This window comes from Larus michahellis, chromosome 9 (genome assembly GCF_964199755.1).
Source record: "Larus michahellis chromosome 9, bLarMic1.1, whole genome shotgun sequence".
Classification (NCBI taxonomy): Eukaryota; Metazoa; Chordata; class Aves; order Charadriiformes; family Laridae; genus Larus; species Larus michahellis.
In genome coordinates, this window is record NC_133904.1 from 885,829 (window position 1) to 1,006,221 (window position 120,393).

A 120,393-nucleotide genomic window follows, 5' to 3' on the forward strand; every position below is an offset into this window, starting at 1 on the left:
CCCTCGGCTCCGGCGCCTCAGGCGCAGCCCCCCGCCCCTGGCGGCGGCTCCCGGCACGAGGGAAGGGGCAGCCGGGCTCCCCCCCTTTCCCGCACCCGCTCTGCGCCGCCGCCGCTCTCCGCCGGGCTCGCCGCCTCGGGGCGCCGCTCCCCGCGCCAGGCCCCGGCTTCCCTCCTTCCCGGCCTGCCCCGGCGCCGCCGTCCCCGGGCCCCCCTCCCCCGGCCGGGCTGCGCCTGCGCGGCGGCCCCTCTCCCATCCGGGTCCCTCCGTGCGGTGTAGCAGGTCGGTAGGCGGGAAATGGCGACTGGCTGCTGAGCGGCTGCGGAGCGCGGAGCCCCCGGCGGCGGTGTAAACACAGCGGCGCCCGCCCGGCCCGGCCTGGCCCGGCCTGGCCGGCCGCCGGGGACCCGGACACCGGGGGCCCGCCTCCCCGGCACCCCGCACCCGCAGGTAACTGACGCGGCGGCTCCGCCAGCGCGGGGTCCCAGCCCGGGATCAGGTGGGAAGGCGCGGGGTGGCCGCTCCGGAGTGACCGGTGGGAGCCTCCCCTCAGGCCCTGCCCCGCGGCGGGCCCCTGCGCCCCCGCGTCCCCGCCTGCCCGCCGGGCTCCGCGCCCCTCTTGCCTTGCGGAGACACCCCGTCCCTCCCGCTCACCTCCCCTCGCCGGCCGCGGAGGCCAGCCAGCCCCGGCCGCGCTGGAGCGGGGGGCGCAGCCCTCCCGGGCCGGCCCCCTGCCCCCAGCGGAGCGGGCGGCGCGGCTGTCACCCCCGCGCTGACACCCCCCGCCTCCCCCTCTAGGCCGAGGCCTGCGGTGAGTCTCCTCCGCCCGCCGCCGCCCCCCGTCCCGTCCCGCGCCCCGGGAGGCGGTGGGCGCCGCGAGGGCTGCGCCGTGCGGCGGGGGCGCGTCCCGGGCCGGGCCGGCTCAGGGGGCGTAGCTCGGCGGGCGGCATCCCAGCCCCTGCCGCACACGGGCGGGCCATGCCCGCCGCTGGCTCCCGCGGGGCGAGCGCAGGACGCGCCTGTTGCTGGCTGCTGTTGTCGCCGCGCCGGGGAGCAGCGCTGGACGTGCCTGTCACCGGCTTCGGGGCGGGGGGTCGGGGGGGGTCTGCCGCCCCGCTGCCTCCCCGGTGGATGCCGGGCACCGGCGCCACGCCGCAGGCTGCCGGGGCAGGGATCCCGGGCGGCGAGAGGCTGCCGCGAAGGATGTCGGCGCGGCTGGGCAGGGGGGAATGACACCAACTTTGTCCGCTGTCACTTGTGGCGGCAGCAGCGGGGGGGGGAAGGCGGCCGTGAGGCACCGGGCAGTGGCGCGCGGGACCCCCGCCATCCCAACCCGTTATTGGCATTCCCTGTCCATATTGGGAACGCGGTGTAAGATATTAGCATGTTGCATACCACATTGATTATCTGCTTGCTTCTGTGTTACTAAAGAGTACTGTACAAGCCTGTTGCTCAATTTTATGGTACTTAGGAGCACAGGAGAGGACAGGTCTTACTGTTTCTTTGTGACTGTTTTGGTGAGCTCTAGCCAGGATATGCCTAAGATATTTCTTCCTCCGCGATGATTGTAGTACTTGTTCTGATCCCAAGCCTATTGTTTCTGGTAGGGGTTTTTCATAGTCTTCCAGTTGCTCATGGTGCGCTTTTAAAAGTAATTTCGAGATTGTAGTTATTGACTTTGCCTTTCTTGGTAAGTTTCCACTGTTACAATACAGTAGTCCATGAAGAGGATCTCTAGGTATAACTATTACTCTGTTGCCTTGGGCAAGTCACAACCTCTTTTGCCATTTCTCCCATCAGTAAAACGGGGATAATAATACCTCAGAGAGTTGTTACAAGAAGCAGTTAATGTTTGTAGAGGGCTTAAAAGACCTAAGTGTTATTAATTAAGCCCCATGACACATTAAGGTAAGAGTTAGCGAACCAGGTTTACACATGGATGAACTGAGGCAGGAAGAGATTATGATTTAGCTGGAGTAACATATTGGATCTGTGACAATAGCAGAAAACAAGTTGTAACTACTTCGCGCTGTAGGCACAAGCGAACAGTTCTGTATAACAGATATGCTTCCAAGATTATTTGCCCCTCCCTCACCCCCCCCTTCTGATTTCAAGCTTTTCTACTTTAGGAGGTTTTGCCTGTGTGACTTCCAGTTGACTAGGTAGCTCCAAGGACACTTGTGGCTTGCCCACTTAAAAGTGTTTTGGCAGTTTTCATAACAAGATATATGTTCTAGGATGCAAGCCAAATCCCGACTTAAATTCCATAAAACATTCTCCACTTTTCCCCTGAAAACATTGTGTGGAACTTAGTTAAGACTTGATCCCATTCCAGTCAGTGGAATATGCACTAAAGCTGACATTCCTGTTTCATCTAAGAAAGTTCTTTCATTACAGAAAAAATTCTCTTGTCAGTCTGTCCCAGAGATTTAATGGTACAGTTAGATCATTTTTCTAAAGATGTAAACATTCCACATATGCTGGAGCTGTACATGCATTTTCATAATTTAAAGGTAATTTTCCATCTTCAGACTTCCACTGCAAGTGTGGATAACTTCCTTCTACCGTGTTGATTTCCCAGCACACTGACGTGACACTATTGCAGGCTGAATAGCATTAAGCAGTTAAAAAAAAAAAAAGTCTACTGAATTCAAAAGGAAGCTTAGTCTTCATCTTACAAAGTTTTTCCATACTGTATTGGTTTTTATTTTCTTTGATCACTTGTAATGCTGCTGAGGTTGACACCAACAAAAATAGTGTTTGCAGAAGACTTTAAGAATCACGTTTTTCTCTTCTGACAGTTTTCTACACAAATATTTCATTCCCACAGAAGAAACTTTTTCGTAGGTGTAAGTGGAGTAATAACTTGGAGTACTTGCACATTTTTCTAAGAACTGATACTGAAAGTCAAACTGAACTATTTTGGCAAGAGCTTGCAAGAAAAGCTCGAGCAGGGGGGGCTGGAGAAGATGACCTCCAGAGTTCCCTTCCAACCTCAACCATTCTGCGAGTCTATAAAAGCAGGATGCGTCAAGTAGGACTGGAATTTGGCAGAAATTTAAAATTAATGTGCATTTCTAGACTTATGTGTACTCTGACAGGAGCTTGAGACTTCTTGCCCTTTTGAAGGAGTAACTGGAAGTTCCAGAACATCATCATGATAATTTCAAGATCACAGCTGAAGCCAGTGTGATTGTATAACTCTGAAATTGCCTTTTCCACTTTATGGATGTGCGGCTTTCCCCTGTTCAAACCCTGCGCAAGTTCTTCCCTATCCATGTGTTTTCAGCCTGGTCTCCCCAGGGGAACCAGTTGCTGTGGATCATGGTTTTTGGACTTTGATAATGTCAGCATAGGACTATTAGGATTATCACAGATTTCAAAGTCTGTTGTCACCCCCCACCACACTCCCGTGTGCCTGCATCCTCGTTCCGTACTGTCTCAAGAGCATTCCTCTCAGACAGGTGCCTTTCTGATGCATTACTGTGAATAGATCAGGTATGATGGTTCTTACTAGCCCAGAAAGTAGAGGACTAAGTCTGAATGGAATTCTTTCGTTTGCTGGCAGCTTATATTACCACTAAAGCGTTGGCACCAATCTCTTGTAAATTTTAAATGGGAGATTGTTTTTCATCTGTTGTATACGAAAAGTTCATTTGATGTTTATACATCCCATTTAAGTCTTCAAAAAATGCAAATATGCACCGTAAGTGCATAGTTGATTAATCAAATTCATAATGGATTACAATTTTTAGGGGGCAGACTATTTAAATTGAATCGTGCTGCTCTGATCCTGGAAGGGATCAGTAAGCCCCTTACAAGCTTGTTTAAAAAGAGGAGCTGTCTCCGGCGGGGATCCTGATGGTGTCGGGCCCTGTAGAGTGCGTTAAACACGGGCTCATTTGCTGAAGTGCGGGGTGAGTTGTGGTGCAGTGTCTCTCTTCTGATTGCTTGGAGGAGAAACTCACATACACAGAGATACTTGAAAGCCAGCATAACATGTTGTTTACATGTTGAGTTGCCTAGATGGCCATTATTTAGTGTTTTAGAAAAATAAATATTTTTGCATTCACAGGTGAAGACATTTTCAATAGCACTTGAAAAATTAAGTGTGAAATCATCCGCATTTAAAGCAATCAGTTTCAGCGGCTGGATAGTAGCTTCCCAGTTGGCAGTCTTAACTTTTTCTAAATAGATTACTTCCCAATCAGATCAGTTTCAGTAATTACTTTGATTAAGGTCCTCTTAACTACAGAAAATAAGAAGTTCTTTCATCGTACCTCATGATCCAAAGAAAACACTTGTCAGGACAGTCTGGTGTAATAAAATAATGAGTTGACTATCAGCCTGAAGTGTAGTTTCACCTTTGCCAACACTGTCAGATGTCTGGTCTGACATACGGGCTTTGCTGCCTCAGTTTCCCTATCTGATGGGTTAGTATTTATGGTAGTACCGAGATCTGGGGACAAGCCAATCGGAAAGAAACGTGCAGCCACTGGTGGACAGGATTAACTTAGCAGCCACATTGATCTCTGCTGCATTGTGACATAAAAAATACTGCTCCCCGTGGGGAAAGTTTTATGAGAGTCCAGCCCCGTCCATCAGATTTCTATGCATCTAGCTAAAAATAACCCTAAAGCCAACATTTAGGAAGCTGCCTATCTGTTGCATTAGATCTAACGAGGATCTGCTGGCCACTAAGTGATGTGGATGCCAGAGTTGCATATGAAAGAGATGATGGAAATTGAATTTACCCCTAACAGTCCTAACTCCTATCTGAATTCAGAATTTCTTTTTGTTGGGTGAGGAATCTAGTTAGAAGGCATAAAACACTTCTAGTTTTGAATTCATAATATTTATTGTAGCAGTGTAACTTTAAGTATAACATTATCATGGAAATAAGTTTAACTAAAAGGAGTTGTTAACTCCACAGCATCTGGAAAATAACCTATGCATACTTACTTAAAGTAGCACAAAGCTAAAAAAAAATATATCCTTCTACTCATTGCCAATATACCAAGTGTAAGTAGGAGAAAAAAGATTTGAGACTCTAAAACATTTGAATTAGAATTTACCTATAAATAAATTATTTTATATATATATATGTAAACACACACAGTGGCAAGACAGCAGGAGTGTCATTATCAGGAGAGCCAGGCTAGAAAGGTGATACTGTAGGGCATGTTAGCATCCTTGAAGCCTCATATGAAAGAAAAGGAACCCGTCCTTATTTAGGCTATGTTTAGGAATAGCTAATTTAAGTTAATAAATTAATAGGAACTCAGATCAAATCAGAGCAGTTGTTCTAAGCAATTTAGCTTTAGCTGCACTGATTCAGTCTAAATCATGACTTAGTTTACTTTAGGCCATTCTAAAACATGATTGCTTCGATTCACCCTATATTTTAGGAGGTGCTAATTAGAGGCAGGTAGGTAATTCAATCTAAGGATTAGACTATACCACAAGGACTTTATGGCACAGCAATACCAGCCTAGTTTAGTGGTAAAACCCCTACACAAAGGGGTTCCTTTTGCCAGCGTGAGTTGCATTTGCGCTTACGAGGCTTGTTACCCTAGCTGTATTTAACTAGGGAAAAAGAGTATTTCCCCCTCCCTTTCACATTTCTAACTGGTAGTTAGAATACTGGTAGGTAACCAGTATCGTACTGGTAAAGCTTCTGGTTTGGGTATAGTCTAACATACATTTCTGTAGTCGAGATAGAGCTTCAAGTGCAGTCGGTATCTTCTACAGGGGTTGAAGGTGCTGGAGCAAAGAGTCTAATACAGGTATATTTATTTCTTACCCCCTGTGGTGGGATTTTGCTTCATCCATTGTAGCTTCCTCTAGGCTCAGTCTTCTGTAGTTTACATCTCATAGCTGGTGGTTTTGAAGCGTTCACTATTTCAGGAAGGAGCAGGCTGACTTGAGGTAACAGCTGGGTGCTACGGTCTCCTTTGGCCCTGCTTCATTTTCCAGTGCCCTCTTCACATGAGATAGCACTGCCTGAGTTGCTTCTCTCTTCTCCCTTTCCTAGGAGCTTGTCTCATTTTACTATCCTAGGAGAGCTCATTTAGGTGCAGCAGGCTTCTTTTTATATGAAATGATGCCTTTGGGCTGTTGTGTGATGCCTGGTCACCTGATTCAGATCCACCACCTGGGAGGGAGATAAACCCTGTAGGTGAGGGCTGAGCTTGTTACCTTTGCAAACGTGGCTACCTGTGACACTGCCTGTCCCGCGGCTGTGGGGTGTACCCCTGTGCAGGGCTGGGAAGTGACGAAGGATGACTGTCAGAAGTTAAGAAATAAATAAATAAAGAGGAGAAGAGAAAGCTAGTTATTAGTAGCAACGTGGGCAATAGTTGTGTTGTTTCTGTGTTTGCCAAAGAAAAGCATAGTATGAACTGAAGTTTTAAGGTTTGTTTTCAGAGAGGGGAAAAAAGTATGCAAGCAGTAAAGGACGTAATTTATAAATAGCAGAAATATCTGTGAGACCATTAAAGGTACTTATGGGCTTTGTGCTTACTAGACTTAAATATAGTATGTTTGATTGAATTACCTTGTTCAATTTATTTGACACCTCAAACTCGTCAAGACCAAGCACTTGTAATTAAATCAATTTAAATATGCTTGGAAAAGCTTGTTTATTTTGCTTATCAAGACAGAACTGATGAATATTAAACAAAGAAAGTTAGTAGAATCTTGATACTTCTATCTTATGTTCTTAAACATAACATTTTCTTCTTCTGGGAGAAACTTTTGAAGACGTGAATGTAGCTAAAGGGATATTCTTAAACAATTGTAATTACTGGATTTAGAGTGCCTTAGTTTTGAGTTGCTTAGGGATGAGGAAAGCTTACTACCACTCTTAAGAGAAAGTCTTTGAGAGCTCGGTTGGAAAAATGGACTGTACAGATACAGTTTTAGGTGCAGACGTCTTCTGCTTAATTACCCTGTTGAACTTATTTGAAGATAATTCTCTTTTGATAGTAGACTGGTTTATTATATACCTGGAAAATGTTTGATAATGTTCAGTCTCAAAGATTAATAGTTAATATAAAAATGTCCTGAGTCAATTAACATAATAGGGTTCCAAACCATAAAATAGTTTAAGATTAGAAAATAAACGTTTGTCATCAGTGGTCCATACCTTCAAAATTAAAAAGTTACTTCAAGAAGATTGCTCTTCGCTCTTTCTCTGCTTTGTGTATTTTCTGTTCCCTTTTAGTTTAGGTGCTGTAAGGTTAGAGGAGTATGTGTAGCTGTTAATGTGCCATTTACTTTGTTGCTGGGAATATGAAAGGCTCTGTGCCCGCATTTTCAGATAGCTGGTATTTTGTCAGAATTACAATTTACAGGGTAAAGGCCTTTGTTGTTGTTGTCTGACGGTTTACTTTTATTTTTAAACTGAAGTAACTACGCCGATAAATCCACTGCTGCTATATCAGCTTCCTGGCAGCGTTGTCAGTCTTGGTCGGTATCGTCAAATAGCGTGGTGCAGTAAGGGCAGAATGATCCGTCGGTGTTGAGGGCTTTCTGGAGGTTTTAGCTCAGTCTGGTCTCGTGTCCTTTAGTGGTTGGAGTGTATCTTCCAGTGTAGTTTCAGTCGGAGGGCTCCAGTGGGTGTCCTCTGAGGCTGCTTTATGTCAACTGAAGGACTATAAACGGGATGATGAGATGATCTCTTTCAAAAGCTCACGCTAGATACAAACTTAAAAACTGATGCAGATTTATGTTACACAACGTCTTGCCTTATGGGAAGGCAGAAGATGCCATGCCACTTCTAAAGTTTTTGTTTGTGTTAAGCTCCTTGTGAAAGGAGTGAGAAGCACACAGTAGTTGACAGAAGGAGGGACGAATCTGATGTGAAAAAGCTGTAAAAGAGGGTTAAGAGCTTTCAGTCAGCCATCAGAGGTTATCAGCAAATGAGGCGAAACCTGTGCAGAGCGTTCGAATGCCTGAAGGGATGCCTTTTCGCCTGTTAGGTGAGTTCCCTGGCTTAGCTCTGCTCTTTTCCCTGTGGCTAGATGGACACTCCTCATCTGCTTCTGCACAACATCTACCGAATTAATTCGGTTTGCAATTGATGGGTGTTTAAACTAACTTGGCTGGACTTTGCTTATCCTCTGTGTTCAAAGAGAGTTTACAAAACTAATTTCTGTTTTATAACATATATGATACTGAAAGGATGAAGAGAGAATGATTTAATTTTTTTTCCCCCTTTAATGTGTGGATTTTAAAATATTACTCTGTAGGAGTTTTGTTCCACTGTGATGCTCAGGGACAAAAGACATTAACCATGTACATGAATGGTGAGCTTAGCATTTTTCTTCAAACTCTGAGTTATTTTATTGTCATGTTGTGAGTGTCATAAATGCAGATTCTTCTTAACAAGATAATCATGAGCACAAACTAAAATAATCCAGTTAATACGTTGTTTCTTGAACAGCAGAGTTGATAAGGGGTGTTTTTTCAGACTTGTATTCTTTTGTGCCTTCCAGTCCTCTCGTCTCCCGTAGCACCTCCAGACTCTCCATTCACAGTATTTCAAGTATCCCCACCTCCTCTTAGCTCTCCTCCTGTCGTGGGAAGAGCCAGCGCTGGGTTTGCTGGCTGAGCTGGCAGGGACACGCGTGGCTCTGCATTCACTACCCCAGCTCTGCTGCGGAGGTGGCCTTTTTTCCGGGGTGGACATGAGAGGAGACAAGGTGGAGCGTGTCTGTACCTAGTGAGGGTGGATGTGGGGTGAGGACTGGGCCGTCTTTAGCTTATTGGGAATACTAAAAGTGTATACTTTTGTATACTACTGTCTTACCTACATAGCTTTTGATTTTCAGAAAACTTGTAGGAACTTTGTATGTTTGAAATTCCTCTCCCTCTGTGAAATTGGGTTGATATTGGTCAGTGGGTTCCACATTTACCAGGAATGCACTGACAAGACACACAGACAGTATGGACAGTGCAATTGCATAAGCTTTATTTTCTCTAGAAACCAGGCTGTTAAAAAATCAACTGTAATAGAAAAAGCTTATCGATGTTTATGCTAAAGAATACAGCCCTTCAAAGAGTACAATAAGCAAATGAAGCCCATGACATAAAATACTGTTGCTTTAAAAATTTGTGACCGGATGGTCTTTGTTAACATAACAAAGGAAAATTTTAAACCCAAATAGTTTCACTGATCACATCAACAAAAAGAAGCCAGCCTCACAGCTGATGCTGAACTCACAGCTGAGGCTGTGGTTCCACAGCAGCTCGGAAGAGTCTCCCCACTGCTCTGGTCCCACCAGCCAGTAAATGAAAGGGGCCAGGGTGTGTTCCCTGGCCTCCAGCGCAAGTGGTGTGACCCTGGGTGCATCCTCCCAGCCACACGCTCTTGCTCCAGAGCAGGGTGACCTCTGCTGCCCTCCTGCCCAGGAGCAGCCCTCTCCCGTGTACTGCTTTGGGCTCCGGAGCACCATCCAGGAGAACGCGGTGCCATTGCCAGCCTCACTGGCTGTGCCAGAGCGTGCTGCCAGCCGAGCAGTTGTGTTCGGTTAGGTAGTTATACCGGGACAATCGTGGAACAGTGCTTGTACCCCGTGCCCTGGGCTTGCTGCTCTACTCCTATGGCCGTCCTTTCCCCTGCCAGGAGTTGTATGTTTTTATTCCACCCCTTGTTCCTGTGATTCTGTGTTGAAACATTTCAGTTTACTAAGCTGGCCTAAAAATATGGCTAGCTGGAGGGTTAGCTGAGTGCCAGAGCCGCCTCGGGGAGCAGTTAGATGGGCTGAGGCTGTTACGGAGCAAACTCCTATCAGCGCGGTTGAGAGTGAGCTGTGCCCGAGAAGGGGAGTCTGGAACTCCCTGCGCCAGCTGCTCGGCAAAAACTAACGTCTTGCAACTACACGCTGAAAGGCAGAAATGACATAGTTGGCAGAGGAATGAAGAGCTCCTCAAATGCATTTTGCTGTTGGAGAAAACATCCCTGAACTATAGCCTGGTGTATGCGTGTAGCTGGTCATAATGCACGATGGAATAGTACCTGCCAAGCTGGAAGGGATGTAGAGGAAGGGGGTATGGAAATTAGAAAACATTCCTTCTATTTTCATTAAAACATTTATAAATACCAAGAATACTGTTCCATGGTTTTGCTAAATTGTTTCTTCAGTGCTTCAGTGTTGTGTGCATTGTCACGTATACACTATGGCACAAAGGTAACAACTAACTTTCTTCCAAGTATTTGTTTGGTATTTAACTGCAGTATCTGGAAAATTCTCCCAAATTATGATGTGACCGCTTTGTAATGTAATAAATCAACCACTGTCAAGACGACTTGCATTGCTTTGGAACGTGGCACGGACCTTTCTTATTCTGTGGGATTCCTGATGGAAGGGCTTTCCCCAGGTTTGCTTCTCATCCTGGGGAATGATTTGGAGAAAAATCCAACAACCATGTAAGGTCACAGGTGATATCAGCACTTTTTGTTTTTACAGTTTTCACTGTTTTGCAGTCTATAGATACAGACTTATGGGATGAGTGTGGAGATGAGTGGACTTTAGCCGGCTCTGTTCCAGTCGGATTTACTAGCGTAGCATAGGAATCCATACCCTGCGATACAGATGTGCAGCCTTCCTTTTTTCTGACTCAAAAAGTCTCTTGGGTTGCCAGGCATGCTAAAATGCTGGCTGATATTGTGTGTTTTTTCTTAAGAATGTCAACCTGTACCATACAGCATCAGTAATGCTGGCATTAATAGTTCTATAGCTCCTTCCTTTTTCTCAAATGTAAGTTTTCCAAAGTCAGGCACTAGCCAAACACTGTCTTCTCACTCCACAGAGCAATTCCCTGCTTGTTTACAGAGCCATATCTGCTACTTTACGGCCATAAAGTAATTATTTCATTACATCTCACACATTTTGAAGTGGCAGAGATATGTTAGATCAAACTGGAGGCAATTAGTTTGTGAAATAAAAAAGTGAAATTCAGAGTAGAATCAAGGAACGATGGAAATGTTATAGTGTGTGTAGTGTGTATGCAGATTGGTTTTGACTTACAAAATTTTTGCTGGCAACTTGTGCTTATTATACTTTATGTTGTCGGAATATTGACCAGGAACTTCCTATCACTTGCCACTGAATAGCCAGTGAGGTTTGTTTTTTCATGAGGATTTTTCACCCAAAATAAAGTGGGGTAAAAAAATTAATGAAAGAAAATAAAATGTGTAAGTTAGCTTTGTTGTGATGGGATCGGACCGGTCCCTGAAACTCATTTCAGTTAAGTTTTTGAAACTGAATGAGGTTCAAGTGCATAGCGTCTTAATGTTATGTTCTAAGGTTATGTGTAAAAACATAATACCATTCAGAAATTAGTAAAGCTGCTAAAACTTTAGCACTTATTTCCATACCAGTTTTAATTTAGGTACGTGCATGAGCCAGCAAATTAATCTCAGAGATGGCAGTTTATAACAGTGAAGTTTTCCATGGAAGAAATAGGCCAGAATGGGCTATGAAAAAGTCAGGTTTAAACCAGCATGTATATGTAATGGAAAATGTTTAGTTTAAAATTTGTATGGACAGTGACTGGTAAAAATCTTGACTGTGATGGCATTTTCCCCATTTTTAGCAATAGAGTTGGCTGTTTTTTTATTTTTAAATCAGGAGAGCCAGGTGGGAGAAGAGCGTAATAGCAGCCCCTTACAAGGTAGAGAGGGGACAGTTTGAACTATTTTAAAAGTTTTGAAGCCGTATAGTGCACCAAGGAAAAATGTTTTCTGGGGCAATAAGAATCATATTATCATTTAAAGAGTTTTTGTCCTACAATAAAAATAGTCTGCTATTTTTAAGGCCAAAGGAGCAGCCAAAAACCTTGTCTAGCCTTTTAAAAGATAGGAACCTGACAAAGTCCTGTGGAATATGCGATTGTGGTTCTGATCCCTCAGCAAGATTAAGGTGAAGTAGGGCGAGATGAGGTGTTCTGGTGAAGTTAGGCAAAATGCAGCTCTCGGGTCTGTGTAGACCTTGCAAAAATGACTGGCTTCTCATAACAAACACAGGAGTTACTCCATGGCTTTTGTAGTCCAACAGAGACTTACTTGGGCTTATTAATCTTGGGTTTTTTTTGGTTGTTTTTTTTTGGGGGGGGAGCGGGGGTGGGTAGGGGTGTTTGGGTTGTTGTGGGATTTTTTGGGTTTTTTTGTTTTTTTTTAATTAAAAAGGTACCTAAAATGAATGGGATGAATGATTAAAAGAAGTAACTAATTAGGATTTTTTCGTGGTTGGACAACATCCTGGAAGGTCTGTTCAGGAAGTGTTTAGCAACCTGTCTATACCACGGGTTGTAACAAGAGGGAGATGACTTCCAAAAATAGGCTCGCTGTGTGCCCAGCAGCATGGATTAAATGTCCGGAGAGCCTAATATGTCTGAAGACAGCTGGGCTGTTCCAGAACCTCAACAGGAACTGCACTGGTTCTAGTGGAATTTGTTACCCGCTCCTCTAAAACTCCAGCATTGCAAACTTTTATTTCAAAACATCTCAGCTATTGGTGACCTCTGCAGTATCTGAAGATGACTAATGTAAATTCTTCTCTTGGCAGCATCACCAATTGTAAATAGTATCTTTCTTCAGCAGCAGATTTTCAGGTTCTGTTCTGAGATTAAGTCTTCTACGGTTAACCCAGCTCTCCATTTTTCTTCGTTGGTTAGCAGTCTGACCCAAACTGAAAAGACTGCATTAATTACAAGCGTGTACCCTCAGTCGCAAAGAGAAAAATATCTTGGCCAGGAGGGAATAAACTTTCGGTTCCAAATGCACATAGTATAATCAAAACAAAGCCTTGCTAGCAAAGCAATGGCAAAACAATGGTGCCTGGAAATATGATTGCTAGAGCAGAAAAATAAAGTAACAGAAAATCTATTTTCTGTTAAGGCCAATTATAAAAAGCTGGTTTCATTCTTTGTCAAAATCTTTCTTAGAATATGGGTTTTTTTGGGGAGATGCTTAAGCTTTGGGAGCGTAGAACTACGTCTGTGAGCCCAAGGCAGACATACAGAGGAATCTTCGTTAAAACAAGGGGACCGAAGCCCAGGGTTTTCAAGCATGATTTTATTTTAGATTGAAATGACTTGGTAACCTGAAAGATAGAGAGGAGAGTAAAAGGTGCTTTCAATGAAACAAGGAAAATTTAGAGGTGCCATTTGCATTGTGTCTTTGGTAGTTATAATTGCTAGCTATTGTTTTGATTAAACTTGTGGTTTCTTTATACATTTATCCAGATTTCATAACCAAGCACCAACATTTGAGTAGTACATATTGTGCGTTTTGCTATTTTTATAGAACATTGTCTTTTTATTTTGCTTTTACCTACACTATACAAGCACTACTTCCAAACTTCTCTGAATCGTGGTTTCCTAGTTAATAGTTGTCTCTCTAGAAGCCGTGGCAGAAAAACACACTCGAAGATTTGAGAAGAGAGTATGTTGCAAAATATGAACTACATCAGCTGGAATAACATGAAATTGCAGTAGTTTTCTAGGGAAGGAGAGTAAGTTGGTTAAAGAAAGTCCAGGAGTCTTTGAGGGGGAAAAGTCTCAGCATCTTTGAACTAACAAAAAGCATTTCCTTGAAGTTTGTAAAGTGCTTTGGGGCCTGTCTGGATGGAAGACTTTATCTACATAAAGTCATTTTCCTCGACTTTGTTGTGAGTTCAGACATGTATATCATTTCACTGGGGCTATCGTTTGTCCCCTATTTCTCTCTCCCCACCAGGCGTTGGCTTGTCAGCTGTTTGCCCGTTCCCCATGGGGACTCAGGCTTCTCTGTACGCTAGAGTAAGATCTTACGTTTCTTGAGAGCATCACTAGTACCATGTGAGTGGACTTCAGCCAGCTCAGTGGACACGGCTTCTCCTTGGGATGTTTCTTCATACTTGAAATCTGGGTCACGTCACAGTAGTGAAATGTGCTGACAAAATATGACTGGTATTATTTGTTTAAAAGGAAATGGAAGAAAACATTTGTTCTTGGTTCCTCTTTCTGTGGATCTGCCCGCTGTGCTCCAGCTTGTATGTCCAGAAATATTTGAACGAAATGAAGAGGTTTTCTCAGCGGTGAGGTCTGCGTTGTCTGAGCTGGTTGATGGTGGCACTCTGACCCCACCACTGGTACCTCACAAGTTCAAACTCCTGCATCAGTTATCACAGCTGTTAAATTTGGTGACAGTTTACAGCTTTGTGTGCACTGATCACGTACCCGTCTGTATCTACAGCATAAACAGCATGCATTGACGCTTTTGCTCAAAATCTAAAAAAAAAAATTGCTCCCTTCTTGACTTGTGTAAAAAGTGTTTCAAGAAAAGCTGTGGAAGTAATGCAGGAAGGATATTGTGGTTGTTAAGATCAGATACATTCCACAAAATTTTTCAGTACACTTTGTTTTGCAGTGTGAATTTTTCATGCTCGCTGGTCATCGACTCCATGATAGCAAAAACTAACGGATGGGCACGGTTCCTCTGAGAGAAGGGAGTGCTTTTTGTCTGGCTTTGGCCCTTTGGAAGGGAGATGTACTGGGGCAGCAGAAAAAAATACTCCGTCAACATAGGCTGTGTGCACAATAGGAGGTTGAGATAATCTATAGTAGCAGAAGCTCTGTTGCGTAAAAGATGTTGGGGATCCCAACATAGCTGACACAAGTTTCATCCTTTCCTCTAATCTTTCTATCTCGCCTCTTAGGAGAAGCTGCCAGTCCCTCCCAGCGCCAGGGAGGGCAGCGGGGCGGGCTCGCACGCCCTCCAGCGCTGCGCATCCGTCCCCCTTCTGTGCTCCTGGGCAGAGCACGGTACCCTGTGGGATCCATAGGATTTATAGCATCTCTCTGATCTGCCTGGCGTTAGGTTGGAATGCTGGAGAAATTGATCAGATAGAAAAACAAACAAACAAACAAAAATTAAAAAAAAATAAAACTCACCTATCGTGTTCCTGTCGCTCACGGAGTTACGCTCCTGAAGTGTGTTCACTTGTCTTAATCCTCTGGAGCTCTGCGGTGTTCAGGCTTGGAATATATAGATTTCAGTGGTGGCAATTCAGTGTTATTACAGAGTGCCAAATTAAATGTAGAAATCGTTCAACGCTATAATTTTAAATTTTCTTGTCAGTTATCTCTTCCTATTGTTTGTCACTCTTGTTCTTTTACCATCTTAAAACTTTTTCCTGAATCAAAAAGCCTTAAACCCTGCAATTATATGTGCCTCACCTAATTTTACTTTTAATAGTTTTGGGAAAAATAGATAAAACAGTGGTACCATATGTGGTGGGAAAATAGATCACCCCTGACTGGAGATTTCATGAAGGTATGTTCTTATTTAGAAATATGAGTCACTCGCAGGAATTTCTTTCCTGTAGGTACACGGTACCTGCGCCATGGAATAACAACAGTATTTACAGGGTAGTGAGCATGACAACTTAGGGGGGTGGGTCTCAGGAAAACGGGGAATTTATTGCAGCTGTAGCTTTTTCAGCTGCTGCTTTTTAATAGCTCCTTTATTTCTTATCTTCCTGTCTCACAAATTGTTTAATGAGAATTCCATTTAGTCCCTCTTTGCCATGTATTTCTCTTTTGAAGAATGAGTGTTTTCTTTTTTTTTGCCTTTCCCCCTGCTTTCTGGGTTTATTGTTGATGCAGAAGGAATTCAAGAAAGACGACTCTTTTGAGGGTTTGAAATGTGACATGTATATAGTGCAGAAACGTGGCTCGAGTCTTTAAACGTTCAGTATATTTGTTATGAATGTATTCAGTTGACTTTGGGTTCATGACGTTGCGGTGATGCTTCAGAATCAACCTTTCACGATGTGAAGGAATGCCGCTGTTGCACAGAGAGAGGATTTTGAGCAGCAAGCTCCTGACAGAATCTGCTGGAAGGAGAATCGAGGCGCAGAAGTTGCTCAGGGTTGTTCCGTGCGATCCCACGTGCAGCGACTGTCCGGCCGCTGGCTCCCAGGCAGCAGCATCAGTCCGTGCCCTCGGAATGGGGCTGACCGGGAGACCCGGTTACACAGTCGCTTAGTCGGGCTCCTCGCCCAACGGCACGTGTGGTGAAATCCCAGTTGTCCGCGTTTGAGGAAGGAAATTCACGTACATGTTTGGACTTGATTATTTTGACTGAGAGTGTGTGTTAAGTCTTGTAGTCTGGCTGATGCTTGTTTCGGAAAAGAAATACAAATATAATTCAAGTAAAAGCTGTCCACTGCCAAATGTATCAAGCGTTAGGAAAGCAAACTTCTGTCATTGAGAGGATTGTAGGTAACCGTTGCTAAGTCCATTAAAGATATTTATAACCCGAGGCTTGATACCCAGGATGTGAAATGAGCCAAGGAACTCTCTGGCAATAGTGTACAGATGAGTTGAGTGGTTCCTTGCTGGATAAATACATACTCACCACTGACGAACATTAAATTGGTTCATCTTTTGTCTGCCTGATATTTGTTTCAGTTCTAGAAAAATCAGGCAACTTGTAGTATAGCAAATTTTAAGTAATATTTTCATTCTCAAATTGGAGTTCCACTAGTGTCAGTCTTCTTTCAAATGTTTTACAATTTTGTCTAATTCCTTTTTACACATGTTTGTTTTTAGTGTAGTCTTGTTTAATTCCTACCCAGGACATGACAGTCGTCTTAGATTTCTCACCAGAATACTTTAAAAGACTGCTGTTTTACAGAATCACATTGCAGGATGTTTCCCAGTTTTTCAAAATGTATAAGTAACACTTTAATGAATGTGGTTTACATCTTTGAATATACCAAATACCGTTATATTTTACTGTTCATTTGCTTAATTCCTAATTCCCTGTGGTAAATGGTTATCTATGGTCAACCAAAAGCTTGCATTAGTTCAGTGTAACTCTCTTCTTACCTTCCAGAGTTTTTTGAACTGGGTAAATGAGAATTAAGACTCTGATTTGTGTATATGTTTATATACTCAACACACATATTTTAGAGAGTCCTGACTATTTCAGTTCTGTGCAATACACCCTTTCCAGAGAGTTCATAGCACAGGTGACTGAAAATTAGTTTCTGTAGTTGGCTTAACTTGAGAGCACGGTTATGAGGGGCACAAAAGCATTACAGTACAGAAAAGGCTTAAGAGCAGCAATGCTGGGGCCCAAGCTTTGGTGTTCAGGTTGGAGTATCCTCCTCTTGTGCTCTGCAGAGGGACCTGGACAGGCTGGATGGATGGGCCGAGGGCAGTGGAGAGAGGTTCACCAAGGCCAAGTGCCCGGCTCCTGCACTTGGGTCACACCAACCCCACGAGCGCTCAGGGTGGGGGCAGAGCGGCTGGAGAGCTGCCTGGTGGAAGAAGGCCTGGGGGTGCTGGTCGACAGCCGGCTGAAGCAGTGTGCCCAGGTGGCCAAGAATGCCAACAGCATCCTGGCCTGTGTCAGCAATAGTGTGGCCAGCAGGACCAGGGCAGTGACTGTCCCCCCATACTCGGCACTGGTGAGGCCCCACCTCGAGGGCTGTGTCCAGTTTTGGGCCCCTCACCACAAGGAAGACACTGAGGTGCTGGAGCGTGTCTGGAGAAGGGCAACGGAGCTGGTGCGGGGCCTGGAGCACAAGTCCTGTGAGGAGCGGCTGAGGGAGCTGGGGGGGTTCAGCCTGGAGAAATGGGGGCTGAGGGGAGACCTTCTTGCTCTCTACAGCTCCCTGAAAGGAGGGGGTAGCCGGGGGGGTCGGGCTCTTTTCCTGGGGAACAGGCCATGGGACAAAGGGAAACGGCCTCAAGTTGTGCCAGGGGAGGTTTAGGATGGATATTAGGAAAAATTTTTTCACCAAAAGGGTTGTCAAGTATTGGAACAGGCTGCCCGGGGAAGTGGTGGAGTCGCCATCCTGGAGGGATTTAAAAGAAGCGTAGATGTGGTACCCACCTGTTTGCCCCAAGACATCAGGGCCACTTTGAAGCCTGCGCTCTGTCGCAGTGAGTACTCTGGGAATGGAGCCACGAGTGACTCCCTGCTTCTCTCCATCCATCTCGGGACCTCTGTCCTGTTCAGCTCTCCAGAATACCCCGGCTCAGGAGGCTGTGGGATGTCTACCTGTGTCACTCGAGTGAGTGCTGTGTTCTCTCTTTCTGCAGCGCCTGCTCTGTTGCATTACTTGGATGCCCATTGATGCCGTTTATAAACTGAGTGAACTGGCACAAAACCCTGGTTGGCTGGGTTTGCCAGCCTGGTCTCTGAGGAGGAGACAAACTCCGAAATGAGTGTGGGAAGGAAATGAGGAGGGAGCAGGAGCAAGCCGCTGGTTCCCTCATGCCATCGTACCACGTCTTAAAGTCCCTTTGAGAAGTTTGCTCTGGTGATTGCATGTTCTCGTACCTTCTCTCCTATATCCTGATTTTATTCCCCTTCTCCCACTTCTCGACTTCTCAGCATAAATGTGGTTCCTGTCCCCGAGGGACCATGGTGGGAATAGGCTGCCTCATTGCTCAGCTCCTGTGCTGGGCTTCCCGGCAGGAAGGATTGGAAACAAAAATCCACTCAACCTGTGGAATTCGGAAAGGAATGGCCGGGCGTCCCTGGTGGGACAGGGCTGGGGTGTGGGAGGTGTGGGGGAGCCTGGCATGCCCATTGGAAACCAGCTGACGCTGGGCTGGTTGAAGTGTTTATGACTCTGCCGTCTGCGCTCCGCTGCTCGCTTCTCTGCCCTAGAGATCGCTGGCTGCGAGCTAACGTGTGTCTCTGCGCAGTACACAGATCGAGGGATTTCAGAGAGTTATAATTCAACCAAATTAATTCCTAAACAGGCTGATAATATTGCTAATAGAATTCCCTTTTCAAAGCATGGAGGGACTAGAGCTCCTTGGAGAGTTTTAAGAATATTTTTAGCATGGCAAAACAGTGTTGTTTTCTCTAACTTCATTCCAACAAATTGCTAACTATTTAACTTGAAACATTGATATATTCAAAGTATTTGGTTTAAAAGTTTTATGGCCGTTTTCTGTCTCAGGCTGTATTTCCTCCTGGGGTTGTGAATGAGTTCATCTCCCACATGCAGGAACACTGAGGAACCTTAAATGTAATTGTTCTTTTTTCAGCCGCCTAGGATAATATGATTTTGGTAAGTCATACTAACTCAAAGTACAGGATTTAATCCACACAACGCTGATAAAAAAATAATGCGTTCCTCAATATTTCTGAAGTGAAAGTACATTATATGTTTTAAGGTATCTTGATAATTTCTTCGATTTTGTAATGAGGTCCTCCTGATTCGTACAGCAGTACAATAGGAGCGTACGTCTATTATTGTGGATCCTTCTCACCATAAGTCATACCCAAAAAATTAATCTGGCAGCAGTTTGTAAGAAAGAAAAGTTGAGATGCAAGTTCCGATAAGAGGCATATTTATTTTACATCTTTGTAAAAGAATGTTATTTTTATCTTTTTATTTTTCTAGTGGCAAGGAGTAGGAACAGAAAATTGGATTAAAATCTTTGGGGATTCTTTTCATTATTTCTCTGCATTGCTTTTTTCCACATGCAGTGGATTCTTTTAAATGAAATGCAGATTTTATTGCAAATATTAATAACGAAGGGGTACTCATATGGACTTCAAGTTTTTATGCTTCTGTTACTAGAGGGCGCAAGATTATAAGGAACCAGTTTTTATAAATTTAGCCTATGGTTTCTGTTGTTTTTCCTTAAACCTGAAATATCAGCCCACTTTTGCTGTAGTTGCTTCAGTCGTGTAAGAATCTTGACTTGTCCTTTTCCTGTCTGTAAACAGTTGTTTTAATTGCTGATGGAAAACGCTGGACGTGTTCGTATGAAAAATGAAAGTCGATCTTTGCTGGCAGTTAAAACAAGTATTATATGTAACTAAAGTATTTCACTCTTCACAGTACCAGTTGTGTACTTTTTTGCTAAGTCTTCTAAAAATCATGTCCGTAGTTATGTTTTTCATTCTTCTTTCATTTGAGATAGAGATTTACCTGATGGCCAACGAATTCAGCGGTGTACAGTTTTTGGACTGTTTTTTAAAAATATGATCACAGTATTTCTATGTTTGTGAATTATATCTGTGCCACGGTTGTCTTTTCCTAAACAAGATAGCTGTTGTGACATTACTTATATTTTAAACGTTATAGATTATTTATTCTGTCTATTCAGCAATAAGATCGATGCCAGATGCACTTCAGAAAGGCAGATACTGGTTCCTATAGTGATAAGCCTATGCTTTTCTTTTTAAAAAAAATTGCTTTTTGTCATGACTTCAGCTAGGGGATGCGTATTTCTCTCTTACTAGTATTTTTGCGCATTAAAACTCAGATGGATTTCTTGCTGCTTCTTTTCTCTGCTCCTGATCCGGTATGTGCGTGATTTTAGGCAGATGAGTAGTCCCGTTCAAATTAACCCAAGTATGAGCTTCAGTCAACTGAAGACGGCACGTCCCTCAGAAAAGCGGTTATATCTATGCACAAATTCGACTATAGCAGCAGTCCAGTTGAGGGTTGGAGATAAATGGGACAGATTCTCTGGGATGGCCTTTCACTCTGCTGTAATAACTGTTGCCCTTGTATGAGTCTTCCTGTGCCTAATCTTATTCCCAGATAGAGTTGTGTTGAAGGTCAGTCGTAGGTTCCTTTGTTGGACTGCTGCATCCTCACCCATATTGAATGCATAGTCCCGTTTGTGATTTCTTCTTCTGTGGACACTTGACACAAATTTAGATTTATGCCTTATCTCAAATTTAAGGTAGAGACTTAAAATGAAGTATTGTGAGGAACACAGAGCTGGGAAGGACTGCCTGGGTCACTGAGTCTAGTCATTTGATGCTGAAGACACCAGGCACCACACAACCCTTTTCATCTTGAAAGCAGGTAGATTTTTTTGTTCCTACTACTCCGATTGGAGGTTACGCAGAAACCGCGTGGATCTAATGGTTAGATGTATCCGTGGCCAGGTTATATTCATTTGTTCTTCTGCCAACGTTATGCTTTAACTTAAATAGCTCTTCTCTTTGATTTAAATGAAGCCATATATATGGATGTAAAAGCTCAGTGCATCAGAACACTGTCAGTGTTACAGAAGTTCTTGAATTCGTGATTTCTTCAATGACTAAGCGTTCTTGCTTTTTTCCCGTTATAGCTTTACATGTGTAACACCTGAAAATGAGGCTGAGAACGCGGAAAGCTTCTCAGCAATCGAATCAAATCCACACACAACGTGCTTTGAGGGCGAAGAGGAAACACTCGGAGGTGGAGGAGAGCTTACCTGGTGGTGGAGGGAAACCCCAGAAAAATGAAACCGGCTTGTTGTCTTCAATCAAAAAGTTTATTAAAGGAAGCACACCCAAGGTACGCCAGCAGTGGGTTTCTTCTTTTGTTTTTCAGTTAGGTCATACTCAGTTAAATTTGATTTAAAACATTTCTGTTAAGAATAAATAAATGTCATGTGCTGGAAGCAAAACATTCTTGTAAAGAATGGGAAGGCGCAAAGTACTTGTGATAGATGTGTCAGGTAACAGAGATTTTAAAAAAGAAAAAAAAGAAGAAAGTCGACCTTCCAACCCTACAGGAGTCAATTGTAGGTGTACTTAAGACAATCCAATAAATCACAAGATTTATTACCTAGGTATTTCTTTGTGAAAATATTGGCTAATAAATTCAGTGGATTTTAAATTTCTGGTTTAAGGATTCTCTGAATTTGGGAATTACCAGTACTGGCAACTAAGAAAAGCAAGGCTGTAAGCATAAACTTGCTTAATATTTTTAGCATTTTTAATGAAAATTATTTAGGAGTCCATCAGTCAATAAAGGTCTGACCCCACGAGTTCAACTATCGTGAAATTGCTAGGATTGCTGTGTGTTACTGCAGTGAAGGCTGCCCCCGCTCAGTGGCTCCAGTTCAGATGTTGTCAGGGCGAAACCACTAAATCTTATCAGTCTTGATCCTGACAGAAATATGCATTTTACTAATCTTCACATGTTAAAACCTGTTGCATGTATGTTTTGAGGGTGCATTTTATATATTTTATATATATATATTACTTTGATAGGCTCAATCGAACCTTGCAATTGCTTCAAAAACCTGTGGGTTTTTTTCTGTAAAGAGAGGCCAGTTAAAAAAACCAACTTCATTCACTCCCAGCAGTCCAGATATTGACATTATGGAGCTGTAAATTTTAAAGAAGAGTAGCCAAGAAGTCATAACTAAATTAAAACATATCCCAAATTAACTATATGATAAATAAAAATATGATATGAATTCAGAAGTATTTTCTGGTTTTTGAACTAAGTGTTGAAATGATAATTTTCTAACAAGATGAAGTTAAAATAATTTTAATTAAAGTAACAGTATATTCTTAAATTGTCAAAAATATAGTGAAATTTAGTATTTCGTGGCATGTGTTAATTACCTATCATAGAAGCACTGAGGTGCCAGCAAAGAAATACTTCAGTTAAAAATACATGGTTAAATCTGCTTAGGTTTTGTTTTTCATTTAAGTGGGATGATGAATGTATTTTACATTCAGCATCTCTATCGTAGCACAGTAGTGCAACATTTTGGCTGCAAAACCACTGCAAGAATACGCTGAAATCCAAGCAAAACATTTTACATTGGAATTTTAAGATAAGGGAAATATGTCTGGTTTTCTTTGTCTCTGTAAGGTTTTGGTAACTTTCTCTCTTCCCCTCTTCTTTTCCTCTCCCAACTCTTTGAATTACACATCATTCTTTTTTTTTTCTTGACAGTTTTTTTTAATATAAAATGTCCACATTTTTCTCTGTTTTCCTTTCATGTCCCCTCCTGTGCCTGTAGCAGGACTTGGAGTGGTTCCAGTGGCATTAGCATGGCACGATACTGATACTGCTGGGCTACCTTCCAAAGCGCTAATGACTTAACAAAGTAGTCTTGTGGTTGCCACGGAAACGTTATAACTCTTTGAGATAGTGTATGTGTACAACTTGCATAGTAGTTCGTTCGTGGGTACGCTAAAATCTAAATCCCCACTGAGGTTATATGGATTTACGGCAGTAGATGTCTCCACAACAAGTATATCTTGACAATTTCGATTATAGTCATAGGTCATTTATCTGATACGGTCAAGATGCTGTGTTAGAAATGTTCCTTAAACAAACAAAACCTGCACAGTCGTGATAGCTCTTTCGTTAGAGAAACCAGAGACTAAAATGCGGCTGGTGGTAGGTCTGATCTCGAGGTCTTGGCGAACTCAGGGTCCCCGTGCAAGTCAGCAGCAGTATGGAGTGTGCAACAGCATTTGTCACTTACAAACTGGCGAATCTGGTATACCAGAGCAGCTGATAGACGTATGCCTACAGGAAATACTGTCAAAATTGTTAAATGTTAACATCAGAAATATTGTAGAACTTGCTGTTGCAAGTTCCTCTAAACTTGTTCGATTTTGGGGGTTCTGGCACTGTCATAAATTGCGTTGTCTTCGAACGTGTTGTCATTACTTCCAGTCTCGGTTTAGGCCATTCCCGAATACAGATGTGGTTTCTGAAAACAACCTAAAAGCAAACAAAATGTTTATGTTGGTGTGGCATTGCCATGTTCCCTACGGCACATTTATTGGTTAGAATAGGTTATATTGGATTGAATAGAATCATAGAATTCAAATAGTTCATTATATAAATACATACAAAAGGTATATTTAATTCTATCTGTGCACTAAAATTTTCAGTGTATAAAACAAATAGCACAATAACTTTATATGTGATTTCACCTTTGAATTCTGTTAACTGGTACAATACGGGCACCGCAGCGTGAGCTTTCCCACCACATCATGGTAGCTCCTCTCCTGGAGGATGAAAGGGGCCTCCAGATCTCGTGAATTCTTTATGCCTCTGCTGATACCATCAGCCAGATTCCCTCTTGCCACTGTAATTTTTGTAATGTTTCTACACTTGTTTTCTGTAAAGCAGAATGAGAGCACAACTCATTTTACGAAGGCCAGTAGATAGCTTTTAGAAGTTAATGAATTTCTCCCATTTTCCCCCTGGTGTTGAACATTTGAACAAATGACCTAGAAGATGAGACACCTTCTGTTCTTTTATCAGCTCAGCGAGCCATCCGTTTTCTCTCGTTACATGGATTTATGGTATATACGGTGCTATTAATTCTAAGTGGCAGTAAGTTGATTGTTCTCACCGAGGTTGTTGGTCAAGGCTATTGCCAGTAGGAAGCTTTGGGGATCAGTGGTTCACTTGTCTTCTGATAAGGATGTCAGTACATTTCCATGTTTGTTAGTATTTTTTAGCTACTGTACTGTTAGTGTGGGCTTCAGATGACTTTTTCTAGAACATCTATTTACTTTTTTTTTGGAGCACGCAAACTGTTTTTCTCCTTTCTTTTTAAAGATGTGAAACTGCTGCTCCAGAAAGGTAATATTGTAATTCTAAAATTGAAATTTTAATTAACTTTGATGTGGTCTGTAGCCTTGCTATTTATTTTGATATTAAATTCAATTTATTTTGCATTGTCTCACACCTTACGTTTTAGTGTACTTTATATGGTCATGCTTTAGATTTCAGATTGCCATTTTATTAAGTTGTAGTAGGTGCTTTGGGGAAAAAGGTGAAGAAACCTGTCTTAAATGTTTCCTACATATATACTCATGCACAGAAAATATGCAAAGTGTCTGGTTCTATATCATTCGTCTAAGTGCCATAGGGGAGAGCAGGCATTTACCTAAAGGTAAGAAGACTCGTTGGGTTGCAGTCCTTGCTTACAGCATTTTAACAGCCAAGTTTTGCCATGTGCTGCCTAATACGGACTGAGTAGCAGCAAATTCCATACAGTTTAGCAAACCACTTCACGTAGAGAGCGTGCTGGAGAATTTCACGTTGGATATTGTTGTGTAGTTTACTTCCTGTATATTTAACAGGCAGAGAAATCCAGTTTCGCATCATTTTAGTTGCCTTGTCTCTACGTTTCACCAACTCCGTAGCAATTAAGTACTTATAAATTGGCTATCCAGTGAAATAGTACTTAAAGACTGTTTTTCTACTACAGAAGTTCCAAATACAGTTTTCTTTCCCAGTACTTTGCTATTTACCTTGAGTTGTGTCAGTTTAAATGAGTTTAAAATTCCAGCAGGGCAGATACATGTTGCCTGTTCTGCTTCTGGAACAATAGATGGATCTTTTGTGAAACTTTCCCTAAGAGCTAACGTTTTCTGGTGTATGCAGTGGGGAAAAGAGGCACTATTCAGTATGTTTCTTTTTCCCCTTTTCTGTTTTAAGGAAGAAAGAGAAAATCCTGCAAAAAGAAGTAGAATTGAACGGGATATTGATAACAACTTGATTACATCCACACCTCAAACAGGAGAAAAGCCTAATAAACAGATCTCTCGAGTACGACGGAAAAGTCAAATGAATGGAGGTTTGTAAACACTCTAATCTTACATTGCTGCGGTTGAATGGTGATTCCGTAGTCTTACAGCTGTTAACTAATATAGGACATCTCGTCAGTGGCGGAGGTTATTAAGGGTGTTGTGATTGACTTCAGTGAGAGCAAAGCTGAGCTCATAGCAGCAAAATAAGATTTCTAAGACTGTAAGCAGCAGTTCCAACATTACTTCTCGGACACATCCGTTGTATCTTTGTAAGAACAACTTGGATATGTAATCATGACCAGCTATTTTGGAACTAATTTAACTTTTTTTTTTAAGTATTATTCTAAAAAGCCAATGATAATTTTTTGATTTATATCTTCTACTGTTTTCTCACAAAAAAAGTGAAATATGACTTCCCAACTCGTGACCTTTGTGGAAGTAACCAGGTGTCCTTAGACATCGAAAGCATTTGTCAGACAGGTTTCTGTCATAGAATCATAGGAAAATGTGGATTGTAAGGGACCTCTGAAGGTGATCTGGGCCAGTCCCCCTGCTGCCCTCACGGCGGTGTGGATCCAGCTTGGATGGAGATTCCACAACCCTTTCCCGGTGTTTGACCACCTCCCCGTGGAAATTGTTTCTTTTTGAATAGCTCTAATACATTATAAAATGGTCAATGCCATTTAAAGTATCGGCTGTGGTTCCAAATCTGACTTTAAAAAAACCATTTTTTAGACTTCTTTTCTAAGGAAACAAGACTTAATGTGATTGTACTGCCTGTCAGTGTTCCTTCGCTCTCCATTCCCCCAAGAACTTTGGAATCCACTGTCTGGTTTCTGCCAGGTTTGTCAGCAAGGCAGAGCTCTCAAAGATTTCAGAGTCCAACAAGGTTTGCAAAATCGGTAGCGAAGTAGAGGATAGAGCTCCAAATGGGTGACTTCAGCGATGGAAAGGTCACAGTGTGAGAGACTTAACCTGTTTGGTTGTTGTCAGGTGTCTGTATAACAGCATGGTTTTAGAAGAAACCCCTTTTTCCAGTATTTGCTACTGTTAATTAGGGATTTTTGCATCCTGGAGAGAGAATGGAGATGCACCCACTTATAGTGTGATGCAGACAATGCTCAAAGATGAAACTATTGGCTTAGGTCAAGTGTTGTGAGCTGCGCACACAGAGCGCACTGAACCCATGTCGCTGTTACAGTGGCGGGAAGTTCTTGGGTAAGAGTCTCCGAATTGCGAAGGCAGGGAGCTGCAGCTGGCACGGCCCTCTTAGATGGAAGCGCTAGGAAGTGTGAAGTCCTTGTGCCGCTCCATCAGGCTCAGCTGACAAAAGGGTTCTCAGCTCGTGTGCACAAAATATATTTGCTACTTCCATATGGACAGACGTCTCAAAGACTTGTTCCTGTGAAGTAAATAACTTCTCTTTCAGTTCAGTCTCCGAGCTGTGTCTTGGATCGCAGCCATGAGATGGCAATTTTTAGTTCTAGGATGTACTTTACTGTAAATGCACATTTATAGAGAACCTTAATTGTTATGTGTTATGTTTGCCATGTGAAGATTTATTTAATTCTGTGTCCTTGATTACCTGTGGTAACAAGTACAAATTATTTTACTTCATAATTGTATTTATGCATCTGTGTGTGCATGTGTATATATGTGGAGAATAAGAAACTGTGGGCTTGATGGTGTGAAGTTTGGACATTCAGCCAGTGGAGTTCCGCTGCCTCTTTCTCTTGTTTCCATCTAGTGGAGTCCCACTGATACTGACAGCTGCTTGTTGGGAAGGGTGCGCGGCGCCTTCCAGTCTGTCTTCCATCGTCAAGCCCATTCAAAGGATTTAAACTTCTACTATTTGTTAAACTATAGCATACTTTTAGAAAAAATGAGTGCTTCCTAATCTGAAGTGTTAAACTTAAGATGGTGTTGAAAATTGGCGTTTCGTTTTTATGTTGATAGAAAATTGCTAGCGCGTTCTTTTTTTTCTTTTTTTTTCTTTTTTTTTTTTTTTTTAAATTAAGTACGTAGGCTAATTTTTTTGTTGACCCAATTGAACCGTGAGCAAGAAGGATCTTTCCTATAGTGAAAATGGTAACAATAAAAGAGAGGATGTAACTGGAAAACAGAGGCATGGCATCATACTTCATAACTTTTCTTTTACAGAAGCTGGAAGTTATGAAATGACAAACCAACATGTAAAGCAAAATGGAAAATTAGAAGATAATCCTACCACTGGCAGTCCCCCACGAACTACGTTACTGGGAACCATATTTTCTCCTGTTTTCAATTTTTTTTCACCAGCAAATAAAAATGGTGAGTGTTATTTAAAAAGCCAGTAGTGTTAAAGCTCAGAATGATGGGTTTCTTTTAAGAAAAAGCTGTTTCAAGTGGCAGTCCGCTTTTCATTCCGATTTACAGACCAAGAGGTACTACTACCAGATAAAAGGCTTCCTTAATTCTTAGAAGGGTTGATCATTAATAAAAGAAGCAATGAGTTTATAGGCATTAGAGCTTTTATTTCGTAGGTGTAAGTATTTAGCGACATACCTTTTATTTAAAAAAACAAACAAAAAAACCAAAACAAAACCTGATACTAATTTCCTTGTCCCAAACGTAAAGGCATTTGTCATGGTCTTCATTTTGGTTCTTATTTTTGTGACATGAATCAACTGCAGCCACCTTCAGTTATTCTGAAACTTCTGTGTGTGCGGATAATAATAACGATGAGTATTCTGATAGGCAACTCGGGTTAAAGATACTGACCATGAGTGTACCGACATCTTCATTCAGGAACATCAGGATCCGATTCTCCAGGACAAGCTGTTGAAGCTGAAGAAATAGTCAAACAGCTTGACATGGAGCAGGTGGATGAGATCACGACAAGTACTGCAACGTCAACCAACGGCGCAGCTTACACCAGCCAGGCCGGGCAGGTCCGATCCGCCATCAACAACGGGTTAGAAGAAGTGGAAGAAACAAATGACCGCGACCTGCCGCCACTCACAGGTAAGAAATGTATGTTTGCCTTGGGCTCAAGTATTGAAGCTGTAATTTGCACTCTTAGGGAAATCTTAGCACCTGCGTTTTGTATAAATGAATATTCCACATTTGCTTAGGGCATGCAGACAGTATTAATATTGGGGTTTATATTTAATAGACAAACCTCTTTTATGCACTAAAGACAGAGTTTTGGCAATCTCATCTATTCCCGGTATAACTCAGTTGACCTCGTAACATTTCTTCAATGAAAACAAAGATTCCAGAAGAAAGGCATTTTTATTAATATCGAACCTTTCCCGCCCCCACTACCCTCCATTAAAAATGCACACCCTAGACTTGCCTATCACCAAAGAGAAATTTGCAACATTTGGGTATCTTATATTAGAACAACATGGTGAGGTGAATGAGAAACATGTAGATCCTATATTAAATTTCCACGTTTTTTTTTTTTCAAAAGACTCACCATACATCTTTATTTTGACAAAAATTATATCCATAAAATTCAGCTTCTCCTCTCTGCGGATGGGCAGCATCAAGCTGTTAGCAGTTACCCACATCCTCCCCGGACCCTCAGGGCGCTGGTGGATAAGTAGCGGTGTGGGCTCTGAGGCCTGCTGTGGAGGAGGCAGGTTTGACCTCTGGGCGGAGGGGCTGGTGATGCCCAGGTGCTTCCTGCGGGGCTGCGCGGGCGCTTTCAGGTGAACATGGAGATGGAGAGCGTGGGGCGGAAGGCAGATTTTTTTTTTTTCCCCACTGTTGTTTGAAGCACTCGTGTATAAAGTGCAAATTTTCACTTTTCAAAACTGCACTAATAAGACTAGCTCTTGTGGTTTTTTTGTTTTATTTTTTGTTTTGGTCATTTTCATTGAATTTTAGCACCAGTATCTCCAGACAGTGGCTACTCATCAGCTCACGCGGAAGCCACCTATGAAGAAGACTGGGAAGTCTTTGATCCGTAAGTGCTAATGTTTGTACTGAAAATATTAAATCGATCATTTTGGGTATTGGATGAAAACATTTTTTGAGTTGGAACATTTTTATATTATGATAATGAATTCCAAAAGCTCTTAAATTAAAAAATAAGTATATCGACGTGGGATTTTTTTCAATTTAAAATACTTATTTCTCGTGCAGCCTTAAATATTTGAAATGTTAACTAGGGCTACAACATTACCAGTTAAATAGTGTGTGTACGTTTCTACACCTCAATCTGTATTCTTTTCAGATATTATTTCATCAAACATGTTCCGCCACTAACAGAAGAACAACTTAACAGGAAGCCAGCTCTTCCACTGAAAACAAGAAGCACACCAGAATTCTCATTAGTTCTAGACTTGGTAAATATCTTTATAAACACATACCAAAAGCAGGGGGTATGTAGTGTTTCATTTATTTTGTTTGTTGCTGAAATTAGCAATGCTTGCTTTAAACAAAAAGCCCTTGTTGAATGTTACACAGTTTTCATAGTATTTTTAGTTAAAGATAGTCTGCGTTTAAGAAGGAGCATTAATAGCGACAGGAATAGAATGCTTGCTGTATTTGTTGAATACTTAACATCCTGTTAAAAAAAAAAAGCATTACAATTTCTGTCATCTCAAACAAAGAATTATCTGTTCCCATAAAGCTTCCCTGTATCCAGTGTGGAAAAAAATGAGATGTAACAAATAGGAAAATTCAGCTTTGTATGGCTTGTGTCAAGATTGATCAAGAATGAATCTTTTAATTCTTAGAACATTCTTATTCTTAGAGGGCACAAATCCACTTTCTTAAATATTCACAGAAAATAAATTTGGCTTTTATAATAACTTCTTTTAGTCTCTGTTTTAAAAGTTGTTTCAGACCCTGTTAATGATGTCAGGAACATGATTTTATCATGAACAGCATCAGTTGGCGTGTCCTCTAGCGGTCGTATGAATGGAGAGATTATTCAAATGGCCAGATGCAGATTTGAACTGAATGACAGGATAGCCTACAAAATTAAAATATCTTCCTATAATTATGCCCCTAGCACACAATTCTAAGTGAAATTTTTCAAACACTGCAAGAGTAATGAAATGTATAATTCATTCTTAGAATTCTTCAGTCTTGACAGCACTTACACAAAAATAAATTTTCCACACTAAATAAACCTACCTTAAAATGAGCATAAAAATCTAGAAAATTACTTCTATTTTTAGCATTCTTTTCACAATCTTTTCTTTCTCTTACACCATTTTTCTTTTGCTAGGATGAAACATTAGTGCACTGTAGTCTAAATGAATTAGAAGATGCTGCACTCACTTTTCCAGTTCTTTTTCAAGATGTCATTTACCAGGTAATTAGTGTGCATAGAAAAATATATAACTCTTTATTATGTTTAACAGACGAGTTCTTGCTGTGTGTATTTGTTATCATCGTGTTTAAAGAGAGATAAGTAACTGTCTGGCATTGAACAACTGTTTGGGTTATAAACTGCAGGTGTCGGGGTTTGCGGGGTGGCTTGTGCTGCATCAGAAATCCTGCGGAGCGCTGATTATTGCCGCCACGCGCTGGTAACGTTGGTCACTGGTTCCAGTCGTAAACATTCATTGCCGAGAGAGCGCCACTGGTCTGTGCAGCGTTGGCCCAGCCGCAGCCTTTCTCCTTGCCGGCAGGCGGAGGCAGGAACGCTGACTCTGCAGCCAGCGGCCTCTCCCGGGAGCAGCTTCCCAGGGGCTCTGAACTTCCTTCCCTGGCAGGGCAAGCCCGTCCACACTGCTCCATCCTTTCTTTCTGTAGAGAAGGCATCTTCAGAACCTGACACGAACTAGCTTCTGTCCGCTCGTTGGTCTCGCTGTAGGCTTTGCCAGTGCCAATTCCACCTCTTTTTCCCCAGAGGGAGTCTGCTGGGTCCTTGGAGTGATTTGTGGTTGCCTTGTGGAGACTGGCAGGGTTTTGTTCTGCTTTAGGAGGTGGTGTTAGTTGTGTGGTTTACATTGACGTACCATAGAGGAAGCACGGGAAGGAGGAGCTCTCTTCCAGCAACTGCCAAAGATGCTGCACTGACCCAGGCTGTTGTTCTCAGGTCCTTTTGTGTGGTGTACCTGGGAGTAGCAACAGCTTCCCCACCATGTAGTTCGCACGATACGGGACCCCACTCTAGTATCTTTGGAGAATGAGCCAGTCATCAGACACCTTAAAAGGACGCTTGTCCAGGTATTTTTCCTGATTTTAAAAATGTTTTTCTTCGCAGTTTCATATTAAAACCCTTTGAATCTGAGAAGCTGAAATAATTTTTAGACATGGGTTTATCTTACCTCTTATTTGGTGATGGCCATGCACGGTTTCCTCCGGGCTGAACTTGGAACGAGCCTTAGAATTAGTTCTTTGGAGGTTCTTGACACTGCTAACAGAATCAGGAAGACTAAAGCTTCGCTTTTTTCCCTTCCTCCTCTTAAGAGATCTCAGTATGATTTGACTGTTTTCTGCCTGGAACTGTGGTCCTTCCAATCATTGTTTATGCTGATGAGATCTAACCGGGATTTTGCCTTTAGGAAATTGAAGTCAATGGAAGGAGTGACTTACAGTACTTCTAAAGCTTTATTTAAGGGCATTGTACACAGGGCTGTGTGGCCCTCGATACAGAACAGTTACTGTGAGGGTCCTGGAGGCGTTTTCTCTTGGCGCTCTCTAGAGTCTGGCCTGTATTTGCCAAGGAGCAACAGCTTCTTGCAGCCTTCAGAAAGTCGGCCACTGTCTTTGAGCACAGTCTCTTGGTCACTATATTCTGTTTTGCTGATTTTTATATCGCACTAGACACTGACAAAACGGTCACCTCTTACTAAGTAACAGGCAATAAGCAAGACAGATATTTTAGGCATACAATTAAGTTCATGTTTAACTAGGGTATAATATACAAAAGGACAGTCTTCTATGATAAAAGTTGAAAAGAAGTTGGTTGGTATTTCATACCCTTCTTCGTGTTTTTAGTCAATGATTAACTATTCATGAGCATTTAAAATGTTTTTTTTTGCTTATCAATTTGACCATCGCCTCTGGAATAGTCCTGTATTAATTGCGCATCTCTGTATTTCCTTTTGAAAGTCATTTCAGCTGGCAGCAGAGAAGCTGTCTGAGCAAAGTAGAAGTCAGCAAGTTACTATGTATAAAGTATTGTATAATATAACCCGCTGAAAACAATGCTAGATGAGAAAGAGACATTTCTGAAGATGTTTTCCATTAGCATCTAAATATGTAGCACTTTCCTGTAGGTTTTCCAGAAATATGAGAAAATTACCTATTAATTATTTCTTAAAGAGTAGAACCTAGCTCAGTACTCATTTTCCTGCCGAACATCTTACCGTTCTCACATTAAGTCTGACTAATTCTGCAAATGTGAGCTGGGTTCGTAGCATTTCAGTTTTCTTACCCATCCAAAGGCGTGAAGCCAGCGCTCGTGCAGGAACAGTGTGATGATAAACCAGGCACTTGGCGAAAAGATGCTCCAGAAGTGGCCATTGTAGGATACTACAACAGGAAGAATCAGATTGACTTGGCTTCTAGAAGGTCTGTCATAAAATACAGCTGAACTCCATTGGCCTGTGGGTCAAGCACAAGATTCACGGCCAGGAACTCAGCTCTGTTGTTGCTTGTTTCGGTGAGAGTAAGCGATGGTCTGCTTTTAAAGAAAGGTTTCTAAGAATGGGGGCTTGTTTGCTAAGGAAGCAGGTTACTTGGAAGTTACTTCTCACAACTTACCCGGAGTTATGCAGAAGAGAAGAACTAACTAATGTCTCAGGATAGAGCAGTGTTCTGCAAACTTAAAAATTACCGTGCGATTCCAGCACTGACATACAGGTTTTTTTAAACCTTTGGATGAGTCACTTACCGATTTCTGTTTAAAAACAAATTAAAAAAAAATTAAAAAATCTGTGAAATGGGTACAGCTGGCTTACTTACGTCAGGCTTTTGAAACAGTGAATCTGTCTGTGTTTTCTTGGTTGAAAAAAATCTTTAAATTATGCCACTGTTTAAGTTTTGGACTTAGTAAAAATACAGTCTTTGCAAAACTGAAGTTTTCTTAAATTCTGTATCTGTTAAGCGCTATCTTACATCTCACTGGAAAACAGAAATAAACGTTCAGCTCTTCAACGGTATACTTTAGACTTTGTACTCTTTGTGTTACTTTACGTAATAAGATAAGCAGCTTATTTTAGGAAGAAATTTATCTTTTTTTTTTTTTGGTAAAGAGATTTTGTTTCTGTTGCTGGCTTCAAGTCCCAGACATGAGATCACCTCACCCTCTCTTCCACTCAAAGGGCACCTTCTGTGCATTAGCCAAAAGGCAGATGTTTTCACTCAATTCTTGAGATGAAATGCGTCTTTACGGATTTATCACAGAATAATTCCCTTTGATCTTTGTGATCCTTGAAAGATGTTCTGGAGCTCCGTAGGTCAGTTGTAGGTTATTGAATATAGTGTTACATGTATTCCATCTTGCTGTCGCCAGCAAGGACTTAGATGCTTTACTTCGTTACTGCGGTGGAACGTGGCAAACAATGCTTGTGAGTTCTGCGTCTCCCTTCTAATGAACTCCGCTCTGTCTCGGAAATAACAGAAGAGCCATCAAGCTTTGGATCTGAAAGCCAGGAAGCGTTAGTGGATCTTGGGCAACATCCACAAAGAAGTCTCCTTTTAGGTTGGGAGGGCTTAATTTTAATTGAGTAGAACCTCTAGAATTGCACTTCTGTCCCTTGAAGAGCCATGGCCGGCTATGCTTCCAGCAGTTCGGTCTTGGTAGGAGATGATCTTCGTCTTTGGTCACTTAAGGCACAGTACAGTCAGCAATGAGTCGGGCTTGTTCACCTGGCAAGTCCAGCCTGCTGCCAGGCCTGGGGCGAGACCCAGCTCCGGGCATCGCGTGTGTCTGTCTCGGGGAGGGCTGGGAGCAGCCAGGTCAGCTGGGGCTGGTGCCTGTTGCGCCCTGGGTCGCGTCGGGTCCATGGGTGCAGCCGGGCTGGACGGGGTCTGGCCGTGCCGCAGAGCACCTACCATGGGTGTGTGGTGGGGACCTGCAGCTTCACGTGAGCAACTGAGCTAACCTTGCTCTGGTTTTCACCTTGTCAAATGATGGTAAAATCATCAGGCGCGGAGATATGTTACAGGTACACTGAAATCCACTGCTGTAATTTCAGGGCTTTTGACAAGTGGAACACATGTCTCTTGTTGGGGCTTTTCAGTGCATGAAAGGAATCATGCTTCCTTCCAATTCCGCCTTTGAAGAATTAAAGTCCTGGATATCTTGAACAAGGAAGACGTTGAATGACAATTTTGATTTTGCACATTCAGATTTTTGTTGCCATTGAAATAACAGGATGTGGTGATTGTTTTGGGGAGGGGCGAAAAACAACAAACAAAAAAAAAACCCACCAAAAAACTTTGAGCGGCCTTTTCATATACGTTACGCATTTATAAGTCACTGTGAAGTAGATGATATCGTATGTCTCTGTTGACAAACTTTCGGTCATTAAATTGGTGAAAATTATTATTAGACTTCTATCTATATTTTCAAAAATTATCTTTCATGTTAGATGTACTCACTGGAGTGATGGATGCGTTTTGTTCTGATTTGGTTACTTAATTGCTCTCCTTTGGTTACCCGGAGTTGTGGGTCGGCTTGTCCTAGCTGGGCGTAACGATGTGGTTGCCTTATGTTGTGCCAGTGTCACAAACCAGCACAGACCAGTGAATCTGCCATCAGTGTCGTCGTTAAATTGTCTATCTGTGTGTGTAACCTGTGATTAGACATGCATATTCTACAAAGAAGTTATTTTCCCTGGAGTTCTTGTTTGCATTCACGTGTGAACTCCCTAGAGAACGACGGATATTAGGGTAGATGCAGCCTTATAACTGCCTGGCAGCCATCTCTGAGAGAACACCTTGCAGAGATGCCGCGGTTGTCCACGGGCTAAACAAACTGAGCAATAAACCACAAGGAGTGCGCACACCTGAGGAACCCAAGCAGCCCTAATGGTTCTCTGATCTACTGGAATGGTTTTTAAAATTCTTTTAACTGGCCATTGTGACCAATATAATTCAATCCAGACTTAAGGGGAACAACGAATTACATAGAAGATGGTTTTATTTATATTATGTCGACAGATACCTTGGTTTACTGCTTGGGTTGCCAGGAGAGTTTGTAGAAGAGGCGTTGAAGAGACCATTTCTGAAACGACATCTGTGTTTCTTCCGTAGCACAGAATAGGCTCGTTAATTTGAAACCAAGCTCTTGAAGAAACCTTAGAGCCAAATACCATCCTCTGCCCACCGTTATTTGCAACTGTTCTCTCGTGTGCAGTGAAAACATTAGTATCTTTTCTGTGACTGACTTACTGGTTTTGAAAAGAAAGATTTAGGTTGCAATAAAGTAAATACTTAGGAAAAATGACATGAACAGAATAATCCTTTTGCAAAGAGAAACTTACCTGCCCTTAAACTCTGGGTTACAACCTGGGAGGCTGCTGGCTGCGTTCCGTGCGTGCTGGGTACAGAGCAGACCTTCCGAAGGAGCCTTTTGCACAGACGTTACAGTCACAGACAGTTTGAGTGTTAGTAGCGTCTGGTCAGCTGCAGGCTCCGAGTTCATTCATTGCGTTGGTTCCTGTGGTAAGGGAAGCACCTCGTCTAGTCTTCGAGAAAAGCTTCACTGCCTTATTACGGCAAGAAGAGGTGTCACATTCACAAAGGTTTGAGTGCCGTCGGGAGACGTGGTGTGAAGACACGCTTGTCGACTCTCTATTTAGAAAGTTGTCTTTGCAGTAGTTGTCTTGGCTAAATGCAGCCCAGAAGCCTGTCAGGCACAGGCCGGGGCTCTCCGAACCGCTCTGGGCAGCCGACTGGAGAGAGATGGTTTTACTGCCTCCAAAAGTGGTTTTCTTCCCCTCTGGTCACTTGGTTGTGCCCACACCTATATTTGATATAATTCAATTCAAGTAATACACATCCTTGGTAAAGATTTACTGTGATTAGAAGGTACATTGAAGCCTTTTCCTAACTGTCTGTTAAAAAATTGATAAAGCTGAAATTACCTTGGTTGAAATTTAAAGAAGTTCAGTACAATCCTGTCTCTCTCTGGATATTTTGGTAACTCTTTCCTCAAAACTGTAATTCTCTATGTGGACAATCTCTGAACCAAAAAGAGAGGTAAGCAGCACAAAAGGCTGGCGTTTCCACCCTTTGGCATCAGTGTCGGCGCTGTTGGTTTAGGTGAAGCCCACATCTGTGCCGGAGCTCACCCCAGGCCATCGAATAGCGATTTCAAATAGAAATGTGAATGTTGTGCCCCAGGAACAGCCCAGTGCTCGGTAGGCGCCCTCACGCCTGCCCTGCTGCTGGGCCGTTGCCCCGAGCGTGATGTCTGTAGGTGCCGCCACGTGAGCCCACGTCTGGTGCTTTGGGTTAAATCAGGGATGCAGAACTCTCCTAACGTGGTATCTCGTCTCCTGACTCTGCAGTGTTCTACAGGGAATAATTTATGTATGTGTGCAGTTCTGTGCTGGTGGAATTTGAATTTATGGAAATTTGGAAACAGCTGAAGCCTTTTTTTTTTTTTTTAATCACTTCTGACACCCCCATATTCAATGTGTAATTCTTAGTGGAAAAAGGTTATTAAGAAGATTATTCAGTTTATGTGCTGGCACACATTATCTAGTAATTGAACTAGTGCTGCCCAGCTGGTGAAAGCTGATTCAAAATGTTTAGTCAAAGCAACCAGACTTATTTTTTTCTTTAGCAATTGGCCAACTTTTATATTTTAATTGAAATTATTTCTAATTCCATCAAATTTTCCAGGAAAACTGTTAAGCCTAATGTTACCATCTTTCGCTTCTAGCCGCTTAGGCTGCAAGCTAATTTAATATTGTTTTAATTGAGTTGTTATTCTGTAGGAAGTTAGTATTTGCTGTTTACTTTGTCCGTAATGCTCATTGTGACCTAATCTTTACAAACTGGTACTTAGTAGCGCAACCGAAGTATTTTGAATCTCTAACAAAAGTCCATCTCTGCCGCAGGTTTATGTCCGGTTAAGGCCATTCTTCCGAGAATTCCTGGAACGTATGTCTCAGATTTATGAGGTAAAAACAATTAGACGCTACCTTTGCATTTCATTGTTAAATTATATTCACATACTTATATCTAAAGTAATTACTTTTTCCCCTTTAATCCACAGATCATTCTTTTTACTGCTTCTAAGAAGGTGTATGCAGACAAGTTATTGAACATACTAGACCCTAAAAAGCAACTGGTCAGGTAAAAATAGAGAATTGTGACCACACCTGTTGCAACAAACTAACTGCTGTTTCTTGACAGATGTGATGAAGAGAGTGATTATGACGTGTTCGTTACTGCAGAGCGTCTCGCTGAACTGATTCTTTGTGGTTTTGTCTGGTCTGAGAGTGAGAGAAAAATGAACTGAAGTGGTTGAGTTGCTGCCTTGGTGATAAGATGAACCCAGGCAGCTTCACACTGCCTTCCGTGGCCAGAAACCGCACCCCGCCGGTCTCTGGGGCACGTCGGGCTTGTGCAGGGAAATGACCTCCTGGGCATCAAAAATGTGATGGAGCTGCTTTGGGATACATGTTACAAATAAAGAACACGAACCAAGATGACTTCTAAACTATTCAGACTTGATGTATTACCTAAATACTGAGCTGTGCTTGGAAGTGAATGGCATTTCTCAAGAACAGTTCCTTAAGGCATAGAGAAACTCTGCCGGATGAGATGCTTTCTGTGACACCCATGCAGAAAGTGGAGCGTTACATGAGAAAGTTGAAACCCAAGAGGGGTCTTCCCAGGGATTCACCCCGCACAGGGCGTCCCAAGTCAGGGAAGGAAACAACTGGGCTTGAGTAGAGCCTGGACTGTGTAAATTCTGTACCTGGGACATCATTGGCAAAGCAGTTCTCTGCATCACTTTATTGTAATATTCTTCAGTGAAAACTCGATTGTTCTTTACACGCGTAATAAAATTACCATTTGGCCTGAGACAGTGGTTGCATCCATTGTTTTCACTTGGAAGTTCAGGCACATCATAACTCATTTTCCTTAGGAGCGTGAAGATAAACTGCTCACGAGTTTTCATCCAGGAACAGTCATCTCATTGTTTGTTTTTGTGTGGCGCACACGAGAGAATCCTAGCTTGGTTTTGGCAAACTTGCTTGCCACTGCGTTTTGAACAGGCAAACAAAACCAGACCTTCAGATCCCTTCAGTCCCTGGAATCCCAGAGCCACACGGGAGGCAGGACGGAGGAAGGTGTTTGCACTTGCAGAAAATGAGCCCAAGTGTGCGTCCCTAGCGTTAAATACCTTTCTCCAAGAACCTAACACGTATGATTAAGAACTGCAATTTTAACTGTGTTAGGAACAGGAAAAAGATAATAAAATAGAGAGCCAAACAGTACCCTAAGAATTTGCAGAAAGATTCATGTGATGCGTGAATTGGTTGTGATTCATGTGGCACCGAGGAGCTGACATCAAGGCATGATGAGTTTTGACATTAGCCTAAAGGTAGACTTGTCAGGCACTCCACACGTGTGACTCAGGGTCTATATATAAATGCGTTTGCTGCCGAGGCATCGGCTTATTTTCCTCCATAGCAACATTAGGAACTCAACCCCTTTATGAAATTAAGCACACTATGTACGGCTTCTAAAAACTTCATTTAAAAGTATAAGTAGCCGTAAAGAAACTGCATTGTAATGTGGCACTGTCAAACTCAAAACCTGTCTAGTTTACAGGCTATTTTTAAATTATAATTACGTTGATTTCCATGACATTTCAGTTTTATTCCTGGTGTTTTTTTAATCTGAGTCCTTTTAGTCTATCCATCCATTTACTATGTATTTCTTCTGTAATAAATTAAAAGGCAGTAGGCTAATTGGAAAGGAAGAAGTTGGTGGAATGTTTTGGCCTCCAGGCTTTTTTCAAGCTCTAATAACTGAAATAGGTTAATTGCGAACAGAGGTAACGTAAAAAAGAAAACACAGTTTCTGTTGTAGCACGCAGTGGCGCAGGGAGGCCGTCTGCTGGAGCAGCTGGAACGAAATCAAGGGATAATAAACCCCTCTAAACTGGCTCCTGCGCAGAACTAAGCTCCGATCCTGGGGCCGCGCAAAATCACGGGAGCGTTCAGGGTCCCGTTGCCAACCCGGCTGCAGAAAGGTCGGAAAGCAGCAGCCTGTGGACAAATAGTTGTTATGTCTGAGCTGAGCTTTTCTGGTTAAATACAACCAACCTCCTGCAGAACTGGATTAACTGGTGATTTTACCAGTAAAAAGCTCACAAGAGAATAGAAAAAAGGGAACAATACTTTAAAAGCAGCTAAATAGATCAGAAAGGAAAAAACTGTGTAACATTTGGCAAAGTTAACTCTTCCTCTGTGCAATGTAGATGATGTCGTTTGTCTCATTAATTAGTATTTTATTTTAATCACAGGCATCGACTTTTCCGTGAGCATTGTGTTTGTGTACAAGGAAACTACATAAAGGATTTAAACATTCTTGGTAGAGATCTTTCAAAAACGATCATAATTGACAATTCACCGCAAGCCTTTGCTTATCAGGTAAGAATGCTGCCGTCAGCAAACGTCCCCGCTACAGCAACAAACTTTCTGAAGGAAGACAGTGAAACATGACTCTTTGATTTAACGTGCTAAGTTTTGCACTTAAATTTGTATTTAAGTTTAGAAAGCAAACTCACTCGGGTTGGCTTGCTTTTCTCTTCTTTTTGCGAAGAGCTATCAAGTGCAATCTGAGTGACTCCTGCTCTGAAGAGACTCTGGAACCAGCCGCTCCCCTTTCGCGTGCAGCTGTTCTAACGCGCCCTCCAGTCCCTGCCTCCGTTGCTCGGACTCTATTGTGGATTTGGGTTCTTAACACTAGTGAGATGCTTAAGAATGAATCGCTGGTTGACGTGCCACGCAGCTGTGAAAATCGCTTATGCTTAAACATCAGAAAGTCACATGCTGTGATTTAGCTTTTCCCAGAAGTACGGCCTGTAACTGCTCCAGTTAGGCCCATTACGCAGATAGGGAAGTGCCCAGTGTGATCTCGGCGTCTCACCTCCAGTAAAGAAGCAGAAAACCAAAATCCTGTTTGACTTGGGCTCATTCGCACAGGCTGCGACAGCCAGTACGCAGCCAGCATCCATGTGGGTTCCAACATAAAATTGTCTCAAAATACCAACGCTTCTCACTTCAGCGGAACTTCTAGAGCTCGTTCTGTTTCAGCTTTGATGTGGAAATTTTTGTTGTGATGTATGTAAAGGAAGGAGATATTTTGGAAATGAATTTTAATGCAAACTTTAGAGGGAAAATAATAAACTCTAGCTTGGAAACCTTTTTCCCCAAAATGCTATTTCACAAGTCATGTTTTTAGATAAACTGAGCATAAATCATGTGTTAATGATTTTTTTTTTTCTTTTTTAACTTTAGCTTTCAAATGGAATCCCTATAGAAAGCTGGTTCATGGATAAAAATGACAACGAACTCCTAAAATTGATTCCATTTCTGGAGAAACTCGTAGAGCTGGTAAGTGTTTCCTTCGTTGGCTCTTCCCCACCTCCTGCCCGAAAACGTTAGTTACCTCTTTTAAGTATTTTCACCTATTTTAAGATTTTTTTGAGTCACTGAGATTTAGACTGCTGAAAGTCATGTATGTCTCTTTTTGAAAAGGATACTCGGGGCAGTAATTCAAGTATGCATAAGGACTTACTTACATAGGAAAAGACGGGACCTCATTATTTCTAACTGTGCCTTTAGTCAAGAAATGGAGAATTGTAACATCAGTTACAATGAAATTGAGAATCTGTAGGCAATTAGGTTAAATAATGCCTATTGTTGGCTGTGATGTGTGCCTTTATTCTTAAAACGCAAATAAAGTACTCCTAAATTGTTGTGAACGTTACGTAGTTATTTCTGTAAGTCTTTTATAATTACATTCATTCATGGCTTGTATTCTGTTATACTAAAATAGCGCTGTTAGAGAATTGACCCCGTTAAAATCTGGTTTATAGAAGCGTTTGTTCTCCTAAAACCCGCACCTTTTTTTCTTTCCCCCCTGCAGAACGAAGATGTCCGACCTCACATCAGAGACAGATTTCGCTTGCATGACTTGCTACCCCCAGATTAAAGCCTTTTGCCTCATTACTGAAGGGGGAGAAAATGCAGGACCCTTTTGGACTAAAACAAAACATTGCCATTACTGTTGAAATTTTGCATTTTTGTACCCCGTCTTGCTTTTCTTATCTTTGGTGCCCAACAATAATCAAGGGTTACAGAAAGAGACTTTCTATATCTGAGCTTGACCACACTCAGTACAATACAGTACCGCGCAGTAGGTAGGCTAGAACAGAAAAGTCTTTAGAACTAGTGCAACTCCAATGAAATTTTTTTATGTACAGGACATCTGCAGTTTATAAAGAATTCTGTTTCTGCCACCAGCAGTTTGACCTGTAGAAACACAGGATTTTATGATATAACAGAGATCGAAAATGGACTCTGATTTTCTCTCTGTTCGGTGCTCTAAGTGGGTTTGTAGCCACTTTTCTGTTACTTTTAAGATTCTCATTTCAACAGGAATGGCCAGTAAAAGTTGTTTTATTTTTCCTGTTAAGGTTTATAACCTTTTTACATTTTTGACCTGTATTAGATTAGAATTTCATTATGCATTCCTTTTAGTTGAGGCGCTTCATAGTTTTTTCTGGAAATAGCCAAATTTTCTTAGTTTTTTATTAAACAGTTGGATGGCCGTTTTCCTGCTTCGTCTGCCTGCATACTGTATATTTGTTTAAAAATATTCTCTAGTTTTAGTCCACGTAAGTTTCATTTAGAAAGAAAACCCCTGCATTTATATTTTCTTTCTGTAATATTCTACTGTAGTTGAAATCTTTTCAAAAATCAAGAGACTGGCTAGATAAGAAGAATAGAAGAATTACTAATATTCAGAATATTTTAAACCATTGTGATGGCATGTGCTCTGGACAGACAGTATCTTGCAGTGGCACAAACGGATGGACAAGGAATACCTCAGACCATGCTGTGCGTGCAGATCTCGAAAGGAGAACTAGTTGGGTCACCCGGTAGGTTTGGCGCGATTCAGTTACTGCTGCCTTCTGTTTCCTGCGCGATTGAAGGGTTCTGCACAGCGGCTCAGTATTTTAAGGTGTTTGGCATGGGCTGACGGTACCTCTGTGACACTCGGCGTTACAATCAGTTTCCCATCTGGGTGACAGCGCAGGTACCTGGCGGTAACTGTGCACCCTCCTGTGGTACGTACACTCCGCCGCCGCCGGCCTGCTATCATACTGGTTTTCTATGGAAATAGTCTCTCAGCCTGGGGTCTCTAATGCAGCTACTACAAGAGGCTGATATTTTTATAATGGGGTGTAATCTCCTTTTCAGGAGGCTTTTTATGGAAGGTATAATTTGTAAAAGTTAGGATGCTTTGCCTCTCGACTGCATTAACGCGCCATAGGCTCAGACTGTTTTTGTGTAAAAGATGTCACAGAACGGCACTTTTTCTAAAGAGAAGTTTGATATTTTGTATGCTTGTTAAGAAAGTACAGTATTGGAAATTAAAGGTGGACAACTGATAATTGAGAAGTATGTCAATTAATTTTTTATGTATATTACCTGTTTACTTGTACAATTTTATTGTACAAATTACATGCAGCTTCATTTTCAAATGAGTCCTTAAAATAAGGAAAATCTTTTTAGGAAAACATTTAATTTTTGTATTTTTGATTTTAAAAGGCATGAGTTATGTCAACTTTTTCCAGTGTATTAATGAAGATTTTAACTTTTCATCAGGTTGAGTGTTTTCTTACTATATTATCTGTTGTGTATGTAGTTAGCACATTGTGTCACTGAACTGTTTAAAAAACTTAGCATGTAGAGCAAGCCTGTTTTGTGGAAAATCCTTATTCATTAAAAAAAAAAATCATCATGGCAGATTTTCTGCAAAAAAGTGAAAACATTTGCAATTCAGAATACTGATTTTTTTTGTATTTAAAGAAAGGTATTTTGCTTGCAGGAAAGAAATACTACAGATTCATTTTAATGAGAATCTTTTAAATGTATTTATCTTTAGGGCATCTGGGCATCTTTACGCTGTTTGTCTTATGTCTTTATTGAAATAAAATGTACATAACATTACCTTTATATATGCTTTTGCGCAGACGTGTGAACCCTGTAACCATCCCCGTTCCTTCCTGTTTTTATGTCGATAAGATGGTTCTGGAAATATTTATAGATTTTGAAAATGGTCAGCTTGTATTTGAATTGCTACATGGTTTGCCAACTATTTTTCAGTTGTTCGTTAAGATGTAAATCTAAATCTGAGACTTTTAATTACTTTGACAGTGAATCCTTGGTTAACGTGGAATTCTTCCAAATTTCTCCAAGTAATTGACGTAACGGAACTGCTTTAAAATTCACCGGTCTACCCGAATGAAAGGATTTTTGTTAAGTAGTTCATCGCTTTTCTCCGACTGTAAAAAGAGATGATCATCTGTTCGAATAATGTCCTTAAACACGTGGGTCCTATCTTTGGCTAAAACCATTCTAAAAGTGCTTTCTTTAGTTAAGGAAACCAAAGCATACATTGCACTTTACAGCTGTATCTGTGTTGTGATGATCAGATCAGTGAGGGAAATCAAAATGTAAATTGAGGGATTTAGTTCTACATAGATGCACAGCAGAAATAACAGAGACTGCTTAGTAAACATATTAAATATTAATATTTTAATGTGCTGCAAGTCTGGTATTTATCATTCTGAACTTTCTTTGCAGAATGAGTCTACCTTCTTCAAAATGTAAGTTCCTAAAAATGTCAAACAGTTCTGGCATCAACAGTCTTTGCATGAAGCAAAGCTACAATCCATCAGGTTTTATTTTCGTCTTATTAGTCCCCAGGGTGAGACTTAAGTGTTCCTCTGACATGAGTCCGGATCAAATTGTGCACACCAAAATTGACACCGATAACCAGGGGAGTCTCAACTATGTGCATTACTCGAGTCTTGAATGTAGAGTTGTGCAACTTAAGCAGTTAATCTTGTAGCTGTATCATTTATTCCAATTTTATGTATTTTTTTAGAAAACAACATCCTATTTCCACAGTTCTTAATGATTTCATTTGTGGTCCTTCGCTTGATTGTGGTAATCATGTGTTAATTTCACATGTCCATATGTATTCTGTTCTAGGTCTGAGCATTCTTGGTTCCGAGAGCAAAATAACGTCTTTCTTAATTATTTTGACAATACGTGTTCAATCTTTTCTTTTTTTCTCCTTGAATTGCTATATAGCTAGAATAGCTTGGTATTATCGGCTTCCTTTCCACCTTTGATTCATTTCACTTTCCATTTTTTTCATTACTTTTGAAATGTATCAGAAAGCCTGAATGTTTCAAGACCTGATTAAAAATCTCCCAAACCAAGAGTGGTATCAACCAAAGGCACGCTGAGGAGACATACCTGCTTTAAACAACGCACGTAGCTGCGTTACCAGAGATCAGGAGGTATGTGAGAGCTGTGCGGAGGGGGAACAGGTCGCAGCGCTGGCGGCGGCAGGGCCGGGTCAGTTGTGGGGACAGTCTGCTCTCGCTCGCTGCGAGGAGCCCAGTGTCCGTTGGTAGCACAGCAGCCCCCCTCCCAGGCGCGGCGCTTCCCCACACCTGAGCTGGAGGGCAGTTGTACTGGTTGGGTTGGCGCAGCTGGAAAAGCATCGAGCCCCCGTGGGGAGAGGGACCAGGAGGGAGTGGATGAGGAGAAGGTGGAGTGGGCGGAAATCTCGTCAACCCCTCTGCCTCCAGCAGAGCAGTAATGTGGGCCCGCTCTGAAACCGCCGTGAACGGCAGAGCTTGTTTGTTCAGGAGGGAAAGCTGTCCAGAAACACAAAAATATTGGGACTCTACTGAGCGAATACCCATATTCCTTTATTTTTCCTTCTGGCTCCGGCTTCCTTACAGCATCACATTGCAAAGCGTACCCTTTATTCTTTGTCTAAACCCACTTGAATCAACCACGTATCGTTAGTATATTAAAGTAGAAGATAAGATTCATAACTTCACAATTTATAGGAAAAGGAAGGCGAGCCCCTGCCCGTGATACGATGCCTGTATGGCAGGGAATTGTGGCTACTGAACCAGTCGAGTGACCCTTGCTGTCCTCTTGCTTCGGAGCGAGGACTGGAGTAGCGCTGAGTACACCTAAGTGGGGAATTAGAAAAGTTAACTGTGCCTTTTTCCCTCCCCTCGGTGTGCTGTGCTCCCGTTAGCTTCCACTTGAAGGACGTGGAGAGCACACCTTTGCAAAGCTGAAGTTTCAATGTAAAACGAATGTTTGCGTAGTTGAAATGAATCTAGTACAGATAGCTAAATTATAACTTAATAGAACTCAAGAAGTCAAGGCCAGAAAGTAAACATTCACAACCTAATGTCACTTTTAAAAATGGACAATACCTACTGGTATGATACAGCTCAGTTGGACAAGTTTGTTCTGGCAGGTGCCAAGAGAAACTAATCATTCTTCTATTAAAATAATGTCTTCCGCTGTAAGTAGAGTGTTAAGCTAAACAGGCAGTGTTTTTGTGGTGAAAGGACTTCTGTGGATGCATGTGGCAAAGACAACAGATGGTACCTTTGATCTGCAGTCATGCCACTTCCATGGTTCGTGCCATACACTTGTTTAAACTCATTGTCAAAGACCGATACAAAGAAGAAATAAAGCAATGGCAGTCCCCAGGCACCGCGGGGAGCGTCAGCCGCAGTGCACAGCCCGCTGTTACGGGCCTCGCCTCCCGAGAGCGAGGTAAATGTCTTTGGTTTTAGGCGGCCAGCGCCGCTGTCTGGCACCAGTAATCCACCCAAGGTGCGTCCTCACAGTCTTCAGGCAAAAAGATTGGCTTGAGGATTGGAGTTAAAAGGGAGTTTAAAATCCATTCTGTGAATAGTATGAAGTTGAAATGTGCCGACTGACAGGGAAACCTGGGACGGCAGCAGCGTTCCCAGCAGCCCGGGCTGATGGAATGCTGGCAGCCTCTCTCCTCCTTCTCCTTCCCTCCCAGGGTCACATTTGTCACCCGCTGCCTTCTGCTAGTGCTGGTGCTCGTGCAGCCGCCTGGTGAGGCTGCGCCGGGAGCTGATCAGCCAAAATCTAACCTGATAGAATACAGGGAGAGGTTGTGGCAACGAGGGCTCCAGGCCTTACAGCAGGTAGAGCTCCAGGGAGCGGCAGCTGAGTGGAGGTTCGTGGGAAGACAGTTTTTCTGGAAAAAATAACAGTTGCGTTAGACTGGTTCGGGTGGAGAACAGTGTCGCCGTGTGTCTTGACGACGCTGAAGGACTGCTCTCAAAGATTCGATTACACCAAACCCACGTCATTTCAGATTTGCGTCTTGGGTTCTTGATACTTAAATCAAATCACAAACAAGTTAAATGGCTGAGGAGAAGTAGCATAGGGGCATCATTTTCTTAGCTAGTGGTCATAATTTTGTAAAAAAATAAAAAATAAATTAAAAAAAAAAATCCAAAACATTGGCAGCAAGCGTTTTTGTTTGGAAGCAAGCAAGGATGGTCTGCTAAAGATTAACTTGTATAGATTTTGTGAAGCACATCACTATTTTGGTTGTCTTGACTGTGTAATGTAATATTGTTTTGCTTTATTTTTTTGATACTTGCAAAGATGTCATTGTACTGATAGGCTGAATCTTGTAAAATACAATTGGAAGAGAACTCACGTTCTACAAATTTGTGTTTCTTCTGCAATCATTTCTAGTATATAGAATCATAAAGATTTATATTAAATATTTATGCTCTGGCTACTGTTTTCATGATTTTTAGCTGCTATCCTCCTCCATTGAAGCCTGTTTGCTGTAAAGCAGGACATTCCTCACATCACTTTTCAGCCTTTAAAATGGAAGGAAAAGAAGTGTTGGGTATGTGTTTTAAAAGCTAAGGATACTGGAGGCCAAACAAGAAAAAAAAATAGATGTGGTTTATGCACTAAAATTGTCACGGCACATTCTTTTAAGATGGTCTTGCTTAGAGTCTGATTTTCAACGTGATACGTATTCCAGTGGATATCTTTGTAAAATGACCACAAGGCCCGATCTGTCTCATTTTTATTTGTTTCTCCTCCTAAGCAGAAACCTTTAGATTTCTCCAAACCGAGAAGGGGGTGGTTTCTCAGAAGGCAGGAGTTCCTCTGACTCAGAGCTGTGCTGAGCAGCATTTTTTTTCTTTGTGCCTTAATTTCCGCATCTATACAATGGGAAAAATACTTTGCTGTTTTAATCCAAATGTTTAAATTACTCTAAATATGTTGTGTAAATACATAATATTTTTACAATTAACATGTTCCCAGTCATTGCAGAATTCTTGGCGGTTCCATAATTATCCTCACCACATACTGAGCTTACAAAACTCTATAGACGTGGTGAGGATATAACTTACGACATCATTTGATCTACAGTTATGTCTCCATTGTTATTTATATTGCCTGGTAAATGGGTAACAACAAAAAAAGGATGGCAGATTTGGAAGTAATTTTTTTTTTGTATCGTGTATCATTCCGCTTATTATATGGAAGACACGTGTTCTTCTAAAAGTATTATCTTCAGAGACAATAGATCCTCCTCTTCCACTTTAATTGCTCAGATTCTCGCAGAAATCACAGAGTTGGGAGGTGGCAGTGAAGTACACTGGATGAAGTGAATGTTTCCAGCTTTTATGGGTTTGATGTTATTTGACAAGGTGGAAAGAAACATACCACCCACAAGCTGGGCTGGAGGGGGCTCAGGGGGCCTGGTCTGTAGCCCCCAGGCACATCATGGCTTTGGGGTTTAATCCTGAGATAAAGGTGTCCTCTGCTTCTAACCTGCTCCATCAGCAGCATCCAAACACTGCGGAGCATCAAACGTCACCAGGTCTGTGACAGAGGTCTGCTCACCTCTGACTACCCAGAGCTCTGGAGTCACCGCGGTCTCTCTCCCCAGGTCTGGGCAGAGCCATCTAAAGGGATGAGACGGGCCTGAGGGTTTCAAAGTAAAACGTTCCGTGGGCTCGGTGGGAGGAGGTTGGAAAAGAGTGAGGACTTGCAGTTGGGGTTGTGTCCTGGGTCTGCAGCCTTTCCGTCCCCAGAGTCTGTCTTCAGTCTGATGATCCAGTGTTGTATTTGGGGACACTTCATTCTCGTGGGCGATCCTTACACTCCTGCTGCATTTGGTTAAAGTCCGCTACTGCGTTTGTAGTGAAGGACTTGCCCATGCTCCTCTGGTGCTCACAAGGCCGCGATCTCTCAGGGATCTGAGCTAAAAATCACACCCTAAACAGCCTCATGGGGATAAACTGTGAAAGTGCATTCTGGCTGCCAGACTGTCGCAAGTAACGCTGAAACCATTTGCCCATGATTCCTCCTGGATTTCATTTCCTGAAAACTAGGAAATGACTAAGTCGTAACCTACCTTTACTATAATCTTATCCTATTATTTAGGGGACTAGGAGACACTTTATTGCAACATTCAGGAATCAGACTTCAACTATTTTTTCTTTTTCTTTCTTTCTTTTCTTTCTTTCTTTCTTTCTTTCTTTCTTTCCTTTCTTTCTTTCTTTTTCTTTTTCTTTCTCCCACTCAGGCATATAATCAATTCCGTTACATTACTCGTGTAGCGCATTTCCAGCAGGACTGCCAGCTGACACCCCGGGCTCTTCATACAATAGTGGTGTGAGAAGTGTTTAAAAATCGCCGGCTTCCGTGTACAGAGCAGTTGCGCAGGTATGAAATGTGACTGCTTTAACCTTGCCTGTGATCTGAAGTAGTAGCATGGGCCGAGTATAGAAACGGTTATAGTCATGTAAAAATTCTCAGAGTAACACAGCTTTTTGCTTCCCTCTTCTTCAGAGGGCAATGTACCAGCACGCCGGCCCCAGTAACACCTGTCGTTCAAAACACGGCCTGCTTTATTGCCCTTGCGTGGACACACTCAACCGCAGGGCAGAAACCAACCTGGATCTCTGAGCGGGTGCCGTCAGACCCGTCCCCGCCGGTGGGAGCTCAGAACTCGGCCTATCTGTCCTGCCGGGCGGCGGGGCGGGGCGGCTCCCCTCAGGCCGCAGCTGCCGCTCCCCGATAGCGCCGCAGAGCCGGCGGGGAAGGGGCCCTTCCCTCGGGAGAGCACCGCGCCCGAGGGCCCCCGACCGGGCGTGGGGAGCGTGCGGGCGGCGAGGGGCGGCCGCGTCCCGCCATCCGCCCGCCATGGCGCCCTCACGGCCCGGCCCGCCCCGCGCTGGGCGGGGCTCGGGGGGGAGTGCGCGCGGGCGGGGCGCGGGGCGCGGCTCCGGCAGTCCGCCGCCGTCCCGGCGTGCCCCGCGCGCGGCGCTGGCTGGGGCCGCTCTGGCGCGGCCGCCTCACCGTGCCTGCTGCGAGCGCCGGCGGCTCGGCGGGGAAGATGGCGGCGGAGGCGGCGGATTCCTGGGGTAGGTGGCGGTCGCCGCGCCCCCCGCCCGCCGTCGGCCGCTCTCCTTCACCCGCTCTCCTCTCCCCCACAGACGCCGACAGCTTCGAGGTGGTGGAGCCGGTGGCGAAGCGGCTGGTGCCGGGAGTGGCCGGGGACCGCTGGGCCGGCGAGGATGAGGAGGACGACGTGAAGGTGCGGCCGGGCGGGCCTTCGCCGGGCCCTCGCGGCGTGGGGTGGCCCCGCGGTCGGCCTCGCCGGCCGGCCGCGGCGCGGGGGCGGCGGGGAGCGGGCCGGGCCCGCCTCAGGCCGCTGCCATATGGTGCCGCGTGTGCGGGGGACGCGGGCCCGCGGCGGCGCGGCCCGGCCCGGGGCAGGGGCGGCCCGGGCGGCGGGTGAGGAAACCTCCCGCCGGGTGGGTCGGACTCGTCGGGCCGGCTGGATTCACGCGTCTCCGGCGGTGAGGCGCTGGCCCGGGGCGGGGTGGAGCGGCGGGGCGGCCCGGGCCTGTGCGGAGAGGACTCTCGGGTGTTGGTGCCCTGAAAGGGCAGCGGTGGGTTGCGGATGACAAGTCAAAATGCCAAGTGGAAAACGAGTCCCCGTGTCCCTCAGTCCCCGCTCGGAGCGGGCGTTTCTGCCTGCCCTTCGTTCCCTGCCTGGGTCTTCCAGGGGAGAAGAGGCGGACGCTTTTCAGGCCTCAGGAGGTGTCTCCTGTTCTCTGGGAGATCATCCACCTGCTGCTTCCCAGCTGTTTCTGGGCAGCTTTCTGTGACTGGCTAGTTTCTCCTTGCTTTTTGTAGCCCTTCAGATTCGTAGTTTTCAGTATGGTGTGCTGGGTGAGACACGTGTATGGCGTGAGGGTTGGATTTAATGAAAGCAGTGCTGTATTTTTGCTTCTGCTATCGACCAGAAACTTCTGTGTCGTGGCAGCGTGTCTTTTCCAGCCCTTTTTCCTACTTCTTCACACACACACCCTTCCCCCGCCCCGGCCCCACTGCCACAGTTGGAAAGTACAGCGGTCTTACTGCGCAGTTTCAGATTTGGTAGGGCCCATGTCACTTAAAATAAGTTTACTTAAGGCACTATTTGAAACAGATTTTTACTGTGTTTCAAAGAGTGATGGCTGCATAGAATCAGTATTAAAATGTGCAGGTGTTCATTTCTGATGCTTATGAAAGCAGACCTTCCCTTAAAAGCTTGTTTTCTCCTCCTTACTTCCAGCTGCCGCTTAGCAAGCCGGGGGGCTGGATGGTGGATGCCGCAGAACCCTCCGTTTGCTCCACATTCACACAGACAGTAGGCAAAACGATACTAGGGAACATCCAGGGAACGTGCTTGATGAAGCTTGTAAGGGATGGAAATAGGTCAGCCGAAAAAGACCTTTATGTTTCAAATCGAGGTGCTGAGGTACTGTAATAGACAATCTCCCGAGGTGACTTGGTCACTGTAGCATGGTCACAAGTGCGAAGCTTTCTGAAGTAGAGTATTGCTGTTACTGGGAGAGGACTCTTGTTGGGTTTGTTATTTAGGCCCTTGGCTCTGTTACCAGAATCTCTGAAAACCATCAACACAGTTGTCCTTGCAGCTTAGGGTGGGTATTCTTTTTATAAATAGTACAAAAAAAGTAGTTCATCTTCTCTTACAAAAATTTATTTACTTTTTTTTGTTGTAAGATATAGACTGTCCATTTTCTTTCTTTAATTTAATAACACCCGCACCCTATGGTTATCATAGGTGTCACATTACAGCAGGCAAAATAAGTAAAGGTATCTCTGTATACAGTAACTACAGTCATTTGTAAAGAGTGTGGTTAGAATGCAACACTATATATGTAGTTTATATACGTATATGCGTATATATACACATATCTTGGACTCGGTTGTCTCTGAGGCTTTGCTTTTCCTCCTTTCTTTGAAAGTGAGGAACTTTTCTTGCTATGATAGAATGTGTGCAGGAGAACCAGAGTCTAAAGTTTTTTTCTCTTGAAGACGCCTGTGCTTTCTGTGGCTGTTTTAGTTAAGGAACACTTTTCCCACCTGTAGTGAGAATGCAACTGTTTAACTCTTTCTGAGGGATTATGGTTTTAATACTGGAGCTGCATCTAGAGAGAAGGACCGGTCCAGCAAAGAAAGCTGTTTTGCTTTACTTTGATTTGCTTTCCCTGTATAAACACCAAACAGATCACAGAACTGGGCTTGGGAGGTGGCTGAGTCGGCTCCAGGTACCTTGTTTGCAAGGGTCCACCTTGGGGAAGTACCCGCATAAGAAAAAATTTTAGACGTGGTCTAAAATAGAACAAAGTGTTTTCTGACCATGAGTTTGTCTTCAGGCTGGTATTTCACACCTTGGAATGTGTTTTATATATTCAGCTTCTGTATTTTATTTTGGAAGGCTTTTTTAATAATGAACTTAAAATAACTGTTCAGGAAACTTTGACTTCCCCAGATTTAAAATTAGCATCTTCATCAGTAACAAAACTACTCTCTGGGGTTACCCAGACCACACGTTTCCCAGAAGACAGGCGTCTTGCCAAGGAATTTTCATCTATTTACTCTTGGGCAATTCTGTGCTTAACAAAGCCAAAACTGGGAAATGTGCGTGTTATCATCCAGGCGACAGCCTTTGTCATGGTACAGTCGTTTCTCTTTGAAGGAGAGCATTCGGGTTTAGCTGGGAATCTGAATGCTGGAGTGCCTGTCACTTTCCAATCATGTCTTCTGGTTTTGGGGGGAATAATGTGTATTATCATATATTTAAGGTACTTCTGATGGGGCGTATGAAATTGTAAGAGAGCTGCTCTTATCAAGGGTTTATTTTTGTGAAATGGAAGATGTTTTCAATAGCCTTGTTCTAGATAAGTGTGGGTAAATGACTATTGTTGAAATACTTCAAAGTTTTAAGCTACTTTAGTGGATGTATTTTGGAGTAAAGATGTACTCCTTGAATTACTTAGTGCAGATGCAACACCAAAGCGATTTTCTTTCCCTCCAAGAGAGTTCACTCGAATCTGTAAAACATGGGAACAGGTGTATATTTGGATGCTCCTTCAACCCCAGTAAAAAAAACAACCAAACAAACAAAAACCAACAAAAAAACCACACAAAACCCCCATATTAATCATGTTCTATTGCTGTTTAAAAAAAATATCTTGGAGAAGAGTGAGGCAGTGTTCCGCGCAGCTGGGAGACCGGCATAGCTTGGCATGCCAGGTTGAGGAGTGACTCCTCAGGCGGTGATGTCTCGGGGGTCGCCCCACCAGGAGCGTTCCTCCGAGGACGCTGAGCTGGTGTCGCCTGTCCCCGGTTCCAGCAGCGCTGTTCTGCTGGTGGGGCTGTAGGCAGGATCCTGGCAGTCAACGATCCCTTCGGTTAAAGCCGAGATCTTAAATTCCACCTAACAGCTCAGGGGAGGTTGGGCCGGGCTGTCACACCGTCCTCCCAAGGGTCTGCTATTTCCACGTTGCTGCATCATCCCAGCTTTGCAAGCTGGAACTGTCACCGTGCCTGCCCCCGAGCGGGGACGTGGTCTGCTGCGGGGAAGGAGTGTGTCTGTCATGGCGTGAAAGTCCTTGCCCACGCACCCTCTGTAACGTCTCCCAAACACGCAGTGGTTTCCTTTAATCCCTTGAGTACCTTTACACCATGGACAGGCTGCCCTTCCTCTGGGGTTTTGCACCATAAAATACTGATTTTAAAATCTGTCTGTGAAGGACAGGGCAAGGGATAAGGCAGAAAGCTATAATGAAAAGAGCTATTTAAGAAGTGGGTGTAACAAACTCTTAATTAGATATGAGCTAAAATAACGCTGCTCCAAATTCAAGTCAGCTTCTTGGAACGTGGAAGAGAAGCTGAATCCCTTACAAGTGCCAATTAACTTGAGTGAGCTGGTAGATGAACTCGGGTGTCTTCCTTGCTTGGATCAGCACATTGCAGTGAAATACCGAGTTCTTCTGCCAGTGTCTTTTATTTTGCCATGCCAGTAGCAACTCTTAGAAATTAATGGATAGCTTGCATGACCGGCTGCGTTACTGTTGTGAGGTGGAAATCACAAAAATCAGCATTTATGGTTTTTAAGTTTACCTACATGATGTACTGACAGTACGTGTGATTTTTGTGTAAACTAGGTCTCATCTTAAAAAACGTAGTCTCTTAAGCTTGCAAGCTGAGTTGAATCAGGTAACTAAAATTAGATTCCTGTGAGATTTCTTGGCTTTAACTTCTGGTGTGTACATCATGTGGTACTCGGCATGTAACTTCAGATCAATTTTAGAGCATTGATTTCCACGCGGAGGCCATCCGCTTGAATTCAGAGTGGCATTAGGACAAGAATATATAGTCCTGTAACGGTTACCCAGGTAACTGTCAGGAAGAAACTGCAGAATCCCTGCTGGCATGGCAAGGTCTGCAGGTGACATCCGCAGGTCAGCGCTGTAGAAAACGATGCTTCCTCAGTACTTGGTTGAACCATACGTAGTGTTTTGAACCACGGATCATCCGCCTGGGTACAGGACCACCAGGAATCTTGAACATGCTGAAGGTGAACGCTGGAGACAGAGTTACTGCAAACACTGCAGCTCAGACTGTTGAAAATACACTGGAGAACGTGACGGCTGTTGAAGAACATTTAAGTGATTTGTTTGTGGGAAGAGTCTTCTGATAGCTCCTTTGCTTATTTAAAAAGCAGTAGTCGTTGGTCAAAACCTGGTCCAAAACAGGATCTTGTGGCACTTAAAAGTTGCTATTCGTGCCGAAAGCTGGCCCCTCTGTGTTCTCTGTCTGCTTACTGCCACTTTCCCTGCTCCTGCAGCCAGCCTCGTCTGCTGCGCAGTGTCGGCAGCAGGTCCGGGTGGGTTCCCCCTGTGTGTGGCGGTTCCAGGGACAGCCCCTGGAATGCTTTTCCCGGCTCAGGGGAGAGGGGCACGCTGGTGTCGCTCAGCGGCGGGGAGAACGGGTCTTTCGGTGATGGTGACAGCGTGTTCTGGTTTAAAATGGTTTCTGCCGATTCATTGATTTGACTGTTGATGATTTTGTTTTTGTAACTGTATTGACATGAGCTTTCTGATTCCTTGAATAAAAGCTGCCTCTTTCATGGCAAGGACCAGCTTGAAATGTCTTGGTCAACTCCCAAAAGCCGTGCCCTTGTACAGCTCCCCCGACTTCCTCCCCACTTCCTCGCGCCAACACGTCCGGTCAATGGATGTGTGAGCTTTTAAAGAGGTTGTATGTAAGCTCCTGGTCTGTGTATTTGTTACCTAAACAAGTTGAAAGTATCTGTAAAAGAATCCTAATTAAAACGTATTTTGTAGGATAACTGGGATGATGAGGAGGAAGAGGAGGAAGTAAAGGAGACAGAGGTAAAACAAGGTAAGTCTTAAAAGTAATATGGGACTCTGTGTGCAGCGTCAGAACAGACACTGGTTTTGTCTCCAGCGTATCTAAAGAATCAAACCCACTTTCCAAATAGGGTTTGTTTTTGACAAAGCACGTCCTGTAACTCTCCCGGTGTTCAGGTGCCAGTAATTGAGTCTGTGACTTGCTCTTTGATTGGTGTTTCTAGAGTTGCGGAAAAATAATCAGTAGACCTCTTGAGGGCTGTATTGTTCAATGTTTTACAGAACCAAAAGTTTCAGAAAAGAAGAAAATAGCAGAAAAAATAAAAGAAAAAGAAAAGCTACAGAAGAAAAAGCAAGAGGAGCTTAAAAAAAGGGTAATTCCTTTTTTTTCTTCTGGGTCTCATAAAAGTCAGAGGGCAGGTTTGATTTTTTTCTTTTTTTTTTTTTTTTTTTGAGGTCGAACAAGGCCTGTAAAGTTCTTGACTATTCTGAACATCTGGGGGATGTTAGCTTTAATTTCTCCGTAATTCAAGCAGGTCATTGAAGCAATGCTTATCGCTGTTTCTTTTGTACGCACCGCATGATAAAACATGCAGTTGTGAAACTTAGAACTGAGGTGTTTCTTCCTCCTTCTTGTAAAATGAACGATTTATTAAACAAGGTGGCGTTGTTACGTGGTATTGGGGTGGTTTTCAGGTTTGTACATGCTTGAGGTGTATTGACTTTGGGCAGAAGTAAGTTATTCAAGTGGCACTGGAAAAACCATGATTTCTTGAACTACCTCTGCTGGAGGGTAAGAAATGTAACGTTCTCCCTATATACGTTTTTCAATGCAGTTAGAGGCACCAGAGGAACATAGAGAACTTACACCAGAAGAACAGTTAGCAGACAAACTACGACTAAAGAAGTTACAAGAGGAGTCAGATCTTGAGTTAGCAAAAGAAACATTTGGTAAGTGTGCCGTGCCTGAGCCACGCCAGTCGCCGCAGCTGTAGCATCGCAGAAGCGCTGCATCCTCTGAATGCAACGGTGGCGGGTGGGGATACCCTGCGGGAAGAGGCCAGCGGGATTTGACTGTCGGAGCACACGCAGGTTGTGTTCCTGAGAATAAAGAGGGGTTTAAATTCAAACCACTGGAGGCGTGTCCTGGTACTAAGGACTAATTGCAAGAACCACAAAAACATCTTTAGAATAGAAGGTGTTTTTTCTTAATGTGTCTTGGTAGGATTTGTACAGAAAAGATGGATGACTAAATTTTCCAACATATTGGTACTTCTGGTGAAAAGATGACTGTGTGTAAGAAGAAAAAAAAAAAGTGCTGTCTCGGTGTTCTGAGGTGCTTTACAACCTGGGTTTAATGAGGCTTTGGACAAGTGTGGCAGAGCATAACTCGTGCCTGCTTTACTTCGGGCAGTCTAGTAATAAGCTGGATGTTGAGAAATCCAGTTTAGTGGCATGAGCCTGTTTCCTGGTGCAGACGAAGCAGACTTAAAGCACATCATTCTGGTTTTGTGCTTTGACAGAACTAGTGATGAAGATACTGATTCATAGCAGCATTCTTCAAACATGAAAGCCTGTTTCCATGATTATAGTGAATTATACAGCTTATTACGCTGTGAAAATTCTGCTCTGTGAGTCTTCCGAAAGAGTCCAGTGCCTTGGGGGTGCAGGGAATACAGTCGCACAGAACCAGCTACATTTTGCACTTAGGAGTTCAAGACAGGAATTCCCCGTTGAAGGGGAAAGGGGCTTCATGTAGCACACATTGCTCCAGAGAATAGGAAAAGCTGGTTCAAATGACTAAGCTCCGCACAGGTCAGTAACTCAGGCTGTGGCTTTTGTGTGGCAGAAGCCAGCGGGGAGCGTGAATCTTGGCGTCGGTGGAGGTGAAGGACTGGACTTGTTTCTCTGGGGACATCTCTTCTGGATCACAGATGATTTTTTCTATAATACCTCTGTCTTCCCGTGCAGGTGTAAATAACACTTATGGAATAGATGCCATGAATCCCTCTTCAAAAGATGACTTTACGGAATTTGGCAAACTACTAAAAGAGAAAATTACACAGTATGAAAAATCATTACATTATGCCAGTTTTTTGGAAGCACTAGTTCGAGACGTATGTATTTCATGTAAGTGAAGTGAAAGACATCCTAAAATACGCTGCTACCGCAATTGCAATGGAGTTGAAGTTGAAAACACGCTGTTACAGTAAATGTTACATCAGGATTGATCTATGTAGCTTCTATTCAGTGAAGTACTAATCTGTTTTACTGACTAGCGTCCGATTCCATTTCCACAAGCTTTATTACACCTTGTGTGCTTGTACAAGAGTTACTCTTTCTGCATGTCAAAGCAGTCATTTTTAAAAGTATGAATTTTTATGCCGATCTAAATCTTGCTTGTTTTTCTTGAAGCTGTTTCCAAAATAATAGGAATCTCTGAGCCAGGTAACTTGTAGCTCATTTGGAAAGATACTGTTATAAAATTGAGTTCATGTAATTTGGGGACTGCAAAAGAAATTGTTCTGGAATTCAACGTGTAACTATACAGAGAGAAAACTATCTTGAACTCCTTTTTTCCACTGCCCTGGTTGGCTGAAGTACTTGGTGAATTCGTTGCTCGGGATCTTTTCCTGTACCGTACACCTTGTCCCACAGTGAAGGGGTAACTTGACACTAGTGCTGTATAAATACAGCCTTCACTGGCGGAGCGGAGCTGGGAACTTCCATTCCAAAAGGATTCCAGATCTTCTGAAGCGAAGGACTCGCAACTTCTTGCACCATTTAATGTTAACAATTTCTTGTTAATCCACTGCTCCTTTTGATATGTTTTACTGTATCCGTGTTTTACTGTTCAAATGCCTCCTTGTTAAGACTTTGTGTTCACTAACTCTTAATTTACAAGTTTTACCTTCTATGCCATCCAAGCTGCTTACTAGAGACCATCGGAAATTGTAATTGTGATTATAAGGACCAGAATTACCCACTCTGTATTTTGCCCGTACTTATTACTAATGCTTATTTCTAGTTTTTAGGGAATTTGATGTTAGATTATTTAACTGCCTTCTAAGAACAATATTGCTGAGGAATCTTTTTTTTTTTTTTTCTTCCCCTGATGCAGTGGAAATTGACGATTTGAAAAAGATCACAAATACTTTGACAGTACTATGCAGTGAAAAACAAAAACAAGAAAAGGTAAGATTTCTGCGTGTTTCTGTGGCTAAAGGTGCTCATCTGGAAAACGGGGACAGGCCTGGCACGGAGGTAGCAGCAGGAGATGAAGCGGTAACCTTGGGTGCTGGTTTAGAGTTCACTCCTCGCTGCGGGAGGTAATGGGGAGCTGATCGACTAGAGATCCCAGGGAGACCCTGTTCCCTGCGCGCTCGCCGTGCTCGCCTTCCCCTGGATGCTGTCCTGGAGGCAAAACGGCTTTCGCCGCTATCCCGAAGGCAGAAGCAGCCTCCTGTAGAGCTAAATGTCACTGAAACCCATCTGTGGAGTAACTCAGATCCGTGCCAAAGTTTGGGCTTTTGAATAGCAGATAACTAGGATTTTTATGCTTTGTGCAAATTCAAGGAGAAATAACTGCATAGACAAGGAAAAGTTAAGTTTTAAAAAGCGATGTAATAGCTTAACTGATGCTTATGTGATGCAAAACATTACATTTTATAGCATACAGCTGTGCTGAAACTCGGGGGGGTGGAGTTCAGTGATTCACTGAATTCTTAGATCAAAATTAAGCAGAAAATATGACTAGCAGTGCAACTTTTGCTATGTTTTAAATCAAATTGGAGGCTTGGTAGGAAACAAACAGCCGAGCATCGTCCGTGTGGGATGGGAAACCCCTGGGACACAGACGGTTCCCGTGGCAGGGGTGGCTCTGTGATGCCAGCCCCGACTCGCCAGCGTGGGGGACGCACTCGATTGCAACCCAAAGTTTATGTCCAGCCTTAGCGCGTTAAGTCTGGAGCTGGCAAACGTGCTAAACTTTAATATGAACTGCACTTCGGAGAGAAGCCGGTGACTTACTGAACCAAACAAGTTTGAAAAGAAAAAAATACGTATACTTCCTATTTTTATACTCTTCCCTCCCGGCTTTTCATGTACATTAGTTTGGTCAGCCCCAGGAAGCTGCAGCAACACCAGTCCAGTAAGGAAGAGCTTTACCGTGAAATGGTCTGTAACGTTTGTTTAGGACGGCCATTTTTTTGCAAGGAAGATATTCAGCTTCTGTGGTGCTAAAAGCCACATTGAATTCCTCAATTAAATTGGGAATTCCACAAACTAAACACCAGACTCTGCGTTTACTTAGTTCTACTTGTTTGGAGTCAAGGTAGAACAGGATGACGGACAAACCCGGGTGTACGTGATGCAGGGAGCTGTGGGACACCTGGGACCGTCCCGGCTCCCCCCGCAGGAGATGGTGTGGGATGAAACGCAGGGAGAAATGTCGGGCGACTTAGCACTCGCCGCACGGGCACGCGAATGCTCACACCTCAGGACTTGTGGCATTACTCTAATTACAGTAATGACAAATTACTGTGGATTTTAAAGTAAACAAACATGCTCTTCCTATTTAAGCAGAATAAAGCCAAAAAGAAGAAAAAAGGTGTTGTGCCTGGAGGTGGTTTAAAGGCTACTATGAAAGATGACCTGGCTGATTACGGAGGATATGACGGCGAATACGTACAAGACTTTGAAGACTTCATGTGACATTTATCTCCCCTTCTCTTGTCTTTCTGTTGCCCATAATCCCTTAAACATGTAGCACAACTTTTCTTCCTTTAAATTCTGCCAAATGCTACAATCAAAATTGCAGTATCTCTGTGCTGGTGGTTTAGCTCTTGACGGGTCCGTGCCGAAGCTCTGGGCTTCCCGTTCCGTGGTCAGGGGTTAGAGTGAAGACATTTAAAAGCTATGTAAATTGCAGTTAAAAACCCCCAAATTCTGATAATGGTAACTGTTGCTATTTAATTTTACAGTAACAGCCACTAAATTGGAGATGAATTCCAACAAGGCAAAGTATTATTACCAGCACAGTCGGGTGACATGGCCTTAACTGTACCCCCGGGAGTGACTCGTTTGAACAAAAGCAGTTTGCAGCAAGGGCATGGTGTGCACTTAGTATTACAATTGCTTTGTCTTAAGTTAGAGCTTGAGGTTTTCAGCATATTGTGAAGGGGAACTGCGGACTTCAGAGGGAGGGTCCTGCGCCTGGGAACGCAGCGCTTCAGGGACCCCCGGCTTCAGGGCTTGACATGGAGCAGAACAAGCGTGGGTCAGAACAAGCAGAGTTGCTTATTTGAAAAAAAAACAAACCGACCAACACCAACAAACGAACGACTTGTTCTTGAGTATGAAGTTTAGTTTCCGTTCATCTAAATTTCTACTAATGCAGCTGTATGGGTTGGGTATTCTTTAACAGTTAATTGCCTGGTTTAAGTGTAAAAAAACAAGCCTTCCTTTTGGTCTCTCCTGGGTTGTGGTACATCTTTCACAACTCAGCCATTTTCTTTCATTTAAAAAAAAAAAAAACAACTTGCTTAGCAAACTGCAACAGTTACTACAGTTGGGCAAATTGTTATGTTAACAATTATGACATCTGCAATGTTTTATAAAGCAACTAATTTAATAAAAATCACTATTGAGGACTTCAGGACAGCTGTCTTTGGACCGGTTCTTTCAGCCTCTTAGAACAGTGGTACGCGAGCGGTAGAGCTGCACAGCAGGCGTGTGCCGGGCGCGTGGCGCTGCGGCCAGTCTTCGCTGCGGCTTCCAGTTTAACCGGTGTTAGAGGGACAAGTTTTCACTCTTGTAAAATGGCTGTTTCTTATGGTAACACTCTTAGAGATGCTGACGGTGAACAAAGTACTTCCAGGACTGCCATAATCCAAGCATTTCCGTGATGAACTTAAATCTCTTCTGCTGCTGGAGCTGCGGAGCTCAGGGGCTCGTCCTCCCCTCGGGACTGTTTTAGGGTGGGCTGTACCGGGGCAGCTCTTTCATTCCACGGGGCAGCTGCACTTACCACTTCTGCTTTAGTCAGGTGTTTGTTCCCAAAAGGCATGGAATAAGTGTGTGCTTCCACAAGGCAGGATCTTCCACACGTGGTCCCAAATTTTTGAAGGAGGAGGGCCGGTAATTCTCAGGAGGACAGCGCGAGGGGCTCCTTTCATGCTAGGAATGGTAAAGTTCAAGCTAAAAGCTCGCTAGCCGTTATCAAACTTAAGGCCAGCTCAGCCTAATTTGGTCTTCTGGGACTCATTAGAACTGGAATATTAAATTGGGTTCTGCTCAGGCGTAATCCTCCCTCCATAAAATGTTTTATTTAGCAAAGGAGCTGCTGTGTGTGGTGTGTATACCTGTGTACGCCTGTTAGCGCTGCCCGTGCGGACTGGAGCTAAAGCCTGTGCAAGTAAATGTTTGTTACGCGCAGCAGTTGTTAGCGTGAGAAACGGTCAGCAACCAGATAGCGACAAATCCAAGTCAGCATCTCCTTGCTAATTAACTGGGTTGCTATGGCAATTGTATTTTTGCTAGGATAACGTCTAGCGATAGTACGATATCATTGCTTAATTTTACTTCAACGCTGTCTCTATGCTGCTGTCAGCCCGCCCCGCCCATCCCCCCGCCCCTTGGGTAATGTCTCTGGATTAGCTGGGAGCTCCCCCGGCTGCATTTCTTTTGGGGAGCGAACAGAGTCCAAGCTGAACCGGGGTTTCTGCCTGAAGCAGTGTCCAAGTCTCCTCCCCCTCCCCGGTTAAGTCACACCTGATCCCGTGAGCGTGCCAAACCAGCCAAGCAGCAGAACACCTTGCTCGCTCGCTCCTGACAGGGTGTCGATACCGACTGTCTGCCCTGTAAGCCTGTCCAAGCGTGGAAAGGAGTTAAAATTTAATAACTGTTAAGAATATATTTGTGCTTGATTACTCCTTTTACTCCACGACAGTCGCAAATTAAAGATCGGCTGTTTAGAGTTGCACGAGACTAGTTCACTTTATCCGCAAGCTAGAAAACCCAACCAGGCTGCTCAGGCTGGAGTCAAACGCTGCGTTATCCTCGTGTGCATCTAAAACGTTCAAAGGCGCTCCCTAGTTCTGCTGATTTCGTTGGCAACGTACTGGATATTCTCCACCTTCTGTTTCAGCCTTTTGTGGGTTTAGACACAATTCCTGTGGCGATCCATCATCCACCCCCTCCTTTAAAGGACAGCCGGGTCCCCGTGGTTCATCATCAGCCGTGCCGGTCTATTTCTGCTTAGTCACGTATTTTGTAAACAGTAAGATTTATTATACAAAACACAATTTTAGGTTAACACAATGGCAGCATTTTAAATATTTACAACCACCACCAGTTTTCTGGAGTAACTTTCACATAGCAGCGTATCATCGTAAGCAGGTAATTGATAAAAGCTCTGTTAACGAATGAGTACGAACCATGCAGGGGGCTGCGGCACTGGTACTCGTCAGAGCCAGTTTCTGCTTCGCGGAGGCTGGAGTCTAGCTTGATAACATATCATTAAGGCAACAGCCAGTCTGTGCATCCTTCAGAAGCGTGTTTACCACGTCGTAGAACTTGTTGTCGTAAGCCAGCCTGTAGTACGTGTAGATATCTTCACAGTAAGCGAGCAATTTCTTCAGATTTTTCAGCGCGGCATCAGTGGGTGGGTGTTGTTTGACTCTGAAAAGAATTGTACGTACAATTGGAACAGAAAGGTTCACAGACAACAACTACAAGACTGTCTTGCTGTACAACTGCATTTCTTAAAAAGGTTGTGCTCAAAATGTACATTTGATTCTCCCGGTTGTATATTTTGCCCTGATTCTTTTTAAAAAAGATTTGATCTGAGCAGTCCCTGATACACTTTATCACATAAAAGGTTTTAACAGTACTAAGACTCGCATGCCATTAAACACGCAGCTGCTCCTCTAAGTAGTCCGTGGAAAAGAAAGTTCCGGTTTGACCACAGAACTACTTACTTCTTGGCAATCTCCTCAAATATGCTGGGCTTCAGTGGCCTTTGTTGTTTAAATTCTTCTAAGTAAGTGAAGTCTCCCTTAGTGATCACTTGTTGGTACAGAACTTCAGCCCAGTCTGGAACAAACTCGTACGCCTCGGCCACGATGGCCGCCTGCAGGGGAAGAGATGCTGGAATTACGGAGCAGGAAGAGCTTATTCTTGCACAGAAACATCCCTGTACTTAGAATACTTAAAGCATCGTAGGTCTTCCGTTTGGCCCATCTCTTGATGCTGCTCTTGAGAGCAGCTGTACTACAGAGAAATACGAGGGTGACAAACCAGTTCTCCTCAGCCCCTAAACAAGATGTCAGAGAGGGGTTGGATGGTTCTCGTTAAAAAAGCCCTTTTCTGTCTCATTTCCGAATGTATAAAATGACGGATGCCAACGTAGATTAGATTTCAGGGCTCTCACGAATAGTCACAGCAGCACGGGAGGCGCTGGACAGCCAAGGTCCGGGCTGCGGGATGGAAGCAAGGGCCGCTGACAGCGCCCACCCACAGCAGGAGCTGCGGCAGTATGATGGGCTAATGGTCACGGGACTCGGCGGCCACCTTGAAGAGCTGAGCATTATGCTCCCAGGAGCAGAGGGCTTCCGAACCTGCTGATTCAAACAATAATTTTCAGAAAACGGAGCGGCTGAGGAAGCCAAGCTCACCTGATAGAATCGAGGCAAGGACAGGACGGAGTCCATGAGGTTCTGTCTGCTCAGGTTGATCAGCCTCGTGCTCTGCCCAGTGTTGAGAAAATGCAGCTGGAGGGTTATCAGCTTCGTTAGCCGGCTGCAGCGCAAGGACTGCCGGACACAGGCGTCCTGTTTGATAAATCAGAGACAAATGCAAACCTCTGAAGCGTGTTTCTAGAGGAAAGCGAGAAACATTCCTGAGAGCAACAACGAGTTCAGAGCTGTCTAGCACTTCATCTCTCAGGTCCCTGCAGTTTTATCACTGATCGCATTCCATTAGTTTTAACTGAAGCTTCACTCACCACAAACACTTTCACCATAATCACACCAGTTTCAAGACACTTTATATCGTTCTGTTCTTGCTAGTTAAGCCCATGGGCTCTCCTCTACAACTGGGGAACCTAATTGTGACCCTCGGTGTTAAAGCCTGAGCAGGGAACCGTGTGTGGCTCCTGGCACAGCCGCGTTACTGGGACTGCTGGGATGCTGCTGAGCTGACGGAGCAAGAGATTCCTTTGCTCCTGGGACGGGATTCTGCGCGTCCTCCCTAGAGCAGCCTGTTCGTCCTCAGCGCTCCCAGTGCTGTACACAACTCAGACGATTCCCTCTCATTTTACCTTAGAATAGCTTTCTGCTGCATCAATGAAGAGAGTCAGAGCTTTCATCAGCAGTTTCTTTAAATTTGCAACATCCTGAAGAGACTCCTCTGAAATGGGGAAAAAAATGAATAACCAATTATTCTAAAGGTGACAAAGTAAGTTACAAAAACTCCTCCTGGTACCAAGTCTGTCCCTAGTGTTGTTTCAGAAAGCAACAAACGCCTAAAAAAATATTTCATATTAAGAAAGCAGGAGGGAATGGCAACATCTGTTCAGTGAAGGGACCAAAGCGATTGCTGAACCTAGTCAAGTGGCTGAAGAACCGAAAAGAGCTCCAAACCCTACATTTGGGGTAGACAGAAGCACTGACTGTTACCAGACAAATTCAGAAACCCCCTTGGCATCGCTTCCGCTGTAGCTGTCGTTACGGCGCTGGCTGACTGCTCTGCAGTGAGGTCTCTGCTCCACAGCGTTCCCCCAGCGCTACAGACCTCGCGAAGCTGAGGTGGTAACAACTTACCTCGCACAAAGATAAAAACCCCAACGCTTTATAGATACACTTTATACAAAAAAACAGTGTCACATCCTATAAAATGAGGAAAACGTGCAAGTGTCCTTTCCTCCTCCCAGGCGTGGTACCGCAGGAGCATTACGTTACGGTAAGAGCCAAAAATCCCAACCCTTGAGAAGGCCAGAGCAGCCAGATGAACTGCGAAGGACGAGACTCCCCCAGGCTGGCAAACGGGCCCCTCCCTCCAGACAGCGAAGTCTGATGGACGTCACCAGCACAGGCAACCAGAGCCCCAGTTCCCATCACGCCTCCCTTCTCAAACAACCCTGGTTTTGCCGTTTCCACTCACCCCAGGGCCGAGATTCGATGAGTTTAAGCTGTATGCAAGCAGCAGCCTCGTGATTCTCTCCGATCTCCCGGCACATGCTGAAGCACAGGGCTATCATGTTGTGCTTTTCGCTGTCCCCGGGGCGACAGCGCTTGATGTAATCCAGCAGAGCTGTCTTCAGTGTCCCGCTCTGGCCAGGTGAAGCAATATCACATTAACATTTGAAGACCTTTCGTTTTTATTCACGTTTTAGTACCCACAAGCAAATCTGTTCTGGTACAATTTTCCAAAAAGTGATCGTTACGCTCCCTGAGGTTCCTCCATAGTGTTTTAAAACATAATGGCAACGGCTTAACTACGTTATGTCAGGTAAGAAAATCCAGCACCTATGCATTCATTTCTTTACAGGCAAATGGCAAAACTGACACTTGTTTATGACTTTATTTATGTTCCAAGAAAGCTATAAAGATTGATGATTTTTAAAAACCCATGAAACCTTAACTGGAAGTAAAACCAAAGCAGGACATGAAAACTCTTAAGTGACATTTCCAAGCTTGACATTTCAACGCTGCTCTTGTTGCAGCACTGAACTCATTAGAAAAAAAACTATTAAACTAAACCAAAATAAAACACAGAATTAATTGATTACTACGAAAATCGACTAACCCTTCCTAGGCCCCAGTAATTAAAATCCCCAGATCATTCCACCTCGTTGGGTAACTATCGGTTTCTGACGTAGCCACAAAGTTCTCTGAAAGTTTTCTCCCCTTTATCCCCTTCCACCTACTGGGTCTAATTTCTTTCTCATGAGCACTTCAAAGTAGTGTTTCTCGTGCAGCAGTTCAAATATGTAGGTCATTTCATTGTATCTGCCAATCCCAGTGAGGAGACGAACCTGTGGAAATAACAGCGTAAGCGAGAAGCTCAAAGTGGCGCCGGAAAAGCCTCTCTGGAGCCGTCAGCGCGTGGGGAGACGGCGGTGCGCGGGCAGAGCGCTGGGCCAGCAGGTGCAGTTCCACGGATCCTCCCTTACAGCCACCAAGGTTTTATTTTTAAAGCAACCTACTGCATCTTTTTTACTGTGAGGTGAAAGGAATTTGACCAAATAAAAATACGCAGTGAACCTTTTGACAATGGCACCATTATACTGGGCACGTCTCAGACCCCAGGAGTCCTTTCAAGGCAGGACTCAGAGCTGCAGGACAGCCCCCAGTACAAACCGTCGCATCCCACCAACACCTCAAGGGCCTTGATATTCCCGTTCTGATTTCCCACCCTGCTGCCACCTCACCATTCCACTGTCTCCACCTCCTCCTTCCACTGTCTCCGCGCACTTCAGAGCAAACGCTCCCTTTTAGCTTCTGGGGACAGGCAGGACGAGCCCAGCCGAGCAGAGGTGACAGACCGTACCCCGTTCCACCACCCGCCTTCCCCCGCACACTGCTCACGAGCAAAGTTGCTTGCTAAGGTGTACATGGAAACCGTCCCACAGCACCTGCCAGACACCCGGGACACGTACCACCAGTCCGTACTCCTCGTGCGGCGCCAAGTGCTCGTCTGTGAGAAGTCGCGCTGCTTGGAGGACTCGCGTGATTCCCTCCATGTGGCAAGTCAAACTAAAGCAATTATGGGCCAAAATCAGCAATTCTGTAACTGAAGAGGAGCAGAACTGAGGTATTTCAGTTAATAAGCTGAGGAAGTTCATCATTACGCTTCTCTCTGCAGAGGATCCACAGCCTTCCCAGTTACAAACAGCAGAACTGGATTAGAAAGTCGAGCTATTACGGTTCTGTCCTGTGCAATTTTAAGAAGTAACAGTTCCTGTAACAGTATGCATTCAGTGTGGCGTCTCACTCTGTGGCAAAGTCTGGGCGTTTTGGATCATTTCCTGAAACGTTATTTTATTCCACACACAAAACTTCCAACCTCCTCCACCGAAAGCTGACCGACAAACATCCAATAATAAACACACCAGCTGCCCGCTGTCACCAACCGGCGCTGCACTGGCAAAAGGAAGGCCACAAGTTTTGCATCTGGGTTTGAAAAATCATTCCTAAATTGCACACACTAAATAAATGAGCTAAACCAGCACACCCTGGCACGTTCCGCTTCCTGTGCAAGGCCTGGTCTAAGAGTGCAAAGCAACCACGGCGCCGCGCGGTCCCAGACCTTACTCTCGGCACCACGCCGGTCACTTCAGGAGAGCAGCAGTGTTAGACGAACCGCTGCACAGCACATTGGAAAACGCAGACTTTGAAAACAACACAGTTAACGTCATAAACCTATACGATGTATTTTGAAACAAACCAATTATACCTCTACCTGTAGAAAGGTACTCAAGCGGAGACTCCATTCAGAGACATCCTCCAGCACAATTTGGTAATTCCCAACATTGTTTCCTCAGAGTCTCTTCCTTAACTCGTCAGCCATGCAGGAAAATACTAATACTCACACCCATATACTACTTAACCAGAAAAAATAAGGGGTAAGTTAAGATCTGACAACAGGACAGATATATTAACTATTTTCAATTAGTTATTTTCTCACAAAGGTTTTCCAGATTTCCAGTATTACAGCTGGGTTCTAACGGAACAGTTTCAACATTAACTTCAGCCAGGCTTTCGCTTCCACAGAACGCGTTCTAGAAGATGCTGACTCACTGACTGCATTGCCCAGCTGTTAGCACAAAAAATCTGTATTTTGCTTGGAAAGTAAACTGATGCAACCCTTCAGCAGCACGCTCAGGCACTGTGCGTATGCTCCGATCTATTAAGTTAGTACCAAATTTGAGATCCGTAACAGATGCTTCTATCAGCATTGCTTTTACTCTGTGATGTGATTTTAAACCACAGAATGCCACGTTTAGTAATGCATCGGTTACATCAAGTATTATTTGCCGTTTACTTACTGCACGCCAGTTCCCCGCGTGGTACAGAGGAAATCTTGTCCAGTAACTTCATGCCAACCAGCGTATGATCCTGGCACAGCTTAGCGAGCTGCAGGAATGCCTGACTCTCGGCTGCAGGATTCAAAACCTGTTTCTGTCCTGTATCCAAAGAGAGAGAGCGTTATAAGTGCTAACCGTTCAGGAGAGATTAGCTACGTTAATGGAAAAAAAACCCAAAGCAACCAATATAACTTCATCCAGACTGAGCTGGGACTTGGAACTGCAGCTCCAAACACACTTTTGATCTTACTGCTTGAATTTAAGACTCACATACTACTTCTTTGCCAGATCAATCCAATGAAATCCTACTGAACAACCGCATTGCTACTGCAACACCACCTCTAATTTCACAAATCCAGCAGGCTGCTGCTGCTGCTGCAAAAAAGAGCCTTTTCCTCTTCCTCACACAACGCAATTCTAACCCGTCCCTTGCAGTGGCTCGGATTCATACTCTTCCGTGGACCAGTTCAACTCATGCACTCGACAGAAAACTCTTCTTTTCTGGATGTGGTTTCTGCTAAGTTAGTAAGTTGACTCTTCTGAAGGAACCAAATCCTCGGAGCCAACCAAGGGAAGGGGAACATGGGGAGCAGCAGGCGCGAGACAGCAGGAGCAGAGGAGAGCACACCTGGACTCAGGAATCTCCATCTGATGGCTCATGTTTCTCATGGAACTTTGTTGTTAATGTTGTGGCAAAGCAGAAGCTACTTAAATAGAAAAGTCCCCCAGATAAAATTCCTGCTGTTTTGAGGAACATCCCTCATCTCACAAAGTCAAAAAAAAAGGGAAAATTTTTTGGCCACGCTTTTTTCACAAAGAAAACAAGCATGAATCTTTCCAAGTCAGATGATGTGGGGCTGCAAAGGTCATGAGTAAAAAACCCAAACAACCCCATTTTTTAAAACCATTAAATTTACATCTATAAAAAAGAAAATCTTAAATGCTGCAACACCACACTGGACTCAAAAATAACTAAAAATAAACGTTTGTATAAAACCTGTTTAAAGAAGGTGTACCAGGTTTACAAACATTACACAAGAGCTGCCCAAACGTTACTGACCATAACGAGCATTCAAGTATCTGGAGAGCAAGGACAGTTTTTCAGATACACAAATACCACACTTAGAAACCAAAAATGCTAAAATACAAGATCAAGCCTCCTCACTACCTTTCCCTTCCGAAGACGCCAACAGTTCCTGCATGATTTCTTCAGCCACCAGCTCTGCCACGGTTTCAGGCCGGAGCCCCTGCGTGGTGATGAAAGCCTGCGCCTTCCTGCCTCTGTCCGGCTGGCGGGAGGACAGGATCGCCCGAAGCACTTTCTCAGGGTCCTGGGCTGACATTTCACTGTAGGAGCAGTTCAGTTCCTAAGAAACACACGTACACTTAGAAGATTCTACACAGCAAAAATTCCAGAACATACACTGACCTGCGGTACTTCTTCCTAACGACGAGCTGATGTCAGAGGGGAGTGCTGGAGAAGCAGACAGAGCTCCGTTTCAAAAAACACAAACATAGTCTGTCCTTGTATCAGTTAACGGTGCCTTATCCGTTTACCTTCAGTATGAACGTCCTCCCAATCAGGCTGGCATTTGAGTACTTTGTATTTGAAGTTGAATACTCACAGAGCTGTTGCCATGGACAGAGATACTTTCCTGAACCAAATATAAACCTTAACACTTAAAATCACTGGAAGAAAGACCTCCCAAAACAAAGAACTGTGTTTTACTGCGTAAGTTTTACTTAGGGGTTTCCTTTTCCTCTTCTCTATATACCACAAACTCTCCGTGACAAACATACCTTAGTTTTTACATATGCTACAGTTGGAAGAGGAGTTGGTGAGGCTCTGTAAATGCTCTGCTGCAACCTATTCCAAATTTATAACTTTACAAATTAATTGAAAAATATACCTCATAAACACAATGATCAAAAGTACGGACACGCGGCTTCAGGCAAGTAGTATATGGATGGTCTAAAAGGGAACAAGCCGGTCATACGACTACTTCTCAGTAGCTCAAACCTAAAGCACTCACTCCGAATATTCAAAGCATGAAAGATTCTGTAGGAAAACCTAAGAGCCTCTGTGATAAAGCCGGTACTAATATTTTCAGCACACAAGCTGCTGTTTTTATTCAGGAAAAAAAAGAATGCTACATTCCAAAAATAAGGACCAAATACCATGGGAAGGGTTCTGTACCCTGAAAGGAGCGTTCAGCCGCACCCTCTGGAGAAGAAGCAGAGGTGGGCTGTCAGGAAGGTCAGGGAGCAGAGAGGCGGCAAACAGTCGCCTACGTCTCCTGTCACCGTCTGGGTCAAACCACTTGGAACTTATTGGCCACCCCCCTGAGCAGCCCCGGGGTAAAGAGCTGCCTCTGTGCGAGCCTGCAGAGCACTTCTGTGCGAAAACTTCTGAGGCAGCTGCTATCTCTTTGTCTGCTTCTGCGTCGGTGTTGATTATGAAGGCATCCCACAACAAAGGCCTAAAGCAAAGTGCTAGATGAACAACATATGCTCGAAAGATTATAAAAAAAGCACATCAAAGAGACACAGGCTGAAATCTGGCCTAGTGGAGTCAGAGGTAGGGGCCCGGGGAGTCTGGGAGTTGAGTTCATCTCAACACTTCATGCCTAGGAAGCATCTGGCCATTTTTCCACACAAAGGCTCGGTAATTTCACCCTCCGAAGCTTGTTTCAGGCACCTGATGAGGACTTTCACCACTCTTATCCTTCTGTCCATAAACTTCTACAGCACCACTTGATACAAACCACTTGTTTCTTTAATGTTACCAGGCACATACCTTCGAAAGTTCGTATAAGCAGAGAACCTGTCTGCAGTAGTTCCTCCCATGGACACACTCATCTATGAGAACCTTCAGACTGGTAACAACCTGATCATCTGGAGATGGAGCCCCAATGTGTGTCCAGTCTTCTAAGCTTGATGCTGGAAACAAAAATACTATAAATCTCTTTCTCATAAAGACAAATAACACCAATAGATCTTATACTTGGAGCAAGACTCCAGAAATCTGTAGCAAATACGTAATACTTTCTCAGTCTTTGAAAACGGAACTCTTGGTACCTGTGAGTTTTTTGTTTGTTTTTTTTTTTTTTAAGTTTTAGGATACAAATTATATGACATAATACAAATGAGCCAAAATATCCACGATAACACCTCAGATGTAAAATTCCTAAGCATAAGAGAGCATAAAGGTTTCTTTCAGTCTTTCTGGTGGCTTAGGCTTCATTTCCTCTTTTCTATTCCTATTAAGCTTTATAAATATTAGTATTAGAAAGTAATGTTCCAGCTGACAGCTTTCTCATTCAGGGTCCATAAATATGCACAGAGTACTTTATATATAAACATTACCAGCCTTAGCCTTGCTATCAATAAGAAACACTAACCCCTTTATAATGCACGAAGAATTCAGAGAAATATATTAATTAAAGCATTTCCATGTTTCAGCTCTATAAACTCACTCAAGATTTACTACAGTGTCTGCTTCAAGAGCAGGAACACAGATGAAATTCAGTGCTACTTTACTGGAACAGAACCGTGAACTATAAAAAACGAACAGTTAAGAGACTATAGAAACTGTACACAGAAACACCCCACCTGAAGCACATAAGCAACGTATATTACAAGGCCTCAAATTCCTTTCACTAGAGGATTTATGAACGCAGGAGATAACCCACTGTCATGAAGCCCTTATTTCCTCCAGAAATACTGGGGGGAATTAAGACTGTAAAGAGGAAGAACCCAGCAGAAGCCCAGCACCGGTACTAACTGGTTGGCGTTACTTACCGCTCGGGACTCTGCCTTGCTGAGATGCACTGCTTTCAGATGGCTTCTCTCTTCCTACAAGAAGAGTCTGAATATCTGTGTGTAATTTCTCTAGATCAGTCTCCCCCGAAGCCAGAGCTCTGCAATGTAATACCAGTGAAACATCTCTGTTGTAGAACTGGAAATACTGACAAACACGGCTGGCTTCGTGCACGCTTCCTTCATCGAGAAGGCATCCGATCAGAAACTTGAGTGATCCCTCCTCCTCGTTAGTCAAGGTCTGTTGAGGCTCTCTGAATGCAAGACCCTCTAGTTTTAAGTACTTTGGTGTGTTCAGAGCAGGCAGCTTCGAAAAAGAAAACTCCTTAGCTAAGTTATCAAAGGTAAAATCCCTGTTCCCTACAACATGGGAGGAAAATCTCAATTTGCCTGACCCCTCGTCTGTGGATAGCGCTTGTTGTGCGATGCGACAAATCCAGATCTGCTTCTCTATTTCTTCTAATCTGTGCAGGGACGAGGAGTCATTCTTGGCCAGCCAATGGCCAGCTAGGGTAAGCAACAGCTGTCTCTCCATAATGCTGGTTATCTTCTCCTGAGCTGAAGACTCAAATACTGCGTTTGCCTGATTGAAAAAAAAATCAGATGCAGCTTTGCTGGAGATTGAATTTTTCATGAAGTTGTCATTACATTTTTTCCAGAATTCAACTCTTGTCTGGTTTTGATGCCACTGTCCGATGTCTCTTAAATGATGTAGATCTCTTAGAACCTGCAAAATTCACAGAGGTCTTAAACAACTTTCTTTCCAAAAAAAGAAAAATCACGCTGAACGGCCAGAATACTGAAAAACTGAATTAGATTAAGTGTCCCACCAATTTTTCTCACCGAATAAAACTGATTGTACAGCAAGTAAAAATAGTAAGAGAATAATGAAAGCTACACTGTCCTTTTCAGCATAGCACTTACAGTCAACCTGTTTGGTGTACTTGCATTAAAATAAAAAGTGATTTGAAGAAAAAATTGTGTTTCAGGAAGACTAAGAAGTAACATTCTCAATACTGACAGTAAGAGGAGTATTAAGAGGTGGGTATCATTATTTAACTGTACCTCTTGGATTACAACGTTGTCCACGGGCAATTCAGCCAGCGCTGCTACCTCCCGAGCCAGCGAGAACATCCCTTTCTCTTGTAGCTGCTCCAGAACTGACCTGCACTCACTCTGCAACGTCTCCATACTGTAACTGGTTAGGACGGAGCGATTAATCGATATGGAGGAATCCTTCAGGCTCTCACTGAGCGCACAGAGCTTCTTCACGTAAGGACCTGTTTTACAAAAATATAAACAATTAAAGGCAGCTGGTTTTTAAACCTGAGGAAATTCTGCTGCTTCTTTCAGCATGCAACCCTGCCAGAGGAGCACAGATTTTACACTCTAAAACTTTCATGGGACTGAAAATAAGCTCTAAATCCGTAACTAAAATACTTCCGTAGATAATCTGTGCACTCCTCAACAACACTTGCACGTAATCATTCCCCCAGACAACTTACACACACAATTACATTTTCACGACTGCAATTCACCGTAAGGACCAACTCTGCTTATATAAATTCTTATACAAAAATAAAACAGGATGACTACACTTAAACATTTTCAGTCACTCCAACAACATCATATGTGGTCTTTAGATTAAAGCAGTAAATCATCTGAGAGAAGAAGCTGTATTTACCATCGAGCAGAAGATTATCTGCTGCAGCAAACAGCTGTAAGAGCTTTCCTAATTCATACTCCGTTCTACATTGCTGCATCATCAACTCAAGGAGAAACAACGCTTGTGATTCCAACCACTGCACAGGTAATTCTGAAGCTGCTGGTTCATCTTCAGTTTTAAGCTGTGTAGAGAAAGATATTTAAATGTTGGGTTCTGGGGTTTTTTTTGCAAATATATTCTGCATTTTGGTGGGAATCACACTGGAAATGGAAGGTGTACCAGGTGTACCTCCTTCTTTCAGAAACAATTAACTGCCCTTCCCAAGGGGCACTGAGCCATCTCTGATGGACGTTTGACTTCAGCCTCAAAGTAGTAGATTTTATGACAGGGTGACCTTCCTCTTGCTAATCATGGAAGATATAAGAGATGCAAGAATGATCAGAAATGGATAGATAAAATAAATTGCTAGATTGATAGCTCTTGTTATAGCGCCGTATACTTTATAAGCATATCCACTATGTGAGTGGCACGTAGGAAAGGAAACTGATCTAGCCTGGGCTTCAGTTGCAGGAAGGAAAACCGCTAATGACATGGAATGTTAGCCACCAAGATATTCAGGGAACTAGAAAACTGGGATGGAAAGGAAAGAACTGAAATAATTTGTGAAAATATCTGTATGTGACAAAGAAAGAACAATGCGTGAAAACACTTTGGTCCTCTTAAAATCACCCGCTGAATTAGTTTTTTACTGTGAGGGTGTAATGCAGTTCACCGAGTCATTTTCAAAGAAAAGTCTGCACAATTTCTAACAACTACCAAAACTAAAGTGATATCACAAACTGCTTCAGAAACTTTGAAACATATTCAGAAAGTTTGTCTTTCTTAAATAGATATTCCGTGTAAGTTTATCATCTCAGTATTGACTTTCCCTGGTCAATACAGAATAGAAAATATCCCACACTTACTCACCACAAATAATTCAATTTACCAACAGTGGTCCTACCCGAGTCAACGCCAACCTTCAAACAGTAAACTGCTCACACAAGGAGGGTGACATCGCATTTCAATCTGCCCATATCAACTTAAAACAATGCATTGTGAGTTTTGAATTGTCAAAAACATTTTCCCATCAACTGGCAGCATTAAAAAGAATCTGCTGAAACCTAGTGCTTCAGAAACCAGCTCCTAGGTCATTCTAAGCATACCCTTTTCATTATTTTCATGTATGACATTAGATGCCCATCACATTCTAATGAGGCAAGGCCATTTAGAGAAAATTAAATTTGCTTACTTTTGTGAGACTTTCCTGAAACTTGTCCAGTTTGATTTTAGCTTCAGTGTATTTTTTACAGTTCATACATAGTTCGTACATCTCCAGCATATACAGCAAAGGGGAATCCTTTAAGACACAAAAATAGGTTATAATTCTTTCCTAAAAGTACCTCAATAAATGTAGAATTTGTCTTCCTCACTACTAGAGCAATAAAGTTCTCACTTCTTAAAACTGCACGCAAGGCTGAGATACGATCTGCAAATTTGCAATAGTTGGAAGAACTTCATTCAAAGATTTTCTCACCTGATTGGGATTTTCAGTGGATTACACCCAAGCTATCTGGGCCACAAATCGCACGACAGAAGGGGAATCTATAGGCCATCTCCTCTCCAAGACGATTTGAGAAACACTCAAGTATACCACTGAAGAGACATTATCTTACCTTTAAAAAGAGCTGGAAGCCATTTAGAAGCGTTTTACTTTTTTGCTCTCTTAAAAAGACTTTCCAGATAACTGATAGGTCATGAAGATCCCATTCATGATTTTCTGCTGAGCTTTGAATGTGGTTTGTTGCTTCAGCTCTGGTGGCATCATCCACAGTAGTAATTATCCAAACGCAGAGACAATGAATAACGTTTGCATCCTGTCAAATGACAAAAAGGATGGCTTTTTCATAACCGGAGATAAACATCACCTCATGATACATCACTCGGTCAAACGCGTCATACTATTCACAATCACTACAAACACTGTGAAAAAAACTTGACGAATGCAAGTTACATATCTAGCATTTAACATAATTGCGCACAACCATCATTTTTTTATTACTTCTTCCTCTAAAAGATAACTAACTTCATCAGTACTCACTTGGAAACACGCTGCTAAAACGCTCAGAATGGGAGCGTGCTCTCTCAGTCCTTCAGTCAAAAGGTAACGTGAAGGGTCGGGGCTCCCCTGGCACTGCAAAAGGATTTGAAAGAGACTGTCGGCGTATCTGCTCTTGGAGGCCCCGGCAGCACTGCTTCCAGCACTCCCTGTCTCAGGACACAATAACGGCAACTTCTCCAACGCCAATAGCAAGTGATCTTGTAAAACGGGAGTGAAATCTTGAAGGACAGAAATGACCTAAGAAAACAGAACCAAAAGCAACTGTACAGAGAGAGATCCAAAGAGAACGAGGGGGAAGGAGGACTGAAGCATTACATACACAGAAAAGACAAATAAAACATTCTTCAGATTTGATTTTTTAGAACAGTTCTTGAGACTTAGAGAGGAAAAAGTGTTCTGTAGGTGTGACTTATTCTAAGAAAATACTGAAGCTCACCTTTTTCCCGAAAGCTAAAGTGCCTCTGAGAGACACTCATTTTTGGCGTATCTCTCATACTGCTAACAGCACATCATGAAAAGCGCCTGGTTAGTTGCTATTGTGTAATTACATCCATTTCTTTTCAAGACAACAACAAAGAGATCCAAGTTAAAATCCTAGGCCTGCTAAGTATCATCTTACCTGGAATTTTCTTGGCAAATACTTTTGTGTCCAATTCACTTCAAAGAGACACTCAAATCACTCCTCTCTGAAAATCGTGTTCTCCACTACTGATTAATAACATCACATAAGATCTTTCAAACAGGAAATTTTCTTCCTAATCTTCTCCTTTAATAGCTAGCTTTCATGCTTTTAGAAGCATATTATTATATTTGCTGAACAGTCAGCTCTCTCTGGAGTCAATTTCCTTTGTCTTGTGTTAGCTTTTCACATCCCAAGAGGGAGAGAAAAGTTGAGAAGTTGGGCAACCCGGCTGTAAGAGAAGGGCTATCATCATCACAGGATGTTGCGCATCCTGGGACAACTTCTAACTTCTTTGAAACTGATGGGGCTTCAATTTTACATTGTCTCCACAACGTGATATTCTCTTTATTTGCTTGTTGGAAGAATCTACTTTTTATTCCTTTGTTTTTTTTTTTTAACATCACAGACAAAGAACATTCTTGATAAACTCTATCTTCATTTAAAATCATACAAGGATATCTCACCTCATGCGGCTGGTAGCTGTACAGCTGGGTTTGGATGATGAACTGCAGCCAGTCGTTGGATTTGGCACATTCCTTTAGGTAAGACGTACTCAGACCGATGTTATGCAGTTTACAGAACTGCATTACCAAAGACCACTGCCTTCTAGAGTCACTAGACGTCCTGCACGGAATTTAAACAGCTTCAGCTGTCATAAACTGATAATTATACCGCATGTTAACAATGTGTAAACTCATCGTGTAGCTGAGATCCACTGCCTGCACATGGCAAAGCCGGCACTTCCATTGACTTCACTGCAGATGAGGTCACGTTCCATGGTGGGAGCTGCCACACTACACCCCGTGGACATTCCCACCCATTGTCCTGGTCTTGACAACGCAGGCTTTGAGAGGAGGTCAACAACCTTCACTCCTGAGCGTGCTGCAAGAGCTCTGAGAACAGCGAGTCTAACGTGCTGACTGCACTTCCTTATCCTTGCCAACAGACATCCGTTATCTCTACCATCTGAAATACCAAGACTATCTTCTAAATTCAAATATTGTTGTTCAGTTTACCACAATAAGACACACACATCTCTCTTATAAATTCAGTGCTCGATCTCAATTTGCCAGCGTAATCCTTTAAACCCTATTTTACTCACTTCTTTATTCCTTGATGCTCAACTGCATCCCAAAAGGCTTCTTCTAAGGAGATAAGAACTTCTGCTGCTGCTGCTTTTTCACCATCAGCCAATTTCGTTAACTTTTCAACTGTTCAAAAGAACGTATTACTATTTCTGAGATGCTATTTGGGATTAGAGTAATGGTAATATTTTCAAAAGTACCAGAATCAATAAGCGGAACAAATCTTATTAATGCAAATGTTTCAATAACTATGCCAAGTCTGGCACCAACGTGGTTACATGATTTTTGAAAAAAGAAATTCAACTTTTAAATCACATAACTTTTTTTTTTTTTTAAATAAGCGCTACCTATAGTTTTAAATAACATATATGTTTTTAGAACGATCAGGAAAATATAAATGCATGCCAGCAGTTTCCCAGTTGGGACAGACAGACACCTGAGGACCTATAGTTTGAAATTCAACTTTATTATTCCTAGGATAAGTTTAATTTCCTTACAGCTTTAAACATCTGGTTTCACTGCAGCTGTAAGACAGTTTTCAAGTATGAAAGACAAAAGAGATTTATTTGGTAATGTCCCTTTGTTTAATCCTCTAGTTATATTAATACAACATTAGGCTGAACTTTACTAAATATTACACAGAGCCTTAAGCAGCTGTTCGACAGTGTCTGTCTGACAGTCCCGCAATCCTGGCTGCATGTCATATCACAGGCTGCCTGCCGTATTTGGTATGCCAGGTTCAAAGTGCACCTTCAAATTAGTAAGAAGCAGGAAAAAAAGAAGAGCAAAATTCTTAGCTCTTCAAAGGACAGGATGCTCTTACTGCACTCCTGAGAAGTCGGGCGCCATCTTTCAATCCATCTCTGCTTCTCTTCCCGATAAACACATAGTACCCTATTTTAAAACAAACAAAGCACGCCCTTACCCAAAGATTCTTTGATTTGATTGTGCTGAGATTCTTCATTTCTAGTTCTGTAACTGAAAATTATGTTTGCAACTTTAATATCGACTCTGAGTTTGAGGCTGTCGAGACCAAGCAATTCCAGAAAACACACACAGGCTGCTCCTACTGAAGGCGCGCTGAAGGAGGAAAGAGCTAAAACATAGGCTTCCTTCCCTGCTTGCTGAATCCTGAAACAAAAAGGACACCAGTTAGCACATATGATTTTTAACTGATTTTCAAACATAAATATTCGCCACGTAAACAAGTACCTACAAGGTTTACTACACTCACAGACTTCAACATGGAGGATGTTTACAAAACAGAAGTCTCGTATTTATAAAAAACCCTAGGTATGAGAATAAAGCCTTACACATCATAAGCACAGAGTCTGCAATTTAATAAACTTTAACAAAAACTAAAGCCAATGCATTTGGTATTACAATTAATAAAAACCAGCTGTCAGCACTTTCAGTGCGAGAAGTCCCATGGCAGAGCTCACAATCGAAGCTCTGCAGCGTCAAGAACCTGAAATCGATTTACAGCTTGCGCTAAGCAAAAAAGCTCCCCTGAAGGGTTCTACAGGGGCTGGGGCACTGCTTAGCTGAAATTTTTCCAGAGCAGTAACTAAAAGAATTGTGCATGTCTGATTGTCTTTTAAACTATTAAGTATCTCAGTCTAGATTAAGGTATGTTTTCCTTTTTGCCCAAATCTTAGCTGTTTACACAAGAGAAACTTATTTGTATCGAAATGAGGAAAAGAAACATACAGTGACTAATAAACAAACAGGACATTCAGGAAACAAACAGTGATTCGTTCTGATGTAACTCCTACTAGTTTAGAATATACTTAATAGTAAGTTTAATATATTCAAGGAGGATGTGTAATTTGACTGTATCCCTTTGAACACATGATTCTGAAGCTTCAGCCAGAAAATTTAATTCCTTCCATCTCCAGTACGTTATTTGTCTTATTAATTTAACTAAAGAAGTCTCATTCTTAGGAAATGTCAAAGAAAAGGGGCATCTTTTGTCTAAAAAGTGATCTGGAGGCTCAGGTCCCTGGAAGAAAAGCCTACCTATGTTTGATATGACTGGAGTATTTTCCATTCCTTGCTTTTATACTGTAGATTTTATTTAGGTAATTCAAAATAAAACTCACCTTCTTTTAGGTGACATTTGATTTCTATCCTACTCCATGCTAGACTATTGAACAGACTCCTAGGACAGCTAAAACGTCAAGCGATGCAACAACGCACACCACTTGTTTGCTGTTGGGGAGGATTAATGTTACTCCATGTGCTAGATTATAAAGATTGTAACTTCAAAAGAACTATTTGACCGTCATTTTTGAGAAGACTTACAACTGTCTGGGGGATTTGCTCTTTACTAACTGCTGGACCAAAAATGTTCCAAAAGCAAATGACGGACGTCCATGGTGCAAATAGTACAAAAAATCCAGTCGTTCCATTATAGCGTATTTGTTCACCAGTTCAGGGGATGAAAAATGAGGAAAGTCAGTTGATGCATCTAGAAGGAATATCATTGTTATTATGAGCTGATAAACAGTTGAATTAAACATAGAAAATGGCTTTTGGCCTCCAAACATGAGATGACAACCAAATACCTCTCCTCTTGTTCTAATTCAAATCTCAGCATACCCAAACCCCGCTGCAATCGCAATTCTCATTGTAAAACTCTACAACTCTAGATCACTTCTTAGGCTCTCAACTTCTTTTTAAAAGAAAATACTGCTTTTCTATCTCATAATACATTCAGAAAAAATTCTGTCTGTGAAGAACTTAGTGGAAGTCTTAAAATCTAAATTAAAATCTACGATTTTCCAATTAAATTTGGAAATTAAAATCTACGATTTTAATTTCCAAACAAAATTTTAGTAAATTACACTGGATTTTTTTGTAAAAGAAATGCCCTTTGGAATAAGTTTATCTGCCAAATCATTCCACTGGAAGGTATTTTATCCTAGGTGCTCAGGCTAACAAAGCATATAAAACTTGAAAGTAACGTACCTGATACAGCAAGAGTATTTGTTGACTGCCAGCCAAATAATTTAGTGGGATCAAAGGGCACTAATGACTGAAAGATTAGAAACAAAATATATTGAGAAGTCTTAAGATTTTGACATCAGACCAAACTGGAGAATGTTTTAGGGAGCTGCAGTGGCAGAGAACCAGGCCTGGCCTGTGCTGCTATCGAGCAGTGACGTATCTTGTGCAGCTCTCGCAAAGATGCAAACGGACCCACTCCGTAGGACCAGAACACAAACAAGTGCAAGGAAAGAAAGGCTTAGACTTTGGTCTAAGGAAATAGGGAAAGAACATAATTAAGTATTTTGCTAAACTGTGATCCTAGTAAAGTGAACACTTCCCTAATAATGAATAATTCATAGCCATTTCTTCCAACTTTCAGTTTATTTCACACCACAGATCTGAAGTAAAAGGCATTTGCCCAGAAATGGGTCACGACATTCCATGAGACGCTATCCTTTAATTCTCAATTTCAATTTCCCTTAGACAATTCTAAACAACCTGCCCACTGAACGCTGCACGAATGTCACTTCTCTGACATCCCAGGACTGCTGAAGTTAAACACTGCAGATGCCTTTACGGGTCTGGGGGAGCTGGGGGGAAGCCAGACTCACAGACACCATTTCAAAAAACTGTTCAGAATGAAGCTATAAACTGTAGCTCCAAATTAAAGATTCCAAGGAAACAACGTATGGTCCCCACCCTCCAGGCTTTAGCTGCAAACAAGCTTCTCTCAGTTTACTTTTGTTCTGCCAAAAAGCACCGCCGAGAAGCATTCTGTGTACCTGAACAAGATGGTAGAGAGAGATGTCAGGTGGCAAGATTCCATGAGAGGTACACGGGGGAAAGAGAGCGGCTCTGAGTTTGGGGTAAGGAGTCAATGCCATTTTTAAGAGCTGTGGATCGACTTTCTTTAGAGGTTTTTCAGTATCTTCATTCTGAAGAACCTACATTGCAAGGAAGCAAAAATATTTCATTAGGAAGAAGAAACCGCATTAAGGTAATAACAGAACAATCTTTGAATCCATTAAACAAACATATGCTGACATATGGCGACAACACAGGAAGTATCATTTTTTTCCTGGAAAATCCTATTAAGTTATAATAGACAGTACCTGGTATTTTAGATTACTGTGCTATGTCTCAAAAAGTTATCTGTATTAATCAATTCTGTTCCGACATGTGGTTCACCGAGCATTTTCTTTTAAAAGTATAAACGTTTACAATGTGCTTTTTGATCTCTAGAGCACAATGCAACCGATTAACAATGTAACCACTAAGCTGAAGTTTTTGATCTGTGCCTAGATTTTCAGCCTGTAAAAATAAAAATATGGAAGCCGAATAACCCCAATTCAGCTCCAAGCAGAAGAGCAGTCAGTTACCCGTTGCTTCATTTACTTATAAACTACAAATGACCACAAAAGGGGACAGTCGTCTAACAAATACAGCAACACCATTTCAAAGGTTTATTGAAAATATTTTTGCAAACTAAAACTATTTGAGGAACACAAGTGCCTATAAACTCTCTCAGCTGTAACTTGTTACGAAGGAATTAAATACTCCAACTCACAGCCACTGTGCCTTGCTATTTGTAAACCACGTAACCTCAAACCGCTCCACTCGCTTCATCTGGGCAACTAACATTGAAACACGCAACGCCAAAGACAGATTTTTATATGAAAATAAATTATATGATGGCGTTAATGTATTTATTTTAATTAGTGTACTCCTTTGAGTTTTCAACACCATGCGAGAACTTCTGCAAAAGCTTATCGACCCTTTGCTGCCCACCGTACCTGATCAATACCTCCAGGGGCGTACATCGTAGTCGCAAGTGCTAACAGCGTACGTCCTTCCAGGAGCATGCTGCTCACGCTGGCTTGGTTACTGGGAATCAAGATCTGAGCATTTGCTAGGCTAGCTTGAAAAATCGCCTTTGGATCTGAAAAGAAAAAAGTAAGACTTAATTTCATGCAAACACTATTAAATTGTTACATCGTGTATTAAAACAGTCCCATGACTATGAAAAAAGCTGGAGTTTCTAGTTTTTGTTGTTAATAGTGATTTTTCTCAATTTACTTATAAATACAGATAAGCTGTTCTAAATTTTACTGAGCTTTCCCAATTTCAAATCAGTTTTACCTACACAGATGGATTTGGATTGAGTCCCACAGTTTAGCATTGTATTGATTCAATTCTTTATCCTATACTGATCACGCTTTCTGAAAATCCTCCACTTGGGCTTACTTTTATCATTTGTTAACATGTAACTCTACAGAAAATGAAATGTTTTTTCAAAAAAGTGAAATGAGTTCAGGGCACAAATTCTACTCATTTTGAATGACAATAACAAAAAAAAAAAGCAAAATACATGATCTAAGGGGCAGAAAAGTCAAAATGCACCACGAGAACTAGAGGAAGCTTTAACAGTATACGCATTTTCTTCCGAATTCTCCTTCTGCTCAACCTGTGGGGAATATAATCAAATTGGAGGCAATGCTGATCATACACAAAATAATTCTCACGTATCTACAGCCTCCAAATCTTTATGTACAGTTTAAGTAGGAATTATAATTTGCATTTTAGAGATGAGGAACTGATACACACGTAAACGATTTGCCATGGTCAAAGACGAGTTTGCAGCAGAGCAGACAATTAAACCCCGCTGTGCCAAACACTCAGCCGGCAGCGCAAACATCAGGCCCCCGCTGGAGCGCGGCCGGACTCCTACCTCGTGGATTACTGGCAACCCCTCGACACTGCACAAGGAATTCAAACCAGGGATGCGCTTCATGCAGTTCCTTGTTATCCAAAATAGGGCAATTCGCAGGAGTTAAACTGGAAATAAGAGGAGTAGCAGCACAGTGGAAGTACAGTATTTATAACCATCCTCTGCCCCAGCATAGCACTGCACTATTAAGAGCATCTGACTTGGTGTTACAGTGACTTGTTTCATCCATCCTTATGAAAGTGTCCAATCACATCCCCCTCCTCTCCAAGACGTACAGCGTCAGCTGATGCGGCATCTCTGACAGTTCCCTTCTTTGAGATCCTCTTTCCGTGCTTGCTTCCGTAAATCAAAGTAACGGTTTCCAGACCTGACAACCCCAAACACTTTCCAAAGAAGGGATTTGATTCACAAATACCACTCTGTATAGTCTAAATATTTTATGCAAACTAAAATTGATTATGCAAACAAAACAAAACGTCTTGTTGGCTTTTCTCTGGTCCACTTTTACCTTCTTAATAATTACACTATGAAACTGGAGTTACAGCTAAAAAATTTCAATTGCAAAGTATTCATTAAGTGGGAAGTATTCATACAGTTCCAATACCTAATATTTCTTTCTCCTTCAAATCCCAACTAATCCTAATTTAGACGGAAACTAGCAATTTCTTTACTTGTGAATGCATCAAGAATGAACTCATACTTGTGTTCAAGTGAGAGTTTCTGAACAATGAGTTGGTTTGACTCATTTAAGATTGTATTGGTTATAGCATTATGCTATTACGACGATAATAATCTCCTTTAATGACTGACACGCAAATTAACCTCGACAAGACAACCTGAATAAAGCTTCAAAATACAGCATGAAACCTAACACACCGCCCCAGGGTTTTTCATTAAATGACACTGTTGTAACCCAAGTAGTCTCTCTCACCAAACAGCAAGGGCTGAGGAAAACTCTATTAAAATTGTTTCATTATTTAAATCTGCATGAGATTTGAGGGATGAAAAGCGCTCATACCTGTAATAGTCTAAGTAAGTGTATAACAGATATTGTAAATTGTGTTCCAAACAGTGAAGGACGAAACGAGCGTGGAAGTCCAGACCGCTTGCAGCGTTGTATTTTGGAACAGGGTGAGGATTTTGCAGTACTCCCCCAAGGTAAGACAGTCTTTGGAGCAGAAGTTCAAAATCTTCCAACTCAGAACAGACAAAAATTCCATTTCTATCAGAAAAGAGAAAAAGCATATGCACCGATTCAGTTCAAAATTATAAAGTAGACCTTTCCTTCTAGGGGATTACTTCACTACCGAGGCAAACACAACATGCCAAAATACCTTTGATAGTGCCCAAACAATATCGTAGTTACTACAATTCACTGCAGAGAAGTGAAATGCCCTGTTTTTAGAGTTTTCTCCCTTGCCTTAAAATGGGCATCAGGAATAGAATCACTGTGAAAGGTTGAAGAGCTGATAGAGGATTTCTGTTGCTCTCACGTTTCTTACTGTTTTCAGGTAACGCAAAGTGCAAGTACAAGACTAAAATTAAATTTATTAATGGATTTGTGCTGTTTCGAAAAAGGACACTAAATACGATATAAAAATTCATATGTATCAAATATTTTATTAACTTGTACCTCTACAGCTATCTGATTTTGGCTTCCCGTAAGATAGAAAAGTTAGTATAATGCATTAAGGGCACATACCTAGCCAGCTTGGTCAAGATATCACTTCTCATGTAGCTACTGCATAACATGTGCCGGTCAATAATGTCTGGGGTAAGAGGGGGCCAGTGAGCTTCTCCGCACAAGGGCTGGTTGGGCTCCGACTCTTCAATCCATGAACAAATATTAGGCCAATCATGCTGGGCTGTCAAGTGCATCCAAAGCACCTCAGGATTACACGTCTTGAGTTCTGTGTTTCAGAAAGGCAAAGAGATGAAACCGCCACAAACAAACACTACGTAAGAAATACTGACATTTCTTTATACATGTACGTATTTTTAAGGAACAGTTGCAAATACGATGCTGAGATGAAGTATACTGCGACAAGCTTGTCACAGCTTTATGCTGGAAAAGCTAAATGTAACACTACGGTGTAATAAGCTTTACAGAACGTAGCAGAGCGTGACATCTACAAGTGGCCGTGCATTAGACAAGTCCCTTTCAGCAAGTTCCACATTTTTCTCTACAGGAGGAACACAGATCCCTGCCAGAACGCAACAGGATGAAAACACACGGTTTACCCATTTTCACTGACAAAAAATAAGTGACCTACTGTGGTAGCACACAACTTTAGTGATACCAATGCCACTCCTACACGCTTGCAATACACTATGTCAAAGACGGATTTTTAATTCCCAATTTCTTTTAAGTCCTTAGTACCAGAATACTTGCCTTGGTGTGGTTTTCTGGGGAGAAGAATCATTTCCTGAATAAGCTCATCCCACCACTGAGCCCAGTTAAACATCACTCTGACTCTCCTGTTGTGAACCCGATGTCTGTCACAATTCAACAACGAGTCCAGAACAGCTGTACGTCTGGAAAAATCTTGTTCCTTTCTCCAGTTCTTGAAACTGCAATGAAATATGGCATTAGGACGTTTTCTAGTCCTGTTTTAGAAAACAGTCTACAACCTAACAAATGGGAGATGATGCAAGGGTCAACAAATTTTGCGAGGCCATTTTGAAGAGAGTTCTGGAAGTGGTGGCGGGACTTACTTCAGCTAAAAGCTCGAGAGCGCATACGAGAACAATAAGCAAAGAATTACTTCATTTTCCCAAAACTGGCATACCAAACGATAAGTATCGTAACATTTTAAAAATTATTTAACTGTAAAATGATTCTTCTAGGTTATTTTAGTTTGCTATATTATGGATATCATATATCAAAAATAGAGCAAACATTCCATCTGAACATGTTTCATTTGATTAATAATTCTTATAATATCATTTGTTATTAAAAATACTTCATTTATGGTGATGATGACACGAACAGAAGACCTCTGTTACACTGATGATATCCGTCGTGACTTCGTCTGGAAGACCACGACAGCAATTGTTACATTAATGAGAAAAGCAATCGTTCCCACACTGACCTTTATTTCTGCAAATGAAGACCAGTGAGAAATTAATGAAATTACAGAAGACCGTATTTTTTAGTGCAGTAAATCATACAGAACGTAGAAGCCAGCATATTTTAAATCCTATTAATGTTATTAATTAATAATTAAAACTGATAACCCACATTACCTGGAAAGAGATTGAATCTCTTTATTTTCTTGGAAGGATTCCGAGTAAAAGCTTTCAACCTGATGCACAAAGTCTATCATTTTCTTCTCTTTTTCAGAAAAATAATTTTCTTCTCGTAAAACTTTCACCTTTAATTCAAATTAAAGTATTACCTCCAATTACAATTTTTATCTACTTATAATATATTCAAGTTGTAAACGATCCTGCAAGTGTAAAGAGTTAACTAACTGTAGGAAAAAGTGCTGGAAGCGCTGAGGTCAATACATCCAAATTACAAGAGGGCCAGGAGTTCATACTGCGTGCAAGCAGATGAGAACTAGATCAGAGCCAGGACAAAGAAATGACATTTTAACCATTTTTTACTGCAAATATAAAAGAACACGGGAATGTCACTGGCATGTCTCAGCAACTACACTGCAAGGATGCAGGGACAAAACCTGTTTGTTCCCATCCTGAAAGTGTGTTCAATACAAGGCTTTCTCTCAGCATAAATACGCATCAGACTTCGGACCTGAGAACATCAGCTAGAACAAAAAAAGCCTTTTCTACACTTACCAACAAATCTCGTACATGTTTATCAACTGTGTAGAAACATATCTTATGCAATTCCTCCTTCACATCAAAGCCCTAACAAAAAAGAAGACACTCGTTGTATGCAAACTGTACAAATGCGTTGTATGCAAACTGTACACTGACAGAATAAACGCGCCTGCTTTCTTTCCAAAGCACACAACCCTTTACAAATGTGCTTCTGACAGCCGTTTCACCAGTTACTAAAGATGTCACAATAACCCAGTGACCTGCGTGATGTCTCCAGCATGTCTGGATACAAAATGTGTACCCTTTAATACCTGACTTGCCAGAATCACCTTTACACTTTGCTGATCGTGACATCAGCCAACACGCCCTCAGAAATAGGCTCCCTCAGCGTTCTGAAGGCGTTAGTGATCAAAGCAGTTCCTTAAAACAAGTTCATTTGCACTGTAACACATGTATGTGGTAGAATCAAAACATCCATAACACACCTAAATGCTCCCCATACTCTTAGCGTTCATCTATTTCATTAGTCACAAAGAAGTGTTAAGAACTATCAGCATGCTTATTGAACCCCTCTCACCATATTTCTTAAAAGTTCGGAGGCCTCTTTGGTATTATCCTTCAGAAGACGGTCATAGACCAGACTCAAACCTATCTGAATAAATACTTGAAGACTCTGAGCAGGATGCTGATGCATTCGGAAGAAGGTCTGGGCCTCTGGCATTTTGTTGCTTAAGATGGCCTCAGCGATGACTTCCTAAAAGGGGGACAAATGGAACAAATCGATCTCACTAATGCTCAGTGTTATTATCTTTATAATCCCTATACTGATTTTTTCCCCAACAGTTTAAGGACATTTCCATATTAATAATTTCCTTAAATGTATTTAATAAGAACAGTAAAAAATGGATGACTCATTTTTACCTCTGGTGTCAGTTTTTCCCACATGTGGCTTTCTTCTAATGCAGGCAGATCTTCCTCAAGATCACTTTCTGTGTGTTCCGTACTTATTTGCGGTTGAGGATATTTTCTCAGAAATTTTCTAAGTTTAATAATGTAATCAGTTAAAATATCTGCACCCTTCTGCAGGAATTCATCAGGTTCTGCCAAGAGCACGCAAGAGATCAGTTAAACGGAACTGAACAATACAGCCTTTTTAATGCTTAGCAATGCTGAATGCGTTCTCCTGGCTAACGAACGGAACACAGCTCAGAAGAAAGCGCACATCGGCTCTGCACTGCAATTTGACCTGCACAGGTGTGATGCTGGCCATCACTATCAGCACACTCTCAGGACAGAGTCACAATCCCACCAGTGCTCCAGAGAGGTCCCCCTGTCCCCACTGACGTGTCTTCCCCTTCGGGGACAAGTAAATGAGAACTGACGTTCTTTATTAATCCAACCAATCATTAGTCAGACAAAGTCCCGTTCAAAATGCAGGGACTTTTAAACATAACATTCATATAGTAAGAAAAAGGACTCCTAAAAATCACGTAGGAAAAAAAAAATGATTAAGAATAACAGGTAATGGTCTGCATCTTTTACTATGGGAAGAAATCGGTTCTGCTTTAACGTGTATGACCTGTTGGTCCACAAACTCAAAAGCACCACCCAGACAGCAATTCCGACCCAAGCAGCATGACAGCACACTGTGTGTTGGGACGTGTCACTCCACTGCCTATAGCTTTCTCTAGCAGAACAACTGTCCTCTGGAATTCTGTCATTTTAACACTTCACGATTATACCAGCTGTTACTCTAGTTTTGAACCTTTTAGGCTGTAGTTCAAAGAGCAACAGAGCAACAGTGCCAGCGTAAGCAGTCGTGCACTGCCACATCCAATCTGTAATCCCCATCAGACGCTGCTTCTTGCTTCCGTGACACCCCACGGGTTATACCGGGATGTGTGACTGCGTTGCCACATGGGAAATCAGACTGGGAAGTGCTCCAGAGAAAAAATAACCTGGTACGCTATTTTTTCAGCTGTATCAGTTTCTTAAACTAGTCTATTCCATTCCATTCCACAGCCACATAAATATTTGTGCCAGAATATTTCAAGTGGCAGCACTGAGAAAAGAACGAGCAGCTGAGGGCTAAGCCCAAGCCATTTAACTGCGCTACCACCAGGTATCCAGCAACAGCCTGGAAGTCCCGTCCTGCCACTCTTAGGCGTCCCCCAGTGATCCTGTTCACAGTATCCTGTCTGATTGGAGAGCCTGATTTTATCTGCTTGGGCTAACACAGATACTGTATTCAGATGAATTTCTCATGTTTCCCCTTAACATCTTTCATTCACTTCGCTCGAGCACTTATTTTTTTGTTCATTCTAGACAAATTTAGGCTTTTCATTAAAAAAATTACTTCTTCTTACCTATCTAAACAATGACACACTACATTACTACATATGATTCAAAATGAGCGATCTTACCCTCTGTGTGCACAAAAATTTCTTCAAGTTGCCTGCTGAGGAAAGTCAACGTGAGGTTTAGCAGCTGCTCAGAAAAGTGTTTACTCTGAGGCTCCATATCATTTTCTCTGATTGCTGAGCAAAGCAAGTTTAGAGCTGGCCTCAGCTCTTCCAAATCTGCAATATTTACACAAAAAGTTAAAACATCTGCACGCTACCATATGACTGATCACATAAATTTAAAATTTAAGTTAAAAGTCACAGAGGTATGCTACAAATATCTTCTAAAATGTGTCTAACAATATATGCAACATGATTTGCCTTCACATCAAAACGCTTATAATACATATTCCAATATCAGAACATGACAAAAACCCCCACACATTATGCACCATTTCTCTCTTATTTTCCAGAAGTAGGGAAGCTGTAATATAGCATCATCCAAACGTACAAGAGAACAGGCGATTCAATCTGCTTTTACAAACACACGGCCACGAACAGAAAGGCAATTAAATTTAAACCTCTGTGTAGCTGAAAGTATATTACTTACTTTTCAGGTAAGACTGGGATGCACTATCAGTAGACTGTTCGGGTCCAGAGCAGGGTGCAGACAGATTGAAAAGACCTTCTTTGCTTTTTAAAAATAAGTCTACTGTGTCTAGCTGACGATTTTCCAAACCTGCCTAGACAAACATGCAGTAGAACAATTAATTATGCACGTACTCTAAAAATATATATTCCACATTTGCTGCTAGTATTTTTACTTCATACTCAGTGACAAAACATACATGCAGAAAAAAAGAAGAAATTTAAACTTAGCGTGCAAGCCCTGTGGCCTGAAATAATAAGGTGACTTGTTCGGTTCCTGCCATGCTCCTTTAACAGGCAAAAATGCTTTTGGGTCCAATTAAGAGGGAGTTTTCAGCACTGCTTAGTTTAAATTTTTTATTTTTTTTCATGTGAGTTAACTTAGTTGCTTTATTTCTTCTTTTGGGTTACTCATCTGGGTTAGTCGGGTTTTTTATTGTTTATTTAATAACTAAACCATTACTTTTTGCCCCTAGGTTACTGAGGCATACTCTTAATTGTGTCTAAAAACACCATTAACATTGCTGAACTGTATTCATTACTTTAAAGAACTGTTTTTGTTACCTGTAAGACATGAAACAGATTTCTTTACCTCTAGCGCGTGTATCGGAATTGAACACCGTTCCCATCTGTTCAGATGACAAACAGAATCTACAACTCCAGCGCTGCCATAGATCATCAATCGATTCAAAAACTCTTCTTGAGTTAAACCAAATAGAACTAAGGAGAGACCATGCTCTAAATAAAAGAATTAAACCATAATTAAAAATATATAATCAAGCTGTGACACAGCAACATTTCTATCTATTGCCTCTCTTCCAAAATAATGACGCAAAGCTGTAGTGGCTCCATTTGGATTTCACCTCGGCAAGAACGCATTAGAAATTAGCCATCAGCAGCCAGGCAGCCAGGAAAGAAGAGCACTACCAGAAAAAAAATATAATGCTTTTATCAGAAGCCTACATCAGCACCATTATACAAATAAGCCCCCTCACCTGTCAGAAGAAGACATAATGGCACCCCTTCACTGCAATCCACATAAGCACTATTTTTGCCAAAGTGGTAATACGTCACATCTTGCGACTCAAAATCCCAGAGAGCAAGAGTCAATCCTTTGTCATTTGTCAGTACTACAAACAGGGCTTTAACTCCGGTTACCAATTTACACTCCAGTTTCACCACGTCTTGTGGTGCTTCTACAGGGATTTGTTTCCATTTCTGTCTTGCATCACTGAGGTTTGTACCATCGCTTCGTACTGGTTTGGAAGGGGCCCACGTAACAGCCCGTGGAAGAAAAGCCACCATCTTCTCAGAATTTTCATAGATTTCGGGATCGTGATCTTCAAGATGGGTAAAAAACTGATACCAAGGCAAATTCAAGTCATTCACCGAATCTGGAGAACCTGGTCGTCTTCTCCTCACTGCATCACACAGTGAGGACAGGTGTGCCTTCCAGGACCTGGGGTGAAGAATGAAGCTGCCTGTAATACCAGGAATTACGCCAAGAACAACGCAGATGAATCAATTTTTAAAGTTTCCTCAGTCAAATATATGCATTTTGCATTTTAAAATTACTAAACAATAATTACGCTTTGGAAGCTGTTTGATGACATACGTAAAGTTGTCTCGGCCCATTTCCTAACATCATCCTAACACTCAAAAGATTTAAAGCAGAATGAGCTGATTTTACTTGCCATAACTAAAATTTAAAAAAAATAAAAATCAGTAGTTTATTAATCAATGATGTAAAGGAGGCAAAACCCAGTCTGTTTTAGAAAGTAATTTCACTATGTACCTGTCTGTGCGGAAAGGCAAAGACAAAAGCTCCATGCTGTAGTCAGAACAAGCAAGGTCGTCCTCATCCACTCCTTCGGGAGGCTTCACTGGAAGGTTTTCAGAATCTCTCTTACAGAGCAAATGCCCAGGGAACTGTCTGTAAAGAAATAAATATTAAATGTCACCTCCCTCATAAATGATTTAAGATTTTTTTTCCTTTCATGTTTAACTCCTCCAGGAATGAAGTTTGAGAAAATGGGAGCTACCAGAGAAGCATTTTTCTCTCAGATAAGTAACATCCAGAAAAATGTATCCAGGTAAGCCATCGACGCCTGGTGCTATTTCCTTTGAGGTGGACACCACCTCTAAATTACAACATAGTCCTAATTTAGCAAGCAAAATCAGTTAAACTGTATCACAATAGTTTAACACTCCCATACTCTACAGTATTTCCAAAAGGTGCTACCGACCACCGCTGGCACTAATTGACAGCACGTACCTTAATCTTCCTAGAAAAAAACAGAAAGTCCAATACAAAGTTTTTCTATTTGTTAAACTGACAGAGCATAAATTGGAGGAAATAATAATGGGCAATCTTTAAACAAATATGAAATTTCCGCTCTACCACAGAGCCAGAACACAAATTAAAAAGCTGACGGCATCTCAACTATTATAGGACCAAGATTAGGCACTTTTAAATGTTAATTGTACACAAAGACTTTAATTTTGGAGTTCTGCTGCAAACACACCTGAAGTACTTGTTGAGATCCACGGAGATGGCATCGTTGGAAGAACTGACGATCACAGCAACACTGAGGTCATGCGACACTTTCAACGCAGTGAGCGGCGATGCGATGGCTGGGCTCCTGTCCTCATCCTGCACGTCTTCCTGGCAGAGCGCTACGTTGACCTTTGCTAGATTTGCACCATCAAAAGAGTCAAATACATCTTTAAACAGTGTCAAAGAAAACACCAGGCCTCAGATTGTCCAACAAACAAGGAAACACGTAGAAGGGGAAGGTGGTGAATTTCTGTTAACTTTGTGGTCCAAGCCAATCTCTGCACAACAAAACATTTAGAATTGTTTGTTTTACAATAGCATTTTAAGTTCAGCTAGGATCTAGCAGTGCACTGTGCTAGGTGCTGTACAAACACACAACTTGTGCCATCTCAAAAGAGTTAACTTGTACTTAGAAGTGAACTGGGACAAATATATATTGACAGCTATATAATTAGGAGGAAAACGTAACCTGATCTTATTGCATTTTTTTACATATGTGTCAGAAAAAATTGACGAAGACTAGGTTTACGTTGAGCACCTTGTGGGACAGCCTGCCAGGTTTGAGCTCCTGTTCTTTAGAACACAGAAGACGATGATCTGGTTTCCAAGCTGTGATTCCCTGCAGATCTGTAGACAATTTCTAAAGGACCTAATTAAGAAAGGCTAGTGACAGCAGACGTAAGCCTGTACAGAGATCCACATATCAAAAATGCTGAAAAGCATTACTCCAGTGTGAGACAGATTTCCAGTGGCATGTTCAGAAACTGCATTTGATACACGACTACAGCATTTTTACTACATTAACTAGCACTTTGCTACACAACCCCCTTTATTGAAAGTGTCTTCAAAACAGACACCTGAATTTCTTTCAAGACATTTCTGCTTAAAACCCTGACCGAAAAGTAAACCAACTTTTTTTTTAACAGACCATCTACACTGCCAGCTAGTCTCTACTGCAAAGGATACAAATCCAGCCAGAACTATCCAGCAGAAACAGGACGCCCCTGCAGAAGTGTGTATCTGTTATTCTTTCCAGAACTTGAGGAGACAGATCAAGGGTAAAGCAGTCACATGTCTCCAAGGGGGAGTCTTTTCCAGGAAAGGTAAGTCGCACCACAATAAACTTATTGAGCAGAAGTATGCATTTGCTGTTTTCAAAAGACAGTATCCTCAAAGAGAAAACTGAAGACGGACCTGTAAATTTAAAGAAATTTTAGGATTATAGCAATCTGGATCTTTTGATTTGTAAAAATATCTCCAGAAAAATCACAGCTCAAATTCATCGCCTACCATCTTAATAAAAGTTGGGATTGGTTTTAAATCTCACTTTCTGCATCAGAAGCACTAGTTTTAGAACAGTTTCCTAAAACAATGCAGGCCTTTCAAGTGGACAATGCTATGAAGAACACAAAAACTCATCACAAAATAATATTTCAGTCAGCACTGAAAACTACAATCTTTGGAAATAAAGATACTTTAGCAAGGGAGACTGTTTAAAAACATGTAAAACATCAAAGGTCTAGGTCCTGCAAAGACTCTGCATTCTAACTGCATGCTGTGTTTGCTAATCATGGAACTCAAACACACAATTAGTCCTCGTAGGATTAGTGAGAAGCCCTATCTCTGTTTTCTCCCCATCAGCTCCAATTAAAGGAAAATTTTGAGATAGCAGGGTTGCATTAATATGTTTTACTAGAGTTTATTTTTAACTTTGTGTCATCCAAACACCTTACTCTACAACAGTTTAACTCCCTCTAACAATGTCATCTTTGAATACAGAAATGTCTCTTTTATTTTGCAAGTTCATTAATACTGCTGCTGATCACCTTAAATCACCGTGAAAGTATCTGACGCTTCCCTACCGTTCAGTCAATTTGTTTCACCAGCTGAAGCAGAATTAGACCTATAATAATTTCAAATATGGAATACACATTGAAATTTACTCACTAATGTTTTTAGCTTCAAGGAGCTTTTTAAGTGTATCTTCCTTACAACTGTGCAGGGAAATTGGGTTGTATTTTCCATCTTCAACAGTGAATTCATAGACAAAGAGTTCATGACTTTTACTAAGAGCCAGTATTTTTGTCTTGTCTGCTTGTAGATCATCTTCTGTATTCTCCCACATGAAGCTGAAGATACAACATTCAGTATGTTTATTGACCTTAGTCTCTTTCCACATGGCATACGCTGAACAGTTCTGGAAGTGTGCTAACGATGGACAGTATAATTTTCATCTTTTGCTGTAAAGATGCTGCCACCGCCCCCTCCCTCCCAATACCAGAACATATTTCATCCCTAGCAGAGACTGCAATGCAAGACAGCGCTTGAGGAATCCCTGCGTCTCTTCCTCTCAAGAACACAGTGTTTTTCTATCCTTGGGTGTTTCCTTTAATCATCTGTAACACATGCCATGAGTGCTGCTCTGCTTCAAGACTTCTAGGAGGAGGAACACCAGCACTGCCAGCTAGGGAGAAGCAGAGCATATTGCCCATTTCCATATGTTTTGCCTCTCCATTGCTCAGGCTGAGAAACTCTTCAGGTGTCTGCCCCCACACCCGCTCTCTATGGAGGGGAGCAGGCAGAGACGAAACAGCGAGAAGGCAACTTAGGATGGTGCAGAGTGAAACACGAGACTAGAGCACCATAACAGTGCTGGTGTTGCTTGACACTGCAGATGTTGGGAACTGCAGTGTGACACTGGTTTTGACTCAGCATTAAAAGCTACTAAAGTGAAGTAAAAACATCTTGTGATCGCTGAATGTCACAAGAGCTTGCCCCTGACCAGCAGACAAGGAAGTCAAGCAGTCAGGGCACTATGAAATTTTAAGCCAGCAACTCAACAAAACCAGATAAATTTTCTTCTTCTTGTTTTTTGATCTACTGCAATGAATGCACCCACAACTAAACAAATGAGTAGATATAAATCAACATCCCCTCCAGCAACGGGATTTTAAGTGAAGAGCATCCCATTTCGAGGCAGAGTTGAGTTTTAAAGTCCCCCCTGTCTCCTGCAGCTTTCAGGGCCCTCAGCCCCCGGGGCCCGCCCGGCGCCTCTCACCAGAGCACAACGACGCCCGGGGGGGGGGGGCCCTCCCTGCCCCCCGTTCCCCTGCTCGCCCCCTGCCACTTACTCAGCCCAGTCTCCCGGGAGGACGCTGCCCCGGGCCCGGCCGCCTCCGCCCGGCACAAGAGACTCCAGGTAGATCCCACCAGGGACCAGGAGGCTGCCCAGAGCGTCTTGGCCCCTGCTCAGCCGGACCCAGGCCGCGTCCCGCAGGGAGCCCTGCGTCTGCCCCCAGAGGGGCGCCAGCAGTACGCGCAGCTCCCGCTTCGCCCCCTCCATCCTCCTCAGGGAGAGCCGCCACCCGCACCCCGGCCCGCCGCCATCTTGGACGGGGGGCCAGCCCTTCCTTCCGGTCAGCTGACAGCGCTGACCAGTCCCGCGACGCGACTACAACTCCCAGCAGGCACCGCGGGCCGGCAAGGCGAGCTGTGAGTTGTAGTCTCCGTCAGACCAAGGTAGGCCTCCGGGGGGCCTTTATGCCGACAGCGCTGCTCGGGGTGGCTGAGCCCCCGTGGGCTACCGGGCTACCTGCGGTGGCTCATCCACCCCGAGCAGCGCGGTGAAACTCCTGCGAATCCGCGCGGCAGCACGGGTTAAACACGTCCCGCGGGACTCAACGGCCCGTCCCCGCCTCTGGGCGCGACTTCGACAGCTTTGACCCCGCCCCCTCCCCGCCCTGGCCGCGCCCCCGAAGAAGTTCCCTCTGGCGGCGGCGGACGGTGGCCGGGAGGGTCCGTTTCGCGCTCTCCCATGGCGGAGCGGGAGGATGTCGCTTGTGTTGGGGCTGCTGTCGCACACGCTGAGCAAGGTGCTGTGGTACTCCGGGCTGCGTAGGGGCTGCCATGCTCCCCGGAGCCAGGCCATGGAGCAGGACAAGGCGCTCGAGGTTTACGGTGACTGTCGTGGGGCTGGTGGAGGGTTCAAGGGTCGCCTCTCTCGGGGAGGCCTGGCGTGAGGGGCTGTGGGGCGTGAGGGGACTGCGAGGGGCGGTGGGGCGAGGTTGTGAGGGGATGGGGGTCTGTGAGAGGCCGGGGGTCCTTGACGGGCCGTGGGGCGGGAGTCTGTGAGGGGCTGTAGGTCTGTGAGGGTCCCGGGGGTCGTTGGTGCTGTGCCCTTGGTGGGGGTGAGGTGGGGGAGGCCAAGCCCTGCCCAGCCCTTGTGGGGGGCCGAGAGCCGTGTCCTGGGGTTGAGCGTGTGGGGAGTGCTCCTGCGGGGCCCCGGGGGGGGACTGGAGTGAAGGTGGTTGCTCTTGGTGTGGGGCAGGATGGGGGTATATTTGGTATATTTGATTTACTTGAGAATTGGAATCGCTGTTAGGGAGGCGGGGCGTGGACGGGTCACCCTCGGGGTGCCGGAGAAGTGTCCAGGTAAGGGTGAGGCCTTGGGGGCTCTCTGGCTTTCCCCAGCCACACCGCCGGCCTCAGGCCGTGTCTGGATGCTTCGACCTTGGGATGGAGCATGTGCCTTGGTCACTGTTAGGATCCTGAGTGAGGAGTGCGCGGAGACAACTGTCTTAATGCACCGCGTGACTGGTGGGTGATGCTGTGGCTTCCCAGCTCCCAGGCGTGTGGGAACGGGCTGCGCTGCTGCTGGGCTCACTCAGCCCCTGCGCTGGGGGCAGTTACCTTAATGTTTCATCACCTTAGACAGAAGAGGAGCCACACACACCTGGAAAGGCAAGTCATTCCAGAAAGGTCAGCCAGATAGTCCAGCAGAATGGAGATTTCTGTTACTGAATGACTGGGGTTTTTGTAAAATATGGAGAGATTTCACCTCTGGAAATGCTGCATGTAGGATATTAGAGGATTCCAAAAACTTTGTCAGGCCTCAAGGCACTGTTATTTTGTAGGTAGTTCAGAGTAGGGTGAAGATTTTGTGTAGCACCGTACACAGTTTTATCTAAGATGTCCTGGTTTGAGGTAAAAGAAGAAACAAAGTCAAACAAACTAAATTTTAAAACTTGAGTGATGTTTAAATATAGGTACTTTAAAACATCAGTCGTTCTAAGTAATAACGAAGTGGTCCTGTTGATTTCAGTTCATCCATAGGGTTATGCTTGTGCATGATCTTTGCAGAACTAAAGCATCTGTCTATGTAAAACTTAGATTTAAAAGACCAGAGGCATCCCTGAAGTACTACTGAACTAAATCAACTTTAGTGTTCCTGCTTGGTGAAGTAATCGATTTCTTCTTTATGTGGGCCTTTTCACATAGAAAGAGGATAAAGTTTAAAAATAGAGGAAGAAATATATCAGAAATTACAAGGAAATGTGTATGTGAAGATACTTCTGTTGTATGTATATATGAAGTAATTTCAGTTGGACTAGGTGGTTGTTGCAGGTCCCTTCAGCTGAACTATTCTGTTCTTATGGATGAAACGCCAAAGTCATTTCAGTGAGAATACTCCTGCTTAAAATCAAGTGGAATTAGATGTTGCAGGATCAAAACCTTTTTATTTAAGTAGTCTTCCTGTTTTGATCTCAATGAAAACAGAAAGTTTGTTTGGCTAGACTTCTGTAGTTGTCTAAGGCTGTAAGCAAAAAGTGATACTAGAGACAGAACAATGGAAAAAAGGTGAAACTACTTTTTAGCAGTCTGACAAATGAGACTTTTAATCTGTTTGCTGGAAGACATTCTAATAAAGCTAGACATTTTGTTTGCTTGTTACCATCATGGTCCTTAAGGTAATTGAGCAGACAGTTACCAGTTCTTTGGGAACACAAGAACAAAGCCTTGTGGCATCTACTGTGTCTTCTAGGCTTGTAATTCAGCAGCATCACATCCCTATGATGTAGTTAGAGAAAGAGAGGCTAGGAGCTTCAGGATGATTCAAGCAACTGCCTGCTTCCCTGGAAATTAGGGAACAGGGCTCAGTTCTCTCATTCATCCCAAATTTTCTTTTCTGGTATGAGTGATGACAACTTACTTTGGACAGCAAGTGTTTCCCAGCCCTGCTGAAAGGATTACCTAGGTTTTGAGAGCAATATGAGTAGCCCTTGCAGGAAGATAAGAGGCTCTGAGAAGGTGAGGTGAGCACCAGGAGTGAAAGCTTGTACAACTGTACAGATATAAGTCTTTTCCTCCCTCCCAGGTCAGAGACTTTAGGGTATGCCTGCACGGATGGAGTCCAGACAGACATGAACTACCGTTCCTGCCTGCTGGCTGCCTGCTTCCTTCCTGCCTGGAAATAATATAGCAATATTAGTGCCATGTTGTGCTGCGCCTGCGATCCCTGCTGAGAGGCTGAGCCTGGCAGCTTCATGGCAGCAATGTGCTGAGAGCAGCTTTGCAGCTCCCAAGTGAAGAGCTGGGAGGGTCTGTCTGTACCTGAAGATAGACTGAAGTAATTTGCAGTCCTGGAGGCCGGTGTCACATCGGCTTTTGCAATACAGTTAGCGATTGTAGCAGAGCTGTTGGTAGGGCTATGCTAAAAAGAAAATCACTACAGTTAGCTAAAGATATCTTCCCTTTCTTTTTTGTCACCTGTTTTTTAAACTGATCTTAACCTGTATCCCTGTAGTTAACTTTTTTTATACCAGAAATGTTCGTACCTGAACTTCCAAGGGGGAAACAACGCCGTACAAGGCAGAAGTGAGCGCGAGGTGACAGCTGGGAACTTCCTCAGTTTGGATTTCACTGTCAAAATCGGTGTCTCTTCGAGTTATGCCATGTACATGGCACAGATATGAATAGCCTAGAGATCTCATTGCCTTCTGTGCTACGTTGCTCAGCAAACACATGGAAATACAGAGACTTCTTTTTTCAGGCCTTTAGGAAATTTACTGAATTCATATACTCTCTTGTGCGTTATTTTTCAGTGTCCTATAATCAAAAATCGTAGCTTTTGAATATTACTTTAAAACCTTTTCTCTATGGAAAAGCAACAATAAATGTAATTCTATTTCATGGTATGATGAAACCTCCTTAAGCTATTCCAGAACACATTGCTTCTACAAAGGTAATGCTGCTTTTCATTTTCTGTATGGGTATATTAAACTTAGTTGATCTTTACAGCTCTGTCTTTTCTGAAGAGAAGCAAAACAAACAATGCTGGGAAGATGGTTTCTAATAAAAGTACCTTTTATTAAATTCAGGAAAGCTACTTTATTGATAGTCACTTGTCTTCTACTTTAGATATAATCCGTACTATCCGGGACCCGGAGAAACCTAATACTTTAGAAGAACTGGAAGTGGTAACGGAAAGCTGTGTTGAAGTGCAAGAGATAGGTGAAGATGAATATCTGGTTATCATCAGGTTTACACCAACAGTACCTCATTGCTCTTTGGCTACTCTCATTGGTAAGATTTCTGTTTCATTAAATCTGTAACAATGAACGTAAAGTTAATTAGGTTGTCTGAATAAGTTCAGTCTTTGTTAAAATTCAGTATTGCTTTGCTGGTAGTTTGACCAGGAATTTCATCTTGAGAACCCTACTAGCAATGCAAACAAAGAAAAACATCCAACTGTTTTTATCAAGTTAGGGAAACTCTTCAAAGAGAAGCTCTCAAAAATCTGCTGGGAAGTGGTACAGAATTCCTTCTTTATGTTCTCCAAATTATTTTAGTAATGTTAAATTGAAAATTTGTCAGCCCTTAAATTTAAAAAAGTGTTAAAACTTTATGATTATTTCCCATATCTTTCCCTTACCTTATGGGCTGTTCTCCATTCCCGCACATGTACAAAAAACCCCACGTGCAATCCAAGAATACAAAAAAAAATTCCAGACTGTTAGGACTTTGAAAGCAACTAAGTTGAATTAGAATCTACGCTGGCTTATTTTGCTTTTCTTCTTCTTTATTATTTGTGGCGAGATCGCATATGAAAAATCATGTCTGAGATTTCTGAAATGTTTTGTGTAAGCGTACCAAGGTTAGCAACTCTTTTCATTATATATCGATACTAAGATTTCTCAGTCTGTTTCAAAGATGTAAGGGAAAATAGGTATTTAGTGAAGAAGTATGTGTATTTATGCCCAAATAAACCTCTGCAGCTTTATGTAGAAAGTGAAGTATAGATAGTAAAACATTAAATAAATTATTACTGTTTGGCATGCTATAGTTTGACCCTGTTAGGAATGTCAGTGGGTTAAGGCTCAGACCTGAGGATCAATGATATACATGTCAAATCTTGAACTTCGTGCTAATCGTGTTCTCAGAACTTAAATGTCGGACAGGTCTTTGATGTCTGTTTGATTGTGCAGTCCTTATCGGTATTATGTGACCTCTGAAGCACAGTTCCTCGTGCTGTTACAGGAAGGGGTTATGGTAACTGGTTTAAATAGTTGGGTAGTATATTTAAGAATGTAGGCAGTAAACAGGGGTTTTTTTCCCAAACTTCCTTACCTGTACAGAGTGCTCTAAGCTGGTAGTTCTTTTGGGGAATATTTTCTATTGCTGTTGCCCCTGGCTCAGCCTGAGGACAAACTGGGGCTGCGGGATGGCTTTGTGTAGCTCATGGCAAAGGTGGGCCTTGTGGGGAAGCTGTAATGGATGAGTGGTGGGGGTGTCCCCAAACTTGGGTCTGGTTCCCAAAGACGAACCACAGCACTCCTGCTCAGTCCGTACCTTAGACAGTAAAAAGTGAAGTTAAGAGCTTCAGTTGCCCCCAAGTCATTGCAGGCTTGTGGTCTTCAAGTAATTTATGTTGAATTTTTTTTAACAAATGTACGGATGCAGCCACAATGACAGCCGGGAAGCTCTATCAGAAATATAGAGGAAAGCTGGAAATGGAGGAATTAGGCTGCATTTAGTGTTTCTAGGAGGTGTTTAGAGACCAGAGACCTCCTAAACTTGTAAGGCAGGTATGAGCTTAACTGAGAAGCTACATCCAAAGAGTCAAACCACAAGTTATTTAGTCTCCTCTGTGGCATGTGCTGCTCAGAATACAAAAGGAGAAGGTTTTCCATTATACTGGTGTTTGTTGATTGTTAAATATGGATTTTCTGAAAATGTACCCCAAACCTTGAATTTTACAAGAAAATCTCTTATCTTTTTTGTTTGAACAGGCCTTTGTTTAAGAATAAAACTTCAGAGATGTTTGCCTTTTAGACATAAGGTAAAGTGTCTGCTCTGGAACTTGCTTTAAACTGCATGAATATATGCCAGGGTCTCTTTATAAGAGCGTATGCTGCAGGATCAAGTAATGTGCAAGCTGTGATTAAGGATGGGGTCTTTTTAAAGCTTGTCACTTGCCTGTGGAGGGAGTGAATGTTGCAGTACAGTGTAGCACCTGAAGGGATCTGTGAATAACTGTGGTTCTTCCTTTCCTTTACAAAAGACGGTTTGTTGCTGCACTTCTGAAATACAGTGTGTTTCAAGGAATTTCCTCACCAGCTGTCATTCTGGTTCTTGCTTGGTGGAAAAGAGGGTGTTTCCAAATCCAGCGTTACAAAGAATCAGTCATACTCTTGCCTTGGGGAAAATGAATTCGGCCTTCTGCAATATCTCAATATATCTAAGCATCATGAATATAAATATTAATAGTTACTGACTCTGCTGTACCATCTGGAATATCTGAGAGTTCTCTCCAGTGGACCAACCCTCTGTGAGTGAGCCCTGAAAGTAAGAGAACTACTCTGTTGGCAGTCAGAAACCATTAAGGGGAGTTCCACGGCTTTACGTAGGCATCATCTAGGAAGTAAAAACTTCAGGTTCATTAGCGTTTAGAAAAACTGCAGAATTCAAAACTGAAACTGCATTGAGGGAATCTCTTCATGACCCATGTCTTAGGAGCTGTTGTATAGACGGCATACGGGCCTGACCCTGGTCAATATACTGTTCCTAACAGGGGCCAGCCCTCACCGTGCTGCTGGAGTGTAAGAAACTAAATAGGAAACGGGGGGTTAATATATCCTTAAAGAAAGCCGTTTGGGTCTTAGCAGGAACTAAGAGTGGACCCTTAATGACAAACATAGTCTTTATAGACCTTTAGAAATCTGCCTGAAATAATTTAAAGTATATATTCATTAGCTTAGGATTTCTGGTATTGGTTTTTTGTTGTGTTGTTTTTACAGTTGTTAGCTTCATCTTTCCAATTAAACAGTGTAAAGTGAGACTTGCATTTCTAGAAAATTAGGTAGACAGAGATTTGTTATGCTGGACACATGGTAACGAATAGGTTCAGCTTCAGGGAGATAAGATGAAAGGCGTAGGATTTGTTTACTTGGTTTTCCTTCGGTACATCAGTTTTATGAGATCTCCTTGCAGTTTAGCGTGTGAGTGGGTTTTGTTGTTTTCCAGGCCTGTTAAATGCAGCAAGGTCATTTAGGCCTGATTCTAGTCTTTTAATCTGTTCCTATGCAGGAAATAGATACTGCATTACACTACCATTTTCAAACAGAATATTTGTGTTTCTCATCATTGAGCAAAACTGATTAGGAATCTCTTCCCAAGGATGTGTTTTTTCAAGAGTGCTCAGCTTGTGAAAGTGACACGTGCAATTCTGGTGGCTTTTAAACAAATTGTTCCTCATTTGTGGCCTGCAGAGAACTTGTTGGGAAAGTAGTGCCAGTTCTCCACTCTTTTTCCAGTAGCCTAACTGCAATGACTTTTTCACCAGAGCAGTTGATCTGACTGAGGAATGAGTGCCTCCACAATTTTGAAGACCGATTATTGGGGCCTCTCTGAATTGGGGGAGGAGATGGTCTTGCGGTTGTGTTGCAGTGACGTCTAAGATCAGCTCTTGTCATTGATCCCCTTTCATTGTCTGTGAACATTTTTAAAAGTATGAATTACATGCATTGTATGTGTATTGTACAATTTTTGTTCTTCCGGTAATGTGTACATTTAAGTGTTAAGGTATGCATCTAACATTATCGATCTCTCCTCTAGCTGGAAATCTACATATCTGAAGGTACACATTCCACTGAAGAAGACAGTAAGTAGAGCTTATGAACGAGTGAGTGCGGCTTTAGCCTGTGTGTTTGTGTTCTTTTGAGATGTCCTTTTCGGAAATGAATACACTGTTAAAGCTTTAAAATGAACCTCGTAGTTGGGGCTGTTTGAAGAGCTGTATTGGTACTGTGAACGTGTGCTGCTTCTTGTTGGGTTGGTCCTTTTTTAAACAAACCAACCCCACAGCTCTTGCGGGTGTTGAGTTGGGTTTATAACAAAAGACGTTGCTACTGTGCTGCTGGATAACTTAACACGAAGAACTTCCCGACTGGTTGATCTCGCTATCTTAACATCATCATTACAAAAACATAAGTTTCTCAGTCAATGTTTAAAATAAAAGTTTCAGGACATCGAAGTTCTTTCAAAGGTATAGCCAATCACTGTCTTAAACAGCTGTTAAAGCCTTTGTCCTCGGCTTTTTTGTCCTTAAGCATTAGATATCTTTGTATGGGGAAAATCAGTTTTTTTGATGAAATGACTAGAAATTGAACCTGGAGAACTAGGACTACTAATTTGTCACGAATTTCACATTTGATTTTGAGACACGTGATTAGAGCACCTTACATTCTTTTCCTAAACTAGAAAAGTAACAAAAATGCTTGATTTCTGATTAAAAAAAGCTGGCATGATGTCCTGTTACTCTACAGCAGCATTTTCTCAGTCTTTGAGCTGGCCGTTCACTAGCTTTGGAAAATCATCACCGCAGTATGATAGCGAGCATTTGTCACGTTGCTGATGCAGTAGGTGTAACGTACCACTGGAAACTGCTTCTGACGTTACCTTTCGTGTCATGTTTTGCAGTCAACAAACAAATCAATGACAAAGAGAGAGTAGCAGCTGCGATGGAGAATCCAAACTTGCGGGAAATCGTGGAGCAGTGCGTTACAGAGCCTGACTAGTAGCTGTTAATACCCACAGAGTATTTGATACATTTCTTAAACTATTTTTGTTTAAAAGAAAAAAGAAAATAATAATAATCAAGGCCTTGAGTTTAATACTTGAGTTCTTTTTATCTTCCACATGTTTTTTAAGAGAAATTGTTTATAAGATAGATTTAAATTATGATGAATTAGTCTCTAAAATAACGTGAAGTGTATAGTGTTAAGAGTTTGTAATTTCTGGTGTCCAGAGAAATATTTTATGATTAAAACCAAAACAACCCATATGTATTGCCTTCTGATAGACATTGTGATATAAATTCAGTTTTGCAAGTTAAATTTCTACATTCTTTCAATCACTGCACTGTAAAAATAAAACAGATTCTTATACTGAAATGCTGCTTTCTGAGTTCAGAAATTTTCATTGTTTTTTCTTCCTTTTAAGCTTAGGTTTAGATTTCTGTTAGAGAAGGACACATTTAATTCAACTTCGTTGTTGATAAACACGTTAAAGCTGAAATAAATTCAGAAAAAGAATTAGGAGCAAAGAGACTGGACTAGAACAAGCTATATTCTTACTGGGACACTATTCCTGCTAAATGTTTGCTTTTTTTCTCTGTAAGTATGTGTTTCTGATTCTGCAGGTTTTCCTTTATAATTATCCTGGGGTGAAATTTTCCTATGGACAAGATCTTGCCAGTTTGATGCTGCTTTTTCTTGGGGCTCACCTGCAGCGTGGAGGGTGAGAGGCTCCCGCAGCCCTTCATCACTGTGGTTCCCGCTGTCCTCTCTCTGTTGCTGCTCCCTCACCCAGAGAATCCTGTCTGGGGTGTCCGTGACGTTGCCAGCTCCACACGTGTGCTCGCTGGAGAGGTTCCCTAGGCTTCCTTTCCATTGCAGCTGAGGATTTGACTGTGGATTTACCTTTCCCTGAAGAACTAGGCAGATATTTCTGCCTCAGCTGGCCTTCTCCCAGGGAAGTGACGTTCAGCATCTGCCATGCAGCCACAGGAGGGCCCCAGTGGTTAATGTATGTAGGGGGGAGAGGCTGCTGCCACCCCTCATGTCCCATGGCACCTGACACACCGTTTGTGTTATCTGGTCAATGCCTAGTTATCCCCCGCAGTGGCTCAGGAGAGACTGAGGGAGCCGTTCCTCCGTGAAATAGTGATTGCTCTAGTGGGCTTGTGTTTGGTTAAACGGGGAGAAATCCTTGGAGTTCAGTGCAAACATCTGTTGAGATTTCAGGGATTTGTAACCATTTTAATAATAAGCCACGTAAAGCTTTCCTGAAGGCACGCAACAATTGAGTGGTCTGCGGCTAGGCCTTGTGTTATAAACAGCGGGGGAAATCTTTCCCTTTGTAAAACAGTGTACTGACACTTGTCACAGCTGTGCCAACAAGAGCTCGTCATCTCCCTGCTTCCAATGCCAAAGTTATCTTTAAAAAAAAAAGGGGGGGGGGGGAGAACAATCCCCTTTTCCCATAAGTTACTGCACATCTGCAGAACTGTCAGTTCTAGTGCCTGTGTGGAAAATTACCTTCTTAACTCCAGTTACTCAGCTTCAATTAAATTTTACTTAGATTTCCAAAGGCTTTCTGCCCTCCTAGCTCACCCTGAATTCAGCTTGAAGGAAGAACGTATGTCCTTAAGCAGCACTTTCTACAGATGCTTCTAAAGTGTAATTAGATGTGAGCTTGCATGTGGGACACTGCTGTGTCACTACCTCAGGTGTTCAACAGAACGTGAAGGGAATTAGCTATTTGATGTTTGCATGGGAAACTAAAAACTTGGTACCGTTTCCAAAATAAGTAAAGAACCCATGGACCAGGTTTATTTTTAAATCCTCCTTTGGGCAAAACCTAAATTCTCTGTGTTTAGACTCCTGCTGGAACGGTCTATCATGGAGTATCCTGAAAGATGCATTTTGCAAGGTTTTCGGTTGGGTTTCTGTTGGTTGGTTGGGAGGTTTTTTTCAGCTGGGAAAAATCATTAATTGGTAACTACTTCTGTAAAATATTTTATTTTCTATGAAAAGCAGGTGGAGATATTTTCCCATGGTAAGGTTCCCAGTTTTGCTGTACTGTGCCGTTAAAACAGAAGTATGGAACAAGAGCAATGTTTTTATTCCCCACTGATTACTCTTTAATAAGCTGCTTAGATGGTAGCCATTGCAAATTGTAGCTCAGGCAATGCGATTAGCAGTTCAGTTCAATAGAAAGGATTTGTTCGGTGTAGTTACTTGTCGTCATCAGCCTAGCACTTCAAGCACAACTCTTCCTCTGAAAATTTTTGAATTGCTAAACCACGACGTGGCGCTGGTGCTGTTCCTTGCAACTTCTGCTTTTCTTTCTTGCCCTGTCAGCCTTGCTGCCGATCCAAAACGGCTTCAAGGCAATGTCTGCAAGTCTGCACAGACTCAGTTTAAGAGAGAATAATACTTCATATAGAAGAGTCTCTATTCCCGTTTTAAAATGAAATCTAAACTGACTTTGCTTCTGTTAAGTAGAAGCAATCTGTCATATTATTTTTTTCCTTTTCAAAAGGAGAGAAACAAAAGCAAAGGATTCTTTAACTGTTCATGTTTTCTGGGGAGAAGGAAATGGGCAGAGCTAGAAATGGTTTGAAGTGTTCTCCCACGAGGGGGAGCGTTTAGAAAAGATCGCGGAAGGCTTAGGTTGGAAGCGACCTTCGAAGATCCAGCCCCCTGCCATGGGCAGGGACGTGCCATGGCCTTGAGCCCCTCCAGGGATGGGGCAGCCACAGCTTCTCTGGGCAACCTGGGCCAGGGGCTCACCGCCCTCACAGCCAAGAATTTCTTCCTTGTAGCTAACCTAAATCTCCCCTCTTTTAGTTTAAAACTGTTACCCTGGTCCTGAAGAGATTCTGGTAAAAAAATCTCTCTCTGTCTTTCTTATAAGCCCCCTTTACGTATGGAAAGGTCTCCCCGGAGCATTCTCCTCTTCAGGCTGAGCAACTCCAACTCCCAGCCTTTCTCCAGAGGTGTTCAGCCCTCAGATCCTGTTCATGGCCTCCTGTACTCGTGTTCCTCCTTCTTTTAATTTTCCTTTTTCTGTTCCTTAAAATCAAATCTTTTTGCCTGGAAGGGGAGCCGGGCACAGCCAGCCCCAGGGCTGTCTCCCAGCTCCTGCCCCGCTGCCGGCGCGGGGGACGGCTGAGAGTACGCGGGCTCCTGCAAGGGTGAGGGTGACCACAGCTCAAGGTTGGTATTATTTGCTGTTTGTCTTTGCTTCTTGTGGGTTGTTTAATAATGGTCCAAGATGTAAATATGTGGGGGCAAAGATAACTTTCTGTATCAGAATTCCAGGTTATACTGGTTTAAAGCTGCCGTTGGAGACTGGGGAGTTGTCCCTCAGAGCTGTCCCTCTCTATCTGCCAATTCCACGTTTTACTTTTATTTTGCCTTTAAGCAGAAACTTTCTCAGAAAACTTTCATCCCTTGAGAAAGCGTGTTTGTTACCACCAGACGTCCCAAAATAGCACTTACATGCCTTTTTTCCCCGTGTCTCCTGCCATACCAAAACTCCCAGGTTTGACCTTTCACGCCGGTATCTGGGGTGGAGATGGGAGAGGTCGGGTCTCACGTGCCAGACTCGAGCAGAGAAGGAAAACCCTAAGCCCTCTTCCGCGGTTGTAGCAAGAGATGTATTCAAGGGTACTAAGTTTGAAGACAGATCTGGGCCTGTATCACCCAAATTTTGGGGCGATTCTGCCTGGTTCAGCGTGCTGCAGGTGTCAGTTGCACTCAGAAATACATTTTAAGTATAAAAGCGAAACGCCTCTGATGTTAGGAGCTGTTTGGATGTGAGAGTCTCCTCTTTGGGTGGCTTTGAGGAAATCTCTGGCAAAGCCACTTGCGTCAAAGTGCTGGTGGTTGATGACAAATTTCGAGTAGTTACTCTAAGCAAGCCTTTTTTTATCTTTCTGATATTTTAAAGCATTATTTAAAAATGTTACTGGGACAAGGAATGTAAATGTAACTGTTTGCTTCGGTTGGTATTTATTAGATGAGAACGTTTCTTGTCCTGGGTGGATTTTCATGAAAATACTTCCCTAAGCATCGTATGAAGATGGCATTTAAAATTAACTGAGAAATCAAATGATGTCCTGCTGTAGCAGGCCTGTAAACCGAATGGATTTTATTTTCCACCTGATAATTTATTTTTTTTTAAAGCAAGAAAGTTAATATTTTTGTAGCGCAATACAGCGTTTTCATGACATTTCCATGAGCTGTGGCAGTTTCTGACGGCTCTGCTCCCACACAGAAAGCACGAAGAGAAAAATAAAGAGAAATCTTGTTTTGATTCAATGTTCCTTATGTCAGGCAAGGGTGTGCTCACGCCTTTGCTGTGTAAGGAGAGACGCTGCTGGGCGGGATTCGCAGAAGGAAGGGAACAGGCAACACTTTTCAGCTGCTTTACACTGGAACGAACGTAGAATCTGGGGCTGTCCGCTTCCCCTGAGCCCCCGGAAAATAGTTGCAGGAGGGAAATAGCTCTAATGTAATGGTTTTACCCAGTCCCGTAAGCACCTAAATGATCCAGGCGAGGGAAATGGAGTCTCGGAGTCGGATGGAGAGCCAGGAAGGCATCGCTTGGCGTCGGAGGCCGTCATGGTTAGGTTCTGGGAAGGGATTGATGGCAGCCCTGAAAGCTGCAACTGCTTTTCCGGCTCCCTACTCGATTTTGCCACGGTCCAGAGGCAGCTGTGTGCCAGATCAGCTTCCATTTGAACGGTACGTCCCACAGGACGCCGCTGCTGAGCCAGGGTTCGAGGGGAGAAGGCCCGTGTGCGGGAGGGAGGGCTCTGCCCGTGCCCGTGCCGTTTGCTCGCGGAACGGCTGGTGCCCGTTGTGTGCTTAACGCCCACCGACCTCGAGCAAAGGCCCCCGCAGAATTCAGCAGGCTCCGGGAGGTAATTTCTGCTCAAATTACACTAGCTCTCTTCCAATTCAAATGTAAGTGTATCCTTCAAAACACCATGGGAAAGACCCGAAATACCCTGGGAAAAGGAAAAGGCTTTTCTGGGGAAGGGAAATGGCGATGGTTCGGTTTATTTCTCTAGAAATTTAATCCCAAGAGGGTTATCTTATTCCATTTCCTGATCCAGTACGAAAATGCTCCAAGTCGTGCTTTCTCAACCCGTTTCAAATAACCTTTAATCGAAATAAACAGCTTCTGGATTGGAATAAGAGAAGCGGAGTGAGATCTGCGCACAAAAGGCCGAGGGCAGCAGGTGACTTTGCTGTTCTCCGTCTCTCTGAAGGCACTTGGAACCCCTCGGTAGCCCCCAGCCCCCACGCTGCTGGGGCCAGAGGTGGCTAAAATAGTTTTAAACGCCAATATGGGACTTCAAAGCGTTATTTCTCCAGCAGCAGTGCTGGTTTCAGCTGCTTCGGACATCCTCGAAGTCTTAGAGCTTCCTGGAGGGATGGATTTGGTTTCCAAGAGTTTCGCATAAAAGCGGGAACCAGCTTGTGTTTCAGTCCCAGTCGCTAACTTCTCCTTTGGCGCGGCCACGCACGGAGCTTGTGAGTCGTTTTTTTTTTAAAAACAGCTTTACTTCTGCGGGAGGACAGGACTCCGGCCCGGAGGAGTCGTCAGCTCCGAGCGCCAGTGGGTTTTGAAGCGTTATACCCGGGAGTTTGTTGGTGTTAGTGACACCCAGCTGAAGTGCAAAGCGGGACCCCTGCACCTTGTTTCGCTTCCTGAGAGGCCTGGGTCTATTTCGAATTACTAAAATGGGTTTTTCCAGGTTATGTTTTGCTTGATAGATGATCAAAAGATGCAGTTTTCTCGAAATACCGTATAGCTGAGGTCTAACCAGGCCAGCAAATGGAGCTGTAGCAAAACATCGTTTCAATGATAGAATGTAATTTTTGGGAACAGCTTTGCTGTGTGCCCACGGGGTCTCACCGCTCGCCAGCACAGACTGGTGTCACTGCGAGTGCTTGTGTCGCCGGCAGGGAGGTACCGGGGACAGGCCCAATGAAGGGACGCGGGCAAGAGCTTCTGGTGCTGCAGAAGGTGGAGCAGTGAGTTGTTCTAACCAAGGCTTTAGCGAACATTTGATTAAGTCATGAATTTGCAGTGGCCCAAAATGAGAAACCCCCGTACAGAGAGAATGGGAGAGGATGCGGGCAGGGGTTGCCCCTGTGCCTATCAGACCTGGAAGGACTCTATCCGTGTCAGAAAAAAGCAATTCAGGAAAAGCAAATTTGGTTTTTTAACTTAGAACTAGATTTAAGGCACCTCCTTCCACTTCTGTCTCTCACGGGATTAAAACCCCATCCCTGCATGGGGTGTATGCGACTGCCCAGGCAGCGCGTCGGGGCTCCTGCGGTGTGTGGGGAGGGTAAGCATGCATCGCGGCGGCGGCACGGCGGGGCACGCGTCCTGCTTTGGGACTTTACCGTTTTGAAGAGGTTCCTTCAGGCAGATAAATCCCCCACGGGGATGTGTTCAATGAACCTGCGAGGGCGAGCTCGCATTATCTGTCAGCTGTGCTCCTGGAACTTGTGGTTTCTTGCTTTCCAGCGAGGGGGCTGATGTTTTCTTTTCAGAATGGAGATATCTGCTGGGAGCAATGAGGTTTTGTGAAATACTGCGACCGTGAGATACGCAGCATCTCGCCTGGGACGGGCTGCCCGGTAACGAGCTGGGTGCCTGCTGCCTGTGCGCCGCCGCGGGGTCGGCAGGATTCGGGGGTTCAGCTCTTCCTCTGAGATGCCTGCTTAAAACCCCCAGACCATAAAGACAGCTTCTATTCTAGATTAGATTTAAAAAAAAAAACAATATGGAAAGCAAACTCCTTTGCAAAATAAAACAAAGTTCATCGTTCTTTGCTGAAATAGCCCGTTTCTGCCTTTTACATCTTGCAGCAGCTCTGGAGCTGCTGCACTTTTCAGCAATTCCCTGTTAAATTGGGGTTGGGAGCTTGTTCGTCCCCATTGCTGCTGCCCTGCAGACCGGGGCGGGCAGAGGCTTTGCTGTGCTCCCACCACAGGGTCTCGGGGTCACCGCCGCGGTGAAGCCATTACTGTGTGGTGGCAGAGAAACAGGCAGCGAGCAGGGCCCGGCGGCTGCGGCTGAGTGGAGGAACGGGAGAAGGAGGGTTGTATCGGGCGGGATTTTAGGTGCCTGAGGACCATACGATGTTTCTCCAAACCTGGGAAGACAGGCACGTGTCACCTGCCCTCACTTGCTATCACCAACTAATAAAATTGTCCCTTCATATTATTAATATTTCACATTTACAATAAGGAGAAAGAACTGCAGAGGGCACCAGCAAGCCACAGGGCGATGTTACAACCCGTAACCGTCTGCTGGGTGAGGAGCATCCCTGCCCTGGGCTCCCGCTGCTCCTCTCGCTCTGATGCTCTCCCCAGTCCCCAGCCGGGCTGTCCCGCTCCCGGGCAGCGCTTGGGCACCAGCCTGGTGCCTCGTGTCCTTGGAGAGCCATCTGCCACCGGGCTGGTGCCTCGTGTCCTTGGAAAGCTGCCCGGGTGTTTGCTGGAGGAGCCGTGGACGAGCTGGGAAGCGGGGGAGCCGAGGGTGGCAGCGTCTGGTCTGAGCTGCCATGGTTTCCGTAGGGTTTTGGCCCTCCCCACCGGCGCCGTGGCAGAGAAGCCATGTGTCCTGGCAGGAGTGCAGGCACCCGGGGTAAAACCTCTGCCAGAGGCTCAGAGGGAATCCAGGGGATGTCTGCAGGGGTGTGAAAGGAAGGAGGGAGCGCAGCAGCCCCCACACCAGGTGAGGAGCCATGGGGGTCTCAGCCGGGACGGACGCTCACACGGCCCCTTTGTCCCCATCAGCTCACCCTGCCCGGCAGCGCGGGAGCATCCCCAGCCCAGGGATGGCTCCTGCCCCGTGGGAGCCTCAAACCACCACGTAGGCACAGATGCCGGCCATTCCGCATCTCCAGTTCCTCTAGAAAGAGCCAAAAGTCATCCCTTCACCCCTCTGATAGGCTCCCGTTGCATGCAAAGGGATTTACAGCAGCTTCTGTTGTTCCAGGCAGGACATAACGGATCTGAAATCGTGTTCCCCATGCCGGATCACCGGGCTGGAAGCCCTTGCAAGCGAGGTGTGAGCTGAGGCGAAGGGAGCGTTTGCCTCCCCTCTCGCTGCTCGCACCCGGGAGGTCTCGCCCCTGCCCTGATGGCAGCAGGGCTGCAGAAACGCATCGTGGGGCTCGCCTGCAAACGTTAAATGGGGGTGTAAGGGTTAGTCACTACAGAGCAGCTGCATATAGAGATAGATCTGGTTTTAGCATATAGATATTTCTAAATATTTACATCCAGATCAGCAACTGAGGGTCCCAGGGAGGAGAGTGGAGGCTGCCTTAGCTCTGACTTGGGCCGTGCAGGTCCTCCCTATCTCTCTTCACCCTTCGACACATGCGTGAGACAGCTTTCCCTAATTTCTTCACAAAAGTGATCGCTCTGGGTGAGCAGAGCATGCCATGCCAGGCCTTGGTACCGGCTGTGTGGACGAGGAATGAGCTCGTTTCTCTCCCTTTGCCTTCCTCCCCCCGTTCTCTGCTGCTTTGCTTTCCGCTGGGGATGTCCCCCTGCCCACGGGCAGCCCCGCGGTGGCCATCACCTGCTGGAGCACTTGGTGGTGCTACCGGGGCTCGGCACCACATGGCGGTCGGCCAACGGCTGTTCTCCTGGCTGAGCTCAGCACCCTGAGCAGCTGACAGCCATCGGCCGCCATATAAAAGCCAAAAAAAAAGATAAAACAGCTAAATTCTTCAAATCCTTCTCTTGCCATCTTGCCTTAGCTTTTCTGACCCTTGAGGCTGTGCTTGTGAAACCTCGCTCTGTAGCACAAGGCCTAGCGGTTTTAAGAATTTAAGGACAAGAGAAACTAAAAACATCTCATATTCGTAGCTGAAGAGGCATGGATGGGTGTTGTGAGCTATTCCTGGTCTGTCCAGACTTCGCTGGCTCCTGACGAAGGGCTGATGACCCCTCTGGCTCTTTGGGGATTAAAATACTCCAGCTGAGGTCATCTGGTCAGGACAGAAGCACTTGGGTAAGATTTGAGAGCTGCAAAACACAGGTGCTCTGACAGGGTGACCCAACTGCTTCTTGAGATGCGGAAGCGTTTTAAGTGTTATTGTTAATAAGAGACACAAACAACCTCCTCCATAAGATGCCTGCTGCTTCCCAATTAACGAGCGCTCAGTTCCTTCCTGTCTCCAGCTCTGGAAATGTCTGGAGGTGACCAGGGGAGGCACAAGGTCCGATTTCTAATCTGAAGCAAAAAGCCTCTGGCTCCTCTGAGAGAGGCATTCAGGAGATCCCCATGAATAAACAGAAGCAACAGCAGAACATGAGCTACAGGTTGCTGCCCTAACACCTTCCTTGCGCGGGTTGTCCGTCAATGCTGCAATCAGGAGGGGTCTCAAAGTGTTTGTGAGCACCATCCTGCTGCTGATTGCCAGGACGCTGCTGCCGGTCACCCATCTCCAGATCACCCATCTCCAGATCACCCATCTCCCGGTCGCCCAGCCAAGGTGGCTGTTTAAAATACTCCCATTCCTTACTTTTCCCTGGAAAAAGGAACCCTGCAGGACAGCCCTGCCCAGCCCCTGGGCAATCCCAGCCGGGCGGTGGCTGTGGGGCTGGGGAGCGCCCAGCGCTTCTTCCCATCATCAGCAACGCCGATGCCACCGCTGGGCGTCTGCCATGTCCCTGCAGCCTCTCCCCGCCACCCAGGCTGAAGCCACCAGGCTTGTTGGTGTGTCCCCAGAGCTTCGGTTTCAGCAGGTCCACGTCTTGTTTGGTTTTCCAGGTCTTCCCTGGCTTGGGGAAGCCTCCCGGCGGAGCTGGCTGAGCTCCGCACGAGTTTCCGCCGATGAACAACTGTGAGCTGCGTCCTTCAACCAAGCTGTGCTGACGGACAAGACCTCGGGCTCAGCTTCCTTCAGAAGGCCTCGTTATTTCATTTGCATCTGATAGCTCTGCTTGGCGCTTGCCTTTCCAAATCTCCCCTGTCCCACACGGGGACAAGCCTTGCCCAAAGAGCCCAAAACACAGGGGCAGGTAATGAGGCAGACTTCGCAGCTGCAGGGCAGGGTCTCGGCTCTGAGCACCCTCCTTTCGCCTTCCCCTGGTTTAACACCACCGGCCCCGGTCTCCTTTTATAGTCACAAGCCTTCTTCACAAATTTCCCGCTGGAGCCTAGCCCAGTTCTTTCCCACATTCTTTGTTGCCCACTAAAAGGGAGCTCTCACGTCTTGCAAAACTTTTTCCTAAATCACGCCTGACGTCTGTCTCCAGAAACTGGGCTGGATCCAACTCCCCTGACGGACACGGTGCGGAGATGGCCAATTTAATCCTACCCCCGACAAGGTGGGGGTGAGAAAAGGCTACTTAGAAGCCACTGGGTGGAGGTGGGAGAAGAGGTGGGGACCCTGAGCACGGCCAGCCTCGACGGTGTCTTCTTGTCAAGGGTTTGCATGGCTGACCTGCAGCACAATCGGAGGTTTATAAATAAAAGCACAAACTGAAAGACTGCAGAGAAACAGAAAATATTTCGGGGAGGTTTCATATTTACAATTGGTCCTGAAAAAAACTAGGCAAAGTCCTTTGGAAGTTCAGTTTCAGGGCCGTCAGGAGGGAGCCGCAGCTGCAGGCTGGAATCCAGCAAAATCTGGGAGGAAAGGTCCTCCATTGAAGTCAGTGTTTCTGCAATGAAAACAGACAACTGACCAGGTTTAAATATTACTCTGAAGGAGCAAGCGGCCTGGCCAAGGGGGTTCGTTCACCCTTCATTTGCACCAAACTTAAATTGTCTTCTGGTTTGGCCCGAGCCACCCGTATCGTCCCCGTGCATCCCTGGGCTCAAACAGCCGCCGGTGACCAAACCACGCCTGAGCAGAGCATCTGGAACCTGCACTTGAGGGTCGATTGGCTCCAGAATCAGACTATTTTTTAAATTAACTTCATCATCAGTTTCTCGAGAATGAAGCCTGTGCAACGCGAGGGCTTTCCCTTGTTCCAAATCCGCCTTCTGTGGATTTATCATCTGTTCGTCCGAAAAACGGCAAGTGAAGCCTGTGAGCAATTCTTTCCCTGTTCGGTAATTACCAGCTGGCGATCACAATAGATTTCAGGAAACTTAGCTGAAATCCTTTTTTAAAAACATATTGTTTGTTCTGTTTCCTCTGTGGAAAATAAAGGAAAAAACTCCTCAGGAGCATCTGTCAGAGCTTGGTGCTGGGCGTACGGGGTCAGGGTCACGAGGAGCCCTGGGGGCGCGGGAAAAGCCGCGGGCGAAGGGGGCTGGGATGGCCCACCTCTGCGTTTACTTACTAAACAACTCAGCCCGGCTTCCGAGGCAGCCTGGGCATTGGATCGCTTTGGGAGCAGGTGGAAAGGATAAATCTGCAATCCAGAAGCTGAGTGCAACCTCCTAGGAAACTTTGGAAACGGGGTTTCTAGTGATTGTGGAGCTTTATTTGCCTAAATTTCCGGTTTTAACTTTCTATATTTGGGTTGTGTTGGGTTTTATCTTTTTAGACTTTTCCCGTTATTCAGAATTTTGTCTTCCCCTTCCCCTCAGCTCTTCCCTCCTTCATGAGCTGCTGAAACACCTGGGGTTGGGGATCTAAAGTGGCAGAGAAGTGGCTGCCCCGGGACCAAGAGCAGCCCGGAGAGCCCTGCCAGGGATGCTCTCAGTTTTCCTCGGGCACTGCCAGGGCCCCTGAGTTCAGGACCCCCTGCAGCACCTGCACCCGGGATTTGCTCATCCCACGGGAACCATTTTAAGACAGAACTTCCCAACTTTTGTCCAAAGAGCCATGGCTGCTGCGGGGGGAGCAGGATCCCTCCCGGTTCCTCCTACCTCTCCTTTCCGAAGTCCCTGGGGATGAAGCCATTTGAATGGGAGGGACAGGTTTTTTCCAACTCCAGCGCAGCGGAACCAAAGATTTGGCTCCCGGGAAAAGGGCATTTAGAGTCTTTTCCCAGCTCAGCGGTACGGAGGGGAGCGAAGGCAGAGGCCAGAGGCGTTCGCGTGCAAAGGCCAAGCAGGGAGGTGCAGGACAGCAGTAAATTATCCGCCTGCTGCTGCTGGTTGAGCCACTTATTGGCCTTGAAAATGCTCTTAAACATAAAAATAGATTCTACGTCTGCCTTTTATCAAATAAAAGGAACTATTCCTACTGACAAATCAGCTCGTTGCAGCCTGGGGCTAGAAAGCAGGGGACAAAGGGCAGCTCTGTGCTGCGGATCGTATCGCGTGGTGTTGCCCAAAGCAGTTAGTTTCCTCCTCCATCCTCAGCATCCCGGTGATTTCCGCTCTTTTTCGGCTGCAGCCCCTGGTCCCCCCGCTCCAGTGCTGCGGCAAGTGGAGCCCAGGGACCCTTCGGCTGCTCAAGCCGACTCCTTACACCACACAGGTGCTTTCCCAATTCCCCGTCCTAGCAGCAGGGTCTTGCTGAATATATACCTGTATATGTGTGTATCTGTGGATCCGTACAGGTGTATGTGCAGGGACAGGGGCCAGCAGGTCTCAGTCAGCCTGAGCCGCCTGCAGAGGAAGGCACAGCGTATGCCACGCACGCAAAAAAGCCTTCCATGACAAAAGAATTTAAGAACAGCTCATTTGAAAGAGGAGACGCAGCCCCAGTATCGGTTGCTGTTGTAATTAAGCTTGCCTAGATTTGTATAAATGTGTGTTCCTGCCTTAAAAACCAGCCCACGGCTCCCATTAGCCCAGTGCAGGTGTCCAGCCGCTGCTGGGAGGCGACCAGGCTGCAAGGACGAAATTCCCTGTAGCCTCTGACGGCTTAGCGGGGAAACCAAATGTTTTTCAAACGGGCCAAGTAAAACCGAGCGGCCAAAGGTCAGAGGGACTTCGACCCCCGCATTGCTACGGCTCACAATGAGCGGGAATCCCCCCCTTTACTGTGCGCCAAATGAAGCATGTGAGTTCTGCAGCGTCAGTCTCCAACGGGGTCTTTCTGAAGTAATGAACCAAAAGTACCTTAGAATGACAAAGTGAGCGCGTCCTGGTCACCAGCATCCTGTACCTCCAATGAAACGCATGACGGAGGGCTTTTCTCCCGTCGGCGCTGGGCACAGCCAGGGCTCTTCGGGAGGCTCCGCCGGGGTCTCCGGTCAAACACACGCGTGTTCTTGGTGCGTCACCGGAGGGACCCAGCGGCGGTGGCGGGATTCCTTCTGTTCTGCCGGGGCCTGGCTGAAGGACAGTGGCCGTGGAGCTCGGGGACCTCTGCGGTGGGGGGCTGACGTATTCCTGCGTTTCTCTTTCATACTCTTAATTGACCTAGCAAAAAGGAAAAATTTGATTTCCTGGCACAACATCCTTGGATACCCCAGGGAAAAGCATCTAGTTCAAACATCTTTTGATTTGTAATTACTTTCCTGCTTTCCTCTGCACACTGCTGCAGCAGTTATTTCTCAAGTAACATCCTTCTTGTGTTGACACATTAATAAAAGCCTCTTTAAAAGAAGAAAAAAAAGGCTTTTCTGGTTAGTTCCTTGGTTACAAGGAGCAAGTAGAACCCAGGGACGCTACCAAAGCTGAGCTCTGCTCCCGGGAAGGGTCCGGTGCTGCTGCTGGGGGAGCTCTGCCCGCGTGTGCTCCTGCGGCCCCGTGGCTTACAGCCCACCCTGCCGCTAGCCATGGCAGAGCCAGCAACGGCAGGAGCAGAGTCAGAACCGCCCCAGTTCCCCAGAGGTTTTCATTTACCGTCGCAGTCCATGTTCCACGCTGCAGGTGTCTCATTGAAAGAAAATATTGCAGGTATTTACGCAAGGTGTGTGTGATTTTTACTCATAACGCTCTTGATGTGCTTGTAGGAGGCCCGGCTTGTTACGTGGCTAAAAATTAGACGGAATGCCCACACTGCGAGGCAAACTTCTCCAGCCTCAGTGCCCGCCAGGAATCTCCGCCGTTCGGGAGCCGTCAGGCTCAGGGGCTGGCCAGGCTCTTGGTTTACATTAATTCCTGCTGCTCCCGGTCCGAGCGCTTGGGAACCGGCTCTGCTCAGCCCTTCCCAAAGGACACGCCGTCCCCATCGCTGTGTTGTGACAGCTGAGAGTCGTCGCAGGGCCGGGGCGCCCGCCTCTGCTCTGCAAACACCGAGGCCTCAGACACGTCGGCGTTGGCCCTTCTTGAAACAGCAAGGATTTGGGGTTGAAACAGAAAGGTTTTCCCTGGCTGCTGTGGTTCCCTGTGCCACAGGGGCCCAGCCTGGCCGGGGCTGTGGGGACACGGAGGCGCTGGTGGGCACCGTGCTCTGGCCGTGGATCCCCTCCCGCGCCGCGGCTGTGCCGGCTGGGGATGCTCGGGGACCGGCTCCACTCGCGGGTGCACGAAACACTGCCGGGCTAACAAGAAAACCCGCTTGCCAAGCGGCACACGACGCACAGAGCTCTCGCAGAAGCTCAGTGCCTTTGATTTAGGGCCGGTTTCATCAGCATATTCCCAAAGGGTTAGGTCTGGCCAGGCTGACGCATTTACGAAACAGCAGCTGCCGTTACGGTCTTCCCCTCGGCTGCAATCGCCTCCCTGGCATTCCCAACACCATCGCTCCGACGGTGCGATGGGTTTGGCTGGGTCTCCCGTAGGAGGGACTATCCCGTGCCCTCGTCCCAGCCGTGGATGTGACCCTGCACACGGACGGTGCCGCAGGAGAGGCTCGCCGGGCCGGCTCAGCACTGAAATGGATTGATTTGCCAGCCCGGAGTAGGCATCACCACCACGCAGGGGCTGAAGCCTTTCGACGTGCGAGGCCGCAGCGGGCTGCCAGCACTTTCCCATCCACCCAGCTCACCTTCCAATCACGCAGATCCCAGTTGCAAACGGCAGCCTTAAATGATTTTCAGATGCAACCTGATTGCCCCTTCCCGCCGCGGCTCTGAGAGCAATCACCCCCCCGCTGCTGCCAGTACCTAAACCGGCTCCACTTAACTGCATTTTCAGTGAAAAATCCCTCAAAATTCCCCAGGGGGAAGAGAAAATATGAAACCCTACCATTTCCTTCAGTAACTGTTTAATTTAACACACTCGTGAGCTATAGCCACTAAACCCCAACACATTTAGCTGCTATCCCTTAGCAAAACCTGGGAGCGTGACGGAAGCATGGGACAGATGGTGCTGGTGGGAAGGAAAACAGGACTGAACACAGGCTCTTGGAACAGAAAAAATTTACACCACGTTGGAAAGGAATAAAACACAAATGGTGAAGTCATGGCTTGTGTTTTACATACAGATTACAGGCAGGAAGTTCCCCTGTTGTGGGACTGAACGCTGTTCCCGACAGCCCGGGTGCGGAGGGGACCCACCCTGGGCTGTGCGACCCCGCTGCACGCATGGCGCGGGGCTCGCGCCCTTCTCCGCCCGGTGCCGGGAGGATTGCCTTCATGGTCTCCCAGATTTGGGGCGTCCTCCATAGCCTGAAGAGTACTACGGAAAGGAGTTCCTACCTAAATGCTCCCGACCCTCCTCCGGGGACCAGGCTAACAGAAATCCTCCCTCAGCCAGGGAGGGATTAACACCCAGCACCGCCGGGCCGGGCGGTGAGGGCTGTGCTGGCCCAGTGCCGCTCCTCGTACAATATTGGATATTCTACTTAAAAGAATCAGCTAACTTTAACAGAGGTGAATCTAGATAAGCAGGAAAAAAGGTTTTTAGCTTGTAAGAACCCAGAAAAACACCTTAACCAACCATTAAACTGCTACGCCGTAACTGCACGCAGAAAGGCAGGCGTGTAAGTACTCTGCCGCTCGGGAGGAAGGACGGAGGGACGGGGACGCACTGCCCGCCACGGGGCCAGAGCTGTCCCTCTCCTTCACAAATACACGCAAGGGAATGCCCTCTTGGACTCCA

The 120,393-nt window shown here is 43.9% G+C and overlaps 4 protein-coding genes across 14 annotated transcripts; 3 read left to right on the top strand and 1 right to left on the bottom strand.

Moving 5' to 3' along the window:
- Window positions 1-309: 309 nt before the first annotated feature.
- On the top strand, window positions 310-47,150 carry CTDSPL2 (CTD small phosphatase like 2). Of its 3 annotated transcripts, none has more exons than XM_074601958.1 (13): window positions 310-450; window positions 21,112-21,320; window positions 25,233-25,371; window positions 27,485-27,634; window positions 28,112-28,327; window positions 29,198-29,276; window positions 29,547-29,658; window positions 30,549-30,635; window positions 37,348-37,410; window positions 37,506-37,585; window positions 39,771-39,897; window positions 40,768-40,863; window positions 41,399-47,150. In XM_074601958.1, the coding sequence occupies exons 2-13, from the start codon at window positions 21,135-21,137 to the stop codon at window positions 41,462-41,464; spliced, it is 1,401 nt and encodes a 466-aa protein (XP_074458059.1). In that variant the 5' UTR covers window positions 310-450; window positions 21,112-21,134; the 3' UTR covers window positions 41,465-47,150. The 3 variants fall into 3 exon arrangements, with proteins under 3 accessions (XP_074458059.1, XP_074458061.1, XP_074458060.1); XM_074601960.1 differs by lacking the exon at window positions 310-450 and adding an exon at window positions 1,355-1,371; XM_074601959.1 differs by lacking the exon at window positions 310-450 and adding an exon at window positions 18,990-19,085.
- A 2,512-nt stretch (window positions 47,151-49,662) lies between these two features.
- On the top strand, window positions 49,663-60,771 carry EIF3J (eukaryotic translation initiation factor 3 subunit J). 2 transcript variants are annotated; one of them, XM_074601971.1, is made up of 8 exons: window positions 49,663-49,805; window positions 49,878-49,978; window positions 55,089-55,146; window positions 55,398-55,489; window positions 55,952-56,066; window positions 57,087-57,245; window positions 58,237-58,310; window positions 59,697-60,771. In XM_074601971.1, the coding sequence occupies exons 1-8, from the start codon at window positions 49,778-49,780 to the stop codon at window positions 59,826-59,828; spliced, it is 759 nt and encodes a 252-aa protein (XP_074458072.1). In that variant the 5' UTR covers window positions 49,663-49,777; the 3' UTR covers window positions 59,829-60,771. The 2 variants fall into 2 exon arrangements, with proteins under 2 accessions (XP_074458072.1, XP_074458073.1); XM_074601972.1 differs by having other exon boundaries at window positions 59,700-60,771.
- Window positions 60,772-62,383: 1,612 nt separating this feature from the next.
- Window positions 62,384-96,085, bottom strand: SPG11 (SPG11 vesicle trafficking associated, spatacsin). Of its 7 annotated transcripts, none has more exons than XR_012589193.1 (40): window positions 95,799-96,085; window positions 94,615-94,796; window positions 93,634-93,861; window positions 92,636-92,834; window positions 91,906-92,043; window positions 91,106-91,569; window positions 90,675-90,848; window positions 90,073-90,201; window positions 89,544-89,699; window positions 88,042-88,220; window positions 87,698-87,874; window positions 87,136-87,207; window positions 86,581-86,708; window positions 85,727-85,905; window positions 85,037-85,244; window positions 84,353-84,556; window positions 83,335-83,441; window positions 82,400-82,545; window positions 81,389-81,550; window positions 80,586-80,652; window positions 79,920-80,085; window positions 78,541-78,746; window positions 77,633-77,741; window positions 76,995-77,154; window positions 75,828-76,085; window positions 75,403-75,603; window positions 74,979-75,086; window positions 73,706-73,868; window positions 73,087-73,301; window positions 72,004-72,748; window positions 71,000-71,142; window positions 69,371-69,569; window positions 68,164-68,301; window positions 66,775-66,908; window positions 66,151-66,334; window positions 65,277-65,445; window positions 64,435-64,523; window positions 63,791-63,946; window positions 63,095-63,246; window positions 62,384-62,795 (listed from the first exon to the last, which is right to left on the bottom strand). XR_012589193.1 is itself a non-coding variant. In XM_074601965.1 (40 exons), exons 1-40 carry the CDS (start codon window positions 96,008-96,010, stop codon window positions 62,615-62,617), a joined length of 7,311 nt encoding a protein of 2,436 aa, XP_074458066.1. In that variant the 5' UTR covers window positions 96,011-96,084; the 3' UTR covers window positions 62,384-62,614. The 7 variants fall into 7 exon arrangements, 5 of the variants coding, with proteins under 5 accessions (XP_074458066.1, XP_074458067.1, XP_074458069.1 ...); XM_074601965.1 differs by lacking the exon at window positions 66,151-66,334 and adding an exon at window positions 66,043-66,150 and having other exon boundaries at window positions 95,799-96,084; XM_074601966.1 differs by lacking the exon at window positions 66,151-66,334 and adding an exon at window positions 66,043-66,150 and having other exon boundaries at window positions 90,073-90,205; window positions 90,703-90,848; window positions 95,799-96,083.
- Window positions 96,086-96,154: 69 nt separating this feature from the next.
- Window positions 96,155-104,897, top strand: CIAO2A (cytosolic iron-sulfur assembly component 2A). 2 transcript variants are annotated; one of them, XM_074601973.1, is made up of 5 exons: window positions 96,155-96,624; window positions 99,865-100,029; window positions 101,736-101,785; window positions 103,561-103,606; window positions 104,425-104,897. In XM_074601973.1, the coding sequence occupies exons 1-5, from the start codon at window positions 96,498-96,500 to the stop codon at window positions 104,520-104,522; spliced, it is 486 nt and encodes a 161-aa protein (XP_074458074.1). In that variant the 5' UTR covers window positions 96,155-96,497; the 3' UTR covers window positions 104,523-104,897. The 2 variants fall into 2 exon arrangements, with proteins under 2 accessions (XP_074458074.1, XP_074458075.1); XM_074601974.1 differs by lacking the exon at window positions 101,736-101,785 and having other exon boundaries at window positions 96,407-96,624.
- The last annotated feature ends 15,496 nt before the right edge of the window (window positions 104,898-120,393 follow it).

What these genes read in the sequence shown, in the direction of transcription:
- CTDSPL2 (XM_074601958.1), top strand. Translation starts at nt 21,135, where the DNA reads ATGAGGCTGAGAACGCGGAAAGCTTCTCAGCAATCGAATCAAATCCAC. An exon ending in GAAAAGTCAAATGAATGGAG is followed by an intron (nt 25,372 to 27,484) that starts GTTTGTAAACAC and finishes TTTCTTTTACAG; the next exon opens with AAGCTGGAAGTTATGAAATG. An exon ending in CGACCTGCCGCCACTCACAG is followed by an intron (nt 28,328 to 29,197) that starts GTAAGAAATGTA and finishes ATTGAATTTTAG; the next exon opens with CACCAGTATCTCCAGACAGT.
- SPG11 (XM_074601965.1), bottom strand. Translation starts at nt 96,010, where the DNA reads ATGGAGGGGGCGAAGCGGGAGCTGCGCGTACTGCTGGCGCCCCTCTGG. An exon ending in TCAAATCAAAGAATCTTTGG is followed by an intron (nt 77,742 to 78,540) that starts GTAAGGGCGTGC and finishes TCTTTTGAACAG; the next exon opens with TTGAAAAGTTAACGAAATTG. An exon ending in ACGAGGAGTACGGACTGGTG is followed by an intron (nt 66,151 to 66,774) that starts GTACGTGTCCCG and finishes TTATTTCCACAG; the next exon opens with GTTCGTCTCCTCACTGGGAT.
- CIAO2A (XM_074601973.1), top strand. Translation starts at nt 96,498, where the DNA reads ATGTCGCTTGTGTTGGGGCTGCTGTCGCACACGCTGAGCAAGGTGCTG. An exon ending in CTCTTTGGCTACTCTCATTG is followed by an intron (nt 100,030 to 101,735) that starts GTAAGATTTCTG and finishes TTGTTTGAACAG; the next exon opens with GCCTTTGTTTAAGAATAAAA. An exon ending in GTTTGCCTTTTAGACATAAG is followed by an intron (nt 101,786 to 103,560) that starts GTAAAGTGTCTG and finishes TCTCTCCTCTAG; the next exon opens with CTGGAAATCTACATATCTGA.
- EIF3J (XM_074601971.1), top strand. Translation starts at nt 49,778, where the DNA reads ATGGCGGCGGAGGCGGCGGATTCCTGGG. An exon ending in GGAGACAGAGGTAAAACAAG is followed by an intron (nt 55,147 to 55,397) that starts GTAAGTCTTAAA and finishes AATGTTTTACAG; the next exon opens with AACCAAAAGTTTCAGAAAAG. An exon ending in TCGAGACGTATGTATTTCAT is followed by an intron (nt 57,246 to 58,236) that starts GTAAGTGAAGTG and finishes CCCCTGATGCAG; the next exon opens with TGGAAATTGACGATTTGAAA.